Raw genomic sequence first — 139101 nt, forward strand, 5'->3', positions numbered from 1 at the left:
TGTATTTAACTCCTTCACAGTATCATAACAAGGCCTTGGGCCTAGTTCCAGCCTCCTAGCACCAATTTACTGATACTTGTGACATTTGCAGGTGTTAGGCTTCAAGGGGATGAAGTTGCACCTTCTACCCAAGGTTATGGAGCTCCGCGCAGGGTGAGAATTCAGGGTTCACCCCTGGCTGTTGGTGTGAAAACAAAACACTTTACATACTCAGTAAAGTGTATTTAACTCCTTCACAGTATCAGAACAAGGCCTGCCAGGCCTTGGGCCTAATTCCAGCCTCCTGGCACCAATTTACTGATACTTGTGACATTTGCAGGTGTTAGGCTTCAAGGGGATAAAGTTGCACCTTCTACCCAAGGGTATGGAGCTCCGCGCAGGGTGAGATATCAGGGTTCACCCCTGGCTGGAGGTGTGAAAATAAAACACTTCACATACTCAGGAAAGTGTATTTAACTCCTTTACAGTATCAGAATAAGGCCTGCAAGGCCTTGGGTGTGTTTCCAGCATCCAGGCACCAGTTTTACTGATGCTTGTGACATTTGCAGGTGTTAGGCTTCAAGGGGATGAAGTCGCACCTTCTACCCAGGGTCATGGAGCTCCGCGCAGGGTGAGATTTCAGGGTTCACCCCAGGCTTGAGGTGTGAAAAATATACACTTCACATACTCAGGAAAGTGTATTTAGCTGCTTTACAATATCAGAATAAGGCCTGCAAGGCCTTGGGCCTACTTCCAGCCTCCTGGCACCAGTTTTACTGATACTTGTGACATTTGTAGGTGTTAGGCTTCAAGGGGATGAAGTCGCACCTTCTACCCAGGGTTATGGAGCTCCGCGCAGGGTGAGATTTCAGGGTTCACCCCTGGATGGAAGTGTGAAAATAAAACACTTCACATACTCAGGAAAGTGTATTTAGCTGCTTTACAGTATCAGAATAAGGCCTGCAAGGCCTTGGGCCTACTTCCAGCCTCCTGGCACCAGATTTACTGATACTTGTGACATTTGCAGGTGTTAGGCTTCAAGGGGATGAAGCCGCACCTTCTACCCAGGGTTATGGAGCTCCGCGCAGGGTGAGATTTCAGGCTTCACCCCTGGCTGGAGGTGTGAAAATAAAACACTTCACATACTCAGGAAAGCGTATTTAGCTGCTTTACAGTATCAGAATAAGGCCTGCAAGGCCTTGGGCCTACTTCCAGCCTCCTGGCACCAGTTTTACTGATACTTGTGACATTTGTAGTTGTTAGGCTTCAAGGGGATGAAGTCGCACCTTCTACCCAGGGTCATGGAGCTCCGCGCAGGGTGAGATTTCAGGCTTCACCCCTGGCAGGAGGTGTGAAAATAAAACACTTCACATACTCAGGAAAGTGTATTTAGCTCCTTTACAGTATCAGAATAAGGCCTGCAAGGCCTTGGGCCTACTTCCAGCCTCCTGGCACCAGTTTTACTGATACTTGTGACATTTGCAGGTGTTAGGCTTCAAGGGGATGAAGTCGCACCTTCTACCCAGGGTCATGGAGCTTCGCGCAGGGTGAGATTTCAGGGTTCACCCCTGGATGGAAGTGTGAAAATAAAACACTTCACTTACTCAGGAAAGTGTATTTAACTCATTTACAGTATCAGAACAAGGCCTGCAAGGCCTTGGGTTTGTTTCCAGCCTCCAGGCACCAGTTGTACTGATACTTGTGACACTTGGAGGTGTTATGCTTCAAGGGGATGAAGTCGCACCTTCTACCCAGGGTCATGGAGCTTCGCGCAGGGTAAGATTTCAGGGTTCACCCCTGGCTGGAGGTGTGAAAATAAAACACTTCACATACTCAGGAAAGTGTATTTAACTGCTTTACAGTATCACAATAAGGCCTGCAAGGCCTTGGGTGTGTTTCCAGCCTCCAGGCACCAGTTTTACTGATACTTGTGACATTTGCAGGTGTTAGGCTTCAAGGGGATGAAGTCGCACCTTCTACCCAGGGTTATGGAGCTCCGCGCAGGGTGAGATTTCAGGGTTCACCCCTGGATGGAAGTGTGAAAATAAAACACTTCACTTACTCAGGAAAGTGTATTTAACTCCTTTACAGTATCAGAACAAGGCCTGCAAGGCCTTGGGTTTGTTTCCAGCCTCCAGGCACCAGTTGTACTGATACTTGTGACACTTGGAGGTGTTATGCTTCAAGGGGATGAAGTCGCACCTTCTACCCAGGGTCATGGAGCTCCGCGCAGGGTAAGATTTCAGGGTTCACCCCTGGCTGGAGGTGTGAAAACAAATCACTTCACATACTCAGTAAAGCGTATTTCACTCCTTTACAGTATCAGAATAGGGCCTGCAATGCCTTGGGTGTGTTTCCAGCCTCCAGACACCAGTTTTACTGATACTGGTGACATTTGCAGGTGTTAGGCTTCAAGGGGAAGAAGTCGCACCTTCTACCCAGGGTCATGGAGCTCCGCGCAGGGTTAGATTTCAGGGTTCACCCCTGGCTCAAGGTGTGAAAACAAAACACTTCACATACTCAGGAAAGTGTATTTAACTCCTTTACAGTATCAGGATAAGGCCTGCAAGGCCTTGGGTGTGTTTCCAGCACCCAGGCACCAGTTTTACTGATGCTTGTGACGTTTGCAGGTGTTAGGCTTCAAGGGGATGAAGTCGCACCTTCTACCCAGGGTTATGGAGCTCCGCTCAGGGTGAGAATTCAGGGTTCACCCCTGGCTGGTGGTGTGAAAACAAAACACTTCACATACTCATTAAAGTGTATTTAACTCCTTTACAGTATCAGAATAGGACCTGCAATGCCTTGGGTGTGTTTCCAGCCTCCAGACTCCAGTTTTACTGATACTGGTGACATTTGCAGGTGTTAGGCTTCAAGGGGATGAAGTCGCAACTTCTACCCAGGGTTATGGAGCTCCGCGCAGGGTGAGATATCAGGGTTCACCCCTGGATGGAAGTGTGAAAATAAAACACTTCACTTACTCAGGAAAGTGTATTTAACTCATTTACAGTATCAGAACAAGGCCTGCAAGGCCTTGGGTTTGTTTCCAGCCTCCAGGCACCAGTTGTACTGATACTTGTGACACTTGGAGGTGTTATGCTTCAAGGGGATGAAGTCGCACCTTCTACCCAGGGTCATGGAGCTTCGCGCAGGGTAAGATTTCAGGGTTCACCCCTGGCTGGAGGTGTGAAAATAAAACACTTCACATACTCAGGAAAGCGTATTTAACTGCTTTACAGTATCACAATAAGGCCTGCAAGGCCTTGGGTGTGTTTCCAGCCTCCAGGCACCAGTTTTACTGATACTTGTGACATTTGCAGGTGTTATGCTTCAAGGGGATGAAGTCGCACCTTCTACCCAGGGTTATGGAGCTCCGCGCAGGGTGAGATTTCAGGCTTCACCCCTGGCTGGAGGTGTGAAAATAAAACACTTCACATACTCAGGAAAGCGTATTTAGCTGCTTTACAGTATCAGAATAAGGCCTGCAAGGCCTTGGGCCTACTTCCAGCCTCCTGGCACCAGTTTTACTGATACTTGTGACATTTGTAGGTGTTAGGCTTCAAGGGGATGAAGCCGCACCTTCTACCCAGGGTTATGGAGCTCCGCGCAGGGTGAGATTTCAGGCTTCACCCCTGGCTGGAGGTGTGAAAATAAAACACTTCACATACTCAGGAAAGCGTATTTAGCTGCTTTACAGTATCAGAATAAGGCCTGCAAGGCCTTGGGCCTACTTCCAGCCTCCTGGCACCAGTTTTACTGATACTTGTGACATTTGTAGGTGTTAGGCTTCAAGGGGGTGAAGTCGCACCTTCTACCCAGGGTCATGGAGCTCCGCGCAGGGTGAGATTTCAGGCTTCACCCCTGGCTGGAGGTGTGAAAATAAAACACTTCACACACTCAGGAAAGTGTATTTAGCTCCTTTACAGTATCAGAATAAGGCCTGCAAGGCCTTGGGCCTACTTCCAGCCTCCTGGCACCAGTTTTACTGATACTTGTGACATTTGCAGGTGTTAGGCTTCAAGGGGATGAAGTCGCACCTTCTACCCAGGGTCATGGAGCTTCGCGCAGGGTGAGATTTCAGGGTTCACCCCTGGATGGAAGTGTGAAAATAAAACACTTCACTTACTCAGGAAAGTGTATTTAACTCATTTACAGTATCAGAACAAGGCCTGCAAGGCCTTGGGTTTGTTTCCAGCCTCCAGGCACCAGTTGTACTGATACTTGTGACACTTGGAGGTGTTATGCTTCAAGGGGATGAAGTCGCACCTTCTACCCAGGGTCATGGAGCTTCACGCAGGGTAAGATTTCAGGGTTCACCCCTGGCTGGAGGTGTGAAAATAAAACACTTCACATACTCAGGAAAGTGTATTTAACTGCTTTACAGTATCACAATAAGGCCTGCAAGGCCTTGGGTGTGTTTCCAGCCTCCAGGCACCAGTTTTACTGATACTTGTGACATTTGCAGGTGTTAGGCTTCAAGGGGATGAAGTCGCACCTTCTACCCAGGGTTATGGAGCTCCGCGCAGGGTGAGATTTCAGGGTTCACCCCTGGATGGAAGTGTGAAAATAAAACACTTCACTTACTCAGGAAAGTGTATTTAACTCCTTTACAGTATCAGAACAAGGCCTGCAAGGCCTTGGGTTTGTTTCCAGCCTCCAGGCACCAGTTGTACTGATACTTGTGACACTTGGAGGTGTTATGCTTCAAGGGGATGAAGTCGCACCTTCTACCCAGGGTCATGGAGCTCCGCGCAGGGTAAGATTTCAGGGTTCACCCCTGGCTGGAGGTGTGAAAACAAATCACTTCACATACTCAGGAAAGTGTATTTCACTCCTTTACAGTATCAGAATAGGGCCTGCAATGCCTTGGGTGTGTTTCCAGCCTCCAGACACCAGTTTTACTGATACTGGTGACATTTGCAGGTGTTAGGCTTCAAGGGGATGAAGTCGCACCTTCTACCCAGGGTCATGGAGCTCCGCGCAGGGTTAGATTTCAGGGTTCACCCCTGGCTCAAGGTGTGAAAACAAAACACTTCACATACTCGGGAAAGTGTATTTAACTCCTTTACAGTATCAGGATAAGGCCTGCAAGGCCTTGGGTGTGTTTCCAGCACCCAGGCACCAGTTTTACTGATGCTTGTGACGTTTGCAGGTGTTAGGCTTCAAGGGGATGAAGTCGCACCTTCTACCCAGGGTTATGGAGCTCCGCTCAGGGTGAGAATTCAGGGTTCACCCCTGGCTGGTGGTGTGAAAACAAAACACTTCACATACTCATTAAAGTGTATTTAACTCCTTTACAGTATCAGAATAGGACCTGCAATGCCTTGGGTGTGTTTCCAGCCTCCAGACTCCAGTTTTACTGATACTGGTGACATTTGCAGGTGTTAGGCTTCAAGGGGATGAAGTCGCAACTTCTACCCAGGGTTATGGAGCTCCGCGCAGGGTGAGATATCAGGGTTCACCCCTGGATGGAAGTGTGAAAATAAAACACTTCACTTACTCAGGAAAGTGTATTTAACTCATTTACAGTATCAGAACAAGGCCTGCAAGGCCTTGGGTTTGTTTCCAGCCTCCAGGCACCAGTTGTACTGATACTTGTGACACTTGGAGGTGTTATGCTTCAAGGGGATGAAGTCGCACCTTCTACCCAGGGTCATGGAGCTTCGCGCAGGGTAAGATTTCAGGGTTCACCCCTGGCTGGAGGTGTGAAAATAAAACACTTCACATACTCAGGAAAGTGTATTTAACTGCTTTACAGTATCACAATAAGGCCTGCAAGGCCTTGGGTGTGTTTCCAGCCTCCAGGCACCAGTTGTACTGATACTTGTGACACTTGGAGGTGTTAGGCTTCAAGGGGATGAAGTCGCACCTTCTACCCAGGGTCATGGAGCTCCGCGCAGGGTGAGATTTCAGGCTTCACCCCTGGCTGGAGGTGTGAAAATAAAACACTTCACATACTCAGGAAAGTGTATTTAGCTGCTTTACAGTATCGGAATAAGGCCTGCAAGGCCTTGGGCCTACTTCCAGCCTCCTGGCACCAGTTTTACTGATACTTGTGACATTTGTAGGTGTTAGGCTTCAAGGGGATGAAGTCGCACCTTCTACCCAGGGTCATGGAGCTCCGCGCAGGGTGAGATTTCAGGCTTCACCCCTGGCTGGAGGTGTGAAAATAAAACACTTCACATACTCAGGAAAGCGTATTTAGCTGCTTTACAGTATCAGAATAAGGCCTGCAAGGCCTTGGGCCTACTTCCAGCCTCCTGGCACCAGTTTTACTGATACTTGTGACATTTGCAGGTGTTAGGCTTCAAGGGGATGAAGTCGCACCTTCTACCCAGGGTCATGGAGCTCCGTGCAGGGTAAGGTTTCAGGCTTCACCCCAGGCTGGAGGTGTGAAAATAAAACACTTCACATACTCAGGAAAGTGTATTTAGCTGCTTTACTGTATCAGAATAAGGCCTGCAAGGCCTTGGGCCTACTTCCAGCCTCCTGGCACCAGATTTACTGATACTTGTGACATTTGTAGGTGTTAGGCTTCAAGGGGATGAAGTCGCACCTTCTACCCAGGGTCATGGAGCTCCGCGCAGGGTGAGATTTCAGGGTTCACCCCAGGCTTGAGGTGTGAAAATAAAACACTTCACATACTCAGGAAAGTGTATTTAGCTCCTTTACAGTATCAGAATAAGGCCTGCAAGGCCTTGGGCCTACATCCAGCCTACTGGCACCAGTTTTACTGATACTTGTGACATTTGCAGGTGTTGGGCTTCAAGGGGATCAAGTCGCACCTTCTACCCAGGGTTATGGAGCTCCGCGCAGGGTGAGATTTCAGGGTTCACCCCATGCTTGAGGTGTGAAAATAAAAGCTTCACATACTCAGGAAAGTATATTTAGCTCCTTTACAGTATCAGAATAAGGCCTGCAAGGCCTTGGGCCTACTTCCAGCCTCCTGGCACCAGTTTTACTGATACTTGTGACATTTGCAGGTGTTAGGCTTCAAGGGGATGAAGTCGCACCTTCTACCCAGGGTCATGGAGCTCCGCGCAGGGTGAGATTTCAGGCTTCACCCCTGGCTGGAGGTGTGAAAATAAAACACTTCACATACTCAGGAAATTGTATTTAGCTGCTTTACAGTATCAGAATAAGGCCTGCAAGGCCTTGGGCCTACTTCCAGCGTCCTGGCACCAGTTTTACTGATACTTGTGACATTTGCAGGTGTTAGGCTTCAAGGGGATGAAGTCGCACCTTCTACCCAGTGTCATGGAGCTCCGCGCAGGGTGAGATTTCTGGCTTCACCCCAGGCTTGAGGTGTGAAAATAAAACACTTCACATCCTCAGGAAAGTGTATTTAACTGCTTTACAGTATCATAATAAGGCCTGCAAGGCCTTGGGTGTGTTTCCAGCCTCCAGGCACCAGTTTTACTGATACTTGTGACATTTGCAGGTGTTAGGCTTCAAGGGGATGAAGTCGCACCTTCTACCCAGGGTCATGGAGCTCCGCGCAGGGTGAGATTTCAGGGTTCACCCCTGGATGGAAGTGTGAAAATAAAACACTTCACATACTCAGGAAAGTGTATTTAACTCCTTTACAGTATCAGAACAAGGCCTGCAAGGCCTTGGGCCTACTTCCAGCCTCCTGGCACCAGTTTTACTGATACTTGTGACATTTGTAGGTGTTAGGCTTCAAGGGGATGAAGTCGCACCTTCTACCCAGGGTCATGGAGCTCCGCGCAGGGTTAGATTTCAGGGTTCACCCCTGGCTCAAGGTGTGAAAACAAAACACTTCACATACTCGGGAAAGTGTATTTAACTCCTTTACAGTATCAGGATAAGGCCTACAAGGCCTTGGGTGTGTTTCCAGCACCCAGGCACCAGTTTTACTGATGCTTGTGACGTTTGCAGGTGTTAGGCTTCAAGGGGATGAAGTCGCACCTTCTACCCAGGGTTATGGAGCTCCGCTCAGGGTGAGAATTCAGGGTTCACCCCTGGCTGGTGGTGTGAAAACAAAACACTTCACATACTCATTAAAGTGTATTTAACTCCTTTACAGTATCAGAATAGGACCTGCAATGCCTTGGGTGTGTTTCCAGCCTCCAGACTCCAGTTTTACTGATACTGGTGACATTTGCAGGTGTTAGGCTTCAAGGGGATGAAGTCGCAACTTCTACCCAGGGTTATGGAGCTCCGCGCAGGGTGAGATATCAGGGTTCACCCCTGGATGGAAGTGTGAAAATAAAACACTTCACTTACTCAGGAAAGTGTATTTAACTCATTTACAGTATCAGAACAAGGCCTGCAAGGCCTTGGGTTTGTTTCCAGCCTCCAGGCACCAGTTGTACTGATACTTGTGACACTTGGAGGTGTTATGCTTCAAGGGGATGAAGTCGCACCTTCTACCCAGGGTCATGGAGCTTCGCGCAGGGTAAGATTTCAGGGTTCACCCCTGGCTGGAGGTGTGAAAATAAAACACTTCACATACTCAGGAAAGTGTATTTAACTGCTTTACAGTATCACAATAAGGCCTGCAAGGCCTTGGGTGTGTTTCCAGCCTCCAGGCACCAGTTGTACTGATACTTGTGACACTTGGAGGTGTTAGGCTTCAAGGGGATGAAGTCGCACCTTCTACCCAGGGTCATGGAGCTCCGCGCAGGGTGAGATTTCAGGCTTCACCCCTGGCTGGAGGTGTGAAAATAAAACACTTCACATACTCAGGAAAGTGTATTTAGCTGCTTTACAGTATCGGAATAAGGCCTGCAAGGCCTTGGGCCTACTTCCAGCCTCCTGGCACCAGTTTTACTGATACTTGTGACATTTGTAGGTGTTAGGCTTCAAGGGGATGAAGTCGCACCTTCTACCCAGGGTCATGGAGCTCCGCGCAGGGTGAGATTTCAGGCTTCACCCCTGGCTGGAGGTGTGAAAATAAAACACTTCACATACTCAGGAAAGCGTATTTAGCTGCTTTACAGTATCAGAATAAGGCCTGCAAGGCCTTGGGCCTACTTCCAGCCTCCTGGCACCAGTTTTACTGATACTTGTGACATTTGCAGGTGTTAGGCTTCAAGGGGATGAAGTCGCACCTTCTACCCAGGGTCATGGAGCTCCGTGCAGGGTAAGGTTTCAGGCTTCACCCCAGGCTGGAGGTGTGAAAATAAAACACTTCACATACTCAGGAAAGTGTATTTAGCTGCTTTACTGTATCAGAATAAGGCCTGCAAGGCCTTGGGCCTACTTCCAGCCTCCTGGCACCAGATTTACTGATACTTGTGACATTTGTAGGTGTTAGGCTTCAAGGGGATGAAGTCGCACCTTCTACCCAGGGTCATGGAGCTCCGCGCAGGGTGAGATTTCAGGGTTCACCCCAGGCTTGAGGTGTGAAAATAAAACACTTCACATACTCAGGAAAGTGTATTTAGCTCCTTTACAGTATCAGAATAAGGCCTGCAAGGCCTTGGGCCTACATCCAGCCTACTGGCACCAGTTTTACTGATACTTGTGACATTTGCAGGTGTTGGGCTTCAAGGGGATCAAGTCGCACCTTCTACCCAGGGTTATGGAGCTCCGCGCAGGGTGAGATTTCAGGGTTCACCCCATGCTTGAGGTGTGAAAATAAAAGCTTCACATACTCAGGAAAGTATATTTAGCTCCTTTACAGTATCAGAATAAGGCCTGCAAGGCCTTGGGCCTACTTCCAGCCTCCTGGCACCAGTTTTACTGATACTTGTGACATTTGCAGGTGTTAGGCTTCAAGGGGATGAAGTCGCACCTTCTACCCAGGGTCATGGAGCTCCGCGCAGGGTGAGATTTCAGGCTTCACCCCTGGCTGGAGGTGTGAAAATAAAACACTTCACATACTCAGGAAATTGTATTTAGCTGCTTTACAGTATCAGAATAAGGCCTGCAAGGCCTTGGGCCTACTTCCAGCGTCCTGGCACCAGTTTTACTGATACTTGTGACATTTGCAGGTGTTAGGCTTCAAGGGGATGAAGTCGCACCTTCTACCCAGTGTCATGGAGCTCCGCGCAGGGTGAGATTTCTGGCTTCACCCCAGGCTTGAGGTGTGAAAATAAAACACTTCACATCCTCAGGAAAGTGTATTTAACTGCTTTACAGTATCATAATAAGGCCTGCAAGGCCTTGGGTGTGTTTCCAGCCTCCAGGCACCAGTTTTACTGATACTTGTGACATTTGCAGGTGTTAGGCTTCAAGGGGATGAAGTCGCACCTTCTACCCAGGGTCATGGAGCTCCGCGCAGGGTGAGATTTCAGGGTTCACCCCTGGATGGAAGTGTGAAAATAAAACACTTCACATACTCAGGAAAGTGTATTTAACTCCTTTACAGTATCAGAACAAGGCCTGCAAGGCCTTGGGCCTACTTCCAGCCTCCTGGCACCAGTTTTACTGATACTTGTGACATTTGTAGGTGTTAGGCTTCAAGGGGATGAAGTCGCACCTTCTACCCAGGGTCATGGAGCTCCGCGCAGGGTGAGATTTCAGGGTTCACCCCAGGCTTGAGGTGTGAAAAATATACACTTCACATACTCAGGAAAGTGTATTTAGCTGCTTTACAGTATCAGAATAAGGCCTGCAAGGCCTTGGGCCTACTTCCAGCCTCCTGGCACCAGTTTTACTGATACTTGTGACATTTGTAGGTGTTAGGCTTCAAGGGGATGAAGTCGCACCTTCTACCCAGGGTTATGGAGCTCCGCGCAGGGTGAGATTTCAGAGTTCACCCCTGGATGGAAGTGTGAAAATAAAACACTTCACATACTCAGGAAAGCGTATTTAGCTGCTTTACAGTATCAGAATAAGGCCTGCAAGGCCTTGGGCCTACTTCCAGCCTCCTGGCACCAGATTTACTGATACTTGTGACATTTGCAGGTGTTAGGCTTCAAGGGGATGAAGCCGCACCTTCTACCCAGGGTTATGGAGCTCCGCGCAGGGTGAGATTTCAGGCTTCACCCCTGGCTGGAGGTGTGAAAATAAAACACTTCACATACTCAGGAAAGCGTATTTAGCTGCTTTACAGTATCAGAATAAGGCCTGCAAGGCCTTGGGCCTACTTCCAGCCTCCTGGCACCAGTTTTACTGATACTTGTGACATTTGTAGGTGTTAGGCTTCAAGGGGATGAAGTCGCACCTTCTACCCAGGGTCATGGAGCTCCGCGCAGGGTGAGATTTCAGGCTTCACCCCTGGCTGGAGGTGTGAAAATAAAACACTTCACACACTCAGGAAAGTGTATTTAGCTCCTTTACAGTATCAGAATAAGGCCTGCAAGGCCTTGGGCCTACTTCCAGCCTCCTGGCACCAGTTTTACTGATACTTGTGACATTTGCAGGTGTTAGGCTTCAAGGGGATGAAGTCGCACCTTCTACCCAGGGTCATGGAGCTTCGCGCAGGGTGAGATTTCAGGGTTCACCCCTGGATGGAAGTGTGAAAATAAAACACTTCACTTACTCAGGAAAGTGTATTTAACTCATTTACAGTATCAGAACAAGGCCTGCAAGGCCTTGGGTTTGTTTCCAGCCTCCAGGCACCAGTTGTACTGATACTTGTGACACTTGGAGGTGTTATGCTTCAAGGGGATGAAGTCGCACCTTCTACCCAGGGTCATGGAGCTTCACGCAGGGTAAGATTTCAGGGTTCACCCCTGGCTGGAGGTGTGAAAATAAAACACTTCACATACTCAGGAAAGTGTATTTAACTGCTTTACAGTATCACAATAAGGCCTGCAAGGCCTTGGGTGTGTTTCCAGCCTCCAGGCACCAGTTTTACTGATACTTGTGACATTTGCAGGTGTTAGGCTTCAAGGGGATGAAGTCGCACCTTCTACCCAGGGTTATGGAGCTCCGCGCAGGGTGAGATTTCAGGGTTCACCCCTGGATGGAAGTGTGAAAATAAAACACTTCACTTACTCAGGAAAGTGTATTTAACTCCTTTACAGTATCAGAACAAGGCCTGCAAGGCCTTGGGTTTGTTTCCAGCCTCCAGGCACCAGTTGTACTGATACTTGTGACACTTGGAGGTGTTATGCTTCAAGGGGATGAAGTCGCACCTTCTACCCAGGGTCATGGAGCTCCGCGCAGGGTAAGATTTCAGGGTTCACCCCTGGCTGGAGGTGTGAAAACAAATCACTTCACATACTCAGGAAAGTGTATTTCACTCCTTTACAGTATCAGAATAGGGCCTGCAATGCCTTGGGTGTGTTTCCAGCCTCCAGACACCAGTTTTACTGATACTGGTGACATTTGCAGGTGTTAGGCTTCAAGGGGATGAAGTCGCACCTTCTACCCAGGGTCATGGAGCTCCGCGCAGGGTTAGATTTCAGGGTTCACCCCTGGCTCAAGGTGTGAAAACAAAACACTTCACATACTCGGGAAAGTGTATTTAACTCCTTTACAGTATCAGGATAAGGCCTACAAGGCCTTGGGTGTGTTTCCAGCACCCAGGCACCAGTTTTACTGATGCTTGTGACGTTTGCAGGTGTTAGGCTTCAAGGGGATGAAGTCGCACCTTCTACCCAGGGTTATGGAGCTCCGCTCAGGGTGAGAATTCAGGGTTCACCCCTGGCTGGTGGTGTGAAAACAAAACACTTCACATACTCATTAAAGTGTATTTAACTCCTTTACAGTATCAGAATAGGACCTGCAATGCCTTGGGTGTGTTTCCAGCCTCCAGACTCCAGTTTTACTGATACTGGTGACATTTGCAGGTGTTAGGCTTCAAGGGGATGAAGTCGCAACTTCTACCCAGGGTTATGGAGCTCCGCGCAGGGTGAGATATCAGGGTTCACCCCTGGATGGAAGTGTGAAAATAAAACACTTCACTTACTCAGGAAAGTGTATTTAACTCATTTACAGTATCAGAACAAGGCCTGCAAGGCCTTGGGTTTGTTTCCAGCCTCCAGGCACCAGTTGTACTGATACTTGTGACACTTGGAGGTGTTATGCTTCAAGGGGATGAAGTCGCACCTTCTACCCAGGGTCATGGAGCTTCGCGCAGGGTAAGATTTCAGGGTTCACCCCTGGCTGGAGGTGTGAAAATAAAACACTTCACATACTCAGGAAAGTGTATTTAACTGCTTTACAGTATCACAATAAGGCCTGCAAGGCCTTGGGTGTGTTTCCAGCCTCCAGGCACCAGTTTTACTGATACTTGTGACATTTGCAGGTGTTAGGCTTCAAGGGGATGAAGTCGCACCTTCTACCCAGGGTTATGGAGCTCCGCGCAGGGTGAGATTTCAGGGTTCACCCCTGGATGGAAGTGTGAAAATAAAACACTTCACTTACTCAGGAAAGTGTATTTAACTCCTTTACAGTATCAGAACAAGGCCTGCAAGGCCTTGGGTTTGTTTCCAGCCTCCAGGCACCAGTTGTACTGATACTTGTGACACTTGGAGGTGTTATGCTTCAAGGGGATGAAGTCGCACCTTCTACCCAGGGTCATGGAGCTCCGCGCAGGGTGAGATTTCAGGCTTCACCCCTGGCTGGAGGTGTGAAAATAAAACACTTCACATACTCAGGAAAGTGTATTTAGCTGCTTTACAGTATCAGAATAAGGCCTGCAAGGCCTTGGGCCTACTTCCAGCCTCCTGGCACCAGTTTTACTGATACTTGTGACATTTGTAGGTGTTAGGCTTCAAGGGGATGAAGTTGCACCTTCTACCCAGGGTTATGGACCTTCGCGCAGGGTATGATTTCGGGTTTCAACCCTGGCTGGAGATGTGAAATCAAAACACTTCACAGACTCAGTAAAGAGTATTTAAGTCCTTCACAGTAACAGAACAAGGCCTGCAAGGCCTTTGGCCTGATTCCAGCCTCCTGGCACTAATTTACTGATACTTGTGACATTTGCAGGCGTTAGGCTTCAAGGGGACAAAGTCGCACCTTCTACCCGGGCTTATGGAGCTCCGCGCAGGGTGAGATATCAGGGTTCACCCCTGGCTGGAGGTGTGAAAATAAAGCACTTCACATACTCAGGAAAGTGTATTTAACTCCTTTAAAGTATCAGAATAATGCCTGCAAGGCCTTGGGTGTGTTTCCAGCCTCCAGGCACCAGTTTTACTGATAATTGTGACATTTGCCGGTGTTAGGCTTCATGGGGATGAAGTCGCACCTTCTACCCAGGGTTATGGAGCTCCGCGCAGGGTGAGAAGTCAGGGTTCACCCCTGGCTGGAGGTGTGAAAATAAAACACTTCACATACTCAGGAAAGTGTATTTAACTCCTTTACAGTATCAGAATAAGGCCTGCAAGGCCTTGGGTGTGTTTCCAGCATCCAGGCACCAGTTTTACTGATGCTTGTGACCTTTGCAGGTGTTAGGCTTCAAGGGGAGGAAGTCGCACCTTCTACCCAGGGTCATGGAGCTCCGCGCAGGGTTAGATTTCAGGGTTCACCCCTGGCTCAAGGTGTGAAAACAAAACACTTCACATACTCAGAAAAGTGTATTTAACTCCTTTACAGTATCAGGATAAGGCCTGCAAGGCCTTGGGTGTGTTTCCAGCACCCAGGCACCAGTTTTACTGATGCTTGTGACGTTTGCAGGTGTTAGGCTTCAAGGGGATGAAGTCGCACCTTCTACCCAGGGTTATGGAGCTCCGCTCAGGGTGAGAATTCAGGGTTCACCCCTGGCTGGTGGTGTGAAAACAAAACACTTCACATCCTCAGTAAAGTGTATTTAACTCCTTTACAGTATCAGAATAGGACCTGCAATGCCTTGGGTGTGTTTCCAGCCTCCAGACTCCAGTTTTACTGATGCTTGTGACATTTGCAGGTGTTAGGCTTCAAGGGGATGAAGTCGCAACTTCTACGCAGGGTTATGGAGCTCCGCGCAGGGTGAGAATTCAGGGTTCACCCCTGGCTGTTGGTGTGAAAACAAAACACTTTACATACTCAGTAAAGTGTATTTAACTCCTTCACAGTATCAGAACAAGGCCTGCAAGGCCTTGGGCCTACTTCCAGCCTCCTAGCACCAATTTACTGATACTTGTGACATTTGCAGGTGTTAGGCTTCAAGGGGATGAAGTTGCACCTTCTACCCAAGGTTATGGAGCTCCGCGCAGGGTGAGAATTCAGGGTTCACCCCTGGCTGTTGGTGTGAAAACAAAACACTTTACATACTCAGTAAAGTGTATTTAACTCCTTCACAGTATCAGAACAAGGCCTGCAAGGCCTTGGGCCTAATTCCAGCCTCCTGGCACCAATTTACTGATACTTGTGACATTTGCAGGTGTTAGGCTTCAAGGGGATAAAGTTGCACCTTCTACCCAAGGGTATGGAGCTCCGCGCAGGGTGAGATATCAGGGTTCAACCCTGGCTGGAGGTGTGAAAATAAAACACTTCACATACTCAGCAAAGTGTATTTAACTCCTTTACAGTATCAGAATAAGGCCTGCAAGGCCTTGGGTGTGTTTCCAGCATCCAGGAACCAGTTTTACTGATGCTTGTGACATTTGCAGGTGTTAGGCTTCAAGGGGATGAAGTCGCACCTTCTACCCAGGGTTATGGAGCTCCGCGCAGGGTGAGAATTCAGGGTTCACCCCTGGCTGTTGGTGTGAAAACAAAACACTTTACATACTCAGTAAAGTGTATTTAACTCCTTCACAGTATCAGAACAAGGCCTGCAAGGCCTTGGGCCTACTTCCAGCCTCCTAGCACCCATTTACTGATACTTGTGACATTTGCAGGTGTTAGGCTTCAAGGGGATGAAGTTGCACCTTCTACCCAAGGTTATGGAGCTCCGCGCAGGGTGAGAATTCAGGGTTCACCCCTGGCTGTTGGTGTGAAAACAAAACACTTTACATACTCAGTAAAGTGTATTTAACTCCTTCACAGTATCAGAACAAGGCCTGCAAGGCCTTGGGCCTAATTCCAGCCTCCTGGCACCAACTTACTGATACTTGTGACATTTGCAGGTGTTAGGCTTCAAGGGGATAAAGTTGCACCTTCTACCCAAGGGTATGGAGCTCCGCGCAGGGTGAGATATCAGGGTTCACCCCTGGCTGGAGGTGTGAAAATAAAACACTTCACATACTCAGGAAAGTGTATTTAACTCCTTTACAGTATCAGAATAAGGCCTGCAAGGCCTTGGGTGTGTTTCCAGCATCCAGGCACCAGTTTTACTGATGCTTGTGACATTTGCAGGTGTTAGGCTTCAAGGGGATGAAGTCGCACCTGCTACCCAGGGTTATGGAGCTCTGCGCAGGGTGAGAATTCAGGGTTCACCCCTGGCTGTTTGTGTGTAAACAAAACACTTCACATACTCAGTAAAGAGTATCTATCTCCTTCACAGTAACTGAACAAGGCCTGCAAGGCCTTGGGCCTAATTCCAGCCTCCAGACACCAGTTTTAATGATCCTTGTGACATTTGCAGGTGTTAGGCTTCAAGGGGAGGAAGTCGCACCTTCTACCCAGGGTCATGGAGCTCCGAGCAGGGTTAGATTTCAGGGTTCACCCCTGGCTCAAGGTGTGAAAACAAAACACTTCACATTCTCAGTAAAGTGTATTTAACTCCTTTACAGTATCAGAATAAGGCCTGCAAGGCCTTGGGTGTGTTTCCAGCATCCAGGAACCAGTTTTACTGATGCTTGTGACATTTGCAGGTGTTAGGCTTCAAGGGGATGAAGTCGCACCTTCTACCCAGGGTTATGGAGCTCCGCGCAGGGTGAGAATTCAGGGTTCACCCCTGGCTGTTGGTGTGAAAACAAAACACTTTACATACTCAGTAAAGTGTATTTAACTCCTTCACAGTATCAGAACAAGGCCTGCAAGGCCTTGGGCCTACTTCCAGCCTCCTAGCACCAATTTACTGATACTTGTGACATTTGCAGGTGTTAGGCTTCAAGGGGATGAAGTTGCACCTTCTACCCAAGGTTATGGAGCTCCGCGCAGGGTGAGAATTCAGGGTTCACCCCTGGCTGTTGGTGTGAAAACAAAACACTTTACATACTCAGTAAAGTGTATTTAACTCCTTCACAGTATCAGAACAAGGCCTGCAAGGCCTTGGGCCTAATTCCAGCCTCCTGGCACCAATTTACTGATACTTGTGACATTTGCAGGTGTTAGGCTTCAAGGGGATAAAGTTGCACCTTCTACCCAAGGGTATGGAGCTCCGCGCAGGGTGAGATATCAGGGTTCACCCCTGGCTGGAGGTGTGAAAATAAAACACTTCACATACTCAGGAAAGTGTATTTAACTCCTTTACAGTATCAGAATAAGGCCTGCAAGGCCTTGGGTGTGTTTCCAGCATCCAGGCACCAGTTTTACTGATGCTTGTGACATTTGCAGGTGTTAGGCTTCAAGGGGATGAAGTCGCACCTTCTACCCAGGGTTATGGAGCTCTGCGCAGGGTGAGAATTCAGGGTTCACCCCTGGCTGTTTGTGTGTAAACAAAACACTTCACATACTCAGTAAAGAGTATCTATCTCCTTCACAGTAACTGAACAAGGCCTGCAAGGCCTTGGGCCTAATTCCAGCCTCCAGACACCAGTTTTAATGATCCTTGTGACATTTGCAGGTGTTAGGCTTCAAGGGGAGGAAGTCGCACCTTCTACCCAGGGTCATGGAGCTCCGCGCAGGGTTAGATTTCAGGGTTCACCCCTGGCTCAAGGTGTGAAAACAAAACACTTCACATTCTCAGTAAAGTGTATTTAACTCCTTTACAGTATCAGAATAGGACCTGCAATGCCTTGGGTGTGTTTCCAGCCTCCAGACACCAGTTTTACTGATACTGGTGACATTTGCAGGTGTTAGGCTTCAAGGGGATGAAGTCGCAACTTCTACCCAGCGTTATGGAGCTCCGCGCAGGGTGAGAATTCAGGGTTCACCCCTGGCTGTTGGTGTGAAAACAAAACACTTTACATACTCAGTAAAGTGTATTTAACTCCTTCACAGTATCATAACAAGGCCTGCAAGGCCTTGGGCCTAGTTCCAGCCTCCTAGCACCAATTTACTGATACTTGTGACATTTGCAGGTGTTAGGCTTCAAGGGGATAAAGTTGCACCTTCTACCCAAGGGTATGGAGCTCCGCGCAGGGTGAGATATCAGGGTTCACCCCTGGCTGGAGGTGTGAAAATAAAACACTTCACATACTCAGGAAAGTGTATTTAACTCCTTTACAGTATCAGAATAAGGCCTGCAAGGCCTTGGGCCTACTTCCAGCCTCCTGGCACCAGTTTTACTGATACTTGTGACATTTGCAGGTGTTAGGCTTCAAGGGGATAAAGTTGCACCTTCTACCCAAGGGTATGGAGCTCCGCGCAGGGTTAGATTTCAGGGTTCACCCCTGGCTCAAGGTGTGAAAACAAAACACTTCACATACTCAGGAAAGTGTATTTAACTCCTTTACAGTATCAGGATAAGGCCTGCAAGGCCTTGGGTGTGTTTCCAGCATCCAGGCACCAGTTTAACTGATGCTTGTGACATTTGCAGGTGTCAGGCTTCAAGGGGATGAAGTCGCACCTTCTACCCAGGGTTAAGGAGCTTTGCGCAGGGTAAGATTTCAGGGTTCACCGCTGGCTGGAGGTGTGAAAATAAAACACTTCACATACTCAGGAAAGCGTATTTAGCTCCTTTACAGTATCAGAATAAGGCCTACAAGGCCTTGGGTGTGTTTCCAGCCTCCAGGCACCAGTTTTACTGATACTTGAGACATTTGTAGGTGTTAGGCTTCAAGGGGATGAAGTCGCACCTTCTACCCAGGGTTATGGAGCTCCGCGCAGGGTAAGATTTCAGGCTTCACCCCTGGCTGGAGGTGTGAAAATAAAACACTTCAAATACTCAGGAAAGTGTATTTAGCTCCTTTACAGTATCAGAATAAGGCCTGCAAGGCCTTGGGCCTACTTCCAGCCTCCTGGCACCAGTTTTACTGATACTTGTGACATTTGCAGGTGTTAGGCTTCAAGAGGATGAAGTCGCACCTTCTACCCAGGGTCATGGAGCTTCGCGCAGGGTAAGATTTCAGGGTTCACCCCTGGCTGGAGGTGTGAAAATAAAACACTTCACATACTCAGGAAAGTGTATTTAACTGCTTTACAGTATCACAATAAGGCCTGCAAGGCCTTGGGTGTGTTTCCAGCCTCCAGGCACCAGTTTTACTGATACTTGTGACATTTGCAGGTGTTAGGCTTCAAGGGGATGAAGTCGCACCTTCTACCCAGGGTTATGGAGCTCCGCGCAGGGTAAGATTTCAGGGTTCACCCCAGGCTTGAGGTGTGAAAATAAAACACTTCACATACTCAGGAAAGTGTATTTAGCTGCTTTACAGTATCAGAACAAGGCCTACAAGGCCTTGGGCCTACTTTCAGCCTCCTGGCACCAGTTTTACTGATACTTGTGACATTTGCAGGTGTTAGGCTTCAAGGGGATGAAGTCGCACCTTCTACCCAGTGTCATGGAGCTCCGCGCAGGGTGAGATTTCTGGCTTCACCCCAGGCTTGAGGTGTGAAAATAAAACACTTCACATACTCAGGAAAGTGTATTTAACTGCTTTACAGTATCATAATAAGGCCTGCAAGGCCTTGGGTGTGTTTCCAGCCTCCAGACACCAGTTTTACTGATACTGGTGACATTTGCAGGTGTTAGGCTTCAAGGGGATGAAGTTGCACCTTCTACCCAAGGTTATGGAGCTCCGCGCAGGGTGAGAATTCAGGGTTCACCCCTGGCTGTTGGTGTGAAAACAAAACACTTTACATACTCAGTAAAGTGTATTTAACTCCTTCACAGTATCAGAACAAGGCCTGCAAGGCCTTGGGCCTAATTCCAGCCTCCTGGCACCAATTTACTGATACTTGTGACATTTGCAGGTGTTAGGCTTCAAGGGGATAAAGTTGCACCTTCTACCCAAGGGTATGGAGCTCCGCGCAGGGTGAGATATCAGGGTTCACCCCTGGCTGGAGGTGTGAAAATAAAACACTTCACATACTCAGGAAAGTGTATTTAACTCCTTTACAGTATCAGAATAAGGCCTGCAAGGCCTTGGGTGTGTTTCCAGCATCCAGGCACCAGTTTTACTGATGCTTGTGACATTTGCAGGTGTTAGGCTTCAAGGGGAAGAAGTCGCACCTTCTACCCATGGTCACGGAGCTCCGCGCAGGGTTAGATTTCAGGGTTCACCCCTGGCTCAAGGTGTGAAAATAAAACACTTCACATACTCAGGAAAGTGTATTTCACTCCTTTACAGTATCAGAATAGGGCCTGCAATGCCTTGGGTGTGTTTCCAGCCTCCAGACACCAGTTTTACTGATACTGGTGACATTTGCAGGTGTTAGGCTTCAAGGGGAAGAAGTCGCACCTTCTACCCAGGGTCATGGAGCTCCGCGCAGGGTTAGATTTCAGGGTTCACCCCTGGCTCAAGGTGTGAAAACAAAACACTTCACATACTCAGGAAAGTGTATTTAACTCCTTTACAGTATCAAGATAAGGCCTGCAAGGCCCTGGGTGTGTTTCCAGCATCCAGGCACCAGTTTTACTGATGCTTGTGACGTTTGCAGGTGTTAGGCTTCAAGGGGATGAAGTCGCACCTTCTACCCAGGGTTATGGATCTCCGCGCAGGGTGAGAATTCAGGGTTCACCCCTGGCTGGTGGTGTGAAAACAAAACACTTCACATCCTCAGTAAAGTGTATTTAACTCCTTTACAGTATCAGAATAGGACCTGCAATGCCTTGGGTGTGTTTCCAGCCTCCAGACTCCAGTTTTACTGATACTGGTGACATTTGCAGGTGTTAGGCTTCAAGGGGATGAAGTCGCAACTTCTACCCAGGGTTATGGAGCTCCGCGCAGGGTGAGAATTCAGGGTTCACCCCTGGCTGTTGGTGTGAAAATAAAACACCTCACATTCTCAGGAAAGTGTATTTAGCTCCTTTACAGTATCAGAATATGGCCTGCAAGGCCTTGGGCCTACTTCCAGCCTCCTGGCACCAGTTGTACTGATACTTGTGACATTTGTAGGTGTTAGGCTTCAAGGGGATGAAGTCGCACCTTCTACCCAGGGTCATGGAGCTCCGCGCAGGGTGAGATTTCAGGGTTCACCCCTGGATGGAGGTGTGACTATGTGGAGTGTTTTGTTTTCACACCTCCAGCCAGGCATGAACCCTGAAATCTCACCCTGCGCGGAGCTCCTCAACCCTGTGTAGAAGGTGCAACTTCATCCCCTTGAAGCTGTACACCTCCAAATGTCACACATATTACTAAAACAGGTACCTGGAAGCTAGGGATGGGCCGGAGATCCTGAAGGCTAAGATCTGATACTGGGACTGGTGTTCATGTACGTTCTGGACTATGTGAAGTGTTCTGTTTTCTTCCCCTACCTCCGTCCAAATTAGCAGCAGGCCTCGATCAGGCTACAGGGCGCAGAATATCATTTCTGGTCTCAGGTCTCCCTCGTGATATACCATTGGATTCAGGAGTGGTCCCCACTCCAGCGATAGGGCTCAGTAGAACAGTTGTAGTCACATGCCTCACTCTGTACTGTACTATTCAGTTCCGCAGTGGGCCTCCCCCCGGTCATAGGCTCAGCGTCTGACATACAGTAACTCACTCTGTCTACAGATGTCACCTCAGACGTACACCTAGCTCCAGCTTTAAAAATCAGCTCAGTAGAGTGCCTCCATGCCGGTACTGGGGTCACCATTTCAGGTGCATTCCCACCCTCTGCTCTCACTTGGGGTGTTTTTAAACATGTAGGCCTAACTCGGCCGCCTTCCTTCGTTGTGTCACTGTATTTATTTTATTTAGTCTGCGCCCGCCTCCTCTGGCTCGGCGCTCGGCAGTGAATGCCCTCTGCCTGCATGTGAAGCTGCCAGCACACGGCCGCCTGGTGATGCATGCGAGGCCGGAGCCAGGGCCGTGCCCCGCTGCTTGTAAAAGGCCTCCGGTTGCGCCCCCCCCAGCCGTGGGTGCCACAGCCGAGGGTGCAGGCGCCGGGCTGGGGGCTCCCTGGCATTGTTTCCACCCCGCGCTCGGCCGGCGGAGCCCTGTGTTACTTCGGCCCGTTCCAGAACGCGCTCCCCGCGGCCCCCGCAGCCCCACTGTGACGCCGCAGGGCCCGCTCCCTGCAGGAGCCCCCTCCCTCCCGCGGGCCGCCGCTCCCGGCCGCAGGAGGCGAGAGTGGACCGGGGAAAAGGGGCCGGGAGCCCGGGATTTCAGGCATGGAGGCGTCCGCCGTCGGGGGAGCGCCGAGTCTCCCCGCGGATCACAAGCCAGGGACGAGGGGTGGATCCGAAACGGGGGCAGGCCCGGGAGAGGGCCGAAGCTGGGCTCCTGGTCATACATGTGTGGAAGCGCGTGTTTAACTGATTGTGCTTTAAAACGTGGATAATCGGAAGGTAGGAAACACAAAAGTCAGCTCGGAGCAGAGAGCCGAGTGTGCCTCGCAGAGCCCTGTCTGCTCGCGACCAATCAGAGGCTGGCTCCTCCCTGTATATATTCACGGGGCTCGGGCCGAGAGGGACATTTCTGTTCTGTGACAGCGCCCGCGCCGAGACTTGCATTGCAATGGCCGAAACCGCTCCAGCCGCCGCGGCGCCTCCCGCTGAGGTCGCCCCCAAGAAGAAGCAGCAGAAGAAGACAGCGGGGGCCTCCAAGGCCAAGAAGCCTTCCGGCCCCAGCGTGGCCGATCTGATCTTGAAGGTGGTGACCGCCTCTGCCGAGAGGAAGGGAGTCTCCCTGTCGGCCATGAAGAAGGGGCTGATCGCCGAGGGCTACGATGTGGACAAGAACAAGAGCCGGGTCAAGGCCTCCGTCAAGAGCCTGGTCAGCAAAGGCGCCCTGGCCCAGCTGAAGGGCACCGGGGCCTCCGGATCCTTCAAGGTGAACAAGAAGCAGCTGGAGGGCAAGAAGGCGGCCAAGAAGGCGGCCGCCAAGACCAAGAAACCAGCGGCCAAGAAAGCTGCCCCTGCTGCCAAGAAGCCCAAAAAGGCTCCCGCGGGGGTCAAGAAGAGCCCGAAGAAGGTCAAGAAGCCAGCGGCAGCAAAGAGCCCCAAGAAGCCCAAGGCTGCCCCCGCCAAGAAGGCTGCCAAGAGCCCAGCGAAAGCCAAGGCGGCGAAGCCCAAAGTGGCCAAGAAAAGCCCTGCCAAGGTAGTCAAACCCAAGGCAGCCAAGCCCAAAGCAGCCAAGCCCAAGAAGGCAGCGCCCAAGAAGAAGTAAGGGCTTGCACCGAGACACTGCAAACACAACGGCTCTTTTAAGAGCCATCCACCCGGTCTAGAAGAGAGCTTGTTCACCCCCACCCTTTCACCCCGCGTGCACACTTCTCAATAATAATAAACGGCACAGTAAATCCCTAGCGCACCTTTACACACGCGAGTGCCGTGTGTGATCTTGGTCATATGAACGGCTCTTTTGGTGCTGCGTGGATTGGAATCTTTATAACAAAGAAAGAAGGGGGTCTGGGAGTTATTAGACCTCAGTTTATAATAAATGTGAGATAACGTGTGCCTTGGTGCTTTCACTGTATCCGGGCAGACTCGAAGTGGTGTCTGCATAAAGCAGACGATTGTGAACGTGAAATCGAGCGCAGTCAACGGCGGCGTGTTCCAGGGTGACCAAGGGCGGTACACTTAAAACATCCTGGTCTCCTCGCCCAGTTGATCGGGGGCGAGTGGTTCGTGTGACTACAAATGAGTGGATGGACACGGAGACAAAGGTTGACCGAAGCGCGGGCTTCGGCTCCAACGTACATCGTCCAATCGGAGGGTGTCTTTTTCTCCACAGCTCATTGGAGAGGCAGGCTACAGCCTCCGGTTGAGTAGCCAATCGTTGCACACCGCGGGCTGTTTTCAAACCTGGGGCGGTCGCTTCAGCCAACCAGAGCAGCCCTCCGTCTTCGAGTGCATAAATAGGGCTCTTGCCTGCTCGAACTCCATTCTTCCTCGCTCGTCGTTGAGAGAGACCGCTCCCGCCATGGCCCGCACCAAGCAGACAGCCCGCAAGTCCACCGGCGGCAAAGCGCCTCGCAAGCAGCTGGCCACCAAGGCTGCCCGCAAGAGCGCCCCTGCCACCGGTGGAGTCAAGAAGCCTCACCGCTACCGACCCGGCACTGTGGCTCTCCGCGAGATCCGCCGCTACCAGAAGTCCACCGAGCTCCTCATCCGCAAGCTGCCCTTCCAGCGCTTGGTGAGGGAGATCGCCCAGGACTTCAAGACCGACCTGCGCTTCCAGAGCTCCGCCGTCATGGCCCTGCAAGAGGCCAGCGAGGCCTACCTGGTCGGGCTCTTCGAGGACACCAACCTGTGCGCCATCCACGCCAAGAGGGTGACCATCATGCCCAAGGACATCCAGCTGGCCCGTCGCATCCGAGGCGAGAGGGCCTAAGGAGACACCGACCCGAACAACCACCACAACGGCTCTTTTAAGGGCCACCACCCTGTCACCTACGAGCTTCTCTTATCTGCCATGTTCTACAGGTGTGGGTGGGTGGGCTGGCTGAGAGTACCCCGAGTACTGGGTAACTTATACCGGCACTGGGAAACTTATACCGGCACTGGGAAACTTATACCGGCACTGGGAAATCCGAGCACTCGGTGTGCACAGCCACCTCTTCAATTAATAAAGCGCTTTGTTTGGGTAGAGGGTCGTGCTGGGATCCGCTGGTCACAAGCCAGCGCTGTGGGGCATCTGTACATCGGGTTTATGTGTCCCGATTTCGGGAGCCTTTGCCCTGGGGCGGATGTTAGCCGTTGCCCCTGGTCTTAAAGTACAAACACAACGTGACACCCGCACACACTAAAACTGGTCGCAGGAAACAATAAGCCCGGGGGCAGCCGTGCGAGTTCCGCGTGGGCTTTATTTAACGTCATCGTTACATTACAGTGCTTGTGTGACACTTGGTCCCAAAGAGGGCTCATTCATATAAACATGCTTATTAAAACGGGTTGCCTGCTCCATCGTCCCTCGGTCTGCAGCAAGCCCCGTGAGAGCGGGTCTTGTGCGCTCAACATTACCGTTTAAAACACTTCTTTCTCCGGTCATAAATGAAGCACATTAGCTCTTAGGGGAGGACGTGAGTGGCCCTTAAAAGAGCCGTTGTGTTAGTTGGGGATGCGCCTCGAAGCCTTACTTGGCGCTGGTGTACTTGGTGACGGCCTTGGTGCCCTCGGACACGGCGTGCTTGGCCAGCTCTCCGGGCAGCAGCAGACGCACTGCGGTCTGGATCTCCCGGGAGGTGATGGTGCGCCGCGAGTTGTAGTGGGCCAGGCGGGAAGCCTCCCCGGCGATGCGCTCGAAGATGTCGTTCACGAAGGAGTTCATGATGCCCATGGCCTTGGAGGAGATGCCGGTGTCCGGGTGCACCTGCTTCATCACTTTGTAAATGTAGATAGCATAGCTTTCCTTCCTGCTCCTCTTGCGCTTCTTCCCGTCCTTCTTGGGCGGCTTGGAGAGCGCTTTCTTGGAGCCCTTCTTGGGAGCCGGCGCGGACTTGGCTGGTTCAGGCATGGTCGACAATCTGCACCGCTTCCTGTGGAGCCGAGAGAAATAAGGCAGGCGAGCCCGGCACTTGTATTTATAGGCTGGCCGTGTAAAGTAGCTGCTTCTCTGCTCTCCCGTCTCATTGGCAGGCTCAGGCAGGGCCCCCACTTCCCTTTGTAATGCGGTACTGGAACTTTGATTGGTGAAAAGGAAGCCCTCCTCCCTCCAATGAGAAGAACTATCAGAGCCTAGCTGTCAACCAATCAGAAGCGCCCGAAGTCTTTATATCGCCGGAGTCCCGCAGAACAGCAGTACTATTCTTTCTGTTGTGTGAGTGAGCCCCTGCATCGATCGCCATGTCTGGACGCGGAAAGCAAGGAGGAAAGGCCCGCGCTAAGGCCAAGACACGCTCTTCCAGAGCCGGGCTCCAGTTCCCCGTGGGCCGTGTGCACAGGCTGCTCCGCAAGGGAAGCTACGCCGAGAGGGTGGGCGCCGGTGCCCCAGTCTATCTGGCTGCAGTCCTGGAGTACCTGACCGCTGAGATCCTGGAGCTGGCCGGCAACGCGGCCCGGGACAACAAAAAGACCCGCATCATCCCCAGACACCTCCAGCTGGCCATCCGCAACGACGAGGAGCTGAACAAGCTGCTGGGCCGAGTCACCATCGCCCAGGGAGGAGTCCTGCCCAACATCCAGGCCGTGCTGCTGCCCAAGAAAACCGAGAGCCACAAGGCAGGGGGCAAAGCAAGCAAGTAAAGGCCCGCAGACCACCGTGGAAACGCACCCTAAACACAAAGGCTCTTTTCAGGGCCAACCACAGACTCCATCAAAGAGCGTATCCGTGGCCAAGGTGTTACTCTGGCGGCTTCATAGTTGCGGCAGCGCCCGCACCGTCGCTACATAGGAGGGCATGCACAAGCCCTCGGACGTACACGTAGATCTTGGCCCCCGTCCCAAAACCTAGCTTGAGGCCCACAATAATAATGTTTTTGTAAAAAAAAAAAAAATGTACATTTTAATAGGGGCAGTTTACAGACTTGCCACAACCGGGCGTGACATGTGGACAGTGTTACGGGGTGGCGGGCGGCCGCACACAGCTGGGTGCTGCCGGCGAGGCCGTTAACCTGTTTGCCCCATTAACACTTTTCAGAGCCTTCTGTTCATGGTGGGAGCGGGCACCGAGCGCCAGGGTTAGGCGGGCCGCGGTGACGAGTGGGGGCCCGGGAAGGGAGGCGCGTGTGTGTGTGCTTGACTGTGATCTATGCCCCGGCGGCAGCTGCAGAGCCCACGACAAAGAGGCGGCTGGGAGCGCGCTCTTTTTCAAACGGCAACGGCCGCTCCAGCCCCCGCTCCCTGCAGAGGGCGGTCCGGGGCGGGCTCCCTCGCCATCCTTTGAGTCACGTGGGCCGCTTGCAGCGCCCTAGCTGGTCCGGCACAGCTCCTCCATATAAGCAGCCGCCGCTGGCCGCGGCCCTCATTTCTGCTCAGTCACAGCACCGACAGGAGACCATGTCTGGACGCGGTAAAGGAGGGAAGGGGCTCGGCAAAGGCGGCGCCAAGAGGCACCGCAAGGTGCTCCGGGACAACATCCAGGGCATCACCAAGCCAGCCATTCGCCGCCTGGCTCGCCGTGGCGGGGTCAAGCGCATCTCCGGCCTCATCTACGAGGAGACCCGCGGGGTGTTGAAGGTTTTCCTGGAGAACGTGATCCGGGACGCCGTCACCTACACCGAGCACGCCAAGAGGAAGACCGTCACCGCCATGGATGTGGTCTACGCCCTGAAGCGTCAGGGTCGCACCCTCTACGGATTCGGCGGGTAAACACTCGGCTTGCCCACGGAAAAAACAAAACAAAACCCAAAGGCTCTTTTAAGAGCCGACCACGATGTCATGGGAGAGCTGTGTCTATGCGCTAGGGCTGCTTTCTAGGCCCACAGCGGGTCGAGTGAGGGGTGCATCAGGGGAAATTCTCCGCAGCCACCCTGCCATGCAAGGCACTGTCCCGGGGCCAGGGTGCCTTCCTGGAGCCCCGGCATGGGGGTCCAGGGGCGCGTTCATCCCAGTCCAGCCCATGGGGCCGCTATCCTGAAGCCCTGTACTGGGCACCTAAGGCGGGTATAGCCCGGCCCAGGGGCCCGCCATCCTGGAGCCCTGAACTGGGGACCTAAGGCGGGTATAGGCCGGCCCAGGGGCCCGCCATCCTAGAGCCCTGTACTGGGGACCCAAGGCGAGTTTGGCCCGGCCCAGGGCCGGTCATTTCTCCCTCGACTATTAAGCCCCCACGTAGTGGGGGCTTACAGAACACGGACGAGGGACAAAGGTTAGAGTTAGCCGCGCCGGGAGCGCGGCCGGCCATCTGGTCGCCGAGTTGCGCGACCAGATGGCCCTCGGAGCTGAGCGACCAGATGGCCGGGCGGCGGATGGGCGGCGCTAACTCTAACTTTTGTCTCCCGCTCGGGCGCTGTAAGCCCCCACTCCGTGGGGGCTTAATAGTCAGTAAAATAGAGTTCCCATGCAGGGCCATGGGGTGTGGGATCCTCATTTTTTTTGTGATCGATCGTGACCGATTTCGGGACCCTCTGGGCCTCTAAGCACCTGTTTTAGTACTTTTTTTTTATTTATTTATTTATTCTTTTGTTGGCATTTTGGTTCAAGGGGACCATGGCACTACTTCTACCCAGGGCAATGGAGCTCCGCTTCGGGTAACATTTCAGGTTTTCCCCCTTAGCTGGAGATGGGCCCCAATAAAAAAAAAAAATCGCAATAATAATATAATACATATATTTTTATTTTTTTATTTTTTTTTCGCCCAAAAATGAAATAATGTCCTTCACAGTATCTGGTCCATTTTATTAGCCTCCAGTCACCCCTTTAACAATGTTTAATACAAAAATAAAAAAAAAGTACTAACATTTTAGGTCCAAGGGGACGAAGTCACTTTTTCTACACAGGGCTATGGAGCTTCGATTGGGGTAATATTTCAGGATTTAACCCTCGGCTGGAGGTGGGAAAAAAAACTTCACTCAAAAGGTACACAAAGCCCTTTACATTATCAGATCCAAGACTTCAGTGTCTCGGGCCCATTTCTAGCCTCCAGGCGCTTGATTTATTCTTTTTATGACATTTTGAAAATTACAGGTTTAAGGGGACACAGTATCTCCTTCTACCCAGGGCTATGGAGCTCCGCGCAGGGTGAGATTTCAGGGTTCACCCCTGGCTGCAGGTGTGAAGATAAAACACTTCACATAATCAGGAAAGTGTATTTAGCTGCTTTACAGTATCAGAACAAGGCCTGCAAGGTCTTGGGTTTGTTTCCAGCCTCCAGGCACCAGTTGTACTGATCCTTGTGACACTTGGAGGTGTTATGCTTCAAGGGGATGAAGTCGCACCTTCTACCCAGGGTCATGGAGCTCCGCACAGGGTGAGATTTCAGGCTTCAACCCTGGCTGGAGGTGTGAAAATAAAACACTTCACATACTCAGGAAAGTGTATTTAACTCCTTTACAGTATCAGAATAAGGCCTGCAAGGCCTTGGGTGTGTTTCCAGCATCCAGGCACCAGTTTTACTGATGCTTGTGACATTTGCAGGTGTTAGGCTTCAAGGGGATGAAGTCGCACCTTCTACCCAGGGTCATGGAGCTCCGCGCAGGGTGAGATTTCAGGGTTCACCCCAGGCTTGAGGTGTGAAAAATATACACTTCACATACTCAGGAAAGTGTATTTAGCTGCTTTACAATATCAGAATAAGGCCTGCAAGGCCTTGGGCCTACTTCCAGCCTCCTGGCACCAGTTTTACTGATACTTGTGACATTTGTAGGTGTTAGGCTTCAAGGGGATGAAGTCGCACCTTCTACCCAGGGTTATGGAGCTCCGCGCAGGGTGAGATTTCAGGGTTCACCCCTGGATGGAAGTGTGAAAATAAAACACTTCACTTACTCAGGAAAGTGTATTTAACTCATTTACAGTATCAGAACAAGGCCTGCAAGGCCTTGGGTTTGTTTCCAGCCTCCAGGCACCAGTTGTACTGATACTTGTGACACTTGGAGGTGTTATGCTTCAAGGGGATAAAGTTGCACCTTCTACCCAAGGGTATGGAGCTCCGCGCAGGGTGAGATATCAGGGTTCACCCCTGGCTGGAGGTGTGAAAATAAAACACTTCACATACTCAGGAAAGTGTATTTAACTCCTTTACAGTATCAGAATAAGGCCTGCAAGGCCTTGGGTGTGTTTCCAGCATCCAGGCACCAGTTTTACTGATGCTTGTGACATTTGCAGGTGTTAGGCTTCAAGGGGATGAAGTCGCACCTTCTACCCAGGGTCATGGAGCTCCGCGCAGGGTGAGATTTCAGGGTTCACCCCAGGCTTGAGGTGTGAAAAATATACACTTCACATACTCAGGAAAGTGTATTTAGCTGCTTTACAATATCAGAATAAGGCCTGCAAGGCCTTGGGCCTACTTCCAGCCTCCTGGCACCAGTTTTACTGATACTTGTGACATTTGTAGGTGTTAGGCTTCAAGGGGATGAAGTCGCACCTTCTACCCAGGGTTATGGAGCTCCGCGCAGGGTGAGATTTCAGGGTTCACCCCTGGATGGAAGTGTGAAAATAAAACACTTCACATACTCAGGAAAGTGTATTTAGCTGCTTTACAGTATCAGAATAAGGCCTGCAAGGCCTTGGGCCTACTTCCAGCCTCCTGGCACCAGATTTACTGATACTTGTGACATTTGCAGGTGTTAGGCTTCAAGGGGATGAAGCCGCACCTTCTACCCAGGGTTATGGAGCTCCGCGCAGGGTGAGATTTCAGGCTTCACCCCTGGCTGGAGGTGTGAAAATAAAACACTTCACATACTCAGGAAAGCGTATTTAGCTGCTTTACAGTATCAGAATAAGGCCTGCAAGGCCTTGGGCCTACTTCCAGCCTCCTGGCACCAGTTTTACTGATACTTGTGACATTTGTAGTTGTTAGGCTTCAAGGGGATGAAGTCGCACCTTCTACCCAGGGTCATGGAGCTCCGCGCTGGGTGAGATTTCAGGCTTCACCCCTGGCTGGAGGTGTGAAAATAAAACACTTCACATACTCAGGAAAGTGTATTTAGCTCCTTTACAGTATCAGAATAAGGCCTGCAAGGCCTTGGGCCTACTTCCAGCCTCCTGGCACCAGTTTTACTGATACTTGTGACATTTGCAGGTGTTAGGCTTCAAGGGGATGAAGTCGCACCTTCTACCCAGGGTCATGGAGCTTCGCGCAGGGTGAGACTTCAGGGTTCACCCCTGGATGGAAGTGTGAAAATAAAACACTTCACTTACTCAGGAAAGTGTATTTAACTCATTTACAGTATCAGAACAAGGCCTGCAAGGCCTTGGGTTTGTTTCCAGCCTCCAGGCACCAGTTGTACTGATACTTGTGACACTTGGAGGTGTTATGCTTCAAGGGGATGAAGTCGCACCTTCTACCCAGGGTCATGGAGCTTCGCGCAGGGTAAGATTTCAGGGTTCACCCCTGGCTGGAGGTGTGAAAATAAAACACTTCACATACTCAGGAAAGTGTATTTAACTGCTTTACAGTATCACAATAAGGCCTGCAAGGCCTTGGGTGTGTTTCCAGCCTCCAGGCACCAGTTTTACTGATACTTGTGACATTTGCAGGTGTTAGGCTTCAAGGGGATGAAGACGCACCTTCTACCCAGGGTTATGGAGCTCCGCGCAGGGTGAGATTTCAGAGTTCACCCCTGGATGGAAGTGTGAAAATAAAACACTTCACATACTCAGGAAAGCGTATTTAGCTGCTTTACAGTATCAGAATAAGGCCTGCAAGGCCTTGGGCCTACTTCCAGCCTCCTGGCACCAGATTTACTGATACTTGTGACATTTGCAGGTGTTAGGCTTCAAGGGGATGAAGCCGCACCTTCTACCCAGGGTTATGGAGCTCCGCGCAGGGTGAGATTTCAGGCTTCACCCCTGGCTGGAGGTGTGAAAATAAAACACTTCACATACTCAGGAAAGCGTATTTAGCTGCTTTACAGTATCAGAATAAGGCCTGCAAGGCCTTGGGCCTACTTCCAGCCTCCTGGCACCAGTTTTACTGATACTTGTGACATTTGTAGGTGTTAGGCTTCAAGGGGGTGAAGTCGCACCTTCTACCCAGGGTCATGGAGCTCCGCGCAGGGTGAGATTTCAGGCTTCACCCCTGGCTGGAGGTGTGAAAATAAAACACTTCACACACTCAGGAAAGTGTATTTAGCTCCTTTACAGTATCAGAATAAGGCCTGCAAGGCCTTGGGCCTACTTCCAGCCTCCTGGCACCAGTTTTACTGATACTTGTGACATTTGCAGGTGTTAGGCTTCAAGGGGATGAAGTCGCACCTTCTACCCAGGGTCATGGAGCTTCGCGCAGGGTGAGATTTCAGGGTTCACCCCTGGATGGAAGTGTGAAAATAAAACACTTCACTTACTCAGGAAAGTGTATTTAACTCATTTACAGTATCAGAACAAGGCCTGCAAGGCCTTGGGTTTGTTTCCAGCCTCCAGGCACCAGTTGTACTGATACTTGTGACACTTGGAGGTGTTATGCTTCAAGGGGATGAAGTCGCACCTTCTACCCAGGGTCATGGAGCTTCACGCAGGGTAAGATTTCAGGGTTCACCCCTGGCTGGAGGTGTGAAAATAAAACACTTCACATACTCAGGAAAGTGTATTTAACTGCTTTACAGTATCACAATAAGGCCTGCAAGGCCTTGGGTGTGTTTCCAGCCTCCAGGCACCAGTTTTACTGATACTTGTGACATTTGCAGGTGTTAGGCTTCAAGGGGATGAAGTCGCACCTTCTACCCAGGGTTATGGAGCTCCGCGCAGGGTGAGATTTCAGGGTTCACCCCTGGATGGAAGTGTGAAAATAAAACACTTCACTTACTCAGGAAAGTGTATTTAACTCCTTTACAGTATCAGAACAAGGCCTGCAAGGCCTTGGGTTTGTTTCCAGCCTCCAGGCACCAGTTGTACTGATACTTGTGACACTTGGAGGTGTTATGCTTCAAGGGGATGAAGTCGCACCTTCTACCCAGGGTCATGGAGCTCCGCGCAGGGTAAGATTTCAGGGTTCACCCCTGGCTGGAGGTGTGAAAACAAATCACTTCACATACTCAGGAAAGTGTATTTCACTCCTTTACAGTATCAGAATAGGGCCTGCAATGCCTTGGGTGTGTTTCCAGCCTCCAGACACCAGTTTTACTGATACTGGTGACATTTGCAGGTGTTAGGCTTCAAGGGGATGAAGTCGCACCTTCTACCCAGGGTCATGGAGCTCCGCGCAGGGTTAGATTTCAGGGTTCACCCCTGGCTCAAGGTGTGAAAACAAAACACTTCACATACTCGGGAAAGTGTATTTAACTCCTTTTCAGTATCAGGATAAGGCCTGCAAGGCCTTGGGTGTGTTTCCAGCACCCAGGCACCAGTTTTACTGATGCTTGTGACGTTTGCAGGTGTTAGGCTTCAAGGGGATGAAGTCGCACCTTCTACCCAGGGTTATGGAGCTCCGCTCAGGGTGAGAATTCAGGGTTCACCCCTGGCTGGTGGTGTGAAAACAAAACACTTCACATACTCATTAAAGTGTATTTAACTCCTTTACAGTATCAGAATAGGACCTGCAATGCCTTGGGTGTGTTTCCAGCCTCCAGACTCCAGTTTTACTGATACTGGTGACATTTGCAGGTGTTAGGCTTCAAGGGGATGAAGTCGCAACTTCTACCCAGGGTTATGGAGCTCCGCGCAGGGTGAGATATCAGGGTTCACCCCTGGATGGAAGTGTGAAAATAAAACACTTCACTTACTCAGGAAAGTGTATTTAACTCATTTACAGTATCAGAACAAGGCCTGCAAGGCCTTGGGTTTGTTTCCAGCCTCCAGGCACCAGTTGTACTGATACTTGTGACACTTGGAGGTGTTATGCTTCAAGGGGATGAAGTCGCACCTTCTACCCAGGGTCATGGAGCTTCGCGCAGGGTAAGATTTCAGGGTTCACCCCTGGCTGGAGGTGTGAAAATAAAACACTTCACATACTCAGGAAAGTGTATTTAACTGCTTTACAGTATCACAATAAGGCCTGCAAGGCCTTGGGTGTGTTTCCAGCCTCCAGGCACCAGTTTTACTGATACTTGTGACATTTGCAGGTGTTAGGCTTCAAGGGGATGAAGTCGCACCTTCTACCCAGGGTTATGGAGCTCCGCGCAGGGTGAGATTTCAGGCTTCACCCCTGGCTGGAGGTGTGAAAATAAAACACTTCACATACTCAGGAAAGCGTATTTAGCTGCTTTACAGTATCAGAATAAGGCCTGCAAGGCCTTGGGCCTACTTCCAGCCTCCTGGCACCAGTTTTACTGATACTTGTGACATTTGTAGGTGTTAGGCTTCAAGGGGATGAAGCCGCACCTTCTACCCAGGGTTATGGAGCTCCGCGCAGGGTGAGATTTCAGGCTTCACCCCTGGCTGGAGGTGTGAAAATAAAACACTTCACATACTCAGGAAAGCGTATTTAGCTGCTTTACAGTATCAGAATAAGGCCTGCAAGGCCTTGGGCCTACTTCCAGCCTCCTGGCACCAGTTTTACTGATACTTGTGACATTTGTAGGTGTTAGGCTTCAAGGGGGTGAAGTCGCACCTTCTACCCAGGGTCATGGAGCTCCGCGCAGGGTGAGATTTCAGGCTTCACCCCTGGCTGGAGGTGTGAAAATAAAACACTTCACACACTCAGGAAAGTGTATTTAGCTCCTTTACAGTATCAGAATAAGGCCTGCAAGGCCTTGGGCCTACTTCCAGCCTCCTGGCACCAGTTTTACTGATACTTGTGACATTTGCAGGTGTTAGGCTTCAAGGGGATGAAGTCGCACCTTCTACCCAGGGTCATGGAGCTTCGCGCAGGGTGAGATTTCAGGGTTCACCCCTGGATGGAAGTGTGAAAATAAAACACTTCACTTACTCAGGAAAGTGTATTTAACTCATTTACAGTATCAGAACAAGGCCTGCAAGGCCTTGGGTTTGTTTCCAGCCTCCAGGCACCAGTTGTACTGATACTTGTGACACTTGGAGGTGTTATGCTTCAAGGGGATGAAGTCGCACCTTCTACCCAGGGTCATGGAGCTTCGCGCAGGGTAAGATTTCAGGGTTCACCCCTGGCTGGAGGTGTGAAAATAAAACACTTCACATACTCAGGAAAGTGTATTTAACTGCTTTACAGTATCACAATAAGGCCTGCAAGGCCTTGGGTGTGTTTCCAGCCTCCAGGCACCAGTTTTACTGATACTTGTGACATTTGCAGGTGTTAGGCTTCAAGGGGATGAAGTCGCACCTTCTACCCAGGGTTATGGAGCTCCGCGCAGGGTGAGATTTCAGGCTTCACCCCTGGCTGGAGGTGTGAAAATAAAACACTTCACATACTCAGGAAAGCGTATTTAGCTGCTTTACAGTATCAGAATAAGGCCTGCAAGGCCTTGGGTGTGTTTCCAGCATCCAGGCACCAGTTTTACTGATGCTTGTGACATTTGCAGGTGTTAGGCTTCAAGGGGATGAAGTCGCACCTTCTACCCAGGGTTATGGAGCTCTGCGCAGGGTGAGAATTCAGGGTTCACCCCTGGCTGTTTGTGTGTAAACAAAACACTTCACATACTCAGTAAAGAGTATCTATCTCCTTCACAGTAACTGAACAAGGCCTGCAAGGCCTTGGGCCTAATTCCAGCCTCCAGACACCAGTTTTAATGATCCTTGTGACATTTGCAGGTGTTAGGCTTCAAGGGGAGGAAGTCGCACCTTCTACCCAGGGTCATGGAGCTCCGCGCAGGGTTAGATTTCAGGGTTCACCCCTGGCTCAAGGTGTGAAAACAAAACACTTCACATTCTCAGTAAAGTGTATTTAACTCCTTTACAGTATCAGAATAGGACCTGCAATGCCTTGGGTGTGTTTCCAGCCTCCAGACACCAGTTTTACTGATACTGGTGACATTTGCAGGTGTTAGGCTTCAAGGGGATGAAGTCGCAACTTCTACCCAGCGTTATGGAGCTCCGCGCAGGGTGAGAATTCAGGGTTCACCCCTGGCTGTTGGTGTGAAAACAAAACACTTTACATACTCAGTAAAGTGTATTTAACTCCTTCACAGTATCATAACAAGGCCTTGGGCCTAGTTCCAGCCTCCTAGCACCAATTTACTGATACTTGTGACATTTGCAGGTGTTAGGCTTCAAGGGGATGAAGTTGCACCTTCTACCCAAGGTTATGGAGCTCCGCGCAGGGTGAGAATTCAGGGTTCACCCCTGGCTGTTGGTGTGAAAACAAAACACTTTACATACTCAGTAAAGTGTATTTAACTCCTTCACAGTATCAGAACAAGGCCTGCCAGGCCTTGGGCCTAATTCCAGCCTCCTGGCACCAATTTACTGATACTTGTGACATTTGCAGGTGTTAGGCTTCAAGGGGATAAAGTTGCACCTTCTACCCAAGGGTATGGAGCTCCGCGCAGGGTGAGATATCAGGGTTCACCCCTGGCTGGAGGTGTGAAAATAAAACACTTCACATACTCAGGAAAGTGTATTTAACTCCTTTACAGTATCAGAATAAGGCCTGCAAGGCCTTGGGTGTGTTTCCAGCATCCAGGCACCAGTTTTACTGATGCTTGTGACATTTGCAGGTGTTAGGCTTCAAGGGGATGAAGTCGCACCTTCTACCCAGGGTCATGGAGCTCCGCGCAGGGTGAGATTTCAGGGTTCACCCCAGGCTTGAGGTGTGAAAAATATACACTTCACATACTCAGGAAAGTGTATTTAGCTGCTTTACAATATCAGAATAAGGCCTGCAAGGCCTTGGGCCTACTTCCAGCCTCCTGGCACCAGTTTTACTGATACTTGTGACATTTGTAGGTGTTAGGCTTCAAGGGGATGAAGTCGCACCTTCTACCCAGGGTTATGGAGCTCCGCGCAGGGTGAGATTTCAGGGTTCACCCCTGGATGGAAGTGTGAAAATAAAACACTTCACATACTCAGGAAAGTGTATTTAGCTGCTTTACAGTATCAGAATAAGGCCTGCAAGGCCTTGGGCCTACTTCCAGCCTCCTGGCACCAGATTTACTGATACTTGTGACATTTGCAGGTGTTAGGCTTCAAGGGGATGAAGCCGCACCTTCTACCCAGGGTTATGGAGCTCCGCGCAGGGTGAGATTTCAGGCTTCACCCCTGGCTGGAGGTGTGAAAATAAAACACTTCACATACTCAGGAAAGCGTATTTAGCTGCTTTACAGTATCAGAATAAGGCCTGCAAGGCCTTGGGCCTACTTCCAGCCTCCTGGCACCAGTTTTACTGATACTTGTGACATTTGTAGTTGTTAGGCTTCAAGGGGATGAAGTCGCACCTTCTACCCAGGGTCATGGAGCTCCGCGCAGGGTGAGATTTCAGGCTTCACCCCTGGCAGGAGGTGTGAAAATAAAACACTTCACATACTCAGGAAAGTGTATTTAGCTCCTTTACAGTATCAGAATAAGGCCTGCAAGGCCTTGGGCCTACTTCCAGCCTCCTGGCACCAGTTTTACTGATACTTGTGACATTTGCAGGTGTTAGGCTTCAAGGGGATGAAGTCGCACCTTCTACCCAGGGTCATGGAGCTTCGCGCAGGGTGAGATTTCAGGGTTCACCCCTGGATGGAAGTGTGAAAATAAAACACTTCACTTACTCAGGAAAGTGTATTTAACTCATTTACAGTATCAGAACAAGGCCTGCAAGGCCTTGGGTTTGTTTCCAGCCTCCAGGCACCAGTTGTACTGATACTTGTGACACTTGGAGGTGTTATGCTTCAAGGGGATGAAGTCGCACCTTCTACCCAGGGTCATGGAGCTTCGCGCAGGGTAAGATTTCAGGGTTCACCCCTGGCTGGAGGTGTGAAAATAAAACACTTCACATACTCAGGAAAGTGTATTTAACTGCTTTACAGTATCACAATAAGGCCTGCAAGGCCTTGGGTGTGTTTCCAGCCTCCAGGCACCAGTTTTACTGATACTTGTGACATTTGCAGGTGTTAGGCTTCAAGGGGATGAAGTCGCACCTTCTACCCAGGGTTATGGAGCTCCGCGCAGGGTGAGATTTCAGGGTTCACCCCTGGATGGAAGTGTGAAAATAAAACACTTCACTTACTCAGGAAAGTGTATTTAACTCCTTTACAGTATCAGAACAAGGCCTGCAATGCCTTGGGTGTGTTTCCAGCCTCCAGACACCAGTTTTACTGATACTGGTGACATTTGCAGGTGTTAGGCTTCAAGGGGAAGAAGTCGCACCTTCTACCCAGGGTCATGGAGCTCCGCGCAGGGTTAGATTTCAGGGTTCACCCCTGGCTCAAGGTGTGAAAACAAAACACTTCACATACTCAGGAAAGTGTATTTAACTCCTTTACAGTATCAGGATAAGGCCTGCAAGGCCTTGGGTGTGTTTCCAGCACCCAGGCACCAGTTTTACTGATGCTTGTGACGTTTGCAGGTGTTAGGCTTCAAGGGGATGAAGTCGCACCTTCTACCCAGGGTTATGGAGCTCCGCTCAGGGTGAGAATTCAGGGTTCACCCCTGGCTGGTGGTGTGAAAACAAAACACTTCACATACTCATTAAAGTGTATTTAACTCCTTTACAGTATCAGAATAGGACCTGCAATGCCTTGGGTGTGTTTCCAGCCTCCAGACTCCAGTTTTACTGATACTGGTGACATTTGCAGGTGTTAGGCTTCAAGGGGATGAAGTCGCAACTTCTACCCAGGGTTATGGAGCTCCGCGCAGGGTGAGATATCAGGGTTCACCCCTGGATGGAAGTGTGAAAATAAAACACTTCACTTACTCAGGAAAGTGTATTTAACTCATTTACAGTATCAGAACAAGGCCTGCAAGGCCTTGGGTTTGTTTCCAGCCTCCAGGCACCAGTTGTACTGATACTTGTGACACTTGGAGGTGTTATGCTTCAAGGGGATGAAGTCGCACCTTCTACCCAGGGTCATGGAGCTTCGCGCAGGGTAAGATTTCAGGGTTCACCCCTGGCTGGAGGTGTGAAAATAAAACACTTCACATACTCAGGAAAGCGTATTTAACTGCTTTACAGTATCACAATAAGGCCTGCAAGGCCTTGGGTGTGTTTCCAGCCTCCAGGCACCAGTTTTACTGATACTTGTGACATTTGCAGGTGTTATGCTTCAAGGGGATGAAGTCGCACCTTCTACCCAGGGTTATGGAGCTCCGCGCAGGGTGAGATTTCAGGCTTCACCCCTGGCTGGAGGTGTGAAAATAAAACACTTCACATACTCAGGAAAGCGTATTTAGCTGCTTTACAGTATCAGAATAAGGCCTGCAAGGCCTTGGGCCTACTTCCAGCCTCCTGGCACCAGTTTTACTGATACTTGTGACATTTGTAGGTGTTAGGCTTCAAGGGGATGAAGCCGCACCTTCTACCCAGGGTTATGGAGCTCCGCGCAGGGTGAGATTTCAGGCTTCACCCCTGGCTGGAGGTGTGAAAATAAAACACTTCACATACTCAGGAAAGCGTATTTAGCTGCTTTACAGTATCAGAATAAGGCCTGCAAGGCCTTGGGCCTACTTCCAGCCTCCTGGCACCAGTTTTACTGATACTTGTGACATTTGTAGGTGTTAGGCTTCAAGGGGGTGAAGTCGCACCTTCTACCCAGGGTCATGGAGCTCCGCGCAGGGTGAGATTTCAGGCTTCACCCCTGGCTGGAGGTGTGAAAATAAAACACTTCACACACTCAGGAAAGTGTATTTAGCTCCTTTACAGTATCAGAATAAGGCCTGCAAGGCCTTGGGCCTACTTCCAGCCTCCTGGCACCAGTTTTACTGATACTTGTGACATTTGCAGGTGTTAGGCTTCAAGGGGATGAAGTCGCACCTTCTACCCAGGGTCATGGAGCTTCGCGCAGGGTGAGATTTCAGGGTTCACCCCTGGATGGAAGTGTGAAAATAAAACACTTCACTTACTCAGGAAAGTGTATTTAACTCATTTACAGTATCAGAACAAGGCCTGCAAGGCCTTGGGTTTGTTTCCAGCCTCCAGGCACCAGTTGTACTGATACTTGTGACACTTGGAGGTGTTATGCTTCAAGGGGATGAAGTCGCACCTTCTACCCAGGGTCATGGAGCTTCACGCAGGGTAAGATTTCAGGGTTCACCCCTGGCTGGAGGTGTGAAAATAAAACACTTCACATACTCAGGAAAGTGTATTTAACTGCTTTACAGTATCACAATAAGGCCTGCAAGGCCTTGGGTGTGTTTCCAGCCTCCAGGCACCAGTTTTACTGATACTTGTGACATTTGCAGGTGTTAGGCTTCAAGGGGATGAAGTCGCACCTTCTACCCAGGGTTATGGAGCTCCGCGCAGGGTGAGATTTCAGGGTTCACCCCTGGATGGAAGTGTGAAAATAAAACACTTCACTTACTCAGGAAAGTGTATTTAACTCCTTTACAGTATCAGAACAAGGCCTGCAAGGCCTTGGGTTTGTTTCCAGCCTCCAGGCACCAGTTGTACTGATACTTGTGACACTTGGAGGTGTTATGCTTCAAGGGGATGAAGTCGCACCTTCTACCCAGGGTCATGGAGCTCCGCGCAGGGTAAGATTTCAGGGTTCACCCCTGGCTGGAGGTGTGAAAACAAATCACTTCACATACTCAGGAAAGTGTATTTCACTCCTTTACAGTATCAGAATAGGGCCTGCAATGCCTTGGGTGTGTTTCCAGCCTCCAGACACCAGTTTTACTGATACTGGTGACATTTGCAGGTGTTAGGCTTCAAGGGGATGAAGTCGCACCTTCTACCCAGGGTCATGGAGCTCCGCGCAGGGTTAGATTTCAGGGTTCACCCCTGGCTCAAGGTGTGAAAACAAAACACTTCACATACTCGGGAAAGTGTATTTAACTCCTTTACAGTATCAGGATAAGGCCTGCAAGGCCTTGGGTGTGTTTCCAGCACCCAGGCACCAGTTTTACTGATGCTTGTGACGTTTGCAGGTGTTAGGCTTCAAGGGGATGAAGTCGCACCTTCTACCCAGGGTTATGGAGCTCCGCTCAGGGTGAGAATTCAGGGTTCACCCCTGGCTGGTGGTGTGAAAACAAAACACTTCACATACTCATTAAAGTGTATTTAACTCCTTTACAGTATCAGAATAGGACCTGCAATGCCTTGGGTGTGTTTCCAGCCTCCAGACTCCAGTTTTACTGATACTGGTGACATTTGCAGGTGTTAGGCTTCAAGGGGATGAAGTCGCAACTTCTACCCAGGGTTATGGAGCTCCGCGCAGGGTGAGATATCAGGGTTCACCCCTGGATGGAAGTGTGAAAATAAAACACTTCACTTACTCAGGAAAGTGTATTTAACTCATTTACAGTATCAGAACAAGGCCTGCAAGGCCTTGGGTTTGTTTCCAGCCTCCAGGCACCAGTTGTACTGATACTTGTGACACTTGGAGGTGTTATGCTTCAAGGGGATGAAGTCGCACCTTCTACCCAGGGTCATGGAGCTTCGCGCAGGGTAAGATTTCAGGGTTCACCCCTGGCTGGAGGTGTGAAAATAAAACACTTCACATACTCAGGAAAGTGTATTTAACTGCTTTACAGTATCACAATAAGGCCTGCAAGGCCTTGGGTGTGTTTCCAGCCTCCAGGCACCAGTTGTACTGATACTTGTGACACTTGGAGGTGTTAGGCTTCAAGGGGATGAAGTCGCACCTTCTACCCAGGGTCATGGAGCTCCGCGCAGGGTGAGATTTCAGGCTTCACCCCTGGCTGGAGGTGTGAAAATAAAACACTTCACATACTCAGGAAAGTGTATTTAGCTGCTTTACAGTATCGGAATAAGGCCTGCAAGGCCTTGGGCCTACTTCCAGCCTCCTGGCACCAGTTTTACTGATACTTGTGACATTTGTAGGTGTTAGGCTTCAAGGGGATGAAGTCGCACCTTCTACCCAGGGTCATGGAGCTCCGCGCAGGGTGAGATTTCAGGCTTCACCCCTGGCTGGAGGTGTGAAAATAAAACACTTCACATACTCAGGAAAGCGTATTTAGCTGCTTTACAGTATCAGAATAAGGCCTGCAAGGCCTTGGGCCTACTTCCAGCCTCCTGGCACCAGTTTTACTGATACTTGTGACATTTGCAGGTGTTAGGCTTCAAGGGGATGAAGTCGCACCTTCTACCCAGGGTCATGGAGCTCCGTGCAGGGTAAGGTTTCAGGCTTCACCCCAGGCTGGAGGTGTGAAAATAAAACACTTCACATACTCAGGAAAGTGTATTTAGCTGCTTTACTGTATCAGAATAAGGCCTGCAAGGCCTTGGGCCTACTTCCAGCCTCCTGGCACCAGATTTACTGATACTTGTGACATTTGTAGGTGTTAGGCTTCAAGGGGATGAAGTCGCACCTTCTACCCAGGGTCATGGAGCTCCGCGCAGGGTGAGATTTCAGGGTTCACCCCAGGCTTGAGGTGTGAAAATAAAACACTTCACATACTCAGGAAAGTGTATTTAGCTCCTTTACAGTATCAGAATAAGGCCTGCAAGGCCTTGGGCCTACATCCAGCCTACTGGCACCAGTTTTACTGATACTTGTGACATTTGCAGGTGTTGGGCTTCAAGGGGATCAAGTCGCACCTTCTACCCAGGGTTATGGAGCTCCGCGCAGGGTGAGATTTCAGGGTTCACCCCATGCTTGAGGTGTGAAAATAAAAGCTTCACATACTCAGGAAAGTATATTTAGCTCCTTTACAGTATCAGAATAAGGCCTGCAAGGCCTTGGGCCTACTTCCAGCCTCCTGGCACCAGTTTTACTGATACTTGTGACATTTGCAGGTGTTAGGCTTCAAGGGGATGAAGTCGCACCTTCTACCCAGGGTCATGGAGCTCCGCGCAGGGTGAGATTTCAGGCTTCACCCCTGGCTGGAGGTGTGAAAATAAAACACTTCACATACTCAGGAAATTGTATTTAGCTGCTTTACAGTATCAGAATAAGGCCTGCAAGGCCTTGGGCCTACTTCCAGCGTCCTGGCACCAGTTTTACTGATACTTGTGACATTTGCAGGTGTTAGGCTTCAAGGGGATGAAGTCGCACCTTCTACCCAGTGTCATGGAGCTCCGCGCAGGGTGAGATTTCTGGCTTCACCCCAGGCTTGAGGTGTGAAAATAAAACACTTCACATCCTCAGGAAAGTGTATTTAACTGCTTTACAGTATCATAATAAGGCCTGCAAGGCCTTGGGTGTGTTTCCAGCCTCCAGGCACCAGTTTTACTGATACTTGTGACATTTGCAGGTGTTAGGCTTCAAGGGGATGAAGTCGCACCTTCTACCCAGGGTCATGGAGCTCCGCGCAGGGTGAGATTTCAGGGTTCACCCCTGGATGGAAGTGTGAAAATAAAACACTTCACATACTCAGGAAAGTGTATTTAACTCCTTTACAGTATCAGAACAAGGCCTGCAAGGCCTTGGGCCTACTTCCAGCCTCCTGGCACCAGTTTTACTGATACTTGTGACATTTGTAGGTGTTAGGCTTCAAGGGGATGAAGTCGCACCTTCTACCCAGGGTCATGGAGCTCCGCGCAGGGTGAGATTTCAGGGTTCACCCCAGGCTTGAGGTGTGAAAAATATACACTTCACATACTCAGGAAAGTGTATTTAGCTGCTTTACAGTATCAGAATAAGGCCTGCAAGGCCTTGGGCCTACTTCCAGCCTCCTGGCACCAGTTTTACTGATACTTGTGACATTTGTAGGTGTTAGGCTTCAAGGGGATGAAGTCGCACCTTCTACCCAGGGTTATGGAGCTCCGCGCAGGGTGAGATTTCAGAGTTCACCCCTGGATGGAAGTGTGAAAATAAAACACTTCACATACTCAGGAAAGCGTATTTAGCTGCTTTACAGTATCAGAATAAGGCCTGCAAGGCCTTGGGCCTACTTCCAGCCTCCTGGCACCAGATTTACTGATACTTGTGACATTTGCAGGTGTTAGGCTTCAAGGGGATGAAGCCGCACCTTCTACCCAGGGTTATGGAGCTCCGCGCAGGGTGAGATTTCAGGCTTCACCCCTGGCTGGAGGTGTGAAAATAAAACACTTCACATACTCAGGAAAGCGTATTTAGCTGCTTTACAGTATCAGAATAAGGCCTGCAAGGCCTTGGGCCTACTTCCAGCCTCCTGGCACCAGTTTTACTGATACTTGTGACATTTGTAGGTGTTAGGCTTCAAGGGGATGAAGTCGCACCTTCTACCCAGGGTCATGGAGCTCCGCGCAGGGTGAGATTTCAGGCTTCACCCCTGGCTGGAGGTGTGAAAATAAAACACTTCACACACTCAGGAAAGTGTATTTAGCTCCTTTACAGTATCAGAATAAGGCCTGCAAGGCCTTGGGCCTACTTCCAGCCTCCTGGCACCAGTTTTACTGATACTTGTGACATTTGCAGGTGTTAGGCTTCAAGGGGATGAAGTCGCACCTTCTACCCAGGGTCATGGAGCTTCGCGCAGGGTGAGATTTCAGGGTTCACCCCTGGATGGAAGTGTGAAAATAAAACACTTCACTTACTCAGGAAAGTGTATTTAACTCATTTACAGTATCAGAACAAGGCCTGCAAGGCCTTGGGTTTGTTTCCAGCCTCCAGGCACCAGTTGTACTGATACTTGTGACACTTGGAGGTGTTATGCTTCAAGGGGATGAAGTCGCACCTTCTACCCAGGGTCATGGAGCTTCACGCAGGGTAAGATTTCAGGGTTCACCCCTGGCTGGAGGTGTGAAAATAAAACACTTCACATACTCAGGAAAGTGTATTTAACTGCTTTACAGTATCACAATAAGGCCTGCAAGGCCTTGGGTGTGTTTCCAGCCTCCAGGCACCAGTTTTACTGATACTTGTGACATTTGCAGGTGTTAGGCTTCAAGGGGATGAAGTCGCACCTTCTACCCAGGGTTATGGAGCTCCGCGCAGGGTGAGATTTCAGGGTTCACCCCTGGATGGAAGTGTGAAAATAAAACACTTCACTTACTCAGGAAAGTGTATTTAACTCCTTTACAGTATCAGAACAAGGCCTGCAAGGCCTTGGGTTTGTTTCCAGCCTCCAGGCACCAGTTGTACTGATACTTGTGACACTTGGAGGTGTTATGCTTCAAGGGGATGAAGTCGCACCTTCTACCCAGGGTCATGGAGCTCCGCGCAGGGTAAGATTTCAGGGTTCACCCCTGGCTGGAGGTGTGAAAACAAATCACTTCACATACTCAGGAAAGTGTATTTCACTCCTTTACAGTATCAGAATAGGGCCTGCAATGCCTTGGGTGTGTTTCCAGCCTCCAGACACCAGTTTTACTGATACTGGTGACATTTGCAGGTGTTAGGCTTCAAGGGGATGAAGTCGCACCTTCTACCCAGGGTCATGGAGCTCCGCGCAGGGTTAGATTTCAGGGTTCACCCCTGGCTCAAGGTGTGAAAACAAAACACTTCACATACTCGGGAAAGTGTATTTAACTCCTTTACAGTATCAGGATAAGGCCTACAAGGCCTTGGGTGTGTTTCCAGCACCCAGGCACCAGTTTTACTGATGCTTGTGACGTTTGCAGGTGTTAGGCTTCAAGGGGATGAAGTCGCACCTTCTACCCAGGGTTATGGAGCTCCGCTCAGGGTGAGAATTCAGGGTTCACCCCTGGCTGGTGGTGTGAAAACAAAACACTTCACATACTCATTAAAGTGTATTTAACTCCTTTACAGTATCAGAATAGGACCTGCAATGCCTTGGGTGTGTTTCCAGCCTCCAGACTCCAGTTTTACTGATACTGGTGACATTTGCAGGTGTTAGGCTTCAAGGGGATGAAGTCGCAACTTCTACCCAGGGTTATGGAGCTCCGCGCAGGGTGAGATATCAGGGTTCACCCCTGGATGGAAGTGTGAAAATAAAACACTTCACTTACTCAGGAAAGTGTATTTAACTCATTTACAGTATCAGAACAAGGCCTGCAAGGCCTTGGGTTTGTTTCCAGCCTCCAGGCACCAGTTGTACTGATACTTGTGACACTTGGAGGTGTTATGCTTCAAGGGGATGAAGTCGCACCTTCTACCCAGGGTCATGGAGCTTCGCGCAGGGTAAGATTTCAGGGTTCACCCCTGGCTGGAGGTGTGAAAATAAAACACTTCACATACTCAGGAAAGTGTATTTAACTGCTTTACAGTATCACAATAAGGCCTGCAAGGCCTTGGGTGTGTTTCCAGCCTCCAGGCACCAGTTTTACTGATACTTGTGACATTTGCAGGTGTTAGGCTTCAAGGGGATGAAGTCGCACCTTCTACCCAGGGTTATGGAGCTCCGCGCAGGGTGAGATTTCAGGGTTCACCCCTGGATGGAAGTGTGAAAATAAAACACTTCACTTACTCAGGAAAGTGTATTTAACTCCTTTACAGTATCAGAACAAGGCCTGCAAGGCCTTGGGTTTGTTTCCAGCCTCCAGGCACCAGTTGTACTGATACTTGTGACACTTGGAGGTGTTATGCTTCAAGGGGATGAAGTCGCACCTTCTACCCAGGGTCATGGAGCTCCGCGCAGGGTGAGATTTCAGGCTTCACCCCTGGCTGGAGGTGTGAAAATAAAACACTTCACATACTCAGGAAAGTGTATTTAGCTGCTTTACAGTATCAGAATAAGGCCTGCAAGGCCTTGGGCCTACTTCCAGCCTCCTGGCACCAGTTTTACTGATACTTGTGACATTTGTAGGTGTTAGGCTTCAAGGGGATGAAGTTGCACCTTCTACCCAGGGTTATGGACCTTCGCGCAGGGTATGATTTCGGGTTTCAACCCTGGCTGGAGATGTGAAATCAAAACACTTCACAGACTCAGTAAAGAGTATTTAAGTCCTTCACAGTAACAGAACAAGGCCTGCAAGGCCTTTGGCCTGATTCCAGCCTCCTGGCACTAATTTACTGATACTTGTGACATTTGCAGGCGTTAGGCTTCAAGGGGACAAAGTCGCACCTTCTACCCGGGCTTATGGAGCTCCGCGCAGGGTGAGATATCAGGGTTCACCCCTGGCTGGAGGTGTGAAAATAAAGCACTTCACATACTCAGGAAAGTGTATTTAACTCCTTTAAAGTATCAGAATAATGCCTGCAAGGCCTTGGGTGTGTTTCCAGCCTCCAGGCACCAGTTTTACTGATAATTGTGACATTTGCCGGTGTTAGGCTTCATGGGGATGAAGTCGCACCTTCTACCCAGGGTTATGGAGCTCCGCGCAGGGTGAGAAGTCAGGGTTCACCCCTGGCTGGAGGTGTGAAAATAAAACACTTCACATACTCAGGAAAGTGTATTTAACTCCTTTACAGTATCAGAATAAGGCCTGCAAGGCCTTGGGTGTGTTTCCAGCATCCAGGCACCAGTTTTACTGATGCTTGTGACCTTTGCAGGTGTTAGGCTTCAAGGGGAGGAAGTCGCACCTTCTACCCAGGGTCATGGAGCTCCGCGCAGGGTTAGATTTCAGGGTTCACCCCTGGCTCAAGGTGTGAAAACAAAACACTTCACATACTCAGAAAAGTGTATTTAACTCCTTTACAGTATCAGGATAAGGCCTGCAAGGCCTTGGGTGTGTTTCCAGCACCCAGGCACCAGTTTTACTGATGCTTGTGACGTTTGCAGGTGTTAGGCTTCAAGGGGATGAAGTCGCACCTTCTACCCAGGGTTATGGAGCTCCGCTCAGGGTGAGAATTCAGGGTTCACCCCTGGCTGGTGGTGTGAAAACAAAACACTTCACATCCTCAGTAAAGTGTATTTAACTCCTTTACAGTATCAGAATAGGACCTGCAATGCCTTGGGTGTGTTTCCAGCCTCCAGACTCCAGTTTTACTGATGCTTGTGACATTTGCAGGTGTTAGGCTTCAAGGGGATGAAGTCGCAACTTCTACGCAGGGTTATGGAGCTCCGCGCAGGGTGAGAATTCAGGGTTCACCCCTGGCTGTTGGTGTGAAAACAAAACACTTTACATACTCAGTAAAGTGTATTTAACTCCTTCACAGTATCAGAACAAGGCCTGCAAGGCCTTGGGCCTACTTCCAGCCTCCTAGCACCAATTTACTGATACTTGTGACATTTGCAGGTGTTAGGCTTCAAGGGGATGAAGTTGCACCTTCTACCCAAGGTTATGGAGCTCCGCGCAGGGTGAGAATTCAGGGTTCACCCCTGGCTGTTGGTGTGAAAACAAAACACTTTACATACTCAGTAAAGTGTATTTAACTCCTTCACAGTATCAGAACAAGGCCTGCAAGGCCTTGGGCCTAATTCCAGCCTCCTGGCACCAATTTACTGATACTTGTGACATTTGCAGGTGTTAGGCTTCAAGGGGATAAAGTTGCACCTTCTACCCAAGGGTATGGAGCTCCGCGCAGGGTGAGATATCAGGGTTCAACCCTGGCTGGAGGTGTGAAAATAAAACACTTCACATACTCAGCAAAGTGTATTTAACTCCTTTACAGTATCAGAATAAGGCCTGCAAGGCCTTGGGTGTGTTTCCAGCATCCAGGAACCAGTTTTACTGATGCTTGTGACATTTGCAGGTGTTAGGCTTCAAGGGGATGAAGTCGCACCTTCTACCCAGGGTTATGGAGCTCCGCGCAGGGTGAGAATTCAGGGTTCACCCCTGGCTGTTGGTGTGAAAACAAAACACTTTACATACTCAGTAAAGTGTATTTAACTCCTTCACAGTATCAGAACAAGGCCTGCAAGGCCTTGGGCCTACTTCCAGCCTCCTAGCACCAATTTACTGATACTTGTGACATTTGCAGGTGTTAGGCTTCAAGGGGATGAAGTTGCACCTTCTACCCAAGGTTATGGAGCTCCGCGCAGGGTGAGAATTCAGGGTTCACCCCTGGCTGTTGGTGTGAAAACAAAACACTTTACATACTCAGTAAAGTGTATTTAACTCCTTCACAGTATCAGAACAAGGCCTGCAAGGCCTTGGGCCTAATTCCAGCCTCCTGGCACCAACTTACTGATACTTGTGACATTTGCAGGTGTTAGGCTTCAAGGGGATAAAGTTGCACCTTCTACCCAAGGGTATGGAGCTCCGCGCAGGGTGAGATATCAGGGTTCACCCCTGGCTGGAGGTGTGAAAATAAAACACTTCACATACTCAGGAAAGTGTATTTAACTCCTTTACAGTATCAGAATAAGGCCTGCAAGGCCTTGGGTGTGTTTCCAGCATCCAGGCACCAGTTTTACTGATGCTTGTGACATTTGCAGGTGTTAGGCTTCAAGGGGATGAAGTCGCACCTGCTACCCAGGGTTATGGAGCTCTGCGCAGGGTGAGAATTCAGGGTTCACCCCTGGCTGTTTGTGTGTAAACAAAACACTTCACATACTCAGTAAAGAGTATCTATCTCCTTCACAGTAACTGAACAAGGCCTGCAAGGCCTTGGGCCTAATTCCAGCCTCCAGACACCAGTTTTAATGATCCTTGTGACATTTGCAGGTGTTAGGCTTCAAGGGGAGGAAGTCGCACCTTCTACCCAGGGTCATGGAGCTCCGAGCAGGGTTAGATTTCAGGGTTCACCCCTGGCTCAAGGTGTGAAAACAAAACACTTCACATTCTCAGTAAAGTGTATTTAACTCCTTTACAGTATCAGAATAAGGCCTGCAAGGCCTTGGGTGTGTTTCCAGCATCCAGGAACCAGTTTTACTGATGCTTGTGACATTTGCAGGTGTTAGGCTTCAAGGGGATGAAGTCGCACCTTCTACCCAGGGTTATGGAGCTCCGCGCAGGGTGAGAATTCAGGGTTCACCCCTGGCTGTTGGTGTGAAAACAAAACACTTTACATACTCAGTAAAGTGTATTTAACTCCTTCACAGTATCAGAACAAGGCCTGCAAGGCCTTGGGCCTACTTCCAGCCTCCTAGCACCAATTTACTGATACTTGTGACATTTGCAGGTGTTAGGCTTCAAGGGGATGAAGTTGCACCTTCTACCCAAGGTTATGGAGCTCCGCGCAGGGTGAGAATTCAGGGTTCACCCCTGGCTGTTGGTGTGAAAACAAAACACTTTACATACTCAGTAAAGTGTATTTAACTCCTTCACAGTATCAGAACAAGGCCTGCAAGGCCTTGGGCCTAATTCCAGCCTCCTGGCACCAATTTACTGATACTTGTGACATTTGCAGGTGTTAGGCTTCAAGGGGATAAAGTTGCACCTTCTACCCAAGGGTATGGAGCTCCGCGCAGGGTGAGATATCAGGGTTCACCCCTGGCTGGAGGTGTGAAAATAAAACACTTCACATACTCAGGAAAGTGTATTTAACTCCTTTACAGTATCAGAATAAGGCCTGCAAGGCCTTGGGTGTGTTTCCAGCATCCAGGCACCAGTTTTACTGATGCTTGTGACATTTGCAGATGTTAGGCTTCAAGGGGATGAAGTCGCACCTTCTACCCAGGGTTATGGAGCTCTGCGCAGGGTGAGAATTCAGGGTTCACCCCTGGCTGTTTGTGTGTAAACAAAACACTTCACATACTCAGTAAAGAGTATCTATCTCCTTCACAGTAACTGAACAAGGCCTGCAAGGCCTTGGGCCTAATTCCAGCCTCCAGACACCAGTTTTAATGATCCTTGTGACATTTGCAGGTGTTAGGCTTCAAGGGGAGGAAGTCGCACCTTCTACCCAGGGTCATGGAGCTCCGCGCAGGGTTAGATTTCAGGGTTCACCCCTGGCTCAAGGTGTGAAAACAAAACACTTCACATTCTCAGTAAAGTGTATTTAACTCCTTTACAGTATCAGAATAGGACCTGCAATGCCTTGGGTGTGTTTCCAGCCTCCAGACACCAGTTTTACTGATACTGGTGACATTTGCAGGTGTTAGGCTTCAAGGGGATGAAGTCGCAACTTCTACCCAGCGTTATGGAGCTCCGCGCAGGGTGAGAATTCAGGGTTCACCCCTGGCTGTTGGTGTGAAAACAAAACACTTTACATACTCAGTAAAGTGTATTTAACTCCTTCACAGTATCATAACAAGGCCTGCAAGGCCTTGGGCCTAGTTCCAGCCTCCTAGCACCAATTTACTGATACTTGTGACATTTGCAGGTGTTAGGCTTCAAGGGGATAAAGTTGCACCTTCTACCCAAGGGTATGGAGCTCCGCGCAGGGTGAGATATCAGGGTTCACCCCTGGCTGGAGGTGTGAAAATAAAACACTTCACATACTCAGGAAAGTGTATTTAACTCCTTTACAGTATCAGAATAAGGCCTGCAAGGCCTTGGGCCTACTTCCAGCCTCCTGGCACCAGTTTTACTGATACTTGTGACATTTGCAGGTGTTAGGCTTCAAGGGGATAAAGTTGCACCTTCTACCCAAGGGTATGGAGCTCCGCGCAGGGTTAGATTTCAGGGTTCACCCCTGGCTCAAGGTGTGAAAACAAAACACTTCACATACTCAGGAAAGTGTATTTAACTCCTTTACAGTATCAGGATAAGGCCTGCAAGGCCTTGGGTGTGTTTCCAGCATCCAGGCACCAGTTTAACTGATGCTTGTGACATTTGCAGGTGTCAGGCTTCAAGGGGATGAAGTCGCACCTTCTACCCAGGGTTAAGGAGCTTTGCGCAGGGTAAGATTTCAGGGTTCACCGCTGGCTGGAGGTGTGAAAATAAAACACTTCACATACTCAGGAAAGCGTATTTAGCTCCTTTACAGTATCAGAATAAGGCCTACAAGGCCTTGGGTGTGTTTCCAGCCTCCAGGCACCAGTTTTACTGATACTTGAGACATTTGTAGGTGTTAGGCTTCAAGGGGATGAAGTCGCACCTTCTACCCAGGGTTATGGAGCTCCGCGCAGGGTAAGATTTCAGGCTTCACCCCTGGCTGGAGGTGTGAAAATAAAACACTTCAAATACTCAGGAAAGTGTATTTAGCTCCTTTACAGTATCAGAATAAGGCCTGCAAGGCCTTGGGCCTACTTCCAGCCTCCTGGCACCAGTTTTACTGATACTTGTGACATTTGCAGGTGTTAGGCTTCAAGAGGATGAAGTCGCACCTTCTACCCAGGGTCATGGAGCTTCGCGCAGGGTAAGATTTCAGGGTTCACCCCTGGCTGGAGGTGTGAAAATAAAACACTTCACATACTCAGGAAAGTGTATTTAACTGCTTTACAGTATCACAATAAGGCCTGCAAGGCCTTGGGTGTGTTTCCAGCCTCCAGGCACCAGTTTTACTGATACTTGTGACATTTGCAGGTGTTAGGCTTCAAGGGGATGAAGTCGCACCTTCTACCCAGGGTTATGGAGCTCCGCGCAGGGTAAGATTTCAGGGTTCACCCCAGGCTTGAGGTGTGAAAATAAAACACTTCACATACTCAGGAAAGTGTATTTAGCTGCTTTACAGTATCAGAACAAGGCCTACAAGGCCTTGGGCCTACTTTCAGCCTCCTGGCACCAGTTTTACTGATACTTGTGACATTTGCAGGTGTTAGGCTTCAAGGGGATGAAGTCGCACCTTCTACCCAGTGTCATGGAGCTCCGCGCAGGGTGAGATTTCTGGCTTCACCCCAGGCTTGAGGTGTGAAAATAAAACACTTCACATACTCAGGAAAGTGTATTTAACTGCTTTACAGTATCATAATAAGGCCTGCAAGGCCTTGGGTGTGTTTCCAGCCTCCAGACACCAGTTTTACTGATACTGGTGACATTTGCAGGTGTTAGGCTTCAAGGGGATGAAGTTGCACCTTCTACCCAAGGTTATGGAGCTCCGCGCAGGGTGAGAATTCAGGGTTCACCCCTGGCTGTTGGTGTGAAAACAAAACACTTTACATACTCAGTAAAGTGTATTTAACTCCTTCACAGTATCAGAACAAGGCCTGCAAGGCCTTGGGCCTAATTCCAGCCTCCTGGCACCAATTTACTGATACTTGTGACATTTGCAGGTGTTAGGCTTCAAGGGGATAAAGTTGCACCTTCTACCCAAGGGTATGGAGCTCCGCGCAGGGTGAGATATCAGGGTTCACCCCTGGCTGGAGGTGTGAAAATAAAACACTTCACATACTCAGGAAAGTGTATTTAACTCCTTTACAGTATCAGAATAAGGCCTGCAAGGCCTTGGGTGTGTTTCCAGCATCCAGGCACCAGTTTTACTGATGCTTGTGACATTTGCAGGTGTTAGGCTTCAAGGGGAAGAAGTCGCACCTTCTACCCATGGTCACGGAGCTCCGCGCAGGGTTAGATTTCAGGGTTCACCCCTGGCTCAAGGTGTGAAAATAAAACACTTCACATACTCAGGAAAGTGTATTTCACTCCTTTACAGTATCAGAATAGGGCCTGCAATGCCTTGGGTGTGTTTCCAGCCTCCAGACACCAGTTTTACTGATACTGGTGACATTTGCAGGTGTTAGGCTTCAAGGGGAAGAAGTCGCACCTTCTACCCAGGGTCATGGAGCTCCGCGCAGGGTTAGATTTCAGGGTTCACCCCTGGCTCAAGGTGTGAAAACAAAACACTTCACATACTCAGGAAAGTGTATTTAACTCCTTTACAGTATCAAGATAAGGCCTGCAAGGCCCTGGGTGTGTTTCCAGCATCCAGGCACCAGTTTTACTGATGCTTGTGACGTTTGCAGGTGTTAGGCTTCAAGGGGATGAAGTCGCACCTTCTACCCAGGGTTATGGATCTCCGCGCAGGGTGAGAATTCAGGGTTCACCCCTGGCTGGTGGTGTGAAAACAAAACACTTCACATCCTCAGTAAAGTGTATTTAACTCCTTTACAGTATCAGAATAGGACCTGCAATGCCTTGGGTGTGTTTCCAGCCTCCAGACTCCAGTTTTACTGATACTGGTGACATTTGCAGGTGTTAGGCTTCAAGGGGATGAAGTCGCAACTTCTACCCAGGGTTATGGAGCTCCGCGCAGGGTGAGAATTCAGGGTTCACCCCTGGCTGTTGGTGTGAAAATAAAACACCTCACATTCTCAGGAAAGTGTATTTAGCTCCTTTACAGTATCAGAATATGGCCTGCAAGGCCTTGGGCCTACTTCCAGCCTCCTGGCACCAGTTGTACTGATACTTGTGACATTTGTAGGTGTTAGGCTTCAAGGGGATGAAGTCGCACCTTCTACCCAGGGTCATGGAGCTCCGCGCAGGGTGAGATTTCAGGGTTCACCCCTGGATGGAGGTGTGACTATGTGGAGTGTTTTGTTTTCACACCTCCAGCCAGGCATGAACCCTGAAATCTCACCCTGCGCGGAGCTCCTCAACCCTGTGTAGAAGGTGCAACTTCATCCCCTTGAAGCTGTACACCTCCAAATGTCACACATATTACTAAAACAGGTACCTGGAAGCTAGGGATGGGCCGGAGATCCTGAAGGCTAAGATCTGATACTGGGACTGGTGTTCATGTACGTTCTGGACTATGTGAAGTGTTCTGTTTTCTTCCCCTACCTCCGTCCAAATTAGCAGCAGGCCTCGATCAGGCTACAGGGCGCAGAATATCATTTCTGGTCTCAGGTCTCCCTCGTGATATACCATTGGATTCAGGAGTGGTCCCCACTCCAGCGATAGGGCTCAGTAGAACAGTTGTAGTCACATGCCTCACTCTGTACTGTACTATTCAGTTCCGCAGTGGGCCTCCCCCCGGTCATAGGCTCAGCGTCTGACATACAGTAACTCACTCTGTCTACAGATGTCACCTCAGACGTACACCTAGCTCCAGCTTTAAAAATCAGCTCAGTAGAGTGCCTCCATGCCGGTACTGGGGTCACCATTTCAGGTGCATTCCCACCCTCTGCTCTCACTTGGGGTGTTTTTAAACATGTAGGCCTAACTCGGCCGCCTTCCTTCGTTGTGTCACTGTATTTATTTTATTTAGTCTGCGCCCGCCTCCTCTGGCTCGGCGCTCGGCAGTGAATGCCCTCTGCCTGCATGTGAAGCTGCCAGCACACGGCCGCCTGGTGATGCATGCGAGGCCGGAGCCAGGGCCGTGCCCCGCTGCTTGTAAAAGGCCTCCGGTTGCGCCCCCCCCAGCCGTGGGTGCCACAGCCGAGGGTGCAGGCGCCGGGCTGGGGGCTCCCTGGCATTGTTTCCACCCCGCGCTCGGCCGGCGGAGCCCTGTGTTACTTCGGCCCGTTCCAGAACGCGCTCCCCGCGGCCCCCGCAGCCCCACTGTGACGCCGCAGGGCCCGCTCCCTGCAGGAGCCCCCTCCCTCCCGCGGGCCGCCGCTCCCGGCCGCAGGAGGCGAGAGTGGACCGGGGAAAAGGGGCCGGGAGCCCGGGATTTCAGGCATGGAGGCGTCCGCCGTCGGGGGAGCGCCGAGTCTCCCCGCGGATCACAAGCCAGGGACGAGGGGTGGATCCGAAACGGGGGCAGGCCCGGGAGAGGGCCGAAGCTGGGCTCCTGGTCATACATGTGTGGAAGCGCGTGTTTAACTGATTGTGCTTTAAAACGTGGATAATCGGAAGGTAGGAAACACAAAAGTCAGCTCGGAGCAGAGAGCCGAGTGTGCCTCGCAGAGCCCTGTCTGCTCGCGACCAATCAGAGGCTGGCTCCTCCCTGTATATATTCACGGGGCTCGGGCCGAGAGGGACATTTCTGTTCTGTGACAGCGCCCGCGCCGAGACTTGCATTGCAATGGCCGAAACCGCTCCAGCCGCCGCGGCGCCTCCCGCTGAGGTCGCCCCCAAGAAGAAGCAGCAGAAGAAGACAGCGGGGGCCTCCAAGGCCAAGAAGCCTTCCGGCCCCAGCGTGGCCGATCTGATCTTGAAGGTGGTGACCGCCTCTGCCGAGAGGAAGGGAGTCTCCCTGTCGGCCATGAAGAAGGGGCTGATCGCCGAGGGCTACGATGTGGACAAGAACAAGAGCCGGGTCAAGGCCTCCGTCAAGAGCCTGGTCAGCAAAGGCGCCCTGGCCCAGCTGAAGGGCACCGGGGCCTCCGGATCCTTCAAGGTGAACAAGAAGCAGCTGGAGGGCAAGAAGGCGGCCAAGAAGGCGGCCGCCAAGACCAAGAAACCAGCGGCCAAGAAAGCTGCCCCTGCTGCCAAGAAGCCCAAAAAGGCTCCCGCGGGGGTCAAGAAGAGCCCGAAGAAGGTCAAGAAGCCAGCGGCAGCAAAGAGCCCCAAGAAGCCCAAGGCTGCCCCCGCCAAGAAGGCTGCCAAGAGCCCAGCGAAAGCCAAGGCGGCGAAGCCCAAAGTGGCCAAGAAAAGCCCTGCCAAGGTAGTCAAACCCAAGGCAGCCAAGCCCAAAGCAGCCAAGCCCAAGAAGGCAGCGCCCAAGAAGAAGTAAGGGCTTGCACCGAGACACTGCAAACACAACGGCTCTTTTAAGAGCCATCCACCCGGTCTAGAAGAGAGCTTGTTCACCCCCACCCTTTCACCCCGCGTGCACACTTCTCAATAATAATAAACGGCACAGTAAATCCCTAGCGCACCTTTACACACGCGAGTGCCGTGTGTGATCTTGGTCATATGAACGGCTCTTTTGGTGCTGCGTGGATTGGAATCTTTATAACAAAGAAAGAAGGGGGTCTGGGAGTTATTAGACCTCAGTTTATAATAAATGTGAGATAACGTGTGCCTTGGTGCTTTCACTGTATCCGGGCAGACTCGAAGTGGTGTCTGCATAAAGCAGACGATTGTGAACGTGAAATCGAGCGCAGTCAACGGCGGCGTGTTCCAGGGTGACCAAGGGCGGTACACTTAAAACATCCTGGTCTCCTCGCCCAGTTGATCGGGGGCGAGTGGTTCGTGTGACTACAAATGAGTGGATGGACACGGAGACAAAGGTTGACCGAAGCGCGGGCTTCGGCTCCAACGTACATCGTCCAATCGGAGGGTGTCTTTTTCTCCACAGCTCATTGGAGAGGCAGGCTACAGCCTCCGGTTGAGTAGCCAATCGTTGCACACCGCGGGCTGTTTTCAAACCTGGGGCGGTCGCTTCAGCCAACCAGAGCAGCCCTCCGTCTTCGAGTGCATAAATAGGGCTCTTGCCTGCTCGAACTCCATTCTTCCTCGCTCGTCGTTGAGAGAGACCGCTCCCGCCATGGCCCGCACCAAGCAGACAGCCCGCAAGTCCACCGGCGGCAAAGCGCCTCGCAAGCAGCTGGCCACCAAGGCTGCCCGCAAGAGCGCCCCTGCCACCGGTGGAGTCAAGAAGCCTCACCGCTACCGACCCGGCACTGTGGCTCTCCGCGAGATCCGCCGCTACCAGAAGTCCACCGAGCTCCTCATCCGCAAGCTGCCCTTCCAGCGCTTGGTGAGGGAGATCGCCCAGGACTTCAAGACCGACCTGCGCTTCCAGAGCTCCGCCGTCATGGCCCTGCAAGAGGCCAGCGAGGCCTACCTGGTCGGGCTCTTCGAGGACACCAACCTGTGCGCCATCCACGCCAAGAGGGTGACCATCATGCCCAAGGACATCCAGCTGGCCCGTCGCATCCGAGGCGAGAGGGCCTAAGGAGACACCGACCCGAACAACCACCACAACGGCTCTTTTAAGGGCCACCACCCTGTCACCTACGAGCTTCTCTTATCTGCCATGTTCTACAGGTGTGGGTGGGTGGGCTGGCTGAGAGTACCCCGAGTACTGGGTAACTTATACCGGCACTGGGAAACTTATACCGGCACTGGGAAACTTATACCGGCACTGGGAAATCCGAGCACTCGGTGTGCACAGCCACCTCTTCAATTAATAAAGCGCTTTGTTTGGGTAGAGGGTCGTGCTGGGATCCGCTGGTCACAAGCCAGCGCTGTGGGGCATCTGTACATCGGGTTTATGTGTCCCGATTTCGGGAGCCTTTGCCCTGGGGCGGATGTTAGCCGTTGCCCCTGGTCTTAAAGTACAAACACAACGTGACACCCGCACACACTAAAACTGGTCGCAGGAAACAATAAGCCCGGGGGCAGCCGTGCGAGTTCCGCGTGGGCTTTATTTAACGTCATCGTTACATTACAGTGCTTGTGTGACACTTGGTCCCAAAGAGGGCTCATTCATATAAACATGCTTATTAAAACGGGTTGCCTGCTCCATCGTCCCTCGGTCTGCAGCAAGCCCCGTGAGAGCGGGTCTTGTGCGCTCAACATTACCGTTTAAAACACTTCTTTCTCCGGTCATAAATGAAGCACATTAGCTCTTAGGGGAGGACGTGAGTGGCCCTTAAAAGAGCCGTTGTGTTAGTTGGGGATGCGCCTCGAAGCCTTACTTGGCGCTGGTGTACTTGGTGACGGCCTTGGTGCCCTCGGACACGGCGTGCTTGGCCAGCTCTCCGGGCAGCAGCAGACGCACTGCGGTCTGGATCTCCCGGGAGGTGATGGTGCGCCGCGAGTTGTAGTGGGCCAGGCGGGAAGCCTCCCCGGCGATGCGCTCGAAGATGTCGTTCACGAAGGAGTTCATGATGCCCATGGCCTTGGAGGAGATGCCGGTGTCCGGGTGCACCTGCTTCATCACTTTGTAAATGTAGATAGCATAGCTTTCCTTCCTGCTCCTCTTGCGCTTCTTCCCGTCCTTCTTGGGCGGCTTGGAGAGCGCTTTCTTGGAGCCCTTCTTGGGAGCCGGCGCGGACTTGGCTGGTTCAGGCATGGTCGACAATCTGCACCGCTTCCTGTGGAGCCGAGAGAAATAAGGCAGGCGAGCCCGGCACTTGTATTTATAGGCTGGCCGTGTAAAGTAGCTGCTTCTCTGCTCTCCCGTCTCATTGGCAGGCTCAGGCAGGGCCCCCACTTCCCTTTGTAATGCGGTACTGGAACTTTGATTGGTGAAAAGGAAGCCCTCCTCCCTCCAATGAGAAGAACTATCAGAGCCTAGCTGTCAACCAATCAGAAGCGCCCGAAGTCTTTATATCGCCGGAGTCCCGCAGAACAGCAGTACTATTCTTTCTGTTGTGTGAGTGAGCCCCTGCATCGATCGCCATGTCTGGACGCGGAAAGCAAGGAGGAAAGGCCCGCGCTAAGGCCAAGACACGCTCTTCCAGAGCCGGGCTCCAGTTCCCCGTGGGCCGTGTGCACAGGCTGCTCCGCAAGGGAAGCTACGCCGAGAGGGTGGGCGCCGGTGCCCCAGTCTATCTGGCTGCAGTCCTGGAGTACCTGACCGCTGAGATCCTGGAGCTGGCCGGCAACGCGGCCCGGGACAACAAAAAGACCCGCATCATCCCCAGACACCTCCAGCTGGCCATCCGCAACGACGAGGAGCTGAACAAGCTGCTGGGCCGAGTCACCATCGCCCAGGGAGGAGTCCTGCCCAACATCCAGGCCGTGCTGCTGCCCAAGAAAACCGAGAGCCACAAGGCAGGGGGCAAAGCAAGCAAGTAAAGGCCCGCAGACCACCGTGGAAACGCACCCTAAACACAAAGGCTCTTTTCAGGGCCAACCACAGACTCCATCAAAGAGCGTATCCGTGGCCAAGGTGTTACTCTGGCGGCTTCATAGTTGCGGCAGCGCCCGCACCGTCGCTACATAGGAGGGCATGCACAAGCCCTCGGACGTACACGTAGATCTTGGCCCCCGTCCCAAAACCTAGCTTGAGGCCCACAATAATAATGTTTTTGTAAAAAAAAAAAAAATGTACATTTTAATAGGGGCAGTTTACAGACTTGCCACAACCGGGCGTGACATGTGGACAGTGTTACGGGGTGGCGGGCGGCCGCACACAGCTGGGTGCTGCCGGCGAGGCCGTTAACCTGTTTGCTCCATTAACACTTTTCAGAGCCTTCTGTTCATGGTGGGAGCGGGCACCGAGCGCCAGGGTTAGGCGGGCCGCGGTGACGAGTGGGGGCCCGGGAAGGGAGGCGCGTGTGTGTGTGCTTGACTGTGATCTATGCCCCGGCGGCAGCTGCAGAGCCCACGACAAAGAGGCGGCTGGGAGCGCGCTCTTTTTCAAACGGCAACGGCCGCTCCAGCCCCCGCTCCCTGCAGAGGGCGGTCCGGGGCGGGCTCCCTCGCCATCCTTTGAGTCACGTGGGCCGCTTGCAGCGCCCTAGCTGGTCCGGCACAGCTCCTCCATATAAGCAGCCGCCGCTGGCCGCGGCCCTCATTTCTGCTCAGTCACAGCACCGACAGGAGACCATGTCTGGACGCGGTAAAGGAGGGAAGGGGCTCGGCAAAGGCGGCGCCAAGAGGCACCGCAAGGTGCTCCGGGACAACATCCAGGGCATCACCAAGCCAGCCATTCGCCGCCTGGCTCGCCGTGGCGGGGTCAAGCGCATCTCCGGCCTCATCTACGAGGAGACCCGCGGGGTGTTGAAGGTTTTCCTGGAGAACGTGATCCGGGACGCCGTCACCTACACCGAGCACGCCAAGAGGAAGACCGTCACCGCCATGGATGTGGTCTACGCCCTGAAGCGTCAGGGTCGCACCCTCTACGGATTCGGCGGGTAAACACTCGGCTTGCCCACGGAAAAAACAAAACAAAACCCAAAGGCTCTTTTAAGAGCCGACCACGATGTCATGGGAGAGCTGTGTCTATGCGCTAGGGCTGCTTTCTAGGCCCACAGCGGGTCGAGTGAGGGGTGCATCAGGGGAAATTCTCCGCAGCCACCCTGCCATGCAAGGCACTGTCCCGGGGCCAGGGTGCCTTCCTGGAGCCCCGGCATGGGGGTCCAGGGGCGCGTTCATCCCAGTCCAGCCCATGGGGCCGCTATCCTGAAGCCCTGTACTGGGCACCTAAGGCGGGTATAGCCCGGCCCAGGGGCCCGCCATCCTGGAGCCCTGAACTGGGGACCTAAGGCGGGTATAGGCCGGCCCAGGGGCCCGCCATCCTAGAGCCCTGTACTGGGGACCCAAGGCGAGTTTGGCCTGGCCCAGGGCCGGTCATTTCTCCCTCGACTATTAAGCCCCCACGTAGTGGGGGCTTACAGAACACGGACGAGGGACAAAGGTTAGAGTTAGCCGCGCCGGGAGCGCGGCCGGCCATCTGGTCGCCGAGTTGCGCGACCAGATGGCCCTCGGAGCTGAGCGACCAGATGGCCGGGCGGCGGATGGGCGGCGCTAACTCTAACTTTTGTCTCCCGCTCGGGCGCTGTAAGCCCCCACTCCGTGGGGGCTTAATAGTCAGTAAAATAGAGTTCCCATGCAGGGCCATGGGGTGTGGGATCCTCATTTTTTTTGTGATCGATCGTGACCGATTTCGGGACCCTCTGGGCCTCTAAGCACCTGTTTTAGTACTTTTTTTTTATTTATTTATTTATTCTTTTGTTGGCATTTTGGTTCAAGGGGACCATGGCACTACTTCTACCCAGGGCAATGGAGCTCCGCTTCGGGTAACATTTCAGGTTTTCCCCCTTAGCTGGAGATGGGCCCCAATAAAAAAAAAAAATCGCAATAATAATATAATACATATATTTTTATTTTTTTATTTTTTTTTCGCCCAAAAATGAAATAATGTCCTTCACAGTATCTGGTCCATTTTATTAGCCTCCAGTCACCCCTTTAACAATGTTTAATACAAAAATAAAAAAAAAGTACTAACATTTTAGGTCCAAGGGGACGAAGTCACTTTTTCTACACAGGGCTATGGAGCTTCGATTGGGGTAATATTTCAGGATTTAACCCTCGGCTGGAGGTGGGAAAAAAAACTTCACTCAAAAGGTACACAAAGCCCTTTACATTATCAGATCCAAGACTTCAGTGTCTCGGGCCCATTTCTAGCCTCCAGGCGCTTGATTTATTCTTTTTATGACATTTTGAAAATTACAGGTTTAAGGGGACACAGTATCTCCTTCTACCCAGGGCTATGGAGCTCCGCGCAGGGTGAGATTTCAGGGTTCACCCCTGGCTGCAGGTGTGAAGATAAAACACTTCACATAATCAGGAAAGTGTATTTAGCTGCTTTACAGTATCAGAACAAGGCCTGCAAGGTCTTGGGTTTGTTTCCAGCCTCCAGGCACCAGTTGTACTGATCCTTGTGACACTTGGAGGTGTTATGCTTCAAGGGGATGAAGTCGCACCTTCTACCCAGGGTCATGGAGCTCCGCACAGGGTGAGATTTCAGGCTTCAACCCTGGCTGGAGGTGTGAAAATAAAACACTTCACATACTCAGGAAAGTGTATTTAACTCCTTTACAGTATCAGAATAAGGCCTGCAAGGCCTTGGGTGTGTTTCCAGCATCCAGGCACCAGTTTTACTGATGCTTGTGACATTTGCAGGTGTTAGGCTTCAAGGGGATGAAGTCGCACCTTCTACCCAGGGTCATGGAGCTCCGCGCAGGGTGAGATTTCAGGGTTCACCCCAGGCTTGAGGTGTGAAAAATATACACTTCACATACTCAGGAAAGTGTATTTAGCTGCTTTACAATATCAGAATAAGGCCTGCAAGGCCTTGGGCCTACTTCCAGCCTCCTGGCACCAGTTTTACTGATACTTGTGACATTTGTAGGTGTTAGGCTTCAAGGGGATGAAGTCGCACCTTCTACCCAGGGTTATGGAGCTCCGCGCAGGGTGAGATTTCAGGGTTCACCCCTGGATGGAAGTGTGAAAATAAAACACTTCACTTACTCAGGAAAGTGTATTTAACTCATTTACAGTATCAGAACAAGGCCTGCAAGGCCTTGGGTTTGTTTCCAGCCTCCAGGCACCAGTTGTACTGATACTTGTGACACTTGGAGGTGTTATGCTTCAAGGGGATAAAGTTGCACCTTCTACCCAAGGGTATGGAGCTCCGCGCAGGGTGAGATATCAGGGTTCACCCCTGGCTGGAGGTGTGAAAATAAAACACTTCACATACTCAGGAAAGTGTATTTAACTCCTTTACAGTATCAGAATAAGGCCTGCAAGGCCTTGGGTGTGTTTCCAGCATCCAGGCACCAGTTTTACTGATGCTTGTGACATTTGCAGGTGTTAGGCTTCAAGGGGATGAAGTCGCACCTTCTACCCAGGGTCATGGAGCTCCGCGCAGGGTGAGATTTCAGGGTTCACCCCAGGCTTGAGGTGTGAAAAATATACACTTCACATACTCAGGAAAGTGTATTTAGCTGCTTTACAATATCAGAATAAGGCCTGCAAGGCCTTGGGCCTACTTCCAGCCTCCTGGCACCAGTTTTACTGATACTTGTGACATTTGTAGGTGTTAGGCTTCAAGGGGATGAAGTCGCACCTTCTACCCAGGGTTATGGAGCTCCGCGCAGGGTGAGATTTCAGGGTTCACCCCTGGATGGAAGTGTGAAAATAAAACACTTCACATACTCAGGAAAGTGTATTTAGCTGCTTTACAGTATCAGAATAAGGCCTGCAAGGCCTTGGGCCTACTTCCAGCCTCCTGGCACCAGATTTACTGATACTTGTGACATTTGCAGGTGTTAGGCTTCAAGGGGATGAAGCCGCACCTTCTACCCAGGGTTATGGAGCTCCGCGCAGGGTGAGATTTCAGGCTTCACCCCTGGCTGGAGGTGTGAAAATAAAACACTTCACATACTCAGGAAAGCGTATTTAGCTGCTTTACAGTATCAGAATAAGGCCTGCAAGGCCTTGGGCCTACTTCCAGCCTCCTGGCACCAGTTTTACTGATACTTGTGACATTTGTAGTTGTTAGGCTTCAAGGGGATGAAGTCGCACCTTCTACCCAGGGTCATGGAGCTCCGCGCTGGGTGAGATTTCAGGCTTCACCCCTGGCTGGAGGTGTGAAAATAAAATACTTCACATACTCAGGAAAGTGTATTTAGCTCCTTTACAGTATCAGAATAAGGCCTGCAAGGCCTTGGGCCTACTTCCAGCCTCCTGGCACCAGTTTTACTGATACTTGTGACATTTGCAGGTGTTAGGCTTCAAGGGGATGAAGTCGCACCTTCTACCCAGGGTCATGGAGCTTCGCGCAGGGTGAGATTTCAGGGTTCACCCCTGGATGGAAGTGTGAAAATAAAACACTTCACTTACTCAGGAAAGTGTATTTAACTCATTTACAGTATCAGAACAAGGCCTGCAAGGCCTTGGGTTTGTTTCCAGCCTCCAGGCACCAGTTGTACTGATACTTGTGACACTTGGAGGTGTTATGCTTCAAGGGGATGAAGTCGCACCTTCTACCCAGGGTCATGGAGCTTCGCGCAGGGTAAGATTTCAGGGTTCACCCCTGGCTGGAGGTGTGAAAATAAAACACTTCACATACTCAGGAAAGTGTATTTAACTGCTTTACAGTATCACAATAAGGCCTGCAAGGCCTTGGGTGTGTTTCCAGCCTCCAGGCACCAGTTTTACTGATACTTGTGACATTTGCAGGTGTTAGGCTTCAAGGGGATGAAGACGCACCTTCTACCCAGGGTTATGGAGCTCCGCGCAGGGTGAGATTTCAGGGTTCACCCCTGGATGGAAGTGTGAAAATAAAACACTTCACTTACTCAGGAAAGTGTATTTAACTCCTTTACAGTATCAGAACAAGGCCTGCAAGGCCTTGGGTTTGTTTCCAGCCTCCAGGCACCAGTTGTACTGATACTTGTGACACTTGGAGGTGTTATGCTTCAAGGGGATGAAGTCGCACCTTCTACCCAGGGTCATGGAGCTCCGCGCAGGGTAAGATTTCAGGGTTCACCCCTGGCTGGAGGTGTGAAAACAAATCACTTCACATACTCAGTAAAGTGTATTTCACTCCTTTACAGTATCAGAATAGGGCCTGCAATGCCTTGGGTGTGTTTCCAGCCTCCAGACACCAGTTTTACTGATACTGGTGACATTTGCAGGTGTTAGGCTTCAAGGGGAAGAAGTCGCACCTTCTACCCAGGGTCATGGAGCTCCGCGCAGGGTTAGATTTCAGGGTTCACCCCTGGCTCAAGGTGTGAAAACAAAACACTTCACATACTCAGGAAAGTGTATTTAACTCCTTTACAGTATCAGGATAAGGCCTGCAAGGCCTTGGGTGTGTTTCCAGCACCCAGGCACCAGTTTTACTGATGCTTGTGACGTTTGCAGGTGTTAGGCTTCAAGGGGATGAAGTCGCACCTTCTACCCAGGGTTATGGAGCTCCGCTCAGGGTGAGAATTCAGGGTTCACCCCTGGCTGGTGGTGTGAAAACAAAACACTTCACATACTCATTAAAGTGTATTTAACTCCTTTACAGTATCAGAATAGGACCTGCAATGCCTTGGGTGTGTTTCCAGCCTCCAGACTCCAGTTTTACTGATACTGGTGACATTTGCAGGTGTTAGGCTTCAAGGGGATGAAGTCGCAACTTCTACCCAGGGTTATGGAGCTCCGCGCAGGGTGAGATATCAGGGTTCACCCCTGGATGGAAGTGTGAAAATAAAACACTTCACTTACTCAGGAAAGTGTATTTAACTCATTTACAGTATCAGAACAAGGCCTGCAAGGCCTTGGGTTTGTTTCCAGCCTCCAGGCACCAGTTGTACTGATACTTGTGACACTTGGAGGTGTTATGCTTCAAGGGGATGAAGTCGCACCTTCTACCCAGGGTCATGGAGCTTCGCGCAGGGTAAGATTTCAGGGTTCACCCCTGGCTGGAGGTGTGAAAATAAAACACTTCACATACTCAGGAAAGTGTATTTAACTGCTTTACAGTATCACAATAAGGCCTGCAAGGCCTTGGGTGTGTTTCCAGCCTCCAGGCACCAGTTTTACTGATACTTGTGACATTTGCAGGTGTTAGGCTTCAAGGGGATGAAGTCGCACCTTCTACCCAGGGTTATGGAGCTCCGCGCAGGGTGAGATTTCAGGCTTCACCCCTGGCTGGAGGTGTGAAAATAAAACACTTCACATACTCAGGAAAGCGTATTTAGCTGCTTTACAGTATCAGAATAAGGCCTGCAAGGCCTTGGGCCTACTTCCAGCCTCCTGGCACCAGTTTTACTGATACTTGTGACATTTGTAGGTGTTAGGCTTCAAGGGGATGAAGCCGCACCTTCTACCCAGGGTTATGGAGCTCCGCGCAGGGTGAGATTTCAGGCTTCACCCCTGGCTGGAGGTGTGAAAATAAAACACTTCACATACTCAGGAAAGCGTATTTAGCTGCTTTACAGTATCAGAATAAGGCCTGCAAGGCCTTGGGCCTACTTCCAGCCTCCTGGCACCAGTTTTACTGATACTTGTGACATTTGTAGGTGTTAGGCTTCAAGGGGGTGAAGTCGCACCTTCTACCCAGGGTCATGGAGCTCCGCGCAGGGTGAGATTTCAGGCTTCACCCCTGGCTGGAGGTGTGAAAATAAAACACTTCACACACTCAGGAAAGTGTATTTAGCTCCTTTACAGTATCAGAATAAGGCCTGCAAGGCCTTGGGCCTACTTCCAGCCTCCTGGCACCAGTTTTACTGATACTTGTGACATTTGCAGGTGTTAGGCTTCAAGGGGATGAAGTCGCACCTTCTACCCAGGGTCATGGAGCTTCGCGCAGGGTGAGATTTCAGGGTTCACCCCTGGATGGAAGTGTGAAAATAAAACACTTCACTTACTCAGGAAAGTGTATTTAACTCATTTACAGTATCAGAACAAGGCCTGCAAGGCCTTGGGTTTGTTTCCAGCCTCCAGGCACCAGTTGTACTGATACTTGTGACACTTGGAGGTGTTATGCTTCAAGGGGATGAAGTCGCACCTTCTACCCAGGGTCATGGAGCTTCGCGCAGGGTAAGATTTCAGGGTTCACCCCTGGCTGGAGGTGTGAAAATAAAACACTTCACATACTCAGGAAAGTGTATTTAACTGCTTTACAGTATCACAATAAGGCCTGCAAGGCCTTGGGTGTGTTTCCAGCCTCCAGGCACCAGTTTTACTGATACTTGTGACATTTGCAGGTGTTAGGCTTCAAGGGGATGAAGTCGCACCTTCTACCCAGGGTTATGGAGCTCCGCGCAGGGTGAGATTTCAGGCTTCACCCCTGGCTGGAGGTGTGAAAATAAAACACTTCACATACTCAGGAAAGCGTATTTAGCTGCTTTACAGTATCAGAATAAGGCCTGCAAGGCCTTGGGTGTGTTTCCAGCATCCAGGCACCAGTTTTACTGATGCTTGTGACATTTGCAGGTGTTAGGCTTCAAGGGGATGAAGTCGCACCTTCTACCCAGGGTTATGGAGCTCTGCGCAGGGTGAGAATTCAGGGTTCACCCCTGGCTGTTTGTGTGTAAACAAAACACTTCACATACTCAGTAAAGAGTATCTATCTCCTTCACAGTAACTGAACAAGGCCTGCAAGGCCTTGGGCCTAATTCCAGCCTCCAGACACCAGTTTTAATGATCCTTGTGACATTTGCAGGTGTTAGGCTTCAAGGGGAGGAAGTCGCACCTTCTACCCAGGGTCATGGAGCTCCGCGCAGGGTTAGATTTCAGGGTTCACCCCTGGCTCAAGGTGTGAAAACAAAACACTTCACATTCTCAGTAAAGTGTATTTAACTCCTTTACAGTATCAGAATAGGACCTGCAATGCCTTGGGTGTGTTTCCAGCCTCCAGACACCAGTTTTACTGATACTGGTGACATTTGCAGGTGTTAGGCTTCAAGGGGATGAAGTCGCAACTTCTACCCAGCGTTATGGAGCTCCGCGCAGGGTGAGAATTCAGGGTTCACCCCTGGCTGTTGGTGTGAAAACAAAACACTTTACATACTCAGTAAAGTGTATTTAACTCCTTCACAGTATCATAACAAGGCCTTGGGCCTAGTTCCAGCCTCCTAGCACCAATTTACTGATACTTGTGACATTTGCAGGTGTTAGGCTTCAAGGGGATGAAGTTGCACCTTCTACCCAAGGTTATGGAGCTCCGCGCAGGGTGAGAATTCAGGGTTCACCCCTGGCTGTTGGTGTGAAAACAAAACACTTTACATACTCAGTAAAGTGTATTTAACTCCTTCACAGTATCAGAACAAGGCCTGCCAGGCCTTGGGCCTAATTCCAGCCTCCTGGCACCAATTTACTGATACTTGTGACATTTGCAGGTGTTAGGCTTCAAGGGGATAAAGTTGCACCTTCTACCCAAGGGTATGGAGCTCCGCGCAGGGTGAGATATCAGGGTTCACCCCTGGCTGGAGGTGTGAAAATAAAACACTTCACATACTCAGGAAAGTGTATTTAACTCCTTTACAGTATCAGAATAAGGCCTGCAAGGCCTTGGGTGTGTTTCCAGCATCCAGGCACCAGTTTTACTGATGCTTGTGACATTTGCAGGTGTTAGGCTTCAAGGGGATGAAGTCGCACCTTCTACCCAGGGTCATGGAGCTCCGCGCAGGGTGAGATTTCAGGGTTCACCCCAGGCTTGAGGTGTGAAAAATATACACTTCACATACTCAGGAAAGTGTATTTAGCTGCTTTACAATATCAGAATAAGGCCTGCAAGGCCTTGGGCCTACTTCCAGCCTCCTGGCACCAGTTTTACTGATACTTGTGACATTTGTAGGTGTTAGGCTTCAAGGGGATGAAGTCGCACCTTCTACCCAGGGTTATGGAGCTCCGCGCAGGGTGAGATTTCAGGGTTCACCCCTGGATGGAAGTGTGAAAATAAAACACTTCACATACTCAGGAAAGTGTATTTAGCTGCTTTACAGTATCAGAATAAGGCCTGCAAGGCCTTGGGCCTACTTCCAGCCTCCTGGCACCAGATTTACTGATACTTGTGACATTTGCAGGTGTTAGGCTTCAAGGGGATGAAGCCGCACCTTCTACCCAGGGTTATGGAGCTCCGCGCAGGGTGAGATTTCAGGCTTCACCCCTGGCTGGAGGTGTGAAAATAAAACACTTCACATACTCAGGAAAGCGTATTTAGCTGCTTTACAGTATCAGAATAAGGCCTGCAAGGCCTTGGGCCTACTTCCAGCCTCCTGGCACCAGTTTTACTGATACTTGTGACATTTGTAGTTGTTAGGCTTCAAGGGGATGAAGTCGCACCTTCTACCCAGGGTCATGGAGCTCCGCGCAGGGTGAGATTTCAGGCTTCACCCCTGGCAGGAGGTGTGAAAATAAAACACTTCACATACTCAGGAAAGTGTATTTAGCTCCTTTACAGTATCAGAATAAGGCCTGCAAGGCCTTGGGCCTACTTCCAGCCTCCTGGCACCAGTTTTACTGATACTTGTGACATTTGCAGGTGTTAGGCTTCAAGGGGATGAAGTCGCACCTTCTACCCAGGGTCATGGAGCTTCGCGCAGGGTGAGATTTCAGGGTTCACCCCTGGATGGAAGTGTGAAAATAAAACACTTCACTTACTCAGGAAAGTGTATTTAACTCATTTACAGTATCAGAACAAGGCCTGCAAGGCCTTGGGTTTGTTTCCAGCCTCCAGGCACCAGTTGTACTGATACTTGTGACACTTGGAGGTGTTATGCTTCAAGGGGATGAAGTCGCACCTTCTACCCAGGGTCATGGAGCTTCGCGCAGGGTAAGATTTCAGGGTTCACCCCTGGCTGGAGGTGTGAAAATAAAACACTTCACATACTCAGGAAAGTGTATTTAACTGCTTTACAGTATCACAATAAGGCCTGCAAGGCCTTGGGTGTGTTTCCAGCCTCCAGGCACCAGTTTTACTGATACTTGTGACATTTGCAGGTGTTAGGCTTCAAGGGGATGAAGTCGCACCTTCTACCCAGGGTTATGGAGCTCCGCGCAGGGTGAGATTTCAGGGTTCACCCCTGGATGGAAGTGTGAAAATAAAACACTTCACTTACTCAGGAAAGTGTATTTAACTCCTTTACAGTATCAGAACAAGGCCTGCAAGGCCTTGGGTTTGTTTCCAGCCTCCAGGCACCAGTTGTACTGATACTTGTGACACTTGGAGGTGTTATGCTTCAAGGGGATGAAGTCGCACCTTCTACCCAGGGTCATGGAGCTCCGCGCAGGGTAAGATTTCAGGGTTCACCCCTGGCTGGAGGTGTGAAAACAAATCACTTCACATACTCAGTAAAGCGTATTTCACTCCTTTACAGTATCAGAATAGGGCCTGCAATGCCTTGGGTGTGTTTCCAGCCTCCAGACACCAGTTTTACTGATACTGGTGACATTTGCAGGTGTTAGGCTTCAAGGGGAAGAAGTCGCACCTTCTACCCAGGGTCATGGAGCTCCGCGCAGGGTTAGATTTCAGGGTTCACCCCTGGCTCAAGGTGTGAAAACAAAACACTTCACATACTCAGGAAAGTGTATTTAACTCCTTTACAGTATCAGGATAAGGCCTGCAAGGCCTTGGGTGTGTTTCCAGCACCCAGGCACCAGTTTTACTGATGCTTGTGACGTTTGCAGGTGTTAGGCTTCAAGGGGATGAAGTCGCACCTTCTACCCAGGGTTATGGAGCTCCGCTCAGGGTGAGAATTCAGGGTTCACCCCTGGCTGGTGGTGTGAAAACAAAACACTTCACATACTCATTAAAGTGTATTTAACTCCTTTACAGTATCAGAATAGGACCTGCAATGCCTTGGGTGTGTTTCCAGCCTCCAGACTCCAGTTTTACTGATACTGGTGACATTTGCAGGTGTTAGGCTTCAAGGGGATGAAGTCGCAACTTCTACCCAGGGTTATGGAGCTCCGCGCAGGGTGAGATATCAGGGTTCACCCCTGGATGGAAGTGTGAAAATAAAACACTTCACTTACTCAGGAAAGTGTATTTAACTCATTTACAGTATCAGAACAAGGCCTGCAAGGCCTTGGGTTTGTTTCCAGCCTCCAGGCACCAGTTGTACTGATACTTGTGACACTTGGAGGTGTTATGCTTCAAGGGGATGAAGTCGCACCTTCTACCCAGGGTCATGGAGCTTCGCGCAGGGTAAGATTTCAGGGTTCACCCCTGGCTGGAGGTGTGAAAATAAAACACTTCACATACTCAGGAAAGCGTATTTAACTGCTTTACAGTATCACAATAAGGCCTGCAAGGCCTTGGGTGTGTTTCCAGCCTCCAGGCACCAGTTTTACTGATACTTGTGACATTTGCAGGTGTTATGCTTCAAGGGGATGAAGTCGCACCTTCTACCCAGGGTTATGGAGCTCCGCGCAGGGTGAGATTTCAGGCTTCACCCCTGGCTGGAGGTGTGAAAATAAAACACTTCACATACTCAGGAAAGCGTATTTAGCTGCTTTACAGTATCAGAATAAGGCCTGCAAGGCCTTGGGCCTACTTCCAGCCTCCTGGCACCAGTTTTACTGATACTTGTGACATTTGTAGGTGTTAGGCTTCAAGGGGATGAAGCCGCACCTTCTACCCAGGGTTATGGAGCTCCGCGCAGGGTGAGATTTCAGGCTTCACCCCTGGCTGGAGGTGTGAAAATAAAACACTTCACATACTCAGGAAAGCGTATTTAGCTGCTTTACAGTATCAGAATAAGGCCTGCAAGGCCTTGGGCCTACTTCCAGCCTCCTGGCACCAGTTTTACTGATACTTGTGACATTTGTAGGTGTTAGGCTTCAAGGGGGTGAAGTCGCACCTTCTACCCAGGGTCATGGAGCTCCGCGCAGGGTGAGATTTCAGGCTTCACCCCTGGCTGGAGGTGTGAAAATAAAACACTTCACACACTCAGGAAAGTGTATTTAGCTCCTTTACAGTATCAGAATAAGGCCTGCAAGGCCTTGGGCCTACTTCCAGCCTCCTGGCACCAGTTTTACTGATACTTGTGACATTTGCAGGTGTTAGGCTTCAAGGGGATGAAGTCGCACCTTCTACCCAGGGTCATGGAGCTTCGCGCAGGGTGAGATTTCAGGGTTCACCCCTGGATGGAAGTGTGAAAATAAAACACTTCACTTACTCAGGAAAGTGTATTTAACTCATTTACAGTATCAGAACAAGGCCTGCAAGGCCTTGGGTTTGTTTCCAGCCTCCAGGCACCAGTTGTACTGATACTTGTGACACTTGGAGGTGTTATGCTTCAAGGGGATGAAGTCGCACCTTCTACCCAGGGTCATGGAGCTTCACGCAGGGTAAGATTTCAGGGTTCACCCCTGGCTGGAGGTGTGAAAATAAAACACTTCACATACTCAGGAAAGTGTATTTAACTGCTTTACAGTATCACAATAAGGCCTGCAAGGCCTTGGGTGTGTTTCCAGCCTCCAGGCACCAGTTTTACTGATACTTGTGACATTTGCAGGTGTTAGGCTTCAAGGGGATGAAGTCGCACCTTCTACCCAGGGTTATGGAGCTCCGCGCAGGGTGAGATTTCAGGGTTCACCCCTGGATGGAAGTGTGAAAATAAAACACTTCACTTACTCAGGAAAGTGTATTTAACTCCTTTACAGTATCAGAACAAGGCCTGCAAGGCCTTGGGTTTGTTTCCAGCCTCCAGGCACCAGTTGTACTGATACTTGTGACACTTGGAGGTGTTATGCTTCAAGGGGATGAAGTCGCACCTTCTACCCAGGGTCATGGAGCTCCGCGCAGGGTAAGATTTCAGGGTTCACCCCTGGCTGGAGGTGTGAAAACAAATCACTTCACATACTCAGGAAAGTGTATTTCACTCCTTTACAGTATCAGAATAGGGCCTGCAATGCCTTGGGTGTGTTTCCAGCCTCCAGACACCAGTTTTACTGATACTGGTGACATTTGCAGGTGTTAGGCTTCAAGGGGATGAAGTCGCACCTTCTACCCAGGGTCATGGAGCTCCGCGCAGGGTTAGATTTCAGGGTTCACCCCTGGCTCAAGGTGTGAAAACAAAACACTTCACATACTCGGGAAAGTGTATTTAACTCCTTTACAGTATCAGGATAAGGCCTGCAAGGCCTTGGGTGTGTTTCCAGCACCCAGGCACCAGTTTTACTGATGCTTGTGACGTTTGCAGGTGTTAGGCTTCAAGGGGATGAAGTCGCACCTTCTACCCAGGGTTATGGAGCTCCGCTCAGGGTGAGAATTCAGGGTTCACCCCTGGCTGGTGGTGTGAAAACAAAACACTTCACATACTCATTAAAGTGTATTTAACTCCTTTACAGTATCAGAATAGGACCTGCAATGCCTTGGGTGTGTTTCCAGCCTCCAGACTCCAGTTTTACTGATACTGGTGACATTTGCAGGTGTTAGGCTTCAAGGGGATGAAGTCGCAACTTCTACCCAGGGTTATGGAGCTCCGCGCAGGGTGAGATATCAGGGTTCACCCCTGGATGGAAGTGTGAAAATAAAACACTTCACTTACTCAGGAAAGTGTATTTAACTCATTTACAGTATCAGAACAAGGCCTGCAAGGCCTTGGGTTTGTTTCCAGCCTCCAGGCACCAGTTGTACTGATACTTGTGACACTTGGAGGTGTTATGCTTCAAGGGGATGAAGTCGCACCTTCTACCCAGGGTCATGGAGCTTCGCGCAGGGTAAGATTTCAGGGTTCACCCCTGGCTGGAGGTGTGAAAATAAAACACTTCACATACTCAGGAAAGTGTATTTAACTGCTTTACAGTATCACAATAAGGCCTGCAAGGCCTTGGGTGTGTTTCCAGCCTCCAGGCACCAGTTGTACTGATACTTGTGACACTTGGAGGTGTTAGGCTTCAAGGGGATGAAGTCGCACCTTCTACCCAGGGTCATGGAGCTCCGCGCAGGGTGAGATTTCAGGCTTCACCCCTGGCTGGAGGTGTGAAAATAAAACACTTCACATACTCAGGAAAGTGTATTTAGCTGCTTTACAGTATCGGAATAAGGCCTGCAAGGCCTTGGGCCTACTTCCAGCCTCCTGGCACCAGTTTTACTGATACTTGTGACATTTGTAGGTGTTAGGCTTCAAGGGGATGAAGTCGCACCTTCTACCCAGGGTCATGGAGCTCCGCGCAGGGTGAGATTTCAGGCTTCACCCCTGGCTGGAGGTGTGAAAATAAAACACTTCACATACTCAGGAAAGCGTATTTAGCTGCTTTACAGTATCAGAATAAGGCCTGCAAGGCCTTGGGCCTACTTCCAGCCTCCTGGCACCAGTTTTACTGATACTTGTGACATTTGCAGGTGTTAGGCTTCAAGGGGATGAAGTCGCACCTTCTACCCAGGGTCATGGAGCTCCGTGCAGGGTAAGGTTTCAGGCTTCACCCCAGGCTGGAGGTGTGAAAATAAAACACTTCACATACTCAGGAAAGTGTATTTAGCTGCTTTACTGTATCAGAATAAGGCCTGCAAGGCCTTGGGCCTACTTCCAGCCTCCTGGCACCAGATTTACTGATACTTGTGACATTTGTAGGTGTTAGGCTTCAAGGGGATGAAGTCGCACCTTCTACCCAGGGTCATGGAGCTCCGCGCAGGGTGAGATTTCAGGGTTCACCCCAGGCTTGAGGTGTGAAAATAAAACACTTCACATACTCAGGAAAGTGTATTTAGCTCCTTTACAGTATCAGAATAAGGCCTGCAAGGCCTTGGGCCTACATCCAGCCTACTGGCACCAGTTTTACTGATACTTGTGACATTTGCAGGTGTTGGGCTTCAAGGGGATCAAGTCGCACCTTCTACCCAGGGTTATGGAGCTCCGCGCAGGGTGAGATTTCAGGGTTCACCCCATGCTTGAGGTGTGAAAATAAAAGCTTCACATACTCAGGAAAGTATATTTAGCTCCTTTACAGTATCAGAATAAGGCCTGCAAGGCCTTGGGCCTACTTCCAGCCTCCTGGCACCAGTTTTACTGATACTTGTGACATTTGCAGGTGTTAGGCTTCAAGGGGATGAAGTCGCACCTTCTACCCAGGGTCATGGAGCTCCGCGCAGGGTGAGATTTCAGGCTTCACCCCTGGCTGGAGGTGTGAAAATAAAACACTTCACATACTCAGGAAATTGTATTTAGCTGCTTTACAGTATCAGAATAAGGCCTGCAAGGCCTTGGGCCTACTTCCAGCGTCCTGGCACCAGTTTTACTGATACTTGTGACATTTGCAGGTGTTAGGCTTCAAGGGGATGAAGTCGCACCTTCTACCCAGTGTCATGGAGCTCCGCGCAGGGTGAGATTTCTGGCTTCACCCCAGGCTTGAGGTGTGAAAATAAAACACTTCACATCCTCAGGAAAGTGTATTTAACTGCTTTACAGTATCATAATAAGGCCTGCAAGGCCTTGGGTGTGTTTCCAGCCTCCAGGCACCAGTTTTACTGATACTTGTGACATTTGCAGGTGTTAGGCTTCAAGGGGATGAAGTCGCACCTTCTACCCAGGGTCATGGAGCTCCGCGCAGGGTGAGATTTCAGGGTTCACCCCTGGATGGAAGTGTGAAAATAAAACACTTCACATACTCAGGAAAGTGTATTTAACTCCTTTACAGTATCAGAACAAGGCCTGCAAGGCCTTGGGCCTACTTCCAGCCTCCTGGCACCAGTTTTACTGATACTTGTGACATTTGTAGGTGTTAGGCTTCAAGGGGATGAAGTCGCACCTTCTACCCAGGGTCATGGAGCTCCGCGCAGGGTGAGATTTCAGGGTTCACCCCAGGCTTGAGGTGTGAAAAATATACACTTCACATACTCAGGAAAGTGTATTTAGCTGCTTTACAGTATCAGAATAAGGCCTGCAAGGCCTTGGGCCTACTTCCAGCCTCCTGGCACCAGTTTTACTGATACTTGTGACATTTGTAGGTGTTAGGCTTCAAGGGGATGAAGTCGCACCTTCTACCCAGGGTTATGGAGCTCCGCGCAGGGTGAGATTTCAGAGTTCACCCCTGGATGGAAGTGTGAAAATAAAACACTTCACATACTCAGGAAAGCGTATTTAGCTGCTTTACAGTATCAGAATAAGGCCTGCAAGGCCTTGGGCCTACTTCCAGCCTCCTGGCACCAGATTTACTGATACTTGTGACATTTGCAGGTGTTAGGCTTCAAGGGGATGAAGCCGCACCTTCTACCCAGGGTTATGGAGCTCCGCGCAGGGTGAGATTTCAGGCTTCACCCCTGGCTGGAGGTGTGAAAATAAAACACTTCACATACTCAGGAAAGCGTATTTAGCTGCTTTACAGTATCAGAATAAGGCCTGCAAGGCCTTGGGCCTACTTCCAGCCTCCTGGCACCAGTTTTACTGATACTTGTGACATTTGTAGGTGTTAGGCTTCAAGGGGATGAAGTCGCACCTTCTACCCAGGGTCATGGAGCTCCGCGCAGGGTGAGATTTCAGGCTTCACCCCTGGCTGGAGGTGTGAAAATAAAACACTTCACACACTCAGGAAAGTGTATTTAGCTCCTTTACAGTATCAGAATAAGGCCTGCAAGGCCTTGGGCCTACTTCCAGCCTCCTGGCACCAGTTTTACTGATACTTGTGACATTTGCAGGTGTTAGGCTTCAAGGGGATGAAGTCGCACCTTCTACCCAGGGTCATGGAGCTTCGCGCAGGGTGAGATTTCAGGGTTCACCCCTGGATGGAAGTGTGAAAATAAAACACTTCACTTACTCAGGAAAGTGTATTTAACTCATTTACAGTATCAGAACAAGGCCTGCAAGGCCTTGGGTTTGTTTCCAGCCTCCAGGCACCAGTTGTACTGATACTTGTGACACTTGGAGGTGTTATGCTTCAAGGGGATGAAGTCGCACCTTCTACCCAGGGTCATGGAGCTTCACGCAGGGTAAGATTTCAGGGTTCACCCCTGGCTGGAGGTGTGAAAATAAAACACTTCACATACTCAGGAAAGTGTATTTAACTGCTTTACAGTATCACAATAAGGCCTGCAAGGCCTTGGGTGTGTTTCCAGCCTCCAGGCACCAGTTTTACTGATACTTGTGACATTTGCAGGTGTTAGGCTTCAAGGGGATGAAGTCGCACCTTCTACCCAGGGTTATGGAGCTCCGCGCAGGGTGAGATTTCAGGGTTCACCCCTGGATGGAAGTGTGAAAATAAAACACTTCACTTACTCAGGAAAGTGTATTTAACTCCTTTACAGTATCAGAACAAGGCCTGCAAGGCCTTGGGTTTGTTTCCAGCCTCCAGGCACCAGTTGTACTGATACTTGTGACACTTGGAGGTGTTATGCTTCAAGGGGATGAAGTCGCACCTTCTACCCAGGGTCATGGAGCTCCGCGCAGGGTAAGATTTCAGGGTTCACCCCTGGCTGGAGGTGTGAAAACAAATCACTTCACATACTCAGGAAAGTGTATTTCACTCCTTTACAGTATCAGAATAGGGCCTGCAATGCCTTGGGTGTGTTTCCAGCCTCCAGACACCAGTTTTACTGATACTGGTGACATTTGCAGGTGTTAGGCTTCAAGGGGATGAAGTCGCACCTTCTACCCAGGGTCATGGAGCTCCGCGCAGGGTTAGATTTCAGGGTTCACCCCTGGCTCAAGGTGTGAAAACAAAACACTTCACATACTCGGGAAAGTGTATTTAACTCCTTTACAGTATCAGGATAAGGCCTACAAGGCCTTGGGTGTGTTTCCAGCACCCAGGCACCAGTTTTACTGATGCTTGTGACGTTTGCAGGTGTTAGGCTTCAAGGGGATGAAGTCGCACCTTCTACCCAGGGTTATGGAGCTCCGCTCAGGGTGAGAATTCAGGGTTCACCCCTGGCTGGTGGTGTGAAAACAAAACACTTCACATACTCATTAAAGTGTATTTAACTCCTTTACAGTATCAGAATAGGACCTGCAATGCCTTGGGTGTGTTTCCAGCCTCCAGACTCCAGTTTTACTGATACTGGTGACATTTGCAGGTGTTAGGCTTCAAGGGGATGAAGTCGCAACTTCTACCCAGGGTTATGGAGCTCCGCGCAGGGTGAGATATCAGGGTTCACCCCTGGATGGAAGTGTGAAAATAAAACACTTCACTTACTCAGGAAAGTGTATTTAACTCATTTACAGTATCAGAACAAGGCCTGCAAGGCCTTGGGTTTGTTTCCAGCCTCCAGGCACCAGTTGTACTGATACTTGTGACACTTGGAGGTGTTATGCTTCAAGGGGATGAAGTCGCACCTTCTACCCAGGGTCATGGAGCTTCGCGCAGGGTAAGATTTCAGGGTTCACCCCTGGCTGGAGGTGTGAAAATAAAACACTTCACATACTCAGGAAAGTGTATTTAACTGCTTTACAGTATCACAATAAGGCCTGCAAGGCCTTGGGTGTGTTTCCAGCCTCCAGGCACCAGTTTTACTGATACTTGTGACATTTGCAGGTGTTAGGCTTCAAGGGGATGAAGTCGCACCTTCTACCCAGGGTTATGGAGCTCCGCGCAGGGTGAGATTTCAGGGTTCACCCCTGGATGGAAGTGTGAAAATAAAACACTTCACTTACTCAGGAAAGTGTATTTAACTCCTTTACAGTATCAGAACAAGGCCTGCAAGGCCTTGGGTTTGTTTCCAGCCTCCAGGCACCAGTTGTACTGATACTTGTGACACTTGGAGGTGTTATGCTTCAAGGGGATGAAGTCGCACCTTCTACCCAGGGTCATGGAGCTCCGCGCAGGGTGAGATTTCAGGCTTCACCCCTGGCTGGAGGTGTGAAAATAAAACACTTCACATACTCAGGAAAGTGTATTTAGCTGCTTTACAGTATCAGAATAAGGCCTGCAAGGCCTTGGGCCTACTTCCAGCCTCCTGGCACCAGTTTTACTGATACTTGTGACATTTGTAGGTGTTAGGCTTCAAGGGGATGAAGTTGCACCTTCTACCCAGGGTTATGGACCTTCGCGCAGGGTATGATTTCGGGTTTCAACCCTGGCTGGAGATGTGAAATCAAAACACTTCACAGACTCAGTAAAGAGTATTTAAGTCCTTCACAGTAACAGAACAAGGCCTGCAAGGCCTTTGGCCTGATTCCAGCCTCCTGGCACTAATTTACTGATACTTGTGACATTTGCAGGCGTTAGGCTTCAAGGGGACAAAGTCGCACCTTCTACCCGGGCTTATGGAGCTCCGCGCAGGGTGAGATATCAGGGTTCACCCCTGGCTGGAGGTGTGAAAATAAAGCACTTCACATACTCAGGAAAGTGTATTTAACTCCTTTAAAGTATCAGAATAATGCCTGCAAGGCCTTGGGTGTGTTTCCAGCCTCCAGGCACCAGTTTTACTGATAATTGTGACATTTGCCGGTGTTAGGCTTCATGGGGATGAAGTCGCACCTTCTACCCAGGGTTATGGAGCTCCGCGCAGGGTGAGAAGTCAGGGTTCACCCCTGGCTGGAGGTGTGAAAATAAAACACTTCACATACTCAGGAAAGTGTATTTAACTCCTTTACAGTATCAGAATAAGGCCTGCAAGGCCTTGGGTGTGTTTCCAGCATCCAGGCACCAGTTTTACTGATGCTTGTGACCTTTGCAGGTGTTAGGCTTCAAGGGGAGGAAGTCGCACCTTCTACCCAGGGTCATGGAGCTCCGCGCAGGGTTAGATTTCAGGGTTCACCCCTGGCTCAAGGTGTGAAAACAAAACACTTCACATACTCAGAAAAGTGTATTTAACTCCTTTACAGTATCAGGATAAGGCCTGCAAGGCCTTGGGTGTGTTTCCAGCACCCAGGCACCAGTTTTACTGATGCTTGTGACGTTTGCAGGTGTTAGGCTTCAAGGGGATGAAGTCGCACCTTCTACCCAGGGTTATGGAGCTCCGCTCAGGGTGAGAATTCAGGGTTCACCCCTGGCTGGTGGTGTGAAAACAAAACACTTCACATCCTCAGTAAAGTGTATTTAACTCCTTTACAGTATCAGAATAGGACCTGCAATGCCTTGGGTGTGTTTCCAGCCTCCAGACTCCAGTTTTACTGATGCTTGTGACATTTGCAGGTGTTAGGCTTCAAGGGGATGAAGTCGCAACTTCTACGCAGGGTTATGGAGCTCCGCGCAGGGTGAGAATTCAGGGTTCACCCCTGGCTGTTGGTGTGAAAACAAAACACTTTACATACTCAGTAAAGTGTATTTAACTCCTTCACAGTATCAGAACAAGGCCTGCAAGGCCTTGGGCCTACTTCCAGCCTCCTAGCACCAATTTACTGATACTTGTGACATTTGCAGGTGTTAGGCTTCAAGGGGATGAAGTTGCACCTTCTACCCAAGGTTATGGAGCTCCGCGCAGGGTGAGAATTCAGGGTTCACCCCTGGCTGTTGGTGTGAAAACAAAACACTTTACATACTCAGTAAAGTGTATTTAACTCCTTCACAGTATCAGAACAAGGCCTGCAAGGCCTTGGGCCTAATTCCAGCCTCCTGGCACCAATTTACTGATACTTGTGACATTTGCAGGTGTTAGGCTTCAAGGGGATAAAGTTGCACCTTCTACCCAAGGGTATGGAGCTCCGCGCAGGGTGAGATATCAGGGTTCAACCCTGGCTGGAGGTGTGAAAATAAAACACTTCACATACTCAGCAAAGTGTATTTAACTCCTTTACAGTATCAGAATAAGGCCTGCAAGGCCTTGGGTGTGTTTCCAGCATCCAGGAACCAGTTTTACTGATGCTTGTGACATTTGCAGGTGTTAGGCTTCAAGGGGATGAAGTCGCACCTTCTACCCAGGGTTATGGAGCTCCGCGCAGGGTGAGAATTCAGGGTTCACCCCTGGCTGTTGGTGTGAAAACAAAACACTTTACATACTCAGTAAAGTGTATTTAACTCCTTCACAGTATCAGAACAAGGCCTGCAAGGCCTTGGGCCTACTTCCAGCCTCCTAGCACCAATTTACTGATACTTGTGACATTTGCAGGTGTTAGGCTTCAAGGGGATGAAGTTGCACCTTCTACCCAAGGTTATGGAGCTCCGCGCAGGGTGAGAATTCAGGGTTCACCCCTGGCTGTTGGTGTGAAAACAAAACACTTTACATACTCAGTAAAGTGTATTTAACTCCTTCACAGTATCAGAACAAGGCCTGCAAGGCCTTGGGCCTAATTCCAGCCTCCTGGCACCAACTTACTGATACTTGTGACATTTGCAGGTGTTAGGCTTCAAGGGGATAAAGTTGCACCTTCTACCCAAGGGTATGGAGCTCCGCGCAGGGTGAGATATCAGGGTTCACCCCTGGCTGGAGGTGTGAAAATAAAACACTTCACATACTCAGGAAAGTGTATTTAACTCCTTTACAGTATCAGAATAAGGCCTGCAAGGCCTTGGGTGTGTTTCCAGCATCCAGGCACCAGTTTTACTGATGCTTGTGACATTTGCAGGTGTTAGGCTTCAAGGGGATGAAGTCGCACCTGCTACCCAGGGTTATGGAGCTCTGCGCAGGGTGAGAATTCAGGGTTCACCCCTGGCTGTTTGTGTGTAAACAAAACACTTCACATACTCAGTAAAGAGTATCTATCTCCTTCACAGTAACTGAACAAGGCCTGCAAGGCCTTGGGCCTAATTCCAGCCTCCAGACACCAGTTTTAATGATCCTTGTGACATTTGCAGGTGTTAGGCTTCAAGGGGAGGAAGTCGCACCTTCTACCCAGGGTCATGGAGCTCCGAGCAGGGTTAGATTTCAGGGTTCACCCCTGGCTCAAGGTGTGAAAACAAAACACTTCACATTCTCAGTAAAGTGTATTTAACTCCTTTACAGTATCAGAATAAGGCCTGCAAGGCCTTGGGTGTGTTTCCAGCATCCAGGAACCAGTTTTACTGATGCTTGTGACATTTGCAGGTGTTAGGCTTCAAGGGGATGAAGTCGCACCTTCTACCCAGGGTTATGGAGCTCCGCGCAGGGTGAGAATTCAGGGTTCACCCCTGGCTGTTGGTGTGAAAACAAAACACTTTACATACTCAGTAAAGTGTATTTAACTCCTTCACAGTATCAGAACAAGGCCTGCAAGGCCTTGGGCCTACTTCCAGCCTCCTAGCACCAATTTACTGATACTTGTGACATTTGCAGGTGTTAGGCTTCAAGGGGATGAAGTTGCACCTTCTACCCAAGGTTATGGAGCTCCGCGCAGGGTGAGAATTCAGGGTTCACCCCTGGCTGTTGGTGTGAAAACAAAACACTTTACATACTCAGTAAAGTGTATTTAACTCCTTCACAGTATCAGAACAAGGCCTGCAAGGCCTTGGGCCTAATTCCAGCCTCCTGGCACCAATTTACTGATACTTGTGACATTTGCAGGTGTTAGGCTTCAAGGGGATAAAGTTGCACCTTCTACCCAAGGGTATGGAGCTCCGCGCAGGGTGAGATATCAGGGTTCACCCCTGGCTGGAGGTGTGAAAATAAAACACTTCACATACTCAGGAAAGTGTATTTAACTCCTTTACAGTATCAGAATAAGGCCTGCAAGGCCTTGGGTGTGTTTCCAGCATCCAGGCACCAGTTTTACTGATGCTTGTGACATTTGCAGGTGTTAGGCTTCAAGGGGATGAAGTCGCACCTTCTACCCAGGGTTATGGAGCTCTGCGCAGGGTGAGAATTCAGGGTTCACCCCTGGCTGTTTGTGTGTAAACAAAACACTTCACATACTCAGTAAAGAGTATCTATCTCCTTCACAGTAACTGAACAAGGCCTGCAAGGCCTTGGGCCTAATTCCAGCCTCCAGACACCAGTTTTAATGATCCTTGTGACATTTGCAGGTGTTAGGCTTCAAGGGGAGGAAGTCGCACCTTCTACCCAGGGTCATGGAGCTCCGCGCAGGGTTAGATTTCAGGGTTCACCCCTGGCTCAAGGTGTGAAAACAAAACACTTCACATTCTCAGTAAAGTGTATTTAACTCCTTTACAGTATCAGAATAGGACCTGCAATGCCTTGGGTGTGTTTCCAGCCTCCAGACACCAGTTTTACTGATACTGGTGACATTTGCAGGTGTTAGGCTTCAAGGGGATGAAGTCGCAACTTCTACCCAGCGTTATGGAGCTCCGCGCAGGGTGAGAATTCAGGGTTCACCCCTGGCTGTTGGTGTGAAAACAAAACACTTTACATACTCAGTAAAGTGTATTTAACTCCTTCACAGTATCATAACAAGGCCTGCAAGGCCTTGGGCCTAGTTCCAGCCTCCTAGCACCAATTTACTGATACTTGTGACATTTGCAGGTGTTAGGCTTCAAGGGGATAAAGTTGCACCTTCTACCCAAGGGTATGGAGCTCCGCGCAGGGTGAGATATCAGGGTTCACCCCTGGCTGGAGGTGTGAAAATAAAACACTTCACATACTCAGGAAAGTGTATTTAACTCCTTTACAGTATCAGAATAAGGCCTGCAAGGCCTTGGGCCTACTTCCAGCCTCCTGGCACCAGTTTTACTGATACTTGTGACATTTGCAGGTGTTAGGCTTCAAGGGGATAAAGTTGCACCTTCTACCCAAGGGTATGGAGCTCCGCGCAGGGTTAGATTTCAGGGTTCACCCCTGGCTCAAGGTGTGAAAACAAAACACTTCACATACTCAGGAAAGTGTATTTAACTCCTTTACAGTATCAGGATAAGGCCTGCAAGGCCTTGGGTGTGTTTCCAGCATCCAGGCACCAGTTTAACTGATGCTTGTGACATTTGCAGGTGTCAGGCTTCAAGGGGATGAAGTCGCACCTTCTACCCAGGGTTAAGGAGCTTTGCGCAGGGTAAGATTTCAGGGTTCACCGCTGGCTGGAGGTGTGAAAATAAAACACTTCACATACTCAGGAAAGCGTATTTAGCTCCTTTACAGTATCAGAATAAGGCCTACAAGGCCTTGGGTGTGTTTCCAGCCTCCAGGCACCAGTTTTACTGATACTTGAGACATTTGTAGGTGTTAGGCTTCAAGGGGATGAAGTCGCACCTTCTACCCAGGGTTATGGAGCTCCGCGCAGGGTAAGATTTCAGGCTTCACCCCTGGCTGGAGGTGTGAAAATAAAACACTTCAAATACTCAGGAAAGTGTATTTAGCTCCTTTACAGTATCAGAATAAGGCCTGCAAGGCCTTGGGCCTACTTCCAGCCTCCTGGCACCAGTTTTACTGATACTTGTGACATTTGCAGGTGTTAGGCTTCAAGAGGATGAAGTCGCACCTTCTACCCAGGGTCATGGAGCTTCGCGCAGGGTAAGATTTCAGGGTTCACCCCTGGCTGGAGGTGTGAAAATAAAACACTTCACATACTCAGGAAAGTGTATTTAACTGCTTTACAGTATCACAATAAGGCCTGCAAGGCCTTGGGTGTGTTTCCAGCCTCCAGGCACCAGTTTTACTGATACTTGTGACATTTGCAGGTGTTAGGCTTCAAGGGGATGAAGTCGCACCTTCTACCCAGGGTTATGGAGCTCCGCGCAGGGTAAGATTTCAGGGTTCACCCCAGGCTTGAGGTGTGAAAATAAAACACTTCACATACTCAGGAAAGTGTATTTAGCTGCTTTACAGTATCAGAACAAGGCCTACAAGGCCTTGGGCCTACTTTCAGCCTCCTGGCACCAGTTTTACTGATACTTGTGACATTTGCAGGTGTTAGGCTTCAAGGGGATGAAGTCGCACCTTCTACCCAGTGTCATGGAGCTCCGCGCAGGGTGAGATTTCTGGCTTCACCCCAGGCTTGAGGTGTGAAAATAAAACACTTCACATACTCAGGAAAGTGTATTTAACTGCTTTACAGTATCATAATAAGGCCTGCAAGGCCTTGGGTGTGTTTCCAGCCTCCAGACACCAGTTTTACTGATACTGGTGACATTTGCAGGTGTTAGGCTTCAAGGGGATGAAGTTGCACCTTCTACCCAAGGTTATGGAGCTCCGCGCAGGGTGAGAATTCAGGGTTCACCCCTGGCTGTTGGTGTGAAAACAAAACACTTTACATACTCAGTAAAGTGTATTTAACTCCTTCACAGTATCAGAACAAGGCCTGCAAGGCCTTGGGCCTAATTCCAGCCTCCTGGCACCAATTTACTGATACTTGTGACATTTGCAGGTGTTAGGCTTCAAGGGGATAAAGTTGCACCTTCTACCCAAGGGTATGGAGCTCCGCGCAGGGTGAGATATCAGGGTTCACCCCTGGCTGGAGGTGTGAAAATAAAACACTTCACATACTCAGGAAAGTGTATTTAACTCCTTTACAGTATCAGAATAAGGCCTGCAAGGCCTTGGGTGTGTTTCCAGCATCCAGGCACCAGTTTTACTGATGCTTGTGACATTTGCAGGTGTTAGGCTTCAAGGGGAAGAAGTCGCACCTTCTACCCATGGTCACGGAGCTCCGCGCAGGGTTAGATTTCAGGGTTCACCCCTGGCTCAAGGTGTGAAAATAAAACACTTCACATACTCAGGAAAGTGTATTTCACTCCTTTACAGTATCAGAATAGGGCCTGCAATGCCTTGGGTGTGTTTCCAGCCTCCAGACACCAGTTTTACTGATACTGGTGACATTTGCAGGTGTTAGGCTTCAAGGGGAAGAAGTCGCACCTTCTACCCAGGGTCATGGAGCTCCGCGCAGGGTTAGATTTCAGGGTTCACCCCTGGCTCAAGGTGTGAAAACAAAACACTTCACATACTCAGGAAAGTGTATTTAACTCCTTTACAGTATCAAGATAAGGCCTGCAAGGCCCTGGGTGTGTTTCCAGCATCCAGGCACCAGTTTTACTGATGCTTGTGACGTTTGCAGGTGTTAGGCTTCAAGGGGATGAAGTCGCACCTTCTACCCAGGGTTATGGATCTCCGCGCAGGGTGAGAATTCAGGGTTCACCCCTGGCTGGTGGTGTGAAAACAAAACACTTCACATCCTCAGTAAAGTGTATTTAACTCCTTTACAGTATCAGAATAGGACCTGCAATGCCTTGGGTGTGTTTCCAGCCTCCAGACTCCAGTTTTACTGATACTGGTGACATTTGCAGGTGTTAGGCTTCAAGGGGATGAAGTCGCAACTTCTACCCAGGGTTATGGAGCTCCGCGCAGGGTGAGAATTCAGGGTTCACCCCTGGCTGTTGGTGTGAAAATAAAACACCTCACATTCTCAGGAAAGTGTATTTAGCTCCTTTACAGTATCAGAATATGGCCTGCAAGGCCTTGGGCCTACTTCCAGCCTCCTGGCACCAGTTGTACTGATACTTGTGACATTTGTAGGTGTTAGGCTTCAAGGGGATGAAGTCGCACCTTCTACCCAGGGTCATGGAGCTCCGCGCAGGGTGAGATTTCAGGGTTCACCCCTGGATGGAGGTGTGACTATGTGGAGTGTTTTGTTTTCACACCTCCAGCCAGGCATGAACCCTGAAATCTCACCCTGCGCGGAGCTCCTCAACCCTGTGTAGAAGGTGCAACTTCATCCCCTTGAAGCTGTACACCTCCAAATGTCACACATATTACTAAAACAGGTACCTGGAAGCTAGGGATGGGCCGGAGATCCTGAAGGCTAAGATCTGATACTGGGACTGGTGTTCATGTACGTTCTGGACTATGTGAAGTGTTCTGTTTTCTTCCCCTACCTCCGTCCAAATTAGCAGCAGGCCTCGATCAGGCTACAGGGCGCAGAATATCATTTCTGGTCTCAGGTCTCCCTCGTGATATACCATTGGATTCAGGAGTGGTCCCCACTCCAGCGATAGGGCTCAGTAGAACAGTTGTAGTCACATGCCTCACTCTGTACTGTACTATTCAGTTCCGCAGTGGGCCTCCCCCCGGTCATAGGCTCAGCGTCTGACATACAGTAACTCACTCTGTCTACAGATGTCACCTCAGACGTACACCTAGCTCCAGCTTTAAAAATCAGCTCAGTAGAGTGCCTCCATGCCGGTACTGGGGTCACCATTTCAGGTGCATTCCCACCCTCTGCTCTCACTTGGGGTGTTTTTAAACATGTAGGCCTAACTCGGCCGCCTTCCTTCGTTGTGTCACTGTATTTATTTTATTTAGTCTGCGCCCGCCTCCTCTGGCTCGGCGCTCGGCAGTGAATGCCCTCTGCCTGCATGTGAAGCTGCCAGCACACGGCCGCCTGGTGATGCATGCGAGGCCGGAGCCAGGGCCGTGCCCCGCTGCTTGTAAAAGGCCTCCGGTTGCGCCCCCCCCAGCCGTGGGTGCCACAGCCGAGGGTGCAGGCGCCGGGCTGGGGGCTCCCTGGCATTGTTTCCACCCCGCGCTCGGCCGGCGGAGCCCTGTGTTACTTCGGCCCGTTCCAGAACGCGCTCCCCGCGGCCCCCGCAGCCCCACTGTGACGCCGCAGGGCCCGCTCCCTGCAGGAGCCCCCTCCCTCCCGCGGGCCGCCGCTCCCGGCCGCAGGAGGCGAGAGTGGACCGGGGAAAAGGGGCCGGGAGCCCGGGATTTCAGGCATGGAGGCGTCCGCCGTCGGGGGAGCGCCGAGTCTCCCCGCGGATCACAAGCCAGGGACGAGGGGTGGATCCGAAACGGGGGCAGGCCCGGGAGAGGGCCGAAGCTGGGCTCCTGGTCATACATGTGTGGAAGCGCGTGTTTAACTGATTGTGCTTTAAAACGTGGATAATCGGAAGGTAGGAAACACAAAAGTCAGCTCGGAGCAGAGAGCCGAGTGTGCCTCGCAGAGCCCTGTCTGCTCGCGACCAATCAGAGGCTGGCTCCTCCCTGTATATATTCACGGGGCTCGGGCCGAGAGGGACATTTCTGTTCTGTGACAGCGCCCGCGCCGAGACTTGCATTGCAATGGCCGAAACCGCTCCAGCCGCCGCGGCGCCTCCCGCTGAGGTCGCCCCCAAGAAGAAGAAGCAGCAGAAGAAGACAGCGGGGGCCTCCAAGGCCAAGAAGCCTTCCGGCCCCAGCGTGGCCGATCTGATCTTGAAGGTGGTGACCGCCTCTGCCGAGAGGAAGGGAGTCTCCCTGTCGGCCATGAAGAAGGGGCTGATCGCCGAGGGCTACGATGTGGACAAGAACAAGAGCCGGGTCAAGGCCTCCGTCAAGAGCCTGGTCAGCAAAGGCGCCCTGGCCCAGCTGAAGGGCACCGGGGCCTCCGGATCCTTCAAGGTGAACAAGAAGCAGCTGGAGGGCAAGAAGGCGGCCAAGAAGGCGGCCGCCAAGACCAAGAAACCAGCGGCCAAGAAAGCTGCCCCTGCTGCCAAGAAGCCCAAAAAGGCTCCCGCGGGGGTCAAGAAGAGCCCGAAGAAGGTCAAGAAGCCAGCGGCAGCAAAGAGCCCCAAGAAGCCCAAGGCTGCCCCCGCCAAGAAGGCTGCCAAGAGCCCAGCGAAAGCCAAGGCGGCGAAGCCCAAAGTGGCCAAGAAAAGCCCTGCCAAGGTAGTCAAACCCAAGGCAGCCAAGCCCAAAGCAGCCAAGCCCAAGAAGGCAGCGCCCAAGAAGAAGTAAGGGCTTGCACCGAGACACTGCAAACACAACGGCTCTTTTAAGAGCCATCCACCCGGTCTAGAAGAGAGCTTGTTCACCCCCACCCTTTCACCCCGCGTGCACACTTCTCAATAATAATAAACGGCACAGTAAATCCCTAGCGCACCTTTACACACGCGAGTGCCGTGTGTGATCTTGGTCATATGAACGGCTCTTTTGGTGCTGCGTGGATTGGAATCTTTATAACAAAGAAAGAAGGGGGTCTGGGAGTTATTAGACCTCAGTTTATAATAAATGTGAGATAACGTGTGCCTTGGTGCTTTCACTGTATCCGGGCAGACTCGAAGTGGTGTCTGCATAAAGCAGACGATTGTGAACGTGAAATCGAGCGCAGTCAACGGCGGCGTGTTCCAGGGTGACCAAGGGCGGTACACTTAAAACATCCTGGTCTCCTCGCCCAGTTGATCGGGGGCGAGTGGTTCGTGTGACTACAAATGAGTGGATGGACACGGAGACAAAGGTTGACCGAAGCGCGGGCTTCGGCTCCAACGTACATCGTCCAATCGGAGGGTGTCTTTTTCTCCACAGCTCATTGGAGAGGCAGGCTACAGCCTCCGGTTGAGTAGCCAATCGTTGCACACCGCGGGCTGTTTTCAAACCTGGGGCGGTCGCTTCAGCCAACCAGAGCAGCCCTCCGTCTTCGAGTGCATAAATAGGGCTCTTGCCTGCTCGAACTCCATTCTTCCTCGCTCGTCGTTGAGAGAGACCGCTCCCGCCATGGCCCGCACCAAGCAGACAGCCCGCAAGTCCACCGGCGGCAAAGCGCCTCGCAAGCAGCTGGCCACCAAGGCTGCCCGCAAGAGCGCCCCTGCCACCGGTGGAGTCAAGAAGCCTCACCGCTACCGACCCGGCACTGTGGCTCTCCGCGAGATCCGCCGCTACCAGAAGTCCACCGAGCTCCTCATCCGCAAGCTGCCCTTCCAGCGCTTGGTGAGGGAGATCGCCCAGGACTTCAAGACCGACCTGCGCTTCCAGAGCTCCGCCGTCATGGCCCTGCAAGAGGCCAGCGAGGCCTACCTGGTCGGGCTCTTCGAGGACACCAACCTGTGCGCCATCCACGCCAAGAGGGTGACCATCATGCCCAAGGACATCCAGCTGGCCCGTCGCATCCGAGGCGAGAGGGCCTAAGGAGACACCGACCCGAACAACCACCACAACGGCTCTTTTAAGGGCCACCACCCTGTCACCTACGAGCTTCTCTTATCTGCCATGTTCTACAGGTGTGGGTGGGTGGGCTGGCTGAGAGTACCCCGAGTACTGGGTAACTTATACCGGCACTGGGAAACTTATACCGGCACTGGGAAACTTATACCGGCACTGGGAAATCCGAGCACTCGGTGTGCACAGCCACCTCTTCAATTAATAAAGCGCTTTGTTTGGGTAGAGGGTCGTGCTGGGATCCGCTGGTCACAAGCCAGCGCTGTGGGGCATCTGTACATCGGGTTTATGTGTCCCGATTTCGGGAGCCTTTGCCCTGGGGCGGATGTTAGCCGTTGCCCCTGGTCTTAAAGTACAAACACAACGTGACACCCGCACACACTAAAACTGGTCGCAGGAAACAATAAGCCCGGGGGCAGCCGTGCGAGTTCCGCGTGGGCTTTATTTAACGTCATCGTTACATTACAGTGCTTGTGTGACACTTGGTCCCAAAGAGGGCTCATTCATATAAACATGCTTATTAAAACGGGTTGCCTGCTCCATCGTCCCTCGGTCTGCAGCAAGCCCCGTGAGAGCGGGTCTTGTGCGCTCAACATTACCGTTTAAAACACTTCTTTCTCCGGTCATAAATGAAGCACATTAGCTCTTAGGGGAGGACGTGAGTGGCCCTTAAAAGAGCCGTTGTGTTAGTTGGGGATGCGCCTCGAAGCCTTACTTGGCGCTGGTGTACTTGGTGACGGCCTTGGTGCCCTCGGACACGGCGTGCTTGGCCAGCTCTCCGGGCAGCAGCAGACGCACTGCGGTCTGGATCTCCCGGGAGGTGATGGTGCGCCGCGAGTTGTAGTGGGCCAGGCGGGAAGCCTCCCCGGCGATGCGCTCGAAGATGTCGTTCACGAAGGAGTTCATGATGCCCATGGCCTTGGAGGAGATGCCGGTGTCCGGGTGCACCTGCTTCATCACTTTGTAAATGTAGATAGCATAGCTTTCCTTCCTGCTCCTCTTGCGCTTCTTCCCGTCCTTCTTGGGCGGCTTGGAGAGCGCTTTCTTGGAGCCCTTCTTGGGAGCCGGCGCGGACTTGGCTGGTTCAGGCATGGTCGACAATCTGCACCGCTTCCTGTGGAGCCGAGAGAAATAAGGCAGGCGAGCCCGGCACTTGTATTTATAGGCTGGCCGTGTAAAGTAGCTGCTTCTCTGCTCTCCCGTCTCATTGGCAGGCTCAGGCAGGGCCCCCACTTCCCTTTGTAATGCGGTACTGGAACTTTGATTGGTGAAAAGGAAGCCCTCCTCCCTCCAATGAGAAGAACTATCAGAGCCTAGCTGTCAACCAATCAGAAGCGCCCGAAGTCTTTATATCGCCGGAGTCCCGCAGAACAGCAGTACTATTCTTTCTGTTGTGTGAGTGAGCCCCTGCATCGATCGCCATGTCTGGACGCGGAAAGCAAGGAGGAAAGGCCCGCGCTAAGGCCAAGACACGCTCTTCCAGAGCCGGGCTCCAGTTCCCCGTGGGCCGTGTGCACAGGCTGCTCCGCAAGGGAAGCTACGCCGAGAGGGTGGGCGCCGGTGCCCCAGTCTATCTGGCTGCAGTCCTGGAGTACCTGACCGCTGAGATCCTGGAGCTGGCCGGCAACGCGGCCCGGGACAACAAAAAGACCCGCATCATCCCCAGACACCTCCAGCTGGCCATCCGCAACGACGAGGAGCTGAACAAGCTGCTGGGCCGAGTCACCATCGCCCAGGGAGGAGTCCTGCCCAACATCCAGGCCGTGCTGCTGCCCAAGAAAACCGAGAGCCACAAGGCAGGGGGCAAAGCAAGCAAGTAAAGGCCCGCAGACCACCGTGGAAACGCACCCTAAACACAAAGGCTCTTTTCAGGGCCAACCACAGACTCCATCAAAGAGCGTATCCGTGGCCAAGGTGTTACTCTGGCGGCTTCATAGTTGCGGCAGCGCCCGCACCGTCGCTACATAGGAGGGCATGCACAAGCCCTCGGACGTACACGTAGATCTTGGCCCCCGTCCCAAAACCTAGCTTGAGGCCCACAATAATAATGTTTTTGTAAAAAAAAAAAAAATGTACATTTTAATAGGGGCAGTTTACAGACTTGCCACAACCGGGCGTGACATGTGGACAGTGTTACGGGGTGGCGGGCGGCCGCACACAGCTGGGTGCTGCCGGCGAGGCCGTTAACCTGTTTGCTCCATTAACACTTTTCAGAGCCTTCTGTTCATGGTGGGAGCGGGCACCGAGCGCCAGGGTTAGGCGGGCCGCGGTGACGAGTGGGGGCCCGGGAAGGGAGGCGCGTGTGTGTGTGCTTGACTGTGATCTATGCCCCGGCGGCAGCTGCAGAGCCCACGACAAAGAGGCGGCTGGGAGCGCGCTCTTTTTCAAACGGCAACGGCCGCTCCAGCCCCCGCTCCCTGCAGAGGGCGGTCCGGGGCGGGCTCCCTCGCCATCCTTTGAGTCACGTGGGCCGCTTGCAGCGCCCTAGCTGGTCCGGCACAGCTCCTCCATATAAGCAGCCGCCGCTGGCCGCGGCCCTCATTTCTGCTCAGTCACAGCACCGACAGGAGACCATGTCTGGACGCGGTAAAGGAGGGAAGGGGCTCGGCAAAGGCGGCGCCAAGAGGCACCGCAAGGTGCTCCGGGACAACATCCAGGGCATCACCAAGCCAGCCATTCGCCGCCTGGCTCGCCGTGGCGGGGTCAAGCGCATCTCCGGCCTCATCTACGAGGAGACCCGCGGGGTGTTGAAGGTTTTCCTGGTGAACGTGATCCGGGACGCCGTCACCTACACCGAGCACGCCAAGAGGAAGACCGTCACCGCCATGGATGTGGTCTACGCCCTGAAGCGTCAGGGTCGCACCCTCTACGGATTCGGCGGGTAAACACTCGGCTTGCCCACGGAAAAAACAAAACAAAACCCAAAGGCTCTTTTAAGAGCCGACCACGATGTCATGGGAGAGCTGTGTCTATGCGCTAGGGCTGCTTTCTAGGCCCACAGCGGGTCGAGTGAGGGGTGCATCAGGGGAAATTCTCCGCAGCCACCCTGCCATGCAAGGCACTGTCCCGGGGCCAGGGTGCCTTCCTGGAGCCCCGGCATGGGGGTCCAGGGGCGCGTTCATCCCAGTCCAGCCCATGGGGCCGCTATCCTGAAGTCCTGTACTGGGCACCTAAGGCGGGTATAGCCCGGCCCAGGGGCCCGCCATCCTGGAGCCCTGAACTGGGGACCTAAGGCGGGTATAGGCCGGCCCAGGGGCCCGCCATCCTAGAGCCCTGTACTGGGGACCCAAGGCGAGTTTGGCCCGGCCCAGGGCCGGTCATTTCTCCCTCGACTATTAAGCCCCCACGTAGTGGGGGCTTACAGAACACGGACGAGGGACAAAGGTTAGAGTTAGCCGCGCCGGGAGCGCGGCCGGCCATCTGGTCGCCGAGTTGCGCGACCAGATGGCCCTCGGAGCTGAGCGACCAGATGGCCGGGCGGCGGATGGGCGGCGCTAACTCTAACTTTTGTCTCCCGCTCGGGCGCTGTAAGCCCCCACTCCGTGGGGGCTTAATAGTCAGTAAAATAGAGTTCCCATGCAGGGCCATGGGGTGTGGGATCCTCATTTTTTTTGTGATCGATCGTGACCGATTTCGGGACCCTCTGGGCCTCTAAGCACCTGTTTTAGTACTTTTTTTTTATTTATTTATTTATTCTTTTGTTGGCATTTTGGTTCAAGGGGACCATGGCACTACTTCTACCCAGGGCAATGGAGCTCCGCTTCGGGTAACATTTCAGGTTTTCCCCCTTAGCTGGAGATGGGCCCCAATAAAAAAAAAAAATCGCAATAATAATATAATACATATATTTTTATTTTTTTATTTTTTTTTCGCCCAAAAATGAAATAATGTCCTTCACAGTATCTGGTCCATTTTATTAGCCTCCAGTCACCCCTTTAACAATGTTTAATACAAAAATAAAAAAAAAGTACTAACATTTTAGGTCCAAGGGGACGAAGTCACTTTTTCTACACAGGGCTATGGAGCTTCGATTGGGGTAATATTTCAGGATTTAACCCTCGGCTGGAGGTGGGAAAAAAAACTTCACTCAAAAGGTACACAAAGCCCTTTACATTATCAGATCCAAGACTTCAGTGTCTCGGGCCCATTTCTAGCCTCCAGGCGCTTGATTTATTCTTTTTATGACATTTTGAAAATTACAGGTTTAAGGGGACACAGTATCTCCTTCTACCCAGGGCTATGGAGCTCCGCGCAGGGTGAGATTTCAGGGTTCACCCCTGGCTGCAGGTGTGAAGATAAAACACTTCACATAATCAGGAAAGTGTATTTAGCTGCTTTACAGTATCAGAACAAGGCCTGCAAGGTCTTGGGTTTGTTTCCAGCCTCCAGGCACCAGTTGTACTGATCCTTGTGACACTTGGAGGTGTTATGCTTCAAGGGGATGAAGTCGCACCTTCTACCCAGGGTCATGGAGCTCCGCACAGGGTGAGATTTCAGGCTTCACCCCTGGCTGGAGGTGTGAAAATAAAACACTTCACATACTCAGGAAAGTGTATTTAACTCCTTTACAGTATCAGAATAAGGCCTGCAAGGCCTTGGGTGTGTTTCCAGCATCCAGGCACCAGTTTTACTGATGCTTGTGACATTTGCAGGTGTTAGGCTTCAAGGGGATGAAGTCGCACCTTCTACCCAGGGTCATGGAGCTCCGCGCAGGGTGAGATTTCAGGGTTCACCCCAGGCTTGAGGTGTGAAAAATATACACTTCACATACTCAGGAAAGTGTATTTAGCTGCTTTACAATATCAGAATAAGGCCTGCAAGGCCTTGGGCCTACTTCCAGCCTCCTGGCACCAGTTTTACTGATACTTGTGACATTTGTAGGTGTTAGGCTTCAAGGGGATGAAGTCGCACCTTCTACCCAGGGTTATGGAGCTCCGCGCAGGGTGAGATTTCAGGGTTCACCCCTGGATGGAAGTGTGAAAATAAAACACTTCACTTACTCAGGAAAGTGTATTTAACTCATTTACAGTATCAGAACAAGGCCTGCAAGGCCTTGGGTTTGTTTCCAGCCTCCAGGCACCAGTTGTACTGATACTTGTGACACTTGGAGGTGTTATGCTTCAAGGGGATGAAGTCGCACCTTCTACCCAGGGTCATGGAGCTCCGCGCAGGGTGAGATTTCAGGCTTCACCCCTGGCTGGAGGTGTGAAAATAAAACACTTCACATACTCAGGAAAGTGTATTTAGCTGCTTTACAGTATCGGAATAAGGCCTGCAAGGCCTTGGGCCTACTTCCAGCCTCCTGGCACCAGTTTTACTGATACTTGTGACATTTGTAGGTGTTAGGCTTCAAGGGGATGAAGTCGCACCTTCTACCCAAGGTTATGGAGCTCCGCGCAGGGTGAGAATTCAGGGTTCACCCCTGGCTGTTGGTGTGAAAACAAAACACTTTACATACTCAGTAAAGTGTATTTAACTCCTTCACAGTATCAGAACAAGGCCTGCCAGGCCTTGGGCCTAATTCCAGCCTCCTGGCACCAATTTACTGATACTTGTGACATTTGCAGGTGTTAGGCTTCAAGGGGATAAAGTTGCACCTTCTACCCAAGGGTATGGAGCTCCGCGCAGGGTGAGATATCAGGGTTCACCCCTGGCTGGAGGTGTGAAAATAAAACACTTCACATACTCAGGAAAGTGTATTTAACTCCTTTACAGTATCAGAATAAGGCCTGCAAGGCCTTGGGTGTGTTTCCAGCATCCAGGCACCAGTTTTACTGATGCTTGTGACATTTGCAGGTGTTAGGCTTCAAGGGGATGAAGTCGCACCTTCTACCCAGGGTCATGGAGCTCCGCGCAGGGTGAGATTTCAGGGTTCACCCCAGGCTTGAGGTGTGAAAAATATACACTTCACATACTCAGGAAAGTGTATTTAGCTGCTTTACAATATCAGAATAAGGCCTGCAAGGCCTTGGGCCTACTTCCAGCCTCCTGGCACCAGTTTTACTGATACTTGTGACATTTGTAGGTGTTAGGCTTCAAGGGGATGAAGTCGCACCTTCTACCCAGGGTTATGGAGCTCCGCGCAGGGTGAGATTTCAGGGTTCACCCCTGGATGGAAGTGTGAAAATAAAACACTTCACATACTCAGGAAAGTGTATTTAGCTGCTTTACAGTATCAGAATAAGGCCTGCAAGGCCTTGGGCCTACTTCCAGCCTCCTGGCACCAGATTTACTGATACTTGTGACATTTGCAGGTGTTAGGCTTCAAGGGGATGAAGCCGCACCTTCTACCCAGGGTTATGGAGCTCCGCGCAGGGTGAGATTTCAGGCTTCACCCCTGGCTGGAGGTGTGAAAATAAAACACTTCACATACTCAGGAAAGCGTATTTAGCTGCTTTACAGTATCAGAATAAGGCCTGCAAGGCCTTGGGCCTACTTCCAGCCTCCTGGCACCAGTTTTACTGATACTTGTGACATTTGTAGTTGTTAGGCTTCAAGGGGATGAAGTCGCACCTTCTACCCAGGGTCATGGAGCTCCGCGCTGGGTGAGATTTCAGGCTTCACCCCTGGCTGGAGGTGTGAAAATAAAACACTTCACATACTCAGGAAAGTGTATTTAGCTCCTTTACAGTATCAGAATAAGGCCTGCAAGGCCTTGGGCCTACTTCCAGCCTCCTGGCACCAGTTTTACTGATACTTGTGACATTTGCAGGTGTTAGGCTTCAAGGGGATGAAGTCGCACCTTCTACCCAGGGTCATGGAGCTTCGCGCAGGGTGAGATTTCAGGGTTCACCCCTGGATGGAAGTGTGAAAATAAAACACTTCACTTACTCAGGAAAGTGTATTTAACTCATTTACAGTATCAGAACAAGGCCTGCAAGGCCTTGGGTTTGTTTCCAGCCTCCAGGCACCAGTTGTACTGATACTTGTGACACTTGGAGGTGTTATGCTTCAAGGGGATGAAGTCGCACCTTCTACCCAGGGTCATGGAGCTTCGCGCAGGGTAAGATTTCAGGGTTCACCCCTGGCTGGAGGTGTGAAAATAAAACACTTCACATACTCAGGAAAGTGTATTTAACTGCTTTACAGTATCACAATAAGGCCTGCAAGGCCTTGGGTGTGTTTCCAGCCTCCAGGCACCAGTTTTACTGATACTTGTGACATTTGCAGGTGTTAGGCTTCAAGGGGATGAAGACGCACCTTCTACCCAGGGTTATGGAGCTCCGCGCAGGGTGAGATTTCAGAGTTCACCCCTGGATGGAAGTGTGAAAATAAAACACTTCACATACTCAGGAAAGCGTATTTAGCTGCTTTACAGTATCAGAATAAGGCCTGCAAGGCCTTGGGCCTACTTCCAGCCTCCTGGCACCAGATTTACTGATACTTGTGACATTTGCAGGTGTTAGGCTTCAAGGGGATGAAGCCGCACCTTCTACCCAGGGTTATGGAGCTCCGCGCAGGGTGAGATTTCAGGCTTCACCCCTGGCTGGAGGTGTGAAAATAAAACACTTCACATACTCAGGAAAGCGTATTTAGCTGCTTTACAGTATCAGAATAAGGCCTGCAAGGCCTTGGGCCTACTTCCAGCCTCCTGGCACCAGTTTTACTGATACTTGTGACATTTGTAGGTGTTAGGCTTCAAGGGGGTGAAGTCGCACCTTCTACCCAGGGTCATGGAGCTCCGCGCAGGGTGAGATTTCAGGCTTCACCCCTGGCTGGAGGTGTGAAAATAAAACACTTCACACACTCAGGAAAGTGTATTTAGCTCCTTTACAGTATCAGAATAAGGCCTGCAAGGCCTTGGGCCTACTTCCAGCCTCCTGGCACCAGTTTTACTGATACTTGTGACATTTGCAGGTGTTAGGCTTCAAGGGGATGAAGTCGCACCTTCTACCCAGGGTCATGGAGCTTCGCGCAGGGTGAGATTTCAGGGTTCACCCCTGGATGGAAGTGTGAAAATAAAACACTTCACTTACTCAGGAAAGTGTATTTAACTCATTTACAGTATCAGAACAAGGCCTGCAAGGCCTTGGGTTTGTTTCCAGCCTCCAGGCACCAGTTGTACTGATACTTGTGACACTTGGAGGTGTTATGCTTCAAGGGGATGAAGTCGCACCTTCTACCCAGGGTCATGGAGCTTCACGCAGGGTAAGATTTCAGGGTTCACCCCTGGCTGGAGGTGTGAAAATAAAACACTTCACATACTCAGGAAAGTGTATTTAACTGCTTTACAGTATCACAATAAGGCCTGCAAGGCCTTGGGTGTGTTTCCAGCCTCCAGGCACCAGTTTTACTGATACTTGTGACATTTGCAGGTGTTAGGCTTCAAGGGGATGAAGTCGCACCTTCTACCCAGGGTTATGGAGCTCCGCGCAGGGTGAGATTTCAGGGTTCACCCCTGGATGGAAGTGTGAAAATAAAACACTTCACTTACTCAGGAAAGTGTATTTAACTCCTTTACAGTATCAGAACAAGGCCTGCAAGGCCTTGGGTTTGTTTCCAGCCTCCAGGCACCAGTTGTACTGATACTTGTGACACTTGGAGGTGTTATGCTTCAAGGGGATGAAGTCGCACCTTCTACCCAGGGTCATGGAGCTCCGCGCAGGGTAAGATTTCAGGGTTCACCCCTGGCTGGAGGTGTGAAAACAAATCACTTCACATACTCAGGAAAGTGTATTTCACTCCTTTACAGTATCAGAATAGGGCCTGCAATGCCTTGGGTGTGTTTCCAGCCTCCAGACACCAGTTTTACTGATACTGGTGACATTTGCAGGTGTTAGGCTTCAAGGGGATGAAGTCGCACCTTCTACCCAGGGTCATGGAGCTCCGCGCAGGGTTAGATTTCAGGGTTCACCCCTGGCTCAAGGTGTGAAAACAAAACACTTCACATACTCGGGAAAGTGTATTTAACTCCTTTACAGTATCAGGATAAGGCCTGCAAGGCCTTGGGTGTGTTTCCAGCACCCAGGCACCAGTTTTACTGATGCTTGTGACGTTTGCAGGTGTTAGGCTTCAAGGGGATGAAGTCGCACCTTCTACCCAGGGTTATGGAGCTCCGCTCAGGGTGAGAATTCAGGGTTCACCCCTGGCTGGTGGTGTGAAAACAAAACACTTCACATACTCATTAAAGTGTATTTAACTCCTTTACAGTATCAGAATAGGACCTGCAATGCCTTGGGTGTGTTTCCAGCCTCCAGACTCCAGTTTTACTGATACTGGTGACATTTGCAGGTGTTAGGCTTCAAGGGGATGAAGTCGCAACTTCTACCCAGGGTTATGGAGCTCCGCGCAGGGTGAGATATCAGGGTTCACCCCTGGATGGAAGTGTGAAAATAAAACACTTCACTTACTCAGGAAAGTGTATTTAACTCATTTACAGTATCAGAACAAGGCCTGCAAGGCCTTGGGTTTGTTTCCAGCCTCCAGGCACCAGTTGTACTGATACTTGTGACACTTGGAGGTGTTATGCTTCAAGGGGATGAAGTCGCACCTTCTACCCAGGGTCATGGAGCTTCGCGCAGGGTAAGATTTCAGGGTTCACCCCTGGCTGGAGGTGTGAAAATAAAACACTTCACATACTCAGGAAAGTGTATTTAACTGCTTTACAGTATCACAATAAGGCCTGCAAGGCCTTGGGTGTGTTTCCAGCCTCCAGGCACCAGTTGTACTGATACTTGTGACACTTGGAGGTGTTAGGCTTCAAGGGGATGAAGTCGCACCTTCTACCCAGGGTCATGGAGCTCCGCGCAGGGTGAGATTTCAGGCTTCACCCCTGGCTGGAGGTGTGAAAATAAAACACTTCACATACTCAGGAAAGTGTATTTAGCTGCTTTACAGTATCGGAATAAGGCCTGCAAGGCCTTGGGCCTACTTCCAGCCTCCTGGCACCAGTTTTACTGATACTTGTGACATTTGTAGGTGTTAGGCTTCAAGGGGATGAAGTCGCACCTTCTACCCAGGGTCATGGAGCTCCGCGCAGGGTGAGATTTCAGGCTTCACCCCTGGCTGGAGGTGTGAAAATAAAACACTTCACATACTCAGGAAAGTGTATTTAGCTCCTTTACAGTATCAGAATAAGGCCTGCAAGGCCTTGGGCCTACTTCCAGCCTCCTGGCACCAGTTTTACTGATACTTGTGACATTTGCAGGTGTTAGGCTTCAAGGGGATGAAGTCGCACCTTCTACCCAGGGTCATGGAGCTCCGTGCAGGGTAAGGTTTCAGGCTTCACCCCAGGCTGGAGGTGTTAAAATAAAACACTTCACATACTCAGGAAAGTGTATTTAGCTGCTTTACTGTATCAGAATAAGGCCTGCAAGGCCTTGGGCCTACTTCCAGCCTCCTGGCACCAGATTTACTGATACTTGTGACATTTGTAGGTGTTAGGCTTCAAGGGGATGAAGTCGCACCTTCTACCCAGGGTCATGGAGCTCCGCGCAGGGTGAGATTTCAGGGTTCACCCCAGGCTTGAGGTGTGAAAATAAAACACTTCACATACTCAGGAAAGTGTATTTAGCTCCTTTACAGTATCAGAATAAGGCCTGCAAGGCCTTGGGCCTACATCCAGCCTACTGGCACCAGTTTTACTGATACTTGTGACATTTGCAGGTGTTGGGCTTCAAGGGGATCAAGTCGCACCTTCTACCCAGGGTTATGGAGCTCCGCGCAGGGTGAGATTTCAGGGTTCACCCCATGCTTGAGGTGTGAAAATAAAAGCTTCACATACTCAGGAAAGTATATTTAGCTCCTTTACAGTATCAGAATAAGGCCTGCAAGGCCTTGGGCCTACTTCCAGCCTCCTGGCACCAGTTTTACTGATACTTGTGACATTTGCAGGTGTTAGGCTTCAAGGGGATGAAGTCGCACCTTCTACCCAGGGTCATGGAGCTCCGCGCAGGGTGAGATTTCAGGCTTCACCCCTGGCTGGAGGTGTGAAAATAAAACACTTCACATACTCAGGAAATTGTATTTAGCTGCTTTACAGTATCAGAATAAGGCCTGCAAGGCCTTGGGCCTACTTCCAGCGTCCTGGCACCAGTTTTACTGATACTTGTGACATTTGCAGGTGTTAGGCTTCAAGGGGATGAAGTCGCACCTTCTACCCAGTGTCATGGAGCTCCGCGCAGGGTGAGATTTCTGGCTTCACCCCAGGCTTGAGGTGTGAAAATAAAACACTTCACATCCTCAGGAAAGTGTATTTAACTGCTTTACAGTATCATAATAAGGCCTGCAAGGCCTTGGGTGTGTTTCCAGCCTCCAGGCACCAGTTTTACTGATACTTGTGACATTTGCAGGTGTTAGGCTTCAAGGGGATGAAGTCGCACCTTCTACCCAGGGTCATGGAGCTCCGCGCAGGGTGAGATTTCAGGGTTCACCCCTGGATGGAAGTGTGAAAATAAAACACTTCACATACTCAGGAAAGTGTATTTAACTCCTTTACAGTATCAGAACAAGGCCTGCAAGGCCTTGGGCCTACTTCCAGCCTCCTGGCACCAGTTTTACTGATACTTGTGACATTTGTAGGTGTTAGGCTTCAAGGGGATGAAGTCGCACCTTCTACCCAGGGTCATGGAGCTCCGCGCAGGGTGAGATTTCAGGGTTCACCCCAGGCTTGAGGTGTGAAAAATATACACTTCACATACTCAGGAAAGTGTATTTAGCTGCTTTACAGTATCAGAATAAGGCCTGCAAGGCCTTGGGCCTACTTCCAGCCTCCTGGCACCAGTTTTACTGATACTTGTGACATTTGTAGGTGTTAGGCTTCAAGGGGATGAAGTCGCACCTTCTACCCAGGGTTATGGAGCTCCGCGCAGGGTGAGATTTCAGAGTTCACCCCTGGATGGAAGTGTGAAAATAAAACACTTCACATACTCAGGAAAGCGTATTTAGCTGCTTTACAGTATCAGAATAAGGCCTGCAAGGCCTTGGGCCTACTTCCAGCCTCCTGGCACCAGATTTACTGATACTTGTGACATTTGCAGGTGTTAGGCTTCAAGGGGATGAAGCCGCACCTTCTACCCAGGGTTATGGAGCTCCGCGCAGGGTGAGATTTCAGGCTTCACCCCTGGCTGGAGGTGTGAAAATAAAACACTTCACATACTCAGGAAAGCGTATTTAGCTGCTTTACAGTATCAGAATAAGGCCTGCAAGGCCTTGGGCCTACTTCCAGCCTCCTGGCACCAGTTTTACTGATACTTGTGACATTTGCAGGTGTTAGGCTTCAAGGGGATGAAGTCGCACCTTCTACCCAGGGTCATGGAGCTTCGCGCAGGGTGAGATTTCAGGGTTCACCCCTGGATGGAAGTGTGAAAATAAAACACTTCACTTACTCAGGAAAGTGTATTTAACTCATTTACAGTATCAGAACAAGGCCTGCAAGGCCTTGGGTTTGTTTCCAGCCTCCAGGCACCAGTTGTACTGATACTTGTGACACTTGGAGGTGTTATGCTTCAAGGGGATGAAGTCGCACCTTCTACCCAGGGTCATGGAGCTTCGCGCAGGGTAAGATTTCAGGGTTCACCCCTGGCTGGAGGTGTGAAAATAAAACACTTCACATACTCAGGAAAGTGTATTTAACTGCTTTACAGTATCACAATAAGGCCTGCAAGGCCTTGGGTGTGTTTCCAGCCTCCAGGCACCAGTTTTACTGATACTTGTGACATTTGCAGGTGTTAGGCTTCAAGGGGATGAAGTCGCACCTTCTACCCAGGGTTATGGAGCTCCGCGCAGGGTGAGATTTCAGGGTTCACCCCTGGATGGAAGTGTGAAAATAAAACACTTCACTTACTCAGGAAAGTGTATTTAACTCCTTTACAGTATCAGAACAAGGCCTGCAAGGCCTTGGGTTTGTTTCCAGCCTCCAGGCACCAGTTGTACTGATACTTGTGACACTTGGAGGTGTTATGCTTCAAGGGGATGAAGTCGCACCTTCTACCCAGGGTCATGGAGCTCCGCGCAGGGTAAGATTTCAGGGTTCACCCCTGGCTGGAGGTGTGAAAACAAATCACTTCACATACTCAGTAAAGTGTATTTCACTCCTTTACAGTATCAGAATAGGGCCTGCAATGCCTTGGGTGTGTTTCCAGCCTCCAGACACCAGTTTTACTGATACTGGTGACATTTGCAGGTGTTAGGCTTCAAGGGGAAGAAGTCGCACCTTCTACCCAGGGTCATGGAGCTCCGCGCAGGGTTAGATTTCAGGGTTCACCCCTGGCTCAAGGTGTGAAAACAAAACACTTCACATACTCAGGAAAGTGTATTTAACTCCTTTACAGTATCAGGATAAGGCCTGCAAGGCCTTGGGTGTGTTTCCAGCACCCAGGCACCAGTTTTACTGATGCTTGTGACGTTTGCAGGTGTTAGGCTTCAAGGGGATGAAGTCGCACCTTCTACCCAGGGTTATGGAGCTCCGCTCAGGGTGAGAATTCAGGGTTCACCCCTGGCTGGTGGTGTGAAAACAAAACACTTCACATACTCATTAAAGTGTATTTAACTCCTTTACAGTATCAGAATAGGACCTGCAATGCCTTGGGTGTGTTTCCAGCCTCCAGACTCCAGTTTTACTGATACTGGTGACATTTGCAGGTGTTAGGCTTCAAGGGGATGAAGTCGCAACTTCTACCCAGGGTTATGGAGCTCCGCGCAGGGTGAGATATCAGGGTTCACCCCTGGATGGAAGTGTGAAAATAAAACACTTCACTTACTCAGGAAAGTGTATTTAACTCATTTACAGTATCAGAACAAGGCCTGCAAGGCCTTGGGTTTGTTTCCAGCCTCCAGGCACCAGTTGTACTGATACTTGTGACACTTGGAGGTGTTATGCTTCAAGGGGATGAAGTCGCACCTTCTACACAGGGTCATGGAGCTTCGCGCAGGGTAAGATTTCAGGGTTCACCCCTGGCTGGAGGTGTGAAAATAAAACACTTCACATACTCAGGAAAGCGTATTTAACTGCTTTACAGTATCACAATAAGGCCTGCAAGGCCTTGGGTGTGTTTCCAGCCTCCAGGCACCAGTTTTACTGATACTTGTGACATTTGCAGGTGTTAGGCTTCAAGGGGATGAAGCCGCACCTTCTACCCAGGGTTATGGAGCTCCGCGCAGGGTGAGATTTCAGGCTTCACCCCTGGCTGGAGGTGTGAAAATAAAACACTTCACATACTCAGGAAAGCGTATTTAGCTGCTTTACAGTATCAGAATAAGGCCTGCAAGGCCTTGGGCCTACTTCCAGCCTCCTGGCACCAGTTTTACTGATACTTGTGACATTTGTAGTTGTTAGGCTTCAAGGGGATGAAGTCGCACCTTCTACCCAGGGTCATGGAGCTCCGCGCTGGGTGAGATTTCAGGCTTCACCCCTGGCTGGAGGTGTGAAAATAAAACACTTCACATACTCAGGAAAGTGTATTTAGCTCCTTTACAGTATCAGAATAAGGCCTGCAAGGCCTTGGGCCTACTTCCAGCCTCCTGGCACCAGTTTTACTGATACTTGTGACATTTGCAGGTGTTAGGCTTCAAGGGGATGAAGTCGCACCTTCTACCCAGGGTCATGGAGCTTCGCGCAGGGTGAGATTTCAGGGTTCACCCCTGGATGGAAGTGTGAAAATAAAACACTTCACTTACTCAGGAAAGTGTATTTAACTCATTTACAGTATCAGAACAAGGCCTGCAAGGCCTTGGGTTTGTTTCCAGCCTCCAGGCACCAGTTGTACTGATACTTGTGACACTTGGAGGTGTTATGCTTCAAGGGGATGAAGTCGCACCTTCTACCCAGGGTCATGGAGCTTCGCGCAGGGTAAGATTTCAGGGTTCACCCCTGGCTGGAGGTGTGAAAATAAAACACTTCACATACTCAGGAAAGTGTATTTAACTGCTTTACAGTATCACAATAAGGCCTGCAAGGCCTTGGGTGTGTTTCCAGCCTCCAGGCACCAGTTTTACTGATACTTGTGACATTTGCAGGTGTTAGGCTTCAAGGGGATGAAGACGCACCTTCTACCCAGGGTTATGGAGCTCCGCGCAGGGTGAGATTTCAGGGTTCACCCCTGGATGGAAGTGTGAAAATAAAACACTTCACTTACTCAGGAAAGTGTATTTAACTCCTTTACAGTATCAGAACAAGGCCTGCAAGGCCTTGGGTTTGTTTCCAGCCTCCAGGCACCAGTTGTACTGATACTTGTGACACTTGGAGGTGTTATGCTTCAAGGGGATGAAGTCGCACCTTCTACCCAGGGTCATGGAGCTCCGCGCAGGGTAAGATTTCAGGGTTCACCCCTGGCTGGAGGTGTGAAAACAAATCACTTCACATACTCAGTAAAGTGTATTTCACTCCTTTACAGTATCAGAATAGGGCCTGCAATGCCTTGGGTGTGTTTCCAGCCTCCAGACACCAGTTTTACTGATACTGGTGACATTTGCAGGTGTTAGGCTTCAAGGGGAAGAAGTCGCACCTTCTACCCAGGGTCATGGAGCTCCGCGCAGGGTTAGATTTCAGGGTTCACCCCTGGCTCAAGGTGTGAAAACAAAACACTTCACATACTCAGGAAAGTGTATTTAACTCCTTTACAGTATCAGGATAAGGCCTGCAAGGCCTTGGGTGTGTTTCCAGCACCCAGGCACCAGTTTTACTGATGCTTGTGACGTTTGCAGGTGTTAGGCTTCAAGGGGATGAAGTCGCACCTTCTACCCAGGGTTATGGAGCTCCGCTCAGGGTGAGAATTCAGGGTTCACCCCTGGCTGGTGGTGTGAAAACAAAACACTTCACATACTCATTAAAGTGTATTTAACTCCTTTACAGTATCAGAATAGGACCTGCAATGCCTTGGGTGTGTTTCCAGCCTCCAGACTCCAGTTTTACTGATACTGGTGACATTTGCAGGTGTTAGGCTTCAAGGGGATGAAGTCGCAACTTCTACCCAGGGTTATGGAGCTCCGCGCAGGGTGAGATATCAGGGTTCACCCCTGGATGGAAGTGTGAAAATAAAACACTTCACTTACTCAGGAAAGTGTATTTAACTCATTTACAGTATCAGAACAAGGCCTGCAAGGCCTTGGGTTTGTTTCCAGCCTCCAGGCACCAGTTGTACTGATACTTGTGACACTTGGAGGTGTTATGCTTCAAGGGGATGAAGTCGCACCTTCTACCCAGGGTCATGGAGCTTCGCGCAGGGTAAGATTTCAGGGTTCACCCCTGGCTGGAGGTGTGAAAATAAAACACTTCACATACTCAGGAAAGTGTATTTAACTGCTTTACAGTATCACAATAAGGCCTGCAAGGCCTTGGGTGTGTTTCCAGCCTCCAGGCACCAGTTTTACTGATACTTGTGACATTTGCAGGTGTTAGGCTTCAAGGGGATGAAGTCGCACCTTCTACCCAGGGTTATGGAGCTCCGCGCAGGGTGAGATTTCAGGCTTCACCCCTGGCTGGAGGTGTGAAAATAAAACACTTCACATACTCAGGAAAGCGTATTTAGCTGCTTTACAGTATCAGAATAAGGCCTGCAAGGCCTTGGGCCTACTTCCAGCCTCCTGGCACCAGTTTTACTGATACTTGTGACATTTGTAGGTGTTAGGCTTCAAGGGGATGAAGCCGCACCTTCTACCCAGGGTTATGGAGCTCCGCGCAGGGTGAGATTTCAGGCTTCACCCCTGGCTGGAGGTGTGAAAATAAAACACTTCACATACTCAGGAAAGCGTATTTAGCTGCTTTACAGTATCAGAATAAGGCCTGCAAGGCCTTGGGCCTACTTCCAGCCTCCTGGCACCAGTTTTACTGATACTTGTGACATTTGTAGGTGTTAGGCTTCAAGGGGGTGAAGTCGCACCTTCTACCCAGGGTCATGGAGCTCCGCGCAGGGTGAGATTTCAGGCTTCACCCCTGGCTGGAGGTGTGAAAATAAAACACTTCACACACTCAGGAAAGTGTATTTAGCTCCTTTACAGTATCAGAATAAGGCCTGCAAGGCCTTGGGCCTACTTCCAGCCTCCTGGCACCAGTTGTACTGATACTTGTGACATTTGCAGGTGTTAGGCTTCAAGGGGATGAAGTCGCACCTTCTACCCAGGGTCATGGAGCTTCGCGCAGGGTGAGATTTCAGGGTTCACCCCTGGATGGAAGTGTGAAAATAAAACACTTCACTTACTCAGGAAAGTGTATTTAACTCATTTACAGTATCAGAACAAGGCCTGCAAGGCCTTGGGTTTGTTTCCAGCCTCCAGGCACCAGTTGTACTGATACTTGTGACACTTGGAGGTGTTATGCTTCAAGGGGATGAAGTCGCACCTTCTACCCAGGGTCATGGAGCTTCGCGCAGGGTAAGATTTCAGGGTTCACCCCTGGCTGGAGGTGTGAAAATAAAACACTTCACATACTCAGGAAAGTGTATTTAACTGCTTTACAGTATCACAATAAGGCCTGCAAGGCCTTGGGTGTGTTTCCAGCCTCCAGGCACCAGTTTTACTGATACTTGTGACATTTGCAGGTGTTAGGCTTCAAGGGGATGAAGTCGCACCTTCTACCCAGGGTTATGGAGCTCCGCGCAGGGTGAGATTTCAGGCTTCACCCCTGGCTGGAGGTGTGAAAATAAAACACTTCACATACTCAGGAAAGCGTATTTAGCTGCTTTACAGTATCAGAATAAGGCCTGCAAGGCCTTGGGTGTGTTTCCAGCATCCAGGCACCAGTTTTACTGATGCTTGTGACATTTGCAGGTGTTAGGCTTCAAGGGGATGAAGTCGCACCTTCTACCCAGGGTTATGGAGCTCTGCGCAGGGTGAGAATTCAGGGTTCACCCCTGGCTGTTTGTGTGTAAACAAAACACTTCACATACTCAGTAAAGAGTATCTATCTCCTTCACAGTAACTGAACAAGGCCTGCAAGGCCTTGGGCCTAATTCCAGCCTCCAGACACCAGTTTTAATGATCCTTGTGACATTTGCAGGTGTTAGGCTTCAAGGGGAGGAAGTCGCACCTTCTACCCAGGGTCATGGAGCTCCGCGCAGGGTTAGATTTCAGGGTTCACCCCTGGCTCAAGGTGTGAAAACAAAACACTTCACATTCTCAGTAAAGTGTATTTAACTCCTTTACAGTATCAGAATAGGACCTGCAATGCCTTGGGTGTGTTTCCAGCCTCCAGACACCAGTTTTACTGATACTGGTGACATTTGCAGGTGTTAGGCTTCAAGGGGATGAAGTCGCAACTTCTACCCAGCGTTATGGAGCTCCGCGCAGGGTGAGAATTCAGGGTTCACCCCTGGCTGTTGGTGTGAAAACAAAACACTTTACATACTCAGTAAAGTGTATTTAACTCCTTCACAGTATCATAACAAGGCCTTGGGCCTAGTTCCAGCCTCCTAGCACCAATTTACTGATACTTGTGACATTTGCAGGTGTTAGGCTTCAAGGGGATGAAGTTGCACCTTCTACCCAAGGTTATGGAGCTCCGCGCAGGGTGAGAATTCAGGGTTCACCCCTGGCTGTTGGTGTGAAAACAAAACACTTTACATACTCAGTAAAGTGTATTTAACTCCTTCACAGTATCAGAACAAGGCCTGCCAGGCCTTGGGCCTAATTCCAGCCTCCTGGCACCAATTTACTGATACTTGTGACATTTGCAGGTGTTAGGCTTCAAGGGGATAAAGTTGCACCTTCTACCCAAGGGTATGGAGCTCCGCGCAGGGTGAGATATCAGGGTTCACCCCTGGCTGGAGGTGTGAAAATAAAACACTTCACATACTCAGGAAAGTGTATTTAACTCCTTTACAGTATCAGAATAAGGCCTGCAAGGCCTTGGGTGTGTTTCCAGCATCCAGGCACCAGTTTTACTGATGCTTGTGACATTTGCAGGTGTTAGGCTTCAAGGGGATGAAGTCGCACCTTCTACCCAGGGTCATGGAGCTCCGCGCAGGGTGAGATTTCAGGGTTCACCCCAGGCTTGAGGTGTGAAAAATATACACTTCACATACTCAGGAAAGTGTATTTAGCTGCTTTACAATATCAGAATAAGGCCTGCAAGGCCTTGGGCCTACTTCCAGCCTCCTGGCACCAGTTTTACTGATACTTGTGACATTTGTAGGTGTTAGGCTTCAAGGGGATGAAGTCGCACCTTCTACCCAGGGTTATGGAGCTCCGCGCAGGGTGAGATTTCAGGGTTCACCCCTGGATGGAAGTGTGAAAATAAAACACTTCACATACTCAGGAAAGTGTATTTAGCTGCTTTACAGTATCAGAATAAGGCCTGCAAGGCCTTGGGCCTACTTCCAGCCTCCTGGCACCAGATTTACTGATACTTGTGACATTTGCAGGTGTTAGGCTTCAAGGGGATGAAGCCGCACCTTCTACCCAGGGTTATGGAGCTCCGCGCAGGGTGAGATTTCAGGCTTCACCCCTGGCTGGAGGTGTGAAAATAAAACACTTCACATACTCAGGAAAGCGTATTTAGCTGCTTTACAGTATCAGAATAAGGCCTGCAAGGCCTTGGGCCTACTTCCAGCCTCCTGGCACCAGTTTTACTGATACTTGTGACATTTGTAGTTGTTAGGCTTCAAGGGGATGAAGTCGCACCTTCTACCCAGGGTCATGGAGCTCCGCGCAGGGTGAGATTTCAGGCTTCACCCCTGGCAGGAGGTGTGAAAATAAAACACTTCACATACTCAGGAAAGTGTATTTAGCTCCTTTACAGTATCAGAATAAGGCCTGCAAGGCCTTGGGCCTACTTCCAGCCTCCTGGCACCAGTTTTACTGATACTTGTGACATTTGCAGGTGTTAGGCTTCAAGGGGATGAAGTCGCACCTTCTACCCAGGGTCATGGAGCTTCGCGCAGGGTGAGATTTCAGGGTTCACCCCTGGATGGAAGTGTGAAAATAAAACACTTCACTTACTCAGGAAAGTGTATTTAACTCATTTACAGTATCAGAACAAGGCCTGCAAGGCCTTGGGTTTGTTTCCAGCCTCCAGGCACCAGTTGTACTGATACTTGTGACACTTGGAGGTGTTATGCTTCAAGGGGATGAAGTCGCACCTTCTACCCAGGGTCATGGAGCTTCGCGCAGGGTAAGATTTCAGGGTTCACCCCTGGCTGGAGGTGTGAAAATAAAACACTTCACATACTCAGGAAAGTGTATTTAACTGCTTTACAGTATCACAATAAGGCCTGCAAGGCCTTGGGTGTGTTTCCAGCCTCCAGGCACCAGTTTTACTGATACTTGTGACATTTGCAGGTGTTAGGCTTCAAGGGGATGAAGTCGCACCTTCTACCCAGGGTTATGGAGCTCCGCGCAGGGTGAGATTTCAGGGTTCACCCCTGGATGGAAGTGTGAAAATAAAACACTTCACTTACTCAGGAAAGTGTATTTAACTCCTTTACAGTATCAGAACAAGGCCTGCAAGGCCTTGGGTTTGTTTCCAGCCTCCAGGCACCAGTTGTACTGATACTTGTGACACTTGGAGGTGTTATGCTTCAAGGGGATGAAGTCGCACCTTCTACCCAGGGTCATGGAGCTCCGCGCAGGGTAAGATTTCAGGGTTCACCCCTGGCTGGAGGTGTGAAAACAAATCACTTCACATACTCAGTAAAGTGTATTTCACTCCTTTACAGTATCAGAATAGGGCCTGCAATGCCTTGGGTGTGTTTCCAGCCTCCAGACACCAGTTTTACTGATACTGGTGACATTTGCAGGTGTTAGGCTTCAAGGGGAAGAAGTCGCACCTTCTACCCAGGGTCATGGAGCTCCGCGCAGGGTTAGATTTCAGGGTTCACCCCTGGCTCAAGGTGTGAAAACAAAACACTTCACATACTCAGGAAAGTGTATTTAACTCCTTTACAGTATCAGGATAAGGCCTGCAAGGCCTTGGGTGTGTTTCCAGCACCCAGGCACCAGTTTTACTGATGCTTGTGACGTTTGCAGGTGTTAGGCTTCAAGGGGATGAAGTCGCACCTTCTACCCAGGGTTATGGAGCTCCGCTCAGGGTGAGAATTCAGGGTTCACCCCTGGCTGGTGGTGTGAAAACAAAACACTTCACATACTCATTAAAGTGTATTTAACTCCTTTACAGTATCAGAATAGGACCTGCAATGCCTTGGGTGTGTTTCCAGCCTCCAGACTCCAGTTTTACTGATACTGGTGACATTTGCAGGTGTTAGGCTTCAAGGGGATGAAGTCGCAACTTCTACCCAGGGTTATGGAGCTCCGCGCAGGGTGAGATATCAGGGTTCACCCCTGGATGGAAGTGTGAAAATAAAACACTTCACTTACTCAGGAAAGTGTATTTAACTCATTTACAGTATCAGAACAAGGCCTGCAAGGCCTTGGGTTTGTTTCCAGCCTCCAGGCACCAGTTGTACTGATACTTGTGACACTTGGAGGTGTTATGCTTCAAGGGGATGAAGTCGCACCTTCTACCCAGGGTCATGGAGCTTCGCGCAGGGTAAGATTTCAGGGTTCACCCCTGGCTGGAGGTGTGAAAATAAAACACTTCACATACTCAGGAAAGCGTATTTAACTGCTTTACAGTATCACAATAAGGCCTGCAAGGCCTTGGGCGTGTTTCCAGCCTCCAGGCACCAGTTTTACTGATACTTGTGACATTTGCAGGTGTTATGCTTCAAGGGGATGAAGTCGCACCTTCTACCCAGGGTTATGGAGCTCCGCGCAGGGTGAGATTTCAGGCTTCACCCCTGGCTGGAGGTGTGAAAATAAAACACTTCACATACTCAGGAAAGCGTATTTAGCTGCTTTACAGTATCAGAATAAGGCCTGCAAGGCCTTGGGCCTACTTCCAGCCTCCTGGCACCAGTTTTACTGATACTTGTGACATTTGTAGGTGTTAGGCTTCAAGGGGATGAAGCCGCACCTTCTACCCAGGGTTATGGAGCTCCGCGCAGGGTGAGATTTCAGGCTTCACCCCTGGCTGGAGGTGTGAAAATAAAACACTTCACATACTCAGGAAAGCGTATTTAGCTGCTTTACAGTATCAGAATAAGGCCTGCAAGGCCTTGGGCCTACTTCCAGCCTCCTGGCACCAGTTTTACTGATACTTGTGACATTTGTAGGTGTTAGGCTTCAAGGGGGTGAAGTCGCACCTTCTACCCAGGGTCATGGAGCTCCGCGCAGGGTGAGATTTCAGGCTTCACCCCTGGCTGGAGGTGTGAAAATAAAACACTTCACACACTCAGGAAAGTGTATTTAGCTCCTTTACAGTATCAGAATAAGGCCTGCAAGGCCTTGGGCCTACTTCCAGCCTCCTGGCACCAGTTTTACTGATACTTGTGACATTTGCAGGTGTTAGGCTTCAAGGGGATGAAGTCGCACCTTCTACCCAGGGTCATGGAGCTTCGCGCAGGGTGAGATTTCAGGGTTCACCCCTGGATGGAAGTGTGAAAATAAAACACTTCACTTACTCAGGAAAGTGTATTTAACTCATTTACAGTATCAGAACAAGGCCTGCAAGGCCTTGGGTTTGTTTCCAGCCTCCAGGCACCAGTTGTACTGATACTTGTGACACTTGGAGGTGTTATGCTTCAAGGGGATGAAGTCGCACCTTCTACCCAGGGTCATGGAGCTTCACGCAGGGTAAGATTTCAGGGTTCACCCCTGGCTGGAGGTGTGAAAATAAAACACTTCACATACTCAGGAAAGTGTATTTAACTGCTTTACAGTATCACAATAAGGCCTGCAAGGCCTTGGGTGTGTTTCCAGCCTCCAGGCACCAGTTTTACTGATACTTGTGACATTTGCAGGTGTTAGGCTTCAAGGGGATGAAGTCGCACCTTCTACCCAGGGTTATGGAGCTCCGCGCAGGGTGAGATTTCAGGGTTCACCCCTGGATGGAAGTGTGAAAATAAAACACTTCACTTACTCAGGAAAGTGTATTTAACTCCTTTACAGTATCAGAACAAGGCCTGCAAGGCCTTGGGTTTGTTTCCAGCCTCCAGGCACCAGTTGTACTGATACTTGTGACACTTGGAGGTGTTATGCTTCAAGGGGATGAAGTCGCACCTTCTACCCAGGGTCATGGAGCTCCGCGCAGGGTAAGATTTCAGGGTTCACCCCTGGCTGGAGGTGTGAAAACAAATCACTTCACATACTCAGGAAAGTGTATTTCACTCCTTTACAGTATCAGAATAGGGCCTGCAATGCCTTGGGTGTGTTTCCAGCCTCCAGACACCAGTTTTACTGATACTGGTGACATTTGCAGGTGTTAGGCTTCAAGGGGATGAAGTCGCACCTTCTACCCAGGGTCATGGAGCTCCGCGCAGGGTTAGATTTCAGGGTTCACCCCTGGCTCAAGGTGTGAAAACAAAACACTTCACATACTCGGGAAAGTGTATTTAACTCCTTTACAGTATCAGGATAAGGCCTGCAAGGCCTTGGGTGTGTTTCCAGCACCCAGGCACCAGTTTTACTGATGCTTGTGACGTTTGCAGGTGTTAGGCTTCAAGGGGATGAAGTCGCACCTTCTACCCAGGGTTATGGAGCTCCGCTCAGGGTGAGAATTCAGGGTTCACCCCTGGCTGGTGGTGTGAAAACAAAACACTTCACATACTCATTAAAGTGTATTTAACTCCTTTACAGTATCAGAATAGGACCTGCAATGCCTTGGGTGTGTTTCCAGCCTCCAGACTCCAGTTTTACTGATACTGGTGACATTTGCAGGTGTTAGGCTTCAAGGGGATGAAGTCGCAACTTCTACCCAGGGTTATGGAGCTCCGCGCAGGGTGAGATATCAGGGTTCACCCCTGGATGGAAGTGTGAAAATAAAACACTTCACTTACTCAGGAAAGTGTATTTAACTCATTTACAGTATCAGAACAAGGCCTGCAAGGCCTTGGGTTTGTTTCCAGCCTCCAGGCACCAGTTGTACTGATACTTGTGACACTTGGAGGTGTTATGCTTCAAGGGGATGAAGTCGCACCTTCTACCCAGGGTCATGGAGCTTCGCGCAGGGTAAGATTTCAGGGTTCACCCCTGGCTGGAGGTGTGAAAATAAAACACTTCACATACTCAGGAAAGTGTATTTAACTGCTTTACAGTATCACAATAAGGCCTGCAAGGCCTTGGGTGTGTTTCCAGCCTCCAGGCACCAGTTGTACTGATACTTGTGACACTTGGAGGTGTTAGGCTTCAAGGGGATGAAGTCGCACCTTCTACCCAGGGTCATGGAGCTCCGCGCAGGGTGAGATTTCAGGCTTCACCCCTGGCTGGAGGTGTGAAAATAAAACACTTCACATACTCAGGAAAGTGTATTTAGCTGCTTTACAGTATCGGAATAAGGCCTGCAAGGCCTTGGGCCTACTTCCAGCCTCCTGGCACCAGTTTTACTGATACTTGTGACATTTGTAGGTGTTAGGCTTCAAGGGGATGAAGTCGCACCTTCTACCCAGGGTCATGGAGCTCCGCGCAGGGTGAGATTTCAGGCTTCACCCCTGGCTGGAGGTGTGAAAATAAAACACTTCACATACTCAGGAAAGCGTATTTAGCTGCTTTACAGTATCAGAATAAGGCCTGCAAGGCCTTGGGCCTACTTCCAGCCTCCTGGCACCAGTTTTACTGATACTTGTGACATTTGCAGGTGTTAGGCTTCAAGGGGATGAAGTCGCACCTTCTACCCAGGGTCATGGAGCTCCGTGCAGGGTAAGGTTTCAGGCTTCACCCCAGGCTGGAGGTGTGAAAATAAAACACTTCACATACTCAGGAAAGTGTATTTAGCTGCTTTACTGTATCAGAATAAGGCCTGCAAGGCCTTGGGCCTACTTCCAGCCTCCTGGCACCAGATTTACTGATACTTGTGACATTTGTAGGTGTTAGGCTTCAAGGGGATGAAGTCGCACCTTCTACCCAGGGTCATGGAGCTCCGCGCAGGGTGAGATTTCAGGGTTCACCCCAGGCTTGAGGTGTGAAAATAAAACACTTCACATACTCAGGAAAGTGTATTTAGCTCCTTTACAGTATCAGAATAAGGCCTGCAAGGCCTTGGGCCTACATCCAGCCTACTGGCACCAGTTTTACTGATACTTGTGACATTTGCAGGTGTTGGGCTTCAAGGGGATCAAGTCGCACCTTCTACCCAGGGTTATGGAGCTCCGCGCAGGGTGAGATTTCAGGGTTCACCCCATGCTTGAGGTGTGAAAATAAAAGCTTCACATACTCAGGAAAGTATATTTAGCTCCTTTACAGTATCAGAATAAGGCCTGCAAGGCCTTGGGCCTACTTCCAGCCTCCTGGCACCAGTTTTACTGATACTTGTGACATTTGCAGGTGTTAGGCTTCAAGGGGATGAAGTCGCACCTTCTACCCAGGGTCATGGAGCTCCGCGCAGGGTGAGATTTCAGGCTTCACCCCTGGCTGGAGGTGTGAAAATAAAACACTTCACATACTCAGGAAATTGTATTTAGCTGCTTTACAGTATCAGAATAAGGCCTGCAAGGCCTTGGGCCTACTTCCAGCGTCCTGGCACCAGTTTTACTGATACTTGTGACATTTGCAGGTGTTAGGCTTCAAGGGGATGAAGTCGCACCTTCTACCCAGTGTCATGGAGCTCCGCGCAGGGTGAGATTTCTGGCTTCACCCCAGGCTTGAGGTGTGAAAATAAAACACTTCACATCCTCAGGAAAGTGTATTTAACTGCTTTACAGTATCATAATAAGGCCTGCAAGGCCTTGGGTGTGTTTCCAGCCTCCAGGCACCAGTTTTACTGATACTTGTGACATTTGCAGGTGTTAGGCTTCAAGGGGATGAAGTCGCACCTTCTACCCAGGGTCATGGAGCTCCGCGCAGGGTGAGATTTCAGGGTTCACCCCTGGATGGAAGTGTGAAAATAAAACACTTCACATACTCAGGAAAGTGTATTTAACTCCTTTACAGTATCAGAACAAGGCCTGCAAGGCCTTGGGCCTACTTCCAGCCTCCTGGCACCAGTTTTACTGATACTTGTGACATTTGTAGGTGTTAGGCTTCAAGGGGATGAAGTCGCACCTTCTACCCAGGGTCATGGAGCTCCGCGCAGGGTGAGATTTCAGGGTTCACCCCAGGCTTGAGGTGTGAAAAATATACACTTCACATACTCAGGAAAGTGTATTTAGCTGCTTTACAGTATCAGAATAAGGCCTGCAAGGCCTTGGGCCTACTTCCAGCCTCCTGGCACCAGTTTTACTGATACTTGTGACATTTGTAGGTGTTAGGCTTCAAGGGGATGAAGTCGCACCTTCTACCCAGGGTTATGGAGCTCCGCGCAGGGTGAGATTTCAGAGTTCACCCCTGGATGGAAGTGTGAAAATAAAACACTTCACATACTCAGGAAAGCGTATTTAGCTGCTTTACAGTATCAGAATAAGGCCTGCAAGGCCTTGGGCCTACTTCCAGCCTCCTGGCACCAGATTTACTGATACTTGTGACATTTGCAGGTGTTAGGCTTCAAGGGGATGAAGCCGCACCTTCTACCCAGGGTTATGGAGCTCCGCGCAGGGTGAGATTTCAGGCTTCACCCCTGGCTGGAGGTGTGAAAATAAAACACTTCACATACTCAGGAAAGCGTATTTAGCTGCTTTACAGTATCAGAATAAGGCCTGCAAGGCCTTGGGCCTACTTCCAGCCTCCTGGCACCAGTTTTACTGATACTTGTGACATTTGTAGGTGTTAGGCTTCAAGGGGATGAAGTCGCACCTTCTACCCAGGGTCATGGAGCTCCGCGCAGGGTGAGATTTCAGGCTTCACCCCTGGCTGGAGGTGTGAAAATAAAACACTTCACACACTCAGGAAAGTGTATTTAGCTCCTTTACAGTATCAGAATAAGGCCTGCAAGGCCTTGGGCCTACTTCCAGCCTCCTGGCACCAGTTTTACTGATACTTGTGACATTTGCAGGTGTTAGGCTTCAAGGGGATGAAGTCGCACCTTCTACCCAGGGTCATGGAGCTTCGCGCAGGGTGAGATTTCAGGGTTCACCCCTGGATGGAAGTGTGAAAATAAAACACTTCACTTACTCAGGAAAGTGTATTTAACTCATTTACAGTATCAGAACAAGGCCTGCAAGGCCTTGGGTTTGTTTCCAGCCTCCAGGCACCAGTTGTACTGATACTTGTGACACTTGGAGGTGTTATGCTTCAAGGGGATGAAGTCGCACCTTCTACCCAGGGTCATGGAGCTTCACGCAGGGTAAGATTTCAGGGTTCACCCCTGGCTGGAGGTGTGAAAATAAAACACTTCACATACTCAGGAAAGTGTATTTAACTGCTTTACAGTATCACAATAAGGCCTGCAAGGCCTTGGGTGTGTTTCCAGCCTCCAGGCACCAGTTTTACTGATACTTGTGACATTTGCAGGTGTTAGGCTTCAAGGGGATGAAGTCGCACCTTCTACCCAGGGTTATGGAGCTCCGCGCAGGGTGAGATTTCAGGGTTCACCCCTGGATGGAAGTGTGAAAATAAAACACTTCACTTACTCAGGAAAGTGTATTTAACTCCTTTACAGTATCAGAACAAGGCCTGCAAGGCCTTGGGTTTGTTTCCAGCCTCCAGGCACCAGTTGTACTGATACTTGTGACACTTGGAGGTGTTATGCTTCAAGGGGATGAAGTCGCACCTTCTACCCAGGGTCATGGAGCTCCGCGCAGGGTAAGATTTCAGGGTTCACCCCTGGCTGGAGGTGTGAAAACAAATCACTTCACATACTCAGGAAAGTGTATTTCACTCCTTTACAGTATCAGAATAGGGCCTGCAATGCCTTGGGTGTGTTTCCAGCCTCCAGACACCAGTTTTACTGATACTGGTGACATTTGCAGGTGTTACGCTTCAAGGGGATGAAGTCGCACCTTCTACCCAGGGTCATGGAGCTCCGCGCAGGGTTAGATTTCAGGGTTCACCCCTGGCTCAAGGTGTGAAAACAAAACACTTCACATACTCGGGAAAGTGTATTTAACTCCTTTACAGTATCAGGATAAGGCCTACAAGGCCTTGGGTGTGTTTCCAGCACCCAGGCACCAGTTTTACTGATGCTTGTGACGTTTGCAGGTGTTAGGCTTCAAGGGGATGAAGTCGCACCTTCTACCCAGGGTTATGGAGCTCCGCTCAGGGTGAGAATTCAGGGTTCACCCCTGGCTGGTGGTGTGAAAACAAAACACTTCACATACTCATTAAAGTGTATTTAACTCCTTTACAGTATCAGAATAGGACCTGCAATGCCTTGGGTGTGTTTCCAGCCTCCAGACTCCAGTTTTACTGATACTGGTGACATTTGCAGGTGTTAGGCTTCAAGGGGATGAAGTCGCAACTTCTACCCAGGGTTATGGAGCTCCGCGCAGGGTGAGATATCAGGGTTCACCCCTGGATGGAAGTGTGAAAATAAAACACTTCACTTACTCAGGAAAGTGTATTTAACTCATTTACAGTATCAGAACAAGGCCTGCAAGGCCTTGGGTTTGTTTCCAGCCTCCAGGCACCAGTTGTACTGATACTTGTGACACTTGGAGGTGTTATGCTTCAAGGGGATGAAGTCGCACCTTCTACCCAGGGTCATGGAGCTTCGCGCAGGGTAAGATTTCAGGGTTCACCCCTGGCTGGAGGTGTGAAAATAAAACACTTCACATACTCAGGAAAGTGTATTTAACTGCTTTACAGTATCACAATAAGGCCTGCAAGGCCTTGGGTGTGTTTCCAGCCTCCAGGCACCAGTTTTACTGATACTTGTGACATTTGCAGGTGTTAGGCTTCAAGGGGATGAAGTCGCACCTTCTACCCAGGGTTATGGAGCTCCGCGCAGGGTGAGATTTCAGGGTTCACCCCTGGATGGAAGTGTGAAAATAAAACACTTCACTTACTCAGGAAAGTGTATTTAACTCCTTTACAGTATCAGAACAAGGCCTGCAAGGCCTTGGGTTTGTTTCCAGCCTCCAGGCACCAGTTGTACTGATACTTGTGACACTTGGAGGTGTTATGCTTCAAGGGGATGAAGTCGCACCTTCTACCCAGGGTCATGGAGCTCCGCGCAGGGTGAGATTTCAGGCTTCACCCCTGGCTGGAGGTGTGAAAATAAAACACTTCACATACTCAGGAAAGTGTATTTAGCTGCTTTACAGTATCAGAATAAGGCCTGCAAGGCCTTGGGCCTACTTCCAGCCTCCTGGCACCAGTTTTACTGATACTTGTGACATTTGTAGGTGTTAGGCTTCAAGGGGATGAAGTTGCACCTTCTACCCAGGGTTATGGACCTTCGCGCAGGGTATGATTTCGGGTTTCAACCCTGGCTGGAGATGTGAAATCAAAACACTTCACAGACTCAGTAAAGAGTATTTAAGTCCTTCACAGTAACAGAACAAGGCCTGCAAGGCCTTTGGCCTGATTCCAGCCTCCTGGCACTAATTTACTGATACTTGTGACATTTGCAGGCGTTAGGCTTCAAGGGGACAAAGTCGCACCTTCTACCCGGGCTTATGGAGCTCCGCGCAGGGTGAGATATCAGGGTTCACCCCTGGCTGGAGGTGTGAAAATAAAGCACTTCACATACTCAGGAAAGTGTATTTAACTCCTTTAAAGTATCAGAATAATGCCTGCAAGGCCTTGGGTGTGTTTCCAGCCTCCAGGCACCAGTTTTACTGATAATTGTGACATTTGCCGGTGTTAGGCTTCATGGGGATGAAGTCGCACCTTCTACCCAGGGTTATGGAGCTCCGCGCAGGGTGAGAAGTCAGGGTTCACCCCTGGCTGGAGGTGTGAAAATAAAACACTTCACATACTCAGGAAAGTGTATTTAACTCCTTTACAGTATCAGAATAAGGCCTGCAAGGCCTTGGGTGTGTTTCCAGCATCCAGGCACCAGTTTTACTGATGCTTGTGACCTTTGCAGGTGTTAGGCTTCAAGGGGAGGAAGTCGCACCTTCTACCCAGGGTCATGGAGCTCCGCGCAGGGTTAGATTTCAGGGTTCACCCCTGGCTCAAGGTGTGAAAACAAAACACTTCACATACTCAGAAAAGTGTATTTAACTCCTTTACAGTATCAGGATAAGGCCTGCAAGGCCTTGGGTGTGTTTCCAGCACCCAGGCACCAGTTTTACTGATGCTTGTGACGTTTGCAGGTGTTAGGCTTCAAGGGGATGAAGTCGCACCTTCTACCCAGGGTTATGGAGCTCCGCTCAGGGTGAGAATTCAGGGTTCACCCCTGGCTGGTGGTGTGAAAACAAAACACTTCACATCCTCAGTAAAGTGTATTTAACTCCTTTACAGTATCAGAATAGGACCTGCAATGCCTTGGGTGTGTTTCCAGCCTCCAGACTCCAGTTTTACTGATGCTTGTGACATTTGCAGGTGTTAGGCTTCAAGGGGATGAAGTCGCAACTTCTACGCAGGGTTATGGAGCTCCGCGCAGGGTGAGAATTCAGGGTTCACCCCTGGCTGTTGGTGTGAAAACAAAACACTTTACATACTCAGTAAAGTGTATTTAACTCCTTCACAGTATCAGAACAAGGCCTGCAAGGCCTTGGGCCTACTTCCAGCCTCCTAGCACCAATTTACTGATACTTGTGACATTTGCAGGTGTTAGGCTTCAAGGGGATGAAGTTGCACCTTCTACCCAAGGTTATGGAGCTCCGCGCAGGGTGAGAATTCAGGGTTCACCCCTGGCTGTTGGTGTGAAAACAAAACACTTTACATACTCAGTAAAGTGTATTTAACTCCTTCACAGTATCAGAACAAGGCCTGCAAGGCCTTGGGCCTAATTCCAGCCTCCTGGCACCAATTTACTGATACTTGTGACATTTGCAGGTGTTAGGCTTCAAGGGGATAAAGTTGCACCTTCTACCCAAGGGTATGGAGCTCCGCGCAGGGTGAGATATCAGGGTTCAACCCTGGCTGGAGGTGTGAAAATAAAACACTTCACATACTCAGCAAAGTGTATTTAACTCCTTTACAGTATCAGAATAAGGCCTGCAAGGCCTTGGGTGTGTTTCCAGCATCCAGGAACCAGTTTTACTGATGCTTGTGACATTTGCAGGTGTTAGGCTTCAAGGGGATGAAGTCGCACCTTCTACCCAGGGTTATGGAGCTCCGCGCAGGGTGAGAATTCAGGGTTCACCCCTGGCTGTTGGTGTGAAAACAAAACACTTTACATACTCAGTAAAGTGTATTTAACTCCTTCACAGTATCAGAACAAGGCCTGCAAGGCCTTGGGCCTACTTCCAGCCTCCTAGCACCAATTTACTGATACTTGTGACATTTGCAGGTGTTAGGCTTCAAGGGGATGAAGTTGCACCTTCTACCCAAGGTTATGGAGCTCCGCGCAGGGTGAGAATTCAGGGTTCACCCCTGGCTGTTGGTGTGAAAACAAAACACTTTACATACTCAGTAAAGTGTATTTAACTCCTTCACAGTATCAGAACAAGGCCTGCAAGGCCTTGGGCCTAATTCCAGCCTCCTGGCACCAACTTACTGATACTTGTGACATTTGCAGGTGTTAGGCTTCAAGGGGATAAAGTTGCACCTTCTACCCAAGGGTATGGAGCTCCGCGCAGGGTGAGATATCAGGGTTCACCCCTGGCTGGAGGTGTGAAAATAAAACACTTCACATACTCAGGAAAGTGTATTTAACTCCTTTACAGTATCAGAATAAGGCCTGCAAGGCCTTGGGTGTGTTTCCAGCATCCAGGCACCAGTTTTACTGATGCTTGTGACATTTGCAGGTGTTAGGCTTCAAGGGGATGAAGTCGCACCTGCTACCCAGGGTTATGGAGCTCTGCGCAGGGTGAGAATTCAGGGTTCACCCCTGGCTGTTTGTGTGTAAACAAAACACTTCACATACTCAGTAAAGAGTATCTATCTCCTTCACAGTAACTGAACAAGGCCTGCAAGGCCTTGGGCCTAATTCCAGCCTCCAGACACCAGTTTTAATGATCCTTGTGACATTTGCAGGTGTTAGGCTTCAAGGGGAGGAAGTCGCACCTTCTACCCAGGGTCATGGAGCTCCGAGCAGGGTTAGATTTCAGGGTTCACCCCTGGCTCAAGGTGTGAAAACAAAACACTTCACATTCTCAGTAAAGTGTATTTAACTCCTTTACAGTATCAGAATAAGGCCTGCAAGGCCTTGGGTGTGTTTCCAGCATCCAGGAACCAGTTTTACTGATGCTTGTGACATTTGCAGGTGTTAGGCTTCAAGGGGATGAAGTCGCACCTTCTACCCAGGGTTATGGAGCTCCGCGCAGGGTGAGAATTCAGGGTTCACCCCTGGCTGTTGGTGTGAAAACAAAACACTTTACATACTCAGTAAAGTGTATTTAACTCCTTCACAGTATCAGAACAAGGCCTGCAAGGCCTTGGGCCTACTTCCAGCCTCCTAGCACCAATTTACTGATACTTGTGACATTTGCAGGTGTTAGGCTTCAAGGGGATGAAGTTGCACCTTCTACCCAAGGTTATGGAGCTCCGCGCAGGGTGAGAATTCAGGGTTCACCCCTGGCTGTTGGTGTGAAAACAAAACACTTTACATACTCAGTAAAGTGTATTTAACTCCTTCACAGTATCAGAACAAGGCCTGCAAGGCCTTGGGCCTAATTCCAGCCTCCTGGCACCAATTTACTGATACTTGTGACATTTGCAGGTGTTAGGCTTCAAGGGGATAAAGTTGCACCTTCTACCCAAGGGTATGGAGCTCCGCGCAGGGTGAGATATCAGGGTTCACCCCTGGCTGGAGGTGTGAAAATAAAACACTTCACATACTCAGGAAAGTGTATTTAACTCCTTTACAGTATCAGAATAAGGCCTGCAAGGCCTTGGGTGTGTTTCCAGCATCCAGGCACCAGTTTTACTGATGCTTGTGACATTTGCAGGTGTTAGGCTTCAAGGGGATGAAGTCGCACCTTCTACCCAGGGTTATGGAGCTCTGCGCAGGGTGAGAATTCAGGGTTCACCCCTGGCTGTTTGTGTGTAAACAAAACACTTCACATACTCAGTAAAGAGTATCTATCTCCTTCACAGTAACTGAACAAGGCCTGCAAGGCCTTGGGCCTAATTCCAGCCTCCAGACACCAGTTTTAATGATCCTTGTGACATTTGCAGGTGTTAGGCTTCAAGGGGAGGAAGTCGCACCTTCTACCCAGGGTCATGGAGCTCCGCGCAGGGTTAGATTTCAGGGTTCACCCCTGGCTCAAGGTGTGAAAACAAAACACTTCACATTCTCAGTAAAGTGTATTTAACTCCTTTACAGTATCAGAATAGGACCTGCAATGCCTTGGGTGTGTTTCCAGCCTCCAGACACCAGTTTTACTGATACTGGTGACATTTGCAGGTGTTAGGCTTCAAGGGGATGAAGTCGCAACTTCTACCCAGCGTTATGGAGCTCCGCGCAGGGTGAGAATTCAGGGTTCACCCCTGGCTGTTGGTGTGAAAACAAAACACTTTACATACTCAGTAAAGTGTATTTAACTCCTTCACAGTATCATAACAAGGCCTGCAAGGCCTTGGGCCTAGTTCCAGCCTCCTAGCACCAATTTACTGATACTTGTGACATTTGCAGGTGTTAGGCTTCAAGGGGATAAAGTTGCACCTTCTACCCAAGGGTATGGAGCTCCGCGCAGGGTGAGATATCAGGGTTCACCCCTGGCTGGAGGTGTGAAAATAAAACACTTCACATACTCAGGAAAGTGTATTTAACTCCTTTACAGTATCAGAATAAGGCCTGCAAGGCCTTGGGCCTACTTCCAGCCTCCTGGCACCAGTTTTACTGATACTTGTGACATTTGCAGGTGTTAGGCTTCAAGGGGATAAAGTTGCACCTTCTACCCAAGGGTATGGAGCTCCGCGCAGGGTTAGATTTCAGGGTTCACCCCTGGCTCAAGGTGTGAAAACAAAACACTTCACATACTCAGGAAAGTGTATTTAACTCCTTTACAGTATCAGGATAAGGCCTGCAAGGCCTTGGGTGTGTTTCCAGCATCCAGGCACCAGTTTAACTGATGCTTGTGACATTTGCAGGTGTCAGGCTTCAAGGGGATGAAGTCGCACCTTCTACCCAGGGTTAAGGAGCTTTGCGCAGGGTAAGATTTCAGGGTTCACCGCTGGCTGGAGGTGTGAAAATAAAACACTTCACATACTCAGGAAAGCGTATTTAGCTCCTTTACAGTATCAGAATAAGGCCTACAAGGCCTTGGGTGTGTTTCCAGCCTCCAGGCACCAGTTTTACTGATACTTGAGACATTTGTAGGTGTTAGGCTTCAAGGGGATGAAGTCGCACCTTCTACCCAGGGTTATGGAGCTCCGCGCAGGGTAAGATTTCAGGCTTCACCCCTGGCTGGAGGTGTGAAAATAAAACACTTCAAATACTCAGGAAAGTGTATTTAGCTCCTTTACAGTATCAGAATAAGGCCTGCAAGGCCTTGGGCCTACTTCCAGCCTCCTGGCACCAGTTTTACTGATACTTGTGACATTTGCAGGTGTTAGGCTTCAAGAGGATGAAGTCGCACCTTCTACCCAGGGTCATGGAGCTTCGCGCAGGGTAAGATTTCAGGGTTCACCCCTGGCTGGAGGTGTGAAAATAAAACACTTCACATACTCAGGAAAGTGTATTTAACTGCTTTACAGTATCACAATAAGGCCTGCAAGGCCTTGGGTGTGTTTCCAGCCTCCAGGCACCAGTTTTACTGATACTTGTGACATTTGCAGGTGTTAGGCTTCAAGGGGATGAAGTCGCACCTTCTACCCAGGGTTATGGAGCTCCGCGCAGGGTAAGATTTCAGGGTTCACCCCAGGCTTGAGGTGTGAAAATAAAACACTTCACATACTCAGGAAAGTGTATTTAGCTGCTTTACAGTATCAGAACAAGGCCTACAAGGCCTTGGGCCTACTTTCAGCCTCCTGGCACCAGTTTTACTGATACTTGTGACATTTGCAGGTGTTAGGCTTCAAGGGGATGAAGTCGCACCTTCTACCCAGTGTCATGGAGCTCCGCGCAGGGTGAGATTTCTGGCTTCACCCCAGGCTTGAGGTGTGAAAATAAAACACTTCACATACTCAGGAAAGTGTATTTAACTGCTTTACAGTATCATAATAAGGCCTGCAAGGCCTTGGGTGTGTTTCCAGCCTCCAGACACCAGTTTTACTGATACTGGTGACATTTGCAGGTGTTAGGCTTCAAGGGGATGAAGTTGCACCTTCTACCCAAGGTTATGGAGCTCCGCGCAGGGTGAGAATTCAGGGTTCACCCCTGGCTGTTGGTGTGAAAACAAAACACTTTACATACTCAGTAAAGTGTATTTAACTCCTTCACAGTATCAGAACAAGGCCTGCAAGGCCTTGGGCCTAATTCCAGCCTCCTGGCACCAATTTACTGATACTTGTGACATTTGCAGGTGTTAGGCTTCAAGGGGATAAAGTTGCACCTTCTACCCAAGGGTATGGAGCTCCGCGCAGGGTGAGATATCAGGGTTCACCCCTGGCTGGAGGTGTGAAAATAAAACACTTCACATACTCAGGAAAGTGTATTTAACTCCTTTACAGTATCAGAATAAGGCCTGCAAGGCCTTGGGTGTGTTTCCAGCATCCAGGCACCAGTTTTACTGATGCTTGTGACATTTGCAGGTGTTAGGCTTCAAGGGGAAGAAGTCGCACCTTCTACCCATGGTCACGGAGCTCCGCGCAGGGTTAGATTTCAGGGTTCACCCCTGGCTCAAGGTGTGAAAATAAAACACTTCACATACTCAGGAAAGTGTATTTCACTCCTTTACAGTATCAGAATAGGGCCTGCAATGCCTTGGGTGTGTTTCCAGCCTCCAGACACCAGTTTTACTGATACTGGTGACATTTGCAGGTGTTAGGCTTCAAGGGGAAGAAGTCGCACCTTCTACCCAGGGTCATGGAGCTCCGCGCAGGGTTAGATTTCAGGGTTCACCCCTGGCTCAAGGTGTGAAAACAAAACACTTCACATACTCAGGAAAGTGTATTTAACTCCTTTACAGTATCAAGATAAGGCCTGCAAGGCCCTGGGTGTGTTTCCAGCATCCAGGCACCAGTTTTACTGATGCTTGTGACGTTTGCAGGTGTTAGGCTTCAAGGGGATGAAGTCGCACCTTCTACCCAGGGTTATGGATCTCCGCGCAGGGTGAGAATTCAGGGTTCACCCCTGGCTGGTGGTGTGAAAACAAAACACTTCACATCCTCAGTAAAGTGTATTTAACTCCTTTACAGTATCAGAATAGGACCTGCAATGCCTTGGGTGTGTTTCCAGCCTCCAGACTCCAGTTTTACTGATACTGGTGACATTTGCAGGTGTTAGGCTTCAAGGGGATGAAGTCGCAACTTCTACCCAGGGTTATGGAGCTCCGCGCAGGGTGAGAATTCAGGGTTCACCCCTGGCTGTTGGTGTGAAAATAAAACACCTCACATTCTCAGGAAAGTGTATTTAGCTCCTTTACAGTATCAGAATATGGCCTGCAAGGCCTTGGGCCTACTTCCAGCCTCCTGGCACCAGTTGTACTGATACTTGTGACATTTGTAGGTGTTAGGCTTCAAGGGGATGAAGTCGCACCTTCTACCCAGGGTCATGGAGCTCCGCGCAGGGTGAGATTTCAGGGTTCACCCCTGGATGGAGGTGTGACTATGTGGAGTGTTTTGTTTTCACACCTCCAGCCAGGCATGAACCCTGAAATCTCACCCTGCGCGGAGCTCCTCAACCCTGTGTAGAAGGTGCAACTTCATCCCCTTGAAGCTGTACACCTCCAAATGTCACACATATTACTAAAACAGGTACCTGGAAGCTAGGGATGGGCCGGAGATCCTGAAGGCTAAGATCTGATACTGGGACTGGTGTTCATGTACGTTCTGGACTATGTGAAGTGTTCTGTTTTCTTCCCCTACCTCCGTCCAAATTAGCAGCAGGCCTCGATCAGGCTACAGGGCGCAGAATATCATTTCTGGTCTCAGGTCTCCCTCGTGATATACCATTGGATTCAGGAGTGGTCCCCACTCCAGCGATAGGGCTCAGTAGAACAGTTGTAGTCACATGCCTCACTCTGTACTGTACTATTCAGTTCCGCAGTGGGCCTCCCCCCGGTCATAGGCTCAGCGTCTGACATACAGTAACTCACTCTGTCTACAGATGTCACCTCAGACGTACACCTAGCTCCAGCTTTAAAAATCAGCTCAGTAGAGTGCCTCCATGCCGGTACTGGGGTCACCATTTCAGGTGCATTCCCACCCTCTGCTCTCACTTGGGGTGTTTTTAAACATGTAGGCCTAACTCGGCCGCCTTCCTTCGTTGTGTCACTGTATTTATTTTATTTAGTCTGCGCCCGCCTCCTCTGGCTCGGCGCTCGGCAGTGAATGCCCTCTGCCTGCATGTGAAGCTGCCAGCACACGGCCGCCTGGTGATGCATGCGAGGCCGGAGCCAGGGCCGTGCCCCGCTGCTTGTAAAAGGCCTCCGGTTGCGCCCCCCCCAGCCGTGGGTGCCACAGCCGAGGGTGCAGGCGCCGGGCTGGGGGCTCCCTGGCATTGTTTCCACCCCGCGCTCGGCCGGCGGAGCCCTGTGTTACTTCGGCCCGTTCCAGAACGCGCTCCCCGCGGCCCCCGCAGCCCCACTGTGACGCCGCAGGGCCCGCTCCCTGCAGGAGCCCCCTCCCTCCCGCGGGCCGCCGCTCCCGGCCGCAGGAGGCGAGAGTGGACCGGGGAAAAGGGGCCGGGAGCCCGGGATTTCAGGCATGGAGGCGTCCGCCGTCGGGGGAGCGCCGAGTCTCCCCGCGGATCACAAGCCAGGGACGAGGGGTGGATCCGAAACGGGGGCAGGCCCGGGAGAGGGCCGAAGCTGGGCTCCTGGTCATACATGTGTGGAAGCGCGTGTTTAACTGATTGTGCTTTAAAACGTGGATAATCGGAAGGTAGGAAACACAAAAGTCAGCTCGGAGCAGAGAGCCGAGTGTGCCTCGCAGAGCCCTGTCTGCTCGCGACCAATCAGAGGCTGGCTCCTCCCTGTATATATTCACGGGGCTCGGGCCGAGAGGGACATTTCTGTTCTGTGACAGCGCCCGCGCCGAGACTTGCATTGCAATGGCCGAAACCGCTCCAGCCGCCGCGGCGCCTCCCGCTGAGGTCGCCCCCAAGAAGAAGCAGCAGAAGAAGACAGCGGGGGCCTCCAAGGCCAAGAAGCCTTCCGGCCCCAGCGTGGCCGATCTGATCTTGAAGGTGGTGACCGCCTCTGCCGAGAGGAAGGGAGTCTCCCTGTCGGCCATGAAGAAGGGGCTGATCGCCGAGGGCTACGATGTGGACAAGAACAAGAGCCGGGTCAAGGCCTCCGTCAAGAGCCTGGTCAGCAAAGGCGCCCTGGCCCAGCTGAAGGGCACCGGGGCCTCCGGATCCTTCAAGGTGAACAAGAAGCAGCTGGAGGGCAAGAAGGCGGCCAAGAAGGCGGCCGCCAAGACCAAGAAACCAGCGGCCAAGAAAGCTGCCCCTGCTGCCAAGAAGCCCAAAAAGGCTCCCGCGGGGGTCAAGAAGAGCCCGAAGAAGGTCAAGAAGCCAGCGGCAGCAAAGAGCCCCAAGAAGCCCAAGGCTGCCCCCGCCAAGAAGGCTGCCAAGAGCCCAGCGAAAGCCAAGGCGGCGAAGCCCAAAGTGGCCAAGAAAAGCCCTGCCAAGGTAGTCAAACCCAAGGCAGCCAAGCCCAAAGCAGCCAAGCCCAAGAAGGCAGCGCCCAAGAAGAAGTAAGGGCTTGCACCGAGACACTGCAAACACAACGGCTCTTTTAAGAGCCATCCACCCGGTCTAGAAGAGAGCTTGTTCACCCCCACCCTTTCACCCCGCGTGCACACTTCTCAATAATAATAAACGGCACAGTAAATCCCTAGCGCACCTTTACACACGCGAGTGCCGTGTGTGATCTTGGTCATATGAACGGCTCTTTTGGTGCTGCGTGGATTGGAATCTTTATAACAAAGAAAGAAGGGGGTCTGGGAGTTATTAGACCTCAGTTTATAATAAATGTGAGATAACGTGTGCCTTGGTGCTTTCACTGTATCCGGGCAGACTCGAAGTGGTGTCTGCATAAAGCAGACGATTGTGAACGTGAAATCGAGCGCAGTCAACGGCGGCGTGTTCCAGGGTGACCAAGGGCGGTACACTTAAAACATCCTGGTCTCCTCGCCCAGTTGATCGGGGGCGAGTGGTTCGTGTGACTACAAATGAGTGGATGGACACGGAGACAAAGGTTGACCGAAGCGCGGGCTTCGGCTCCAACGTACATCGTCCAATCGGAGGGTGTCTTTTTCTCCACAGCTCATTGGAGAGGCAGGCTACAGCCTCCGGTTGAGTAGCCAATCGTTGCACACCGCGGGCTGTTTTCAAACCTGGGGCGGTCGCTTCAGCCAACCAGAGCAGCCCTCCGTCTTCGAGTGCATAAATAGGGCTCTTGCCTGCTCGAACTCCATTCTTCCTCGCTCGTCGTTGAGAGAGACCGCTCCCGCCATGGCCCGCACCAAGCAGACAGCCCGCAAGTCCACCGGCGGCAAAGCGCCTCGCAAGCAGCTGGCCACCAAGGCTGCCCGCAAGAGCGCCCCTGCCACCGGTGGAGTCAAGAAGCCTCACCGCTACCGACCCGGCACTGTGGCTCTCCGCGAGATCCGCCGCTACCAGAAGTCCACCGAGCTCCTCATCCGCAAGCTGCCCTTCCAGCGCTTGGTGAGGGAGATCGCCCAGGACTTCAAGACCGACCTGCGCTTCCAGAGCTCCGCCGTCATGGCCCTGCAAGAGGCCAGCGAGGCCTACCTGGTCGGGCTCTTCGAGGACACCAACCTGTGCGCCATCCACGCCAAGAGGGTGACCATCATGCCCAAGGACATCCAGCTGGCCCGTCGCATCCGAGGCGAGAGGGCCTAAGGAGACACCGACCCGAACAACCACCACAACGGCTCTTTTAAGGGCCACCACCCTGTCACCTACGAGCTTCTCTTATCTGCCATGTTCTACAGGTGTGGGTGGGTGGGCTGGCTGAGAGTACCCCGAGTACTGGGTAACTTATACCGGCACTGGGAAACTTATACCGGCACTGGGAAACTTATACCGGCACTGGGAAATCCGAGCACTCGGTGTGCACAGCCACCTCTTCAATTAATAAAGCGCTTTGTTTGGGTAGAGGGTCGTGCTGGGATCCGCTGGTCACAAGCCAGCGCTGTGGGGCATCTGTACATCGGGTTTATGTGTCCCGATTTCGGGAGCCTTTGCCCTGGGGCGGATGTTAGCCGTTGCCCCTGGTCTTAAAGTACAAACACAACGTGACACCCGCACACACTAAAACTGGTCGCAGGAAACAATAAGCCCGGGGGCAGCCGTGCGAGTTCCGCGTGGGCTTTATTTAACGTCATCGTTACATTACAGTGCTTGTGTGACACTTGGTCCCAAAGAGGGCTCATTCATATAAACATGCTTATTAAAACGGGTTGCCTGCTCCATCGTCCCTCGGTCTGCAGCAAGCCCCGTGAGAGCGGGTCTTGTGCGCTCAACATTACCGTTTAAAACACTTCTTTCTCCGGTCATAAATGAAGCACATTAGCTCTTAGGGGAGGACGTGAGTGGCCCTTAAAAGAGCCGTTGTGTTAGTTGGGGATGCGCCTCGAAGCCTTACTTGGCGCTGGTGTACTTGGTGACGGCCTTGGTGCCCTCGGACACGGCGTGCTTGGCCAGCTCTCCGGGCAGCAGCAGACGCACTGCGGTCTGGATCTCCCGGGAGGTGATGGTGCGCCGCGAGTTGTAGTGGGCCAGGCGGGAAGCCTCCCCGGCGATGCGCTCGAAGATGTCGTTCACGAAGGAGTTCATGATGCCCATGGCCTTGGAGGAGATGCCGGTGTCCGGGTGCACCTGCTTCATCACTTTGTAAATGTAGATAGCATAGCTTTCCTTCCTGCTCCTCTTGCGCTTCTTCCCGTCCTTCTTGGGCGGCTTGGAGAGCGCTTTCTTGGAGCCCTTCTTGGGAGCCGGCGCGGACTTGGCTGGTTCAGGCATGGTCGACAATCTGCACCGCTTCCTGTGGAGCCGAGAGAAATAAGGCAGGCGAGCCCGGCACTTGTATTTATAGGCTGGCCGTGTAAAGTAGCTGCTTCTCTGCTCTCCCGTCTCATTGGCAGGCTCAGGCAGGGCCCCCACTTCCCTTTGTAATGCGGTACTGGAACTTTGATTGGTGAAAAGGAAGCCCTCCTCCCTCCAATGAGAAGAACTATCAGAGCCTAGCTGTCAACCAATCAGAAGCGCCCGAAGTCTTTATATCGCCGGAGTCCCGCAGAACAGCAGTACTATTCTTTCTGTTGTGTGAGTGAGCCCCTGCATCGATCGCCATGTCTGGACGCGGAAAGCAAGGAGGAAAGGCCCGCGCTAAGGCCAAGACACGCTCTTCCAGAGCCGGGCTCCAGTTCCCCGTGGGCCGTGTGCACAGGCTGCTCCGCAAGGGAAGCTACGCCGAGAGGGTGGGCGCCGGTGCCCCAGTCTATCTGGCTGCAGTCCTGGAGTACCTGACCGCTGAGATCCTGGAGCTGGCCGGCAACGCGGCCCGGGACAACAAAAAGACCCGCATCATCCCCAGACACCTCCAGCTGGCCATCCGCAACGACGAGGAGCTGAACAAGCTGCTGGGCCGAGTCACCATCGCCCAGGGAGGAGTCCTGCCCAACATCCAGGCCGTGCTGCTGCCCAAGAAAACCGAGAGCCACAAGGCAGGGGGCAAAGCAAGCAAGTAAAGGCCCGCAGACCACCGTGGAAACGCACCCTAAACACAAAGGCTCTTTTCAGGGCCAACCACAGACTCCATCAAAGAGCGTATCCGTGGCCAAGGTGTTACTCTGGCGGCTTCATAGTTGCGGCAGCGCCCGCACCGTCGCTACATAGGAGGGCATGCACAAGCCCTCGGACGTACACGTAGATCTTGGCCCCCGTCCCAAAACCTAGCTTGAGGCCCACAATAATAATGTTTTTGTAAAAAAAAAAAAAATGTACATTTTAATAGGGGCAGTTTACAGACTTGCCACAACCGGGCGTGACATGTGGACAGTGTTACGGGGTGGCGGGCGGCCGCACACAGCTGGGTGCTGCCGGCGAGGCCGTTAACCTGTTTGCTCCATTAACACTTTTCAGAGCCTTCTGTTCATGGTGGGAGCGGGCACCGAGCGCCAGGGTTAGGCGGGCCGCGGTGACGAGTGGGGGCCCGGGAAGGGAGGCGCGTGTGTGTGTGCTTGACTGTGATCTATGCCCCGGCGGCAGCTGCAGAGCCCACGACAAAGAGGCGGCTGGGAGCGCGCTCTTTTTCAAACGGCAACGGCCGCTCCAGCCCCCGCTCCCTGCAGAGGGCGGTCCGGGGCGGGCTCCCTCGCCATCCTTTGAGTCACGTGGGCCGCTTGCAGCGCCCTAGCTGGTCCGGCACAGCTCCTCCATATAAGCAGCCGCCGCTGGCCGCGGCCCTCATTTCTGCTCAGTCACAGCACCGACAGGAGACCATGTCTGGACGCGGTAAAGGAGGGAAGGGGCTCGGCAAAGGCGGCGCCAAGAGGCACCGCAAGGTGCTCCGGGACAACATCCAGGGCATCACCAAGCCAGCCATTCGCCGCCTGGCTCGCCGTGGCGGGGTCAAGCGCATCTCCGGCCTCATCTACGAGGAGACCCGCGGGGTGTTGAAGGTTTTCCTGGAGAACGTGATCCGGGACGCCGTCACCTACACCGAGCACGCCAAGAGGAAGACCGTCACCGCCATGGATGTGGTCTACGCCCTGAAGCGTCAGGGTCGCACCCTCTACGGATTCGGCGGGTAAACACTCGGCTTGCCCACGGAAAAAACAAAACAAAACCCAAAGGCTCTTTTAAGAGCCGACCACGATGTCATGGGAGAGCTGTGTCTATGCGCTAGGGCTGCTTTCTAGGCCCACAGCGGGTCGAGTGAGGGGTGCATCAGGGGAAATTCTCCGCAGCCACCCTGCCATGCAAGGCACTGTCCCGGGGCCAGGGTGCCTTCCTGGAGCCCCGGCATGGGGGTCCAGGGGCGCGTTCATCCCAGTCCAGCCCATGGGGCCGCTATCCTGAAGCCCTGTACTGGGCACCTAAGGCGGGTATAGCCCGGCCCAGGGGCCCGCCATCCTGGAGCCCTGAACTGGGGACCTAAGGCGGGTATAGGCCGGCCCAGGGGCCCGCCATCCTAGAGCCCTGTACTGGGGACCCAAGGCGAGTTTGGCCCGGCCCAGGGCCGGTCATTTCTCCCTCGACTATTAAGCCCCCACGTAGTGGGGGCTTACAGAACACGGACGAGGGACAAAGGTTAGAGTTAGCCGCGCCGGGAGCGCGGCCGGCCATCTGGTCGCCGAGTTGCGCGACCAGATGGCCCTCGGAGCTGAGCGACCAGATGGCCGGGCGGCGGATGGGCGGCGCTAACTCTAACTTTTGTCTCCCGCTCGGGCGCTGTAAGCCCCCACTCCGTGGGGGCTTAATAGTCAGTAAAATAGAGTTCCCATGCAGGGCCATGGGGTGTGGGATCCTCATTTTTTTTGTGATCGATCGTGACCGATTTCGGGACCCTCTGGGCCTCTAAGCACCTGTTTTAGGACTTTTTTTTTATTTATTTATTTATTCTTTTGTTGGCATTTTGGTTCAAGGGGACCATGGCACTACTTCTACCCAGGGCAATGGAGCTCCGCTTCGGGTAACATTTCAGGTTTTCCCCCTTAGCTGGAGATGGGCCCCAATAAAAAAAAAAAATCGCAATAATAATATAATACATATATTTTTATTTTTTTATTTTTTTTTCGCCCAAAAATGAAATAATGTCCTTCACAGTATCTGGTCCATTTTATTAGCCTCCAGTCACCCCTTTAACAATGTTTAATACAAAAATAAAAATAAAGTACTAACATTTTAGGTCCAAGGGGACGAAGTCACTTTTTCTACACAGGGCTATGGAGCTTCGATTGGGGTAATATTTCAGGATTTAACCCTCGGCTGGAGGTGGGAAAAAAAACTTCACTCAAAAGGTACACAAAGCCCTTTACATTATCAGATCCAAGACTTCAGTGTCTCGGGCCCATTTCTAGCCTCCAGGCGCTTGATTTATTCTTTTTATGACATTTTGAAAATTACAGGTTTAAGGGGACACAGTATCTCCTTCTACCCAGGGCTATGGAGCTCCGCGCAGGGTGAGATTTCAGGGTTCACCCCTGGCTGCAGGTGTGAAGATAAAACACTTCACATAATCAGGAAAGTGTATTTAGCTGCTTTACAGTATCAGAACAAGGCCTGCAAGGTCTTGGGTTTGTTTCCAGCCTCCAGGCACCAGTTGTACTGATCCTTGTGACACTTGGAGGTGTTATGCTTCAAGGGGATGAAGTCGCACCTTCTACCCAGGGTCATGGAGCTCCGCACAGGGTGAGATTTCAGGCTTCACCCCTGGCTGGAGGTGTGAAAATAAAACACTTCACATACTCAGGAAAGTGTATTTAACTCCTTTACAGTATCAGAATAAGGCCTGCAAGGCCTTGGGTGTGTTTCCAGCATCCAGGCACCAGTTTTACTGATGCTTGTGACATTTGCAGGTGTTAGGCTTCAAGGGGATGAAGTCGCACCTTCTACCCAGGGTCATGGAGCTCCGCGCAGGGTGAGATTTCAGGGTTCACCCCAGGCTTGAGGTGTGAAAAATATACACTTCACATACTCAGGAAAGTGTATTTAGCTGCTTTACAATATCAGAATAAGGCCTGCAAGGCCTTGGGCCTACTTCCAGCCTCCTGGCACCAGTTTTACTGATACTTGTGACATTTGTAGGTGTTAGGCTTCAAGGGGATGAAGTCGCACCTTCTACCCAGGGTTATGGAGCTCCGCGCAGGGTGAGATTTCAGGGTTCACCCCTGGATGGAAGTGTGAAAATAAAACACTTCACTTACTCAGGAAAGTGTATTTAACTCATTTACAGTATCAGAACAAGGCCTGCAAGGCCTTGGGTTTGTTTCCAGCCTCCAGGCACCAGTTGTACTGATACTTGTGACACTTGGAGGTGTTATGCTTCAAGGGGATGAAGTCGCACCTTCTACCCAGGGTCATGGAGCTCCGCGCAGGGTGAGATTTCAGGCTTCACCCCTGGCTGGAGGTGTGAAAATAAAACACTTCACATACTCAGGAAAGTGTATTTAGCTGCTTTACAGTATCGGAATAAGGCCTGCAAGGCCTTGGGCCTACTTCCAGCCTCCTGGCACCAGTTTTACTGATACTTGTGACATTTGTAGGTGTTAGGCTTCAAGGGGATGAAGTCGCACCTTCTACCCAAGGTTATGGAGCTCCGCGCAGGGTGAGAATTCAGGGTTCACCCCTGGCTGTTGGTGTGAAAACAAAACACTTTACATACTCAGTAAAGTGTATTTAACTCCTTCACAGTATCAGAACAAGGCCTGCCAGGCCTTGGGCCTAATTCCAGCCTCCTGGCACCAATTTACTGATACTTGTGACATTTGCAGGTGTTAGGCTTCAAGGGGATAAAGTTGCACCTTCTACCCAAGGGTATGGAGCTCCGCGCAGGGTGAGATATCAGGGTTCACCCCTGGCTGGAGGTGTGAAAATAAAACACTTCACATACTCAGGAAAGTGTATTTAACTCCTTTACAGTATCAGAATAAGGCCTGCAAGGCCTTGGGTGTGTTTCCAGCATCCAGGCACCAGTTTTACTGATGCTTGTGACATTTGCAGGTGTTAGGCTTCAAGGGGATGAAGTCGCACCTTCTACCCAGGGTCATGGAGCTCCGCGCAGGGTGAGATTTCAGGGTTCACCCCAGGCTTGAGGTGTGAAAAATATACACTTCACATACTCAGGAAAGTGTATTTAGCTGCTTTACAATATCAGAATAAGGCCTGCAAGGCCTTGGGCCTACTTCCAGCCTCCTGGCACCAGTTTTACTGATACTTGTGACATTTGTAGGTGTTAGGCTTCAAGGGGATGAAGTCGCACCTTCTACCCAGGGTTATGGAGCTCCGCGCAGGGTGAGATTTCAGGGTTCACCCCTGGATGGAAGTGTGAAAATAAAACACTTCACATACTCAGGAAAGTGTATTTAGCTGCTTTACAGTATCAGAATAAGGCCTGCAAGGCCTTGGGCCTACTTCCAGCCTCCTGGCACCAGATTTACTGATACTTGTGACATTTGCAGGTGTTAGGCTTCAAGGGGATGAAGCCGCACCTTCTACCCAGGGTTATGGAGCTCCGCGCAGGGTGAGATTTCAGGCTTCACCCCTGGCTGGAGGTGTGAAAATAAAACACTTCACATACTCAGGAAAGCGTATTTAGCTGCTTTACAGTATCAGAATAAGGCCTGCAAGGCCTTGGGCCTACTTCCAGCCTCCTGGCACCAGTTTTACTGATACTTGTGACATTTGTAGTTGTTAGGCTTCAAGGGGATGAAGTCGCACCTTCTACCCAGGGTCATGGAGCTCCGCGCTGGGTGAGATTTCAGGCTTCACCCCTGGCTGGAGGTGTGAAAATAAAACACTTCACATACTCAGGAAAGTGTATTTAGCTCCTTTACAGTATCAGAATAAGGCCTGCAAGGCCTTGGGCCTACTTCCAGCCTCCTGGCACCAGTTTTACTGATACTTGTGACATTTGCAGGTGTTAGGCTTCAAGGGGATGAAGTCGCACCTTCTACCCAGGGTCATGGAGCTTCGCGCAGGGTGAGATTTCAGGGTTCACCCCTGGATGGAAGTGTGAAAATAAAACACTTCACTTACTCAGGAAAGTGTATTTAACTCATTTACAGTATCAGAACAAGGCCTGCAAGGCCTTGGGTTTGTTTCCAGCCTCCAGGCACCAGTTGTACTGATACTTGTGACACTTGGAGGTGTTATGCTTCAAGGGGATGAAGTCGCACCTTCTACCCAGGGTCATGGAGCTTCGCGCAGGGTAAGATTTCAGGGTTCACCCCTGGCTGGAGGTGTGAAAATAAAACACTTCACATACTCAGGAAAGTGTATTTAACTGCTTTACAGTATCACAATAAGGCCTGCAAGGCCTTGGGTGTGTTTCCAGCCTCCAGGCACCAGTTTTACTGATACTTGTGACATTTGCAGGTGTTAGGCTTCAAGGGGATGAAGACGCACCTTCTACCCAGGGTTATGGAGCTCCGCGCAGGGTGAGATTTCAGAGTTCACCCCTGGATGGAAGTGTGAAAATAAAACACTTCACATACTCAGGAAAGCGTATTTAGCTGCTTTACAGTATCAGAATAAGGCCTGCAAGGCCTTGGGCCTACTTCCAGCCTCCTGGCACCAGATTTACTGATACTTGTGACATTTGCAGGTGTTAGGCTTCAAGGGGATGAAGCCGCACCTTCTACCCAGGGTTATGGAGCTCCGCGCAGGGTGAGATTTCAGGCTTCACCCCTGGCTGGAGGTGTGAAAATAAAACACTTCACATACTCAGGAAAGCGTATTTAGCTGCTTTACAGTATCAGAATAAGGCCTGCAAGGCCTTGGGCCTACTTCCAGCCTCCTGGCACCAGTTTTACTGATACTTGTGACATTTGTAGGTGTTAGGCTTCAAGGGGGTGAAGTCGCACCTTCTACCCAGGGTCATGGAGCTCCGCGCAGGGTGAGATTTCAGGCTTCACCCCTGGCTGGAGGTGTGAAAATAAAACACTTCACACACTCAGGAAAGTGTATTTAGCTCCTTTACAGTATCAGAATAAGGCCTGCAAGGCCTTGGGCCTACTTCCAGCCTCCTGGCACCAGTTTTACTGATACTTGTGACATTTGCAGGTGTTAGGCTTCAAGGGGATGAAGTCGCACCTTCTACCCAGGGTCATGGAGCTTCGCGCAGGGTGAGATTTCAGGGTTCACCCCTGGATGGAAGTGTGAAAATAAAACACTTCACTTACTCAGGAAAGTGTATTTAACTCATTTACAGTATCAGAACAAGGCCTGCAAGGCCTTGGGTTTGTTTCCAGCCTCCAGGCACCAGTTGTACTGATACTTGTGACACTTGGAGGTGTTATGCTTCAAGGGGATGAAGTCGCACCTTCTACCCAGGGTCATGGAGCTTCACGCAGGGTAAGATTTCAGGGTTCACCCCTGGCTGGAGGTGTGAAAATAAAACACTTCACATACTCAGGAAAGTGTATTTAACTGCTTTACAGTATCACAATAAGGCCTGCAAGGCCTTGGGTGTGTTTCCAGCCTCCAGGCACCAGTTTTACTGATACTTGTGACATTTGCAGGTGTTAGGCTTCAAGGGGATGAAGTCGCACCTTCTACCCAGGGTTATGGAGCTCCGCGCAGGGTGAGATTTCAGGGTTCACCCCTGGATGGAAGTGTGAAAATAAAACACTTCACTTACTCAGGAAAGTGTATTTAACTCCTTTACAGTATCAGAACAAGGCCTGCAAGGCCTTGGGTTTGTTTCCAGCCTCCAGGCACCAGTTGTACTGATACTTGTGACACTTGGAGGTGTTATGCTTCAAGGGGATGAAGTCGCACCTTCTACCCAGGGTCATGGAGCTCCGCGCAGGGTAAGATTTCAGGGTTCACCCCTGGCTGGAGGTGTGAAAACAAATCACTTCACATACTCAGGAAAGTGTATTTCACTCCTTTACAGTATCAGAATAGGGCCTGCAATGCCTTGGGTGTGTTTCCAGCCTCCAGACACCAGTTTTACTGATACTGGTGACATTTGCAGGTGTTAGGCTTCAAGGGGATGAAGTCGCACCTTCTACCCAGGGTCATGGAGCTCCGCGCAGGGTTAGATTTCAGGGTTCACCCCTGGCTCAAGGTGTGAAAACAAAACACTTCACATACTCGGGAAAGTGTATTTAACTCCTTTACAGTATCAGGATAAGGCCTGCAAGGCCTTGGGTGTGTTTCCAGCACCCAGGCACCAGTTTTACTGATGCTTGTGACGTTTGCAGGTGTTAGGCTTCAAGGGGATGAAGTCGCACCTTCTACCCAGGGTTATGGAGCTCCGCTCAGGGTGAGAATTCAGGGTTCACTCCTGGCTGGTGGTGTGAAAACAAAACACTTCACATACTCATTAAAGTGTATTTAACTCCTTTACAGTATCAGAATAGGACCTGCAATGCCTTGGGTGTGTTTCCAGCCTCCAGACTCCAGTTTTACTGATACTGGTGACATTTGCAGGTGTTAGGCTTCAAGGGGATGAAGTCGCAACTTCTACCCAGGGTTATGGAGCTCCGCGCAGGGTGAGATATCAGGGTTCACCCCTGGATGGAAGTGTGAAAATAAAACACTTCACTTACTCAGGAAAGTGTATTTAACTCATTTACAGTATCAGAACAAGGCCTGCAAGGCCTTGGGTTTGTTTCCAGCCTCCAGGCACCAGTTGTACTGATACTTGTGACACTTGGAGGTGTTATGCTTCAAGGGGATGAAGTCGCACCTTCTACCCAGGGTCATGGAGCTTCGCGCAGGGTAAGATTTCAGGGTTCACCCCTGGCTGGAGGTGTGAAAATAAAACACTTCACATACTCAGGAAAGTGTATTTAACTGCTTTACAGTATCACAATAAGGCCTGCAAGGCCTTGGGTGTGTTTCCAGCCTCCAGGCACCAGTTGTACTGATACTTGTGACACTTGGAGGTGTTAGGCTTCAAGGGGATGAAGTCGCACCTTCTACCCAGGGTCATGGAGCTCCGCGCAGGGTGAGATTTCAGGCTTCACCCCTGGCTGGAGGTGTGAAAATAAAACACTTCACATACTCAGGAAAGTGTATTTAGCTGCTTTACAGTATCGGAATAAGGCCTGCAAGGCCTTGGGCCTACTTCCAGCCTCCTGGCACCAGTTTTACTGATACTTGTGACATTTGTAGGTGTTAGGCTTCAAGGGGATGAAGTCGCACCTTCTACCCAGGGTCATGGAGCTCCGCGCAGGGTGAGATTTCAGGCTTCACCCCTGGCTGGAGGTGTGAAAATAAAACACTTCACATACTCAGGAAAGTGTATTTAGCTCCTTTACAGTATCAGAATAAGGCCTGCAAGGCCTTGGGCCTACTTCCAGCCTCCTGGCACCAGTTTTACTGATACTTGTGACATTTGCAGGTGTTAGGCTTCAAGGGGATGAAGTCGCACCTTCTACCCAGGGTCATGGAGCTCCGTGCAGGGTAAGGTTTCAGGCTTCACCCCAGGCTGGAGGTGTTAAAATAAAACACTTCACATACTCAGGAAAGTGTATTTAGCTGCTTTACTGTATCAGAATAAGGCCTGCAAGGCCTTGGGCCTACTTCCAGCCTCCTGGCACCAGATTTACTGATACTTGTGACATTTGTAGGTGTTAGGCTTCAAGGGGATGAAGTCGCACCTTCTACCCAGGGTCATGGAGCTCCGCGCAGGGTGAGATTTCAGGGTTCACCCCAGGCTTGAGGTGTGAAAATAAAACACTTCACATACTCAGGAAAGTGTATTTAGCTCCTTTACAGTATCAGAATAAGGCCTGCAAGGCCTTGGGCCTACATCCAGCCTACTGGCACCAGTTTTACTGATACTTGTGACATTTGCAGGTGTTGGGCTTCAAGGGGATCAAGTCGCACCTTCTACCCAGGGTTATGGAGCTCCGCGCAGGGTGAGATTTCAGGGTTCACCCCATGCTTGAGGTGTGAAAATAAAAGCTTCACATACTCAGGAAAGTATATTTAGCTCCTTTACAGTATCAGAATAAGGCCTGCAAGGCCTTGGGCCTACTTCCAGCCTC

The 139101-nt window shown here is 50.5% G+C and overlaps 16 protein-coding genes across 16 annotated transcripts; 13 read left to right on the plus strand and 3 right to left on the minus strand.

Moving 5' to 3' along the window:
• Nucleotides 1-22154: 22154 nt before the first annotated feature.
• LOC146769221 (histone H1.3-like) lies at nt 22155-23161 on the plus strand. The gene has a single exon (XM_085640516.1). The coding sequence runs from the start codon at nt 22464-22466 to the stop codon at nt 23112-23114; it is 651 nt and encodes a 216-aa protein (XP_085496642.1). The 5' UTR covers nt 22155-22463; the 3' UTR covers nt 23115-23161.
• Nucleotides 23162-23870: 709 nt separating this feature from the next.
• On the plus strand, nt 23871-24331 carry LOC146769222 (histone H3). The gene has a single exon (XM_085640517.1). The coding sequence runs from the start codon at nt 23871-23873 to the stop codon at nt 24279-24281; it is 411 nt and encodes a 136-aa protein (XP_085496643.1). The 3' UTR covers nt 24282-24331.
• Nucleotides 24332-25022: 691 nt separating this feature from the next.
• Nucleotides 25023-25711, minus strand: LOC146769223 (histone H2B 1.2-like). The gene has a single exon (XM_085640519.1). The coding sequence runs from the start codon at nt 25401-25403 to the stop codon at nt 25023-25025; it is 381 nt and encodes a 126-aa protein (XP_085496645.1). The 5' UTR covers nt 25404-25711.
• A 21-nt stretch (nt 25712-25732) lies between these two features.
• LOC146769224 (histone H2A type 2-C-like) lies at nt 25733-26131 on the plus strand. The gene has a single exon (XM_085640518.1). The coding sequence runs from the start codon at nt 25733-25735 to the stop codon at nt 26129-26131; it is 399 nt and encodes a 132-aa protein (XP_085496644.1).
• A 456-nt stretch (nt 26132-26587) lies between these two features.
• Nucleotides 26588-27255, plus strand: LOC146769225 (histone H4). Its single transcript, XM_085640520.1, has one exon. It carries the CDS (start codon nt 26885-26887, stop codon nt 27194-27196), a length of 312 nt encoding a protein of 103 aa, XP_085496646.1. The 5' UTR covers nt 26588-26884; the 3' UTR covers nt 27197-27255.
• A 27426-nt stretch (nt 27256-54681) lies between these two features.
• LOC146769226 (histone H1.3-like) lies at nt 54682-55641 on the plus strand. Its single transcript, XM_085640521.1, has one exon. It carries the CDS (start codon nt 54991-54993, stop codon nt 55639-55641), a length of 651 nt encoding a protein of 216 aa, XP_085496647.1. The 5' UTR covers nt 54682-54990.
• Nucleotides 55642-56397: 756 nt separating this feature from the next.
• On the plus strand, nt 56398-56856 carry LOC146769227 (histone H3). Its single transcript, XM_085640522.1, has one exon. The coding sequence runs from the start codon at nt 56398-56400 to the stop codon at nt 56806-56808; it is 411 nt and encodes a 136-aa protein (XP_085496648.1). The 3' UTR covers nt 56809-56856.
• A 693-nt stretch (nt 56857-57549) lies between these two features.
• Nucleotides 57550-58238, minus strand: LOC146769228 (histone H2B 1.2-like). The gene has a single exon (XM_085640524.1). It carries the CDS (start codon nt 57928-57930, stop codon nt 57550-57552), a length of 381 nt encoding a protein of 126 aa, XP_085496650.1. The 5' UTR covers nt 57931-58238.
• A 21-nt stretch (nt 58239-58259) lies between these two features.
• LOC146769229 (histone H2A type 2-C-like) lies at nt 58260-58658 on the plus strand. Its single transcript, XM_085640523.1, has one exon. The coding sequence runs from the start codon at nt 58260-58262 to the stop codon at nt 58656-58658; it is 399 nt and encodes a 132-aa protein (XP_085496649.1).
• Nucleotides 58659-59249: 591 nt separating this feature from the next.
• On the plus strand, nt 59250-59782 carry LOC146769230 (histone H4). Its single transcript, XM_085640525.1, has one exon. The coding sequence runs from the start codon at nt 59412-59414 to the stop codon at nt 59721-59723; it is 312 nt and encodes a 103-aa protein (XP_085496651.1). The 5' UTR covers nt 59250-59411; the 3' UTR covers nt 59724-59782.
• A 26030-nt stretch (nt 59783-85812) lies between these two features.
• LOC146769231 (histone H1.5-like) lies at nt 85813-87255 on the plus strand. The gene has a single exon (XM_085640510.1). The coding sequence runs from the start codon at nt 86602-86604 to the stop codon at nt 87253-87255; it is 654 nt and encodes a 217-aa protein (XP_085496636.1). The 5' UTR covers nt 85813-86601.
• Nucleotides 87256-88011: 756 nt separating this feature from the next.
• On the plus strand, nt 88012-91396 carry LOC146769232 (histone H3). Its single transcript, XM_085640511.1, has one exon. It carries the CDS (start codon nt 88012-88014, stop codon nt 88420-88422), a length of 411 nt encoding a protein of 136 aa, XP_085496637.1. The 3' UTR covers nt 88423-91396.
• LOC146769233 (histone H2B 1.2-like) lies at nt 89164-90503 on the minus strand. Its single transcript, XM_085640512.1, has one exon. The coding sequence runs from the start codon at nt 89542-89544 to the stop codon at nt 89164-89166; it is 381 nt and encodes a 126-aa protein (XP_085496638.1). The 5' UTR covers nt 89545-90503.
• On the plus strand, nt 91026-91337 carry LOC146769234 (histone H4-like). Its single transcript, XM_085640515.1, has one exon. The coding sequence runs from the start codon at nt 91026-91028 to the stop codon at nt 91335-91337; it is 312 nt and encodes a 103-aa protein (XP_085496641.1).
• A 36356-nt stretch (nt 91397-127752) lies between the features above and the next one.
• LOC146769235 (histone H3) lies at nt 127753-128323 on the plus strand. The gene has a single exon (XM_085640513.1). It carries the CDS (start codon nt 127865-127867, stop codon nt 128273-128275), a length of 411 nt encoding a protein of 136 aa, XP_085496639.1. The 5' UTR covers nt 127753-127864; the 3' UTR covers nt 128276-128323.
• A 1350-nt stretch (nt 128324-129673) lies between these two features.
• On the plus strand, nt 129674-131249 carry LOC146769236 (histone H4). Its single transcript, XM_085640514.1, has one exon. It carries the CDS (start codon nt 130879-130881, stop codon nt 131188-131190), a length of 312 nt encoding a protein of 103 aa, XP_085496640.1. The 5' UTR covers nt 129674-130878; the 3' UTR covers nt 131191-131249.
• Nucleotides 131250-139101: the final 7852 nt, after the last annotated feature.

The sequence above is a fragment of the Triturus cristatus genome, unplaced genomic scaffold (genome assembly GCF_964204655.1).
Source record: "Triturus cristatus unplaced genomic scaffold, aTriCri1.1 SCAFFOLD_586, whole genome shotgun sequence".
Lineage (NCBI taxonomy): Eukaryota > Metazoa > Chordata > Amphibia > Caudata > Salamandridae > Triturus > Triturus cristatus.

Excerpts from the sequence above, each read along its gene's own strand:
- LOC146769221 (XM_085640516.1), top strand. The coding sequence starts at position 22,464 with ATGGCCGAAACCGCTCCAGCCGCCGCGGCGCCTCCCGCTGAGGTCGCC.
- LOC146769222 (XM_085640517.1), top strand. The coding sequence starts at position 23,871 with ATGGCCCGCACCAAGCAGACAGCCCGCAAGTCCACCGGCGGCAAAGCG.
- LOC146769223 (XM_085640519.1), bottom strand. The coding sequence starts at position 25,403 with ATGCCTGAACCAGCCAAGTCCGCGCCGGCTCCCAAGAAGGGCTCCAAG.
- LOC146769224 (XM_085640518.1), top strand. The coding sequence starts at position 25,733 with ATGTCTGGACGCGGAAAGCAAGGAGGAAAGGCCCGCGCTAAGGCCAAG.
- LOC146769225 (XM_085640520.1), top strand. The coding sequence starts at position 26,885 with ATGTCTGGACGCGGTAAAGGAGGGAAGGGGCTCGGCAAAGGCGGCGCC.
- LOC146769226 (XM_085640521.1), top strand. The coding sequence starts at position 54,991 with ATGGCCGAAACCGCTCCAGCCGCCGCGGCGCCTCCCGCTGAGGTCGCC.
- LOC146769227 (XM_085640522.1), top strand. The coding sequence starts at position 56,398 with ATGGCCCGCACCAAGCAGACAGCCCGCAAGTCCACCGGCGGCAAAGCG.
- LOC146769228 (XM_085640524.1), bottom strand. The coding sequence starts at position 57,930 with ATGCCTGAACCAGCCAAGTCCGCGCCGGCTCCCAAGAAGGGCTCCAAG.
- LOC146769229 (XM_085640523.1), top strand. The coding sequence starts at position 58,260 with ATGTCTGGACGCGGAAAGCAAGGAGGAAAGGCCCGCGCTAAGGCCAAG.
- LOC146769230 (XM_085640525.1), top strand. The coding sequence starts at position 59,412 with ATGTCTGGACGCGGTAAAGGAGGGAAGGGGCTCGGCAAAGGCGGCGCC.
- LOC146769231 (XM_085640510.1), top strand. The coding sequence starts at position 86,602 with ATGGCCGAAACCGCTCCAGCCGCCGCGGCGCCTCCCGCTGAGGTCGCC.
- LOC146769232 (XM_085640511.1), top strand. The coding sequence starts at position 88,012 with ATGGCCCGCACCAAGCAGACAGCCCGCAAGTCCACCGGCGGCAAAGCG.
- LOC146769233 (XM_085640512.1), bottom strand. The coding sequence starts at position 89,544 with ATGCCTGAACCAGCCAAGTCCGCGCCGGCTCCCAAGAAGGGCTCCAAG.
- LOC146769234 (XM_085640515.1), top strand. The coding sequence starts at position 91,026 with ATGTCTGGACGCGGTAAAGGAGGGAAGGGGCTCGGCAAAGGCGGCGCC.
- LOC146769235 (XM_085640513.1), top strand. The coding sequence starts at position 127,865 with ATGGCCCGCACCAAGCAGACAGCCCGCAAGTCCACCGGCGGCAAAGCG.
- LOC146769236 (XM_085640514.1), top strand. The coding sequence starts at position 130,879 with ATGTCTGGACGCGGTAAAGGAGGGAAGGGGCTCGGCAAAGGCGGCGCC.